Source organism: Sinohyriopsis cumingii, chromosome 14, assembly GCF_028554795.1.
Source record: "Sinohyriopsis cumingii isolate HCF-2022 chromosome 14, ASM2855479v2, whole genome shotgun sequence".
Lineage (NCBI taxonomy): Eukaryota > Metazoa > Mollusca > Bivalvia > Unionida > Unionidae > Sinohyriopsis > Sinohyriopsis cumingii.
In genome coordinates this window covers 80,252,138-80,396,316 of record NC_142974.1, presented here as the reverse complement: position 1 = coordinate 80,396,316, position 144,179 = coordinate 80,252,138, and the positions used below count along the sequence as shown (strand labels likewise).

General features: G+C 37.8%; 1 protein-coding gene across 1 annotated transcript; it reads left to right on the top strand.

The window, feature by feature from the left end:
- The first annotated feature begins 81,148 nt into the window (after nt 1–81,148).
- LOC149784226 (low-density lipoprotein receptor-related protein 2-like) lies at nt 81,149–141,465 on the top strand. The gene is made up of 23 exons (XM_089932278.1): nt 81,149–81,271; nt 99,276–99,455; nt 102,648–102,704; nt 102,979–103,143; nt 106,089–106,530; nt 107,649–107,901; nt 108,495–108,648; nt 108,871–108,981; nt 109,405–109,653; nt 116,974–117,124; nt 117,729–117,866; nt 121,087–121,210; nt 123,884–124,040; nt 124,337–124,456; nt 125,229–125,444; nt 126,163–126,367; nt 126,591–126,718; nt 127,224–127,380; nt 128,130–128,248; nt 128,642–128,770; nt 129,121–129,288; nt 136,406–136,520; nt 139,622–141,465. Exons 1-23 carry the CDS (start codon nt 81,205–81,207, stop codon nt 139,845–139,847), a joined length of 3,831 nt encoding a protein of 1,276 aa, XP_089788404.1. The 5' UTR covers nt 81,149–81,204; the 3' UTR covers nt 139,848–141,465.
- Nucleotides 141,466–144,179: the final 2,714 nt, after the last annotated feature.

Below are 144,179 nucleotides of genomic sequence, written 5' to 3'. Positions count from 1 at the left end.
TTTCGTCACAATATTACTCACTTGCCTGAAAGGCTGCACCCACAGACAATAAATTGACATTGTGTGAATTATTCGAGACCAGATCTTACAGACCATATTCCGTCATTGATGACAGTAATCGCATTCTAAAATCAAACAGCTTGGTTATATTTAGTTTGCGACTATCGTAATCTCAGTCCGAAATCAGTCGGCAAGACGAATATTCTCATCGTAAACAGTATAACAAAATAATCGTGTTGTATTTTGGATTTACAACAGAACATTAGCTGGTGATACACTGTTTAATGATGAATGACTTGAATGAGAAAAAAAAATATTATTAATATGTACTTGTACAAGATCAAAATATTGGGTAAATTAACATCATCCGCACAAACCTAATAATGGAAATATAAATTAATGACCTTGCACAGTACAAAGACAAGGTGAGTCATCCACAGCAATTTTACACGACGAAAAGGATGATATGAGTATTCTCAAAGAGTAATTTTGAATTTACTCAAATAGTAAAATATACGGAATATATTTACAATCACAAAACACTGGATATTACAAACCTGAAATTAGGCCACGCCTCAAATAGTACATGCGTGGAATTACACACTCCGTCACCAGCATACATGGTTAACAGTAACACTGGTAAATCAAGCAGTCCTTATCTCATCTAGTCGCCAACCACCATTCAGTTCCTTGGTCAGTCAAAAAATAAGCGCCTTCCAATCGACCAGCAACACAGTCAATTCAGCTATGTGACTGATATGGTTCAGATTTACATCTGCTATGGTCAATTTCTATGGTTAGCTATACAGCTGGTACCATGTCGACTCCGATCAGCTGAAAATACATCTAACACCGCGAAAAATGCATGATACGGGCATATACGATAAAACGTAATGAGATTATATAGGTAAGCTATACATATTCCTTTATTAACACAATAATTACAAAACAATACACAAGTAGACAAGTGAACCGAACCGTGCCCGACATGAATTCTACGGTACAAAATATTTCTTAAAAATGCAACGTTATTGCTAATATAAATCTCTTGCTAAGTCACAAGCAACCCTTACAATATTTGCATGATAATACGTAAGCCAAATCTACATAGACAATATACAACAATACACGTGATTGCACGATAGGCACAATTTATACACAAGACATTGACAAATAACGTACATACCTCGACAGCTGAATATGTAAAAGTCCTTACATTGTATCAATGTGGTCCGCTCACACTCCAACAGAGACAGGACCCCCTAGTGCTGAGATCTGAATCATTTTATCTATCTATCTATCTATTAATCTGTCTATCTATATTATCTATCTATCTATCTATCTATCTATCTATCAATCAATCTATTTATCTATCTATCTATCTATCAATGTCAGAATACGGAATTTGAAGAGTTTTACGTGACCCTGAAATCTGAGTAATGTGGTTATTTACAGTCATTTTCATGCAAATACGATTCTGATGCCTTCTCATCAGAAATGAAAATTAAATTGATAAAATGATAAATTGTACTGTGAAAGAAAGGTGAAGTAAGAAATAAATAAATAAATAAATAAATAAATAAATAAATAAATAAATAAATATGTCATGGCATGACATGGAAAACATTTAATATGCCCCGGACGTCTTAGGTCAATATATAATGCAAATGTTTAGTTATCATTGCTCAGACTATTTATTCAGGAGTAAATATTTTCAGTTATTATGGCTACATGCATACTTATTTAGACGAAATATGTCCTTCATATTATGTGAAATCGCCATTCAATTCTTCATTGTTATCGTCATGGTTTCTGCTGGACACTATATACTGAAACTTGTATAAATGTATCCTGTCTAATAAATCAAATTGTGTCTATATAAAAAAACAAGACTTATTGTGCAGTTTATGGTTGCACAATATCTTTCGATGCTGACACCTTTATTAAGTCTTTGAAAAAATGACTATATGGTGCATAAATTAGTAGCGAATCTCAGGCTAATCCTATACAGTGGACATCTTTAAATATAGAATAGTACAAATGCACTGAAGTATTAAATGCATCTGGTCATTGTAAACAGTAAAGTAACATACTAAAAAATACCCAATGAACAAGTGAATCGTTTGATATATAAGTACCTCTAATATTCTAATTCGAATAAGTGGTTTTGAAGAGGATATACAAACCCCACACAAACTGAATGCATATATATTATCATGCTTTCAAGTCTTCGAATTTCCAAGTACTTCATGTTGAAATACAAAATTAAAAGACCGTTACGAAAATCGTACATTCCTGTAAACAAGGAGTTCCATAAATTTCAATGATTAGCGGTAGCTCCGTTGCTATGGCGTCTGACCTGTAATTCACAGCCATGAGTTCGAAATGAACCCAGTAAAGTCGAGATTGGAAGCCTTGTTATGTCGTTGAGAGTGCCGCTTAGCTAGCTTAGATCTCCTAGCATTACTATAGGTATAACTGTGCTAAAACTACCGTTACAAACCCACTATCGTGAAGCAGTACAAGCACATGGATATCATCATGAACTAAGCAATTGGTTCGACTTATTTAATGGTCTTGACACTGTGTCTTTTTCTTTAGTTATAAAATGACAAGAGTTGTACGAAAGCATACACAAACTAATGATAACAATAAGTTTAATATAAAATTAATGGGAGCACTAAAGGCTATAACTTCCAAACTATTGTTATCAAATATAGGTAAGTAAGCAGGTATTTGCAACACATTTTCAGACGACTCATTCTGTGTTTATTGTTATGTCGGTATTGTAGTTTAACTTTATCATTCCAACGCGAGATCTATTTTCCCTATGCATGGTGTGTGATATGACAGCTGATTAATTTATCAATGCTTCAAAATGCCTTTAACGTTTGTTATCGAGTGTTCATAAAACATCATCTTATCGCCAATCAGAAGGAAGGTCCTGGTTGTCTATGTAGTTAATGTACCTGTCTAAGAATCTACATGGTTCTGTTTGCTAACCATACTGTGGATCAACCCACATAATATACTTTTGTGTCCTCTTGGGTAAGCCACAGTAATCTATTTGGATTGGCATAGCAGTAACCAGTGTTGCACTTTTCATAAACACAAAATCAGTACATATGAATGTTATCTGGCTGTATATAATTCCGTTTCGCAATAGTGCATCAAGGACGAAGCTATTTTCGATCTAGTCAACTCATTACCAGCATAATTACATATGCATTGTGTGCATGGTTATTTCCCCATATTGCATGGCTAGTTGTCACATAGACATGTCACTGTTGCTACACTGAGATATTTCCTCGAATTCACAGTTCGTTAAGATATATCGTCACTTTTCCCGTCTGCTGGACTGAATAGTTTCTTCACATTATGATGTCATTGATGTTAGATTTAGCGATTGTAACTTCTGATAATGACTGCTGTTTGATTGCACTATTGCGTCAGGCTTGGTTGCTGCTAGACAAAACAGATTTTCTTTTCCATTTCTATTCTGCTAGATTATGTTTTTGTTCCTGATAGACTGAACTATGATACGTCCTTGCATACGTTGATTGGTTCAACTTTCACCGCAGATGATAGTGGCATGACTACTAGGTTGAACTATTTCTTCACATTATGTTGCCGCTTGATTGAGTTGTTTCCTTCACGTAATGTCGCCATTGCAGCAATTTCTTTGCTCATATTTATCTGTTCTACTGCTCCATTTCCCAGCATGATACCAGGGCTATTTCTTCACATAATCACGTCATTTCAGCGAGACTAGGCTACATCTTTACACATTAGTGCTACTAAATTGAACCATCCTTTTGTTTTGATAGATTCGTTCTTGCGGGATTTCGGGATTTCAATATTTAATCACATTTAATTTAGGGTTCCATTAAACTATTTACTCTGATTTATTGCTGCGAAAATGAGTTATTTCATCACATGATATTGCCCCGTCAGCATCACTGTGCTATATTATCACATGATGTTGCTACTTCAGCTAAACGGAACTATTTTATCATATGGTAATACCACATCAGCTAGTGCTTCTACATTTCACTGCTGCTAGGCTGTGATGTTGTCTCAAACTATGATAGTTCTGATGATTGATAAAATAATTCCCTCACATGAAATGACATTGCTGCTACACTTAGCTATTTCTTCGCATTTCCCAGCTGACATATTTCATTTATGATCGTACACTGTTGTAATGATATAACAGGCTATTGTTCCTCAGATGATGCAACGTATTAATATGCGAATGGTACTAAATCGACGTTGGTTTATCCCTTAGCAGGTAAACGTGTCGCGTGAATCATGGTGCTTTGCGGAATTTCAACCTCGGTTTAAGTGGTGGTGTCTCATATAGTAGCAGTGTCACTCGTTGAAAAGATTGTTTTTGGAGACTAATTTCTTCCGATGATTTCAAACCATTCGAGACGTTTGTCACCTGATGTGAGGAATAAAGTGCTTTCCTAAAAAGGTTTGTCAGTATCAGGTTATATTTTCTAATATCTTAATTAAGAAACGTTGGAAGTGTTTGCATCTGCTTTGGGATCAGATAATACTCTTTTTATTTTGCGTTACCAAAATCATTTTGACATACCATATTGCTAGCATTTCGTACCTTTCTTCCTTGTGATCTCTTGAGATTTATAACGTAATGTATTGATATTAATTATTGTTATTTCGTTCAGATAGATTAGGTATACGTTAAACGCTTCTTAACATTTCTCTGTTCCTACCAGAAGCATTTTTCGCGTACATACTGGTATTTATCATAACTCGTTCTCTTTTCGTTCAAAAAATGTTTTCACGACGCACACTGTTATTTAAATGTACTCTTTTGCTTTTCCTCCCACAATCATTTTGTCGTAGTTTACTCTTAATTGTTCTTGCTGCTTTCTTCATATCACACAAGCGCAGCAAATCATTAATGATTCGTATTATTGTCCGTGTGCTCCCTCGAGAGATTGCACGTAACAAAGCACTAATAAAACAGACTCGTTACTTCGTTCACACAAATGCGTTTGGAAAACAAACATACAGTTCTTTAATCTGCTCCCGCAAGATTTAGTAATGTAGCATACTGTTATTGATCACAATTGGTTATATTCTAGTCCCATAAACTTTATGACGTTGTACACTCACAACGAGTCTTAATAGTTTTCTTCAACTCACATAAACGTCTTGAATTAGTACACTGGTAATAACCCTTAATTTGTCAGATCTACCCAAGTGTTTTGACGTTGCATATGGTTAATGTCCCTCACATTCCCATTGTTCTCATATATGTTCGGACGTAGATTGAATTCCCTCATCTACCCTCATAAGCGTTCTGGTGACTATTAAACTTTTCCAACCACCACCACGAGCATTTTTGCAACCAACCTTAATTTTTCCATTGTGCTCTCTTGAGCGTTTCACGTAGTATACTTTTATCGGTGTTTTCGCTTTAGTTTGTGTCCAGCAAGCACTTGATGACCCTTGCCTTACTAGTCTTCCTTCAATGCCGTTTTTACTTAGCATACTTATACAGACTCTTATTCTTTCTCACGAGTGTTCACAAAGGTTTTTCTAGTCAAACATTCATGATGATTCTTCCTCACTTTTGTAGCATGCAGATGTGTTCTGCTCCAGCATACATGTAATGATACTTACCCTTCCGTTTTCATTCCTAGACGATTGACTTAGTATACAACTAACAAGTATTGTTAATCTTCCTCTCCTCCCAGTGTTAGATGTGCATATTGTAAACGATTTGTATTCGTTCGTACCTATTATATGACGTTTTCACAAGTTTTATTACGCAGCATATTCGTAATGGTCCTTACCCTTTCCCGAGTGCTCCAAGTGTTATAACGTTGAGTACTTTTATTGATTCTTATTCGTTCGCATCCATTCCAGTTTTAAGCAGCCTGTTGTTAATGATCCAAGCTGTACGTGTGTCATTATGTTTAAGCACAAGGAGCCAATTATTTATTTTCAGTGAAGTGTCACAAGTATTTAGACGATCGTAATTGTCTCACCCGTTGCCCTGTTCTCCAACAAGCGTTTCCATATAACAAGCTGTTAATTAACTTCTCATGTCCCCTTGGTTCTTTACATGGCATACACGTAATTAGGTTTATTATTTTATATCCACTATACGTATGCAGTTTTGCATTGCGTACTATAAATCGATTTTTATTTTTCTCTTCCACGCCTGGAGTAATTTGATGTTTTCCCCCACCTACTCCCAGGAGTAATATGTCGTAACTTATTCTGGATATTTCTTACTTATTCCCTTGTGTTACCACGAACGTTTTTGTATTAGCAAATTGTTCACGAGATTTACTGTTTCCCTTGTGTTTCCATAAATGTTGTGAGGTATCTTAATTGAAACGATCCTTCCTAGAAATTTACAAGTCATCAACATCGTGTTATTAAACACAGCCTATGTGTCAAGAATGTATCTATAAGAAAAATGGTACAAATTGAAAAATAACAGATTAAAGGGATTTTCATACTAACATGGTGTCATATTGTGCACACTATGGGCGACTATCTTCTTCAGACAACGGAGTGACGAAGTTCTCCCTATTATGTAACAGCATATATTATAAAAATATTTATATCTAAATCTTATTTTATACTTATATATATATATATATATATAGTACACATATTACTATCATATTTGTACCATCATTACTACTATTCCAATACAATGTTAGAGCGCACATGCCTGTTGTAAGATGAGTCTGAAGCGTGAAGTGTGTGTAGTGAAGACGAATTGCTTTCGTTATTGACTGTATTTTATATTCTTATCCACCATCCCCCTAAATATACATGTACATGTCAATTATATGTCCCTTAGAAATAAAAACAATGAATTATAAATATTTTTGTTACATTGTCACAACACAATAACATATATACAGAATATTGTGACTTAATCAGGATGCATAAAAACGATATCAATCAAACTGTCATGTTCTTGAAACCAAATTTCTTAGGTTCTTTATATGTCACATAAGTGACCATTTTAGGTATAATTTTATTTAACCCTATGTAACCTTTACCAAGCTGAAGCGTATCATATTTTGATCGAATTAAAGGACGAGTCTCATGTGCAATAATTCATGTTGGGCATCACATTGCCGAATATCATCATCAGGTTTGTCATCATCAGCAGCAACAAGAACAATAACCCTTAGGTATTATAAACATGAGTTGCTTACTCTGTAAGTGGTTATAATTAAATTAAATTTAGATAATAATCCAGTGAGACTACATATTTCTGAAAACTTGTGAATTTTGCTCCCCTCCTTCTTTCTCCATTGATTTAAGAATATAAATACATATCCTAGTATATATACAGCCCCACACATGTATAAATTCGCTAAAACGTGACAGCTTAATGCTAGTCTCTATGTCACAGGATGAAGCCGGGTTGGGACTGGATTAGGGAAGACACCAAAAGCAACTGCATTTACAAGTTGTTTATTTATAAATGCAATTTAAATATAACAAATCTGACACCATTATAATCAAAAGATAAGGAAAATTATAAAGTTCCTAACATGGAACTATCAACAATTAACTCAACGAAGAAAACAAAAAATCCACATTAATTTAACGAATGGAATTTCAAAACAAACGTGAGTTCCTATCACTGATCAACAAAATAAAAAGTGACCTACACCTCAATATAAAAAGTCTTGAAGGTATCGTTCAAATAACGATTTACAAAAGAATGTAATTATGTATCGTTCAAACAATGATTCAGAAAATTTAATTATGTATCGTTCAAATAACGATTCAGAAAAAAATGTAATCATGTATCGTTCAAATAACGATTCAGAAAAGAATGTAATCATGTATCGTTCAAACAACGATTCAGAAAATTTAATTATGTATCGTTCAAATAACGATTCAGAAAAAAATGTAATCATGTCTCGTTCAAATAACGATTCAGAAAAGAATGTAATCATGTATCGTTCAAATAACGATTCAGAAAAGAATGTAATCATGTATCGTTCAAATAACGATTCAGAAAAGAATGCAATCATGTATCGTTAAAATAACGATTCAGAAAAGAAGTGTAAATTACTAACCTACCGTTCATAAAACGATATTGAAAAGCAGTGCAAATTACGAACCTATCGATCGTAAAACTATATTGAAATAGAAATGAATGAAATGATGAACCTATCAATCGTTCACATAACGGCATTGCAATAGGAATGAACATTATAAACCTATCAATCGTTCACACAACGGCATTGCAATAGGAATGAACATTATAAACCTATCAATCGTTCACACTGTCACGGAATGGTGTAAATGTTGTTCATTAAATACATGAACTCGGGTTTCGCTTTTTTTCGCTGTATAACGATACCCGAGGGTGATTATGTATATGGTCTATTATATTTCGAAATCGTGAGTACGATTCGTCCTATGCCACACGTGCAAGGTGCTTTCGATACAGCAAAACGAATAATCTAATCGTATAAATACTTTACTGCATGTAAAGGGTCTTTACAATACTAATGGTTTTGTCAGCAAGCGGCCTGCTTAAAGGATTCGCACAACTCCAGCTGTAGGGGTAGGTAATTTTTCGGTTTTAAGTGATAACTAGTGTATTACCATATTTACCTTTGCATGTTTGTTATAGAGTTTTCTTTATACAGCATAATGCGTGCATTTTTTATTCTTGTTGCGACGTAGTACAGGATTTATATTGGTAATGTAAAGCTACATTTTTTTAAAGAATTGTTTACTATTCTCTTATCGAGCAGGGTTAGGTTTACTATTGAACCTCTGTTTTGTAATTGCCATAATAATATAATGTTTATAACTTACCATGTATAATGTCCTTACGTTATGTCTGTATCAAGATTAGTACACTGTATCGGGTATATTTTCAGCTGTTTTTGAGAGTAGGAATATCCGGGGTGTCCGGTGTTGTCTGAGGGTAGGAATATCCGGGGTGTCCGGTGTTCGAGTGTAGAAACGTCCGTTTGTCCGGAGCGTTTAAGGTGCCGGAGTGTCTAACGTCCGTTTGTCCGGAGCGTTTAAGGTGCCGGAGTGTCTAACGTCCGTTTGTCCGGAGCGTTTAAGGTGCCGGAGTGTCTAATGTCTAGCGTCCAGAGTGTCTAATGTCAAGAGTGATTAAGGTGACCCAGTTGTAGAGCCGTCAAAGGACCAGGGTGTCCGGAGGGTCTAATATTTCAAGTGTCCGGAGGGTCTAATGTTCCGAGTGATCATAGTATTCCGAGGGTCCGGATTCTATAGCAGTTTGTGAAATTGATTCGTAGGAGCTGTGGAGCGGATATGGTGCACGGGTAACGGAGTGTATCTCCATACATGTATTTTATTAGCTATAGGCTAATTTTGGGTTAGTAAGACCCAGTGTATCATTCAGGACTAGAAGGATAGATGGTATATCCGTTCTTGTGTTTAGTGACATAATTTCGCTACCTGAGCGAATACATTTTTGCTATGTGTAAAAAGCGTACATCGTTTACTATTTGAGTGAACTATATTCATCTTTCCATTAATCATTTGTGAAATCATTTATCCTGTGTTTTAGTGTTACTAATTTATTTGCATATTTTTTCCATCTTTGAAACTGTGCGTTTTTATGTTAAATAGATCCAATATTTGGATTATAAATACGCACACATCTTCATAATCTACTGCTCATATCAATCACATTAAACCATATATATCTGTCGTCAAAACGTGTTCTGTTGTTAATCCGAAATATCCCACCCGGTTATCTTGTTACACACACAACGGCATTGCAATAGGAAATAACAAACCTATCGATTGTTCTTATAACGATATGAATGAATAAAATTATTAGCCTATCGATCGTTTACATAACGATATAGCAATACGTGTAATTATGAACGAATCTATCTTTCATATTACAATAGGAATGAATGACATGAACCTATCGATCGTTCGTATAACGACATAGCAATAGGGATGAATTGACATAATAGGGATGAATTGACATAAATGCAGTTGTGGAAATAACATGGAACCCTACAACTATCGTGGCGCCCATTTGACGACCAAGCTGTTAACACCGGTTCCACGCGCTCTAGTAAATGGTCAGAGAAACACCCACGCATGGTCCGCTCCTCTCGGTCTGCTGAAGGATCCCTCACCTCATAGACCTGGTCCCTCGCACCGATAAAACCAGTCCCCTCTTCCAAACTAACGTCACCAAACACAGCGCATACGCCACAGTAACCCCCACATCAATCGATGTACAAGGCATGGCACACATGTATAAAGCAGCTCTACTGCTGGTGACTCCACATCAAACGATGTACATGGCATGGCATGTAGGCAGCTAAAATGATAACTAAACCGTATAGTACACATGATACGGTTAAGTACTTTTTCAGTCAAATGTAGCGCATGCGCGCACATGAATTCATTACCCAATACATTAATTGTTTAATGCAAACAGTGTATAATTAAATACAAGTTGTTCGGTTGCAACAAATAGCTAACTCGAACCAGACGTAGTGAATGGGGGCACCCAAGCCTCAATGGAAATTAGCATTACAGGACCCTTGGTCAAACCTAGCCTCAATGGAAATTTAGCATGGGAAAAAATCATGGGTAAACCTAGCCTCAAGGGGAATTGAACATGGAAAAAAATCTTGGGTCTGTTGGGCGACAAGGGAAAATGGAACAGGGTCGGGACCCTATTTTAATAAAGTCCCGACCTGATGGGTCTATGGAAATGGAACATACGAAAATTGAGACAAGGAGGGGTCTCTATTATTTTTAAACAAAAACAAAATAAAAAATAAAAAGGGGTAGGCAATGAAAGTCAAGATCTTTACGAGACCTATGAATGGCTCTGAAAAGGGCCTTTGGTTTTATGTTAATATATCCTTAATATTATATCGTGGATAAACACCCATATATCTATAGCTATAATCAGCTTAAATTCCTATGAAATATCACTATTTATACTAGAACTTGTGGGTTATTCCTTTGGAAAATCCCACTATCTTTTTATAGCCTCAGCTTGAGTGACGTTCTTGTTTATGAACTCTAATACATATGTATAGCTACAACCTGTGGAAATCCCCAAGTCCATATTTATAGTCTGAAAATTTCCAGCGTCAGTGACGTCACTGTACTGAACACTAGGGGATAAATGTCAACAGTGTTGCAAGTGGCTGACATGAATACACGCTACTGTAGGTAGGTAGGTAGAGAGTATATGATAGGGATAAAGTTAGTTTTATAGGGACAAACAGAGACCAATACACACACACACACACACAACGTACGCGCGCAGACATACGCGCACACACACACAAACCCACACAGGAAAGAGGAAAAAACAAAACTAAACTGACTATCCATACAAACGTACGCGAACGCATACAAACCCCAAATACACTATCCACACAACGTCGCTAACGCATATAAACCAAAATATACTATCCACACAACGTCGCTAACGCGTACAAACCCCAAATATACTATCCACACAACGTCGCTAACGCGTACAAACCCCAAATATACTATCCACACAACGTCGCTAACGCGTACAAACCCCAAATATACTATCCACACAACGTCGCTAACGCATACAAACACCAAATATACTATCCACACTCGGGACGAAGAAGAAAAAAAAAACAAATATACGATCTACACAACTTACGCGAACACACACAGACACACAGAGGGAAGAGGAAAAAACAATCCCCAAATATACTATCAACACAGAAGGGAGATAATACAAACCACAAATAAACTATCCACACAGAAGGGAGATAGTACAAACACCAAATATACTATTTACACATGGAATACCTACTATCCACACGGAGGTGAGATGTAAATAAAATAAACCCCATATCTACAATCTACGCAGAGGGAAGAAATAAATAACCCAATATACACTATCCTCAAAGAGGGAAGAGGAAAAAGACATAATATACTAACCACACAGAGGGCATAAGAAAACCATTATACACTATCCACACGGAGTGAAGAAATAACCCTTTATATATACTATCAACATAGAATGAAGAAAATAGCCCATTATATTCCATCAACACAGTGAAGAAGAAAACGTTTTTAGAAAGCACCTAAGCCCTTACCTGCAATGACCATCTCGGCCAAGCACTTACACCCCACCCCACCCCCAACACTACAAAACCCATTTAACCCGTTATTTTATGGCATCAGTGTGTGATTTAGGAAACATCAAGACACAAAATGATGGATGAATAGACTGACTATTGTTTACCGACTTGCATGCCTAAAGAGCGTGCGTGAAGGAAAACATCCTTTCATTTCAATTCTAACTAAAACATGTTCCAGAGGGATAGAGATAGGTGAAAGAGCACAATTTCATAAAGTGTGAGTAAAAAGCAAATCACGCCATCCTTATTATAGAATGTCAAGACTAAGAGACACTTACGTTTTCTTTCTGGTCTATTCTCTTTTAGAAGGTAGTATGAAATTTCAAATCAGGGCCAACGCATCGGCTCACATTGTCAATTTTTCAATTTCCATGTCTTTACTGGCACAAGTTCTTCATCATCTTCAATTTCTTCTTTTGAATCCCTCTTCTGTTTCGTTTTGTTTCTGTTTCTTCTCTTTTCTCGTAGGGCACTCTTAATCCCAGTGTCCTTTCTCCCGACAACGATATTAGGTATCTTGACTTTTGTCTCTCTTTCTTAGACGAAGCAGGTATTCTGGAGACAAATACCCATTTACCTTTGTAGATATAGCAAACTTCATTAGCACTTACACTTTCGTACGACTCATCAAATCAACGACCAAAAGAGTAGAGTAAGTTTTGTTGCCACTTTCGCATGTAAATTATGCTTTTGTATGACTTTTAGTAAATATTTGATCAGCAGGTCGATCTGTGCTGACTCTTCCATCTTCTTGATCGTTTGAGAGTGGAATGAATACTCTGACGCTAAGACACTCTCCCTATATACAGGGACCTTCGTATGAAACCTAGTCAAATGTAATTTTGCAATAAGATGAAAGATTTCATTGAGAAAGTAAAAAGCAATGATATACCATATCGCCTCACAAAACCTGAAGTGTTCAAATCCGTGTCAGCGATTTCGAAGACGATATAACTGAGCTTTAATCAATGCTCTCCATTTATGCCACAAAACCACGAGTCCTGATTCACGCCCATAGAAATTTCTTTCGGTCCATAAAAACTAGTATCACATGTGAGAAACGCAAAAACGAACTTCCAGAAAACTGAGAACGACGGCATACACCTGCAACGTAAATGTATGAGTTCAAGTAGTGCGTAAAACTTAGTCAAATTAAATTTTTATAGTCAAGACAAAACGATCTCTTTTCGAACAAGAAGGCAGACACCAAGCGACAATGGCGATCCGTGTCACACAACACTTTTCAAAATGTATATTATCAGGTTTGTTCTAGCGATCTGCACGGTTAAATTAAATGTTGATGTATTTTGCAATAAGACGGACACAATTTCCATGGGATCGCCCATGGTACAATTGTTCGTGCATTAGTTTAATTTTTTAAAATATTTTTTTATATGAATCGCCTATAGGATAGACCCAGTAAAGCATGGCCATTCTCGTCACTGTCTGAATAGCTACTCAAGTCAATTCGAAGTGAACGCGGTAAGAAAAGAAAATAAGTATAGCCAATGAAATGGCTTACAACGGGTGATGCATTGTTTTGTTCTAGGACTGTGTGGCATAATAATCCCTATGTTCTTGCGTTGTTACCATTACAGTGCAGACAGTCTGAAATGTGAACTTACAAGCCCTCTTTGTGTGTGTTGTACCATTTCTTCTTACCACATCAAAATACTGAGCGTCACAGTATTGGTTCGCGTTTTCAAGCTGACCATTTTTTTTATATCTCACTTAAACATTAAAACATAAACACTCACACTCACATCGGTAGAGTCAGAACAGACGTGCTACAGTATTGAGGGGCATGTTATCTCTTTTTTTTCTTCAAACTAATAAATTTGGGGTTTGTATGAAGTAAAAAACCGAAAGTACAGTGAACCTCTAGGATGATGACCCAATCTGTCTGTCTATTGATGCGTGTATTTACTTAAGAAGAAATATGACCTCTAAAACAGAGATACGGCAAGCATGATTAGAAACAACACAACGATGTTTTCCTTCACGCCCGTGTAATTTAGAGTTTCAATCGTCTTTGAAGACAAACTTGGTCTCTTTTTGTAGGGCTTGAAATAATAAAAAAACTGAAAAATCTTAAGCACTTTGCTATAGATAATTTCATCAACAGACTAAACAACACAAATACCGTTACAACAATAGAAAGCCTTAAATCTTCTATCAAAAAGAAATGCATCAAAAAAATTAAAGATTAACGATAACTAACCAATGAAACCGAATTTAACAAAGGCAATGACATGTGAAGAAATGCCTCTCACTTTGGAAAGGTAGGCGAATGTACTCTGTCATGCACCATCAACTCGAAAAATTATAAACAGAGAGAAACCTGAATTCAAAATTCAGTTGTTTTTTCTTCAAAATTGTTTCGTTTCTTTTTTCTTTTTTTTTTTTTTGGAACAAATCTAAGCACTAATATAGAGTGAAAAAGGGAAAATGCACATACAAGCTTTGATATTTCTGAAAAAATGAGGGGATATTCCTAACGTTCATAACCACCTATATATGCTTGGACTTGTCTGTGACTTATCCACAAAACAAGATGTACATATTTCTACAGACAAGCCTACGCTGGATACCCCTTCAGTCAACTGGTAGAAGCCGCTGTTTACATTGCCGCAAATCATGGCTACGCATTTCCTGATATCAAGAGTCAGGAGACTAGGAGTGCTGGAAAGAACGTGAAAGCAAAAGAGAGACGTGTTACCTTCTAACAGAAAAAAACAGCCTTTTTAGGGCTCCAAGAGATTGCTTTTTATTAAATAGGGAACCATAGTTGGCTTGGTATCCTCCTTGACTAAACTATTCTCGAAACAAACTTGACCCATTGGAACACCACAACAAACTAAACTTGTTAAACCTAACAGTGACAAAACTGATATGTCGTTTAGACATAATTTAAATAAGATCAGTATAGCTATTTTTATGTACACTAAGTACTAATATTAGATGTTAGGAAGTAGGAAATTTAACAGACTCGTTAGATTTTAACTAATTGCAAAGGTGGTTAACACATTATTGGTACTTTTTATTGTCCATTAGCAAAAACGAGACTTGATTTGAAATAAGTACGGGCTAGCGATTTGGTGAGTACTTAACATCCATGGCTGTCTTGCTGAGCACCTTTTTCCTCCTTTACCACGCTCGGACAGAAAACCGAGTGTGTGGTGAGACAATTCCCACTCATGTTTAAAGCCTTTCAGTCAGGTTGTTAAGGACTAGTTAGTCCTACACCTGAGTGGCTAAATTTAAAAATAGTCTGAGTACATAAAAGCCTGGGGGATGAGGCTCTCTTTCCTTCCCCAGGAGTAATTAAAAATCACGCGATGCGTTATTAGACCAGTGATACATGCTCCATTAGAGCGAAAATCACTTCAATTCAAGTAAGCAAGCAAGCAAGTTCGGGTACCGTCTCTAGCACTCTTGATGACAAACTTTCTGGGTTATTTTCTTTCTTGCAAGCCCCTATGTTCCACTTCTGTTTGTGATAATAACTTGTGATACTTCACATTTTCTCAAGTGGAAATCTTTACAAGCCGTACAAAATACAAAACTTATATGACTTTGGCTTTTGACACTTGCACAGACTCTTCACTTTATAAGTGTCACGAGAAAATTGTATATCCAAGTTTTTACCATTTTCAAAAACACGCACACACTTGCAGCTTGACCAGAAATATGTACATCTTGTTTTGTGGATAAGTCACAGACAAGTCCAAGCATATATAGGTGGTTATGAACGTTAGGAATATCCCCTCATTTTTTCAGAAATATCAAAGCTTGTATGTGCATTTTCCCTTTTCCACTCTATATTAGTGCTTAGATTTGTTCCAAAAAAAGAAGAAACGAAACAATTTTTGAAGAAAAAAACTGAATTTTGAATTCAGGTTTCTCTCTGTTTATAATTTTTTTCAAGTTGATGGTGCATGACAGAGTACATTTGCCTACCTTTCCAAAGTGAGAGGCATTTCTTCACATGTCATTGCCTTTGTTAAATTCGGTTTCATTGGTTAGTTATCGTTAATCTTTAATTTTTTTGATGCATTTTTTGATAGAAGATTTAAGGCTTTCTATTGTTGTAACGGTATTTATGTTGTTTAGTCTGTTGATGAAATTATCTATAGCAAAGTGCTTAAGATTTCAGTTTTTTTTATCATTTCAAGCCCTACAAAAAGGAGACCAAGTTTGTCTTCAAAGACGATTGAAACTCTAAATTACACGGGCGTGAAGGAAAACATCGTTGTGTTGTTTCTAATCATGCTTGCCGTATCTCTGTTTTAGAGGTCATATTTCTTCTTAAGTAAATACACGCATCAATAGACAGACAGATTGGGTCATCATCCTAGAGGTTCACTGTACTTTCGGTTCTTTACTTCATACAAACCCCAAATTTATTAGTTTGAAGAAAAAAAAGAGATAACATGCCCCTCAATACTGTAACACGTCTGTTCTGACTCTACCGATGTGAGTGTGAGTGGTTATGTTTAAATGTTTAAGTGAGATATAAAAAAATGGTCAGCTTGAAAACGCGAACCAATACTGTGACGCTCAGTATTTTGATGTGGTAAGAAGAAATGGTACAACACACACAAAGAGGGCTTGTAAGTTCACATTTCAGACTGTCTGCACTGTAATGGTAACAACGCAAGAACATAGGGATTATTATGCCACACAGTCCTAGAACAAAACAATGCATCACCCGTTGTAAGCCATTTCATTGGCTATACTTATTTTCTTTTCTTACCGCGTTCACTTCGAATTGACTTGAGTAGCTATTCAGACAGTGACGAGAATGGCCATGCTTTACTGGGTCTATCCTATAGGCGATTCATATAAAAAAATATTTTAAAAAATTAAACTAATGCACGAACAATTGTACCATGGGCGATCCCATGGAAATTGTGTCCGTCTTACTGCAAAATACATCAACATTTAATTTAACCGTGCAGATCGCTAGAACAAACCTCTGATAATATACATTTTGAAAAGTGTTGTGTGACACGGATCGCCATTGTCGCTTGGTGTCTGCCTTCTTGTTCGAAAAGAGATCGTTTTGTCTTGACTATAAAAATTTAATTTGACTAAGTTTTACGCACTACTTGAACTCATACATTTACGTTGCAGATGTAAGCCGTCGTTCTCAGTTTTCTGGAAGTTCGTTTTTGCGTTTCTCAGATGTGATACTAGCTTTTATGGACCGAAAGAAATTTCTTTTGGCGTGAATCAGGACTCGTGGTTTTGTGGCATAAATGGAGAGCATTGATTAAAGCTCAGTTATATCGTCTTCGAAATCGCTGACACGGATTTGAACTAACACTTCAGGTTTTGTGTGAGGCGATATGGTATATCATTGCTTTTTACTTTCTCAATGAAATCTTTCATCTTATTGCAAAATTACATTTGACTAGGTTTCATACGAAGGTCCCTGTATATAGGGAGAGTGTCTTAGCGTCAGAGTATTCATTCCACTCTCAAACGATCAAGAAGATGGAAGAGTCAGCACAGATCGACCTGCTGGTCAAATATTTACTAAAAGTCATACAAAAGCATAATTTACATGCGAAAGTGGCAACAAAACTTACTCTACTCTTTTGGTCGTTGATTTGATGAGTCGTACGAAAGTGTAAGTGCTAATGAAGTTTGCTATATCTACAAAGGTAAATGGGTATTTGTCTCCAGAATACCTGCTTCGTCTAAGAAAGAGAGACAAAAGTCAAGGTACCTAATATCGTTGTCAGGAGAAAGGACACTGGGATTAAGAGTGCCCTACGAGAAAAGAGAAGAAACAGCAACAAAACGAAACAGAAGAGGGATTCAGAAGAAGATGAAATTGAAGATGATGAAGAACTTGTGCCAGTAAAGACATGGAAATGGAAAAATTGACAATGTGAGCCGATGCGTTGGCCCTGATTTTAAATTTCATACTACCTTCTAAAAGAAAATAGACCAGAAAGAAAACGTAAGTGTCTCTTAGTCTTGACATTCTATAATAAGGATGGCGTGATTTGTTTTTTACTCACACTTTATGAAATTGTGCTCTTTCACCTATCTCTATCCCTCTGGAACATGTTTTAGTTAGAATTGAAATGAAAGGATATTTTCCTTCACGCACGCTCTTTAGGCATGCAAGTCGGTAAACAATAGTCAGTCTATTCATCCATCATTTTGTGTCTTGATGTTTCCTAAATCACACACTGATGCCATAAAATAACGGGTTAAATGGGTTTTGTAGTGTTGGGGTGGGGTGGGGTGTAAGTGCTTGGCCGAGATGGTCATTGCAGGTAAGGGCTTAGGTGCTTTCAAGAAACGTTTTCTTCTTCACTGTGTTGATGGAATATAATGGGCTATTTTCTTCATTCTATGTTGATAGTATATATAAAGGGCTATTTCTTCACTCCGTGTGGATAGTGTATAATGGTTTTCTTCTTCCCTCTGTGTGGTTAGTATATTATGGCCTTTTCCTCTTCCCTCTTTGAGGATAGTGAATATTGGGTTATTTATTTCTTCCCTCTGCGTAGATTGTCGATATGGGGTTTATTTTATTTACATCTCACCTCCGTGTGGATAGTAGGTATAGGAAGTTTATTCTTCCTCTTCCATGTGTAAATAGTATATTTGGGGTTTGTACTATCTCTCTTCTGTGTGGATAGTATATTTTGGGGTTTGTTGTTTCCTCTTCCCTGTGTGTGTGTGTGTGTATTCGCGTACGTTGTGTAGATCGTATCTTTGGTTGTCTTTTTCTTCTTCCTCCCGAGTGTAGATCGTATATTTGGGGTTTGTCCGCGTTAGCGACGTTGTGTGGATAGCATATTTGGGAATTGTATGCGTTCGGGTACGTTTGTATGGAAAGTGTATTTGGGGTTTGTATGCGTTCGCGTACGTTTGTATGCATAGTATATTTTGGGGTTTGTATGCGTTTGCGTACGTTTGTGTGGATAGTATATTTGGGGTTTGTATGCGTTTGCGTATGTTTGTGTGGATAGTTTATTTGTGGTTTGTATTATCTCCCTTCTGTGTTGATAGTATGTTTGGGTTTATTTTTTCCTCTTCCCTCTGTGTGTGTGTGTGTGTGTGTGTGTGTGTGTTCGCGTACGTTGTGTAGATCGTATATTTGGGTTTTTTTCTTCTTCGTCCCGAGTGTGGATGGTATATTTGGTGTTTGTATCGTTAGCGACGTTGTGTGGATAGTATATTTGGGGTTTGTACGCGTTAGCGACGTTGTGTGGATAGTATATTTGGGGTTTGTACGCGTTAGCAACGTTGTGTGGATAGTTTATTTTGTTTTTTATGCGTTAGCGACGTTGTGTGGATCGTATGTTTGGTTTTTTTTTTCCTCTTTCGTATGTGTGTGTGTGTGTGTGTGTGTTTGTGTGTGTGTGTGTGTGTGTATTGGTCTCTGTTTGTCCCTATAAAACTAACTTTATCCCTGTCAGATACACTCTACCTACCTACCTACAGTAGCGTGTATTCAGGTCAGCCACTTGCAACACTGTTGACATTTATCCCCTAGTGTTCAGTACAGCGACGTCACTAACGCTGGAAATTTTAAGACTATAAATATGGACTTGGGGATTTCCACAGGTTGTAGCTATACATATGTATTAGAGTTCATAAACAAGAACGTCACTCAAGCTGAGGCTATAAAAAGATAGTGGGATTTTCCAAAGGAATAACCCACAAGTTCTAGTATAAATAGATAGTGATATTTCATAGGAATTTAAGCTGATTATAGCTATAAATAGATATATGGGTGTTTATCCACGATATAATATTAATGATATATTAACATAAAACCAAAGGCCCTTTTCAGAGCCATTCATAGGTCTCGTAAAGATCTTGACTTTCATTGCCTACCCCTTTTTATTTTTTATTTTGTTTTTGTTTAAAAATAATAGAGACCCCTCCCTGTTTCAATTTTCGTATGTTCCATTTCCATAGACTCATCAGGTCGGGACCTTATTAAAATAGGGTCCCGACCCTGTTCCATTTTCCCTTGTCGCTCAACAGACCCAAGATTTTTTTTCCATGTTCAATTCCCCTTGAGGCTAGAGTTGCCCATGATTTTTCCCATGTTCAATTCCCCTTGAGGCTAGGTTTGCCCATGATTTTTTCCCATGCTAAATTTCCATTGAGGCTAGGTTTGCCCAAGGGTCCTGTAATGCTAATTTCCATTGAGGCTAGGGTGCCCCCATTTACTACTGCCAGGCCATGGTAGTTATAATATAGCGTTGTATAACCTAGGTATTGACTCTCCGTAGAATTTAGAATACATATATGTTCCCTGCTCGTTAGCTGCTGCATTCAATGAATATGTTTGTAGATATAAATCTTTTTGAAACATTAAGGTTCTAAAACATCTAAAGTATAAAATCAATTCTGTCATATAGACGTATAATAATAAAGAATTGCATTACCTCTACAGCTGGGGATTTGCTCCTGTAGAGGGTTGAGCGTCCTGACAAGACTTGACTTAATGTGATGTTTTTCGAGAATTTGCTCTATAAGTACACTAGCTGTGACAGATATGCAGCTAGGTACTTAGTTTCCCCGCTGCAAGTCATTTGTTCGTGCAGCATGGTCTGAGTTTCGCTCAGGATTTCGAAATAACTAAGCCGAAAAAATATACCACCCTCGGTTGACGCTGTACGCGGCAACGAAACCCGAGTACATTTTTGTACAACATATACATATTGATATAACTCCTACCCAATTCCGTGACACTCTACACTATTAACTGTCACGATGTTTTATATCACTACTTAAGATGTGAGAAAAGAGAAGGATACGCACGCTATCGAATATCTAAGCTGAACTGCATAAACGTTATATCTGTATGTGGCTAAAGTATGAAGCCTCATGTTAGAGAGCACAGTTTGATCGATCGTGATTATAAATACCAAGAATATGTAGAATCAGATCGCACATAAACCAGTTGTATTCGAGACTACGATGATTCGTCTGTCGATACAGAGGTCGAAGTATTAAAATGCCAGCGTCTCATTATGTATATCTCTGAATGGGTACGAATAACATGCTAGCACCTCTTGACTATGGCAAGAAGTCAGATAGATAACGCTTGATAAAGGATATATATATCCCAAAGCCCCATTTCACTCAAAAATGAAACCCCCAGGGCATCACAATACACACCGAAATGTACTTCGCCATATTCAGACTATACAATCTGACATTGCGTTACTACATCCACAACACTAAAATATGAATTACTACGGCTTAAACTGCCAAATGTGACTCTAAGACCAAACTCCATGGACTAATCCTTGCGCCGAAGCACACCACGCAGATGTTACTAATTAGCTCTAAGACTACTACTCGAAAATTACACTGATCGAATTACAAAATTTATGCTCCAAAAAAGCAAATGAACGATGTATATCCGTTGCTTTCATTATAATCATTAACACAATATAGTATGTAAGGAACTCTATTAGATACAAATGGAAACAACATTATTTCCCCTTACTTGTCCGTTAACATTATAATGTTAAGCACCCTACAGTGAATGACTGCTGCATTGTGATCCTCAATTATACTATATATATATATATATATATATATATATATATATATATATATATATATATATATATATATATATATATATATATATATATATATATATATATATATATATATATATATATATATATATATATATATATATATATATATATATATATATATATATATATATATATATATATATATATATATATACATATACATATACATATATTAACATAGAGCAAACATAAAGGAAGGGATTCAACTCTGTTGGAAAATGATTTATGATTATTTCACCACGAGGAATGATCATTATTTTTTGTGGCATATCCGCTAGCAGAATCACGTTAAGACTACTCCGGAGTGAAACAGGAAAAGAGCCTGCTATTGCTTCAGGTACCTTAGGATCATGTACGATATGCCAGAATAATATTTACAAGGACCAACGTACAATTACGTTAGGAGGTATGCATGTAACGACTCTTTTCCTGACCTATCGGTTTACAAACTTATACCAAGCCATTTGAGAGAGTGACGCGCGAAAGGACCGTTCAAAATATTATGAAATAATGAGTTTCCAAAGAGAATTATGTTAACCCCTTAGTAAATGAAACAAGAACAAATAATAGCGGCTTCCTTTACCACATATCTTGAGATTACGAGATTCCTATCATAGGCTGCTATAGCCCTTTCAGATAGTGAAGCACAAAACGCGTTTCCTTTTACTATTTTAGTTATATTTTTCATATGGCATAACTAGTGTCATTCATGGCTTATGTTGCACAGAGGAAGATGTCAAGGAGTTAAATGGTTTGGTTTTGTCAAACATAGTAACATATATTTTTATATTTTCTTGTACTTGTTTACTGAACATAATTTATCCAAATATAATTAAAAAGCACTGATCATCAAAACAATGTTATAACAGTTGTGTTGAACTTATTAGGTCTCTAAATTCTAAATAGCATCTAAATAACAGTTTGAAACAAATAATGTGTTATTAGCTTGTCAATCCAGTAATGGCAGTCCAGTCAGGAAGGTCTTGCCCTGTAAGAGTTATTTGCCTTATAAGAGTTATTTGCCCTATAAGAGTTACTTGCCCTATAAGATTTACTTGCCCTATAAGAGTTATTTGCCCTATAAGAGTTACTTGCCCTATAAGAGTTACTTGCCCTATCAGAGTTACCGGTATTTGCCTTCTTTTTCAATGAGGTTGTTTTAAATCAAAGACACTGGGGGTTCCTGCTCTTACGCCATACATTAAATGTTATTTGACTTGCTTTATATTTAGCTATAATAGAAACAATAAAGGTCGGAAATAAAGCTTTTTCAACTGATAGTAAGATGAACATATTTACTGGTTTTAACTTTCTAAAATAAATTGCGTGTATGCATTATACGTAACAACAATTTAGAATGTTGTAACAAAGGCTGGTGGCGGATGCTCGTTTCACAAAAGACATTCCAACACAACTAGCAAACTTCAATCAGTTATTTTATTTTGTAAATAACGTTGTAGTAAGTTCGAACTAATGGTTCCTCGTCCGATTTATGTGTGTATGACATTCAGGTACAACGTTCTGAAAAACAAATAATGTTTTACATAATATAATTTTCTGTGCCAACTTTATGTTTAGTGCATAACTTTTTGCTATCATGCGTTTGAGGATTGGATGACAATTATGCATTTTTGTAATGCCATATTAAAGTTGCCTTCGCTTTATATATACATGTAACCAAACCACAACCTTACACCAACCTGGTAGAAAGGTCGTACGTTAGCGGCGTAGGTGTATACACTAAATGCTTCGTGTATTTTTCCGGCTCAGTGTGACAATTCAAGAGTATCATGAAAGACCTTGCATGACATGCACATAATTGGTTTCAATGTTGGTACCCCACTATGAAGACAGATAAAAGTCATTGTTGCCTATGGTTCGTCATTATTTGTTCTCGATATGTTGCTGTTTCTATCTAATGACCACATTAGTTTTGGCATGCCATGTTTACATTATGCTACCAGAGATCACGATACGTAATAAAGGATGCATCTTGACAAATAATTCACCTTACTGCCAATTGAGACCCATACATCTTTGAATGTATTAACATTTTGTATTTAATCTTAATTTCGTCTTGTACGGTTACCTTTAAGGTTACAAAGCTTAATAATTTAACGCATCTTTTCTTTGTACCACATTCAACAACCAAGATTCACGTTCACCTACAAGTTACGCTATAGGGATATAATTGAATATTTGGCATATATCATAACGACAGAGCATTCAGAATGCGAGACATATGCTAATTTTCACATTACAATGCAGTTGAAAATAGGAAAACAGTATGTTGATGCAATCGTAAACAATCCATATTTTAACTATACATTCATATTGTAACTTTAATCATGATATATATATATATATATATATATATATATATATATATATATATATATATATATATATATATATATATATATGTGTGTGTGTGTGTGTGTGTGTGTGTGTGTGTATTGCACACGTAAATACGTAGATATTTGGTGAATAGACTCCATGCGTTGTAGATGCATTTGCTAATCAATATAATCCCTGATGCATGAATTACGGTTGTAACAGTGATTAAATAGCCAGTCAATCCAGAATGACATTATATGATTTGTGCCCTGTAAAATCTGGTTTCCAGGATGGACAATAAAAATGGTGTCTGAAGCTGATTTATTAACAATGGTACGACAAAATATGTAACCCTTCCTTTATTTCCATTATATGTGTTTTCTCTTATTTAATATCATGGCAACGAATACTCTTAATTATTTGATTTATCTCAAGATCAACATTTTGCTGGTTATGATCATCTTGGCATTAACGTAATTTGTTCACGACAGCTGAGACCTAAGGCAAACTTCATAGAAACGAGCCATATGGTAATTACAATTAATTATTCTATGAACCAGGGTGAAGTAGATTATTATACAGACTATCGACAAAACATTGAGCTTAGAAAATATATAGCAAATTATATCTGTGCGAATATTATACACATCAAATATTACAATACTTTTCAACGGAATGAAATGTGCATATCTTAATCTGAATCGAGGACATTATTATATTCTATGGATAATCTTATGTTAACCTGCTTTTTATCTTAAATTGAGAGATATAATATATATTGTCGACAACACATAATTTTAAAGAAATGAAGTTTGATCCACATTCATGTTCCACGACTTATTTAGTTTATAATACATGTTGATTTTTATTTTAGAATTTAGACATTCTTGCATTAACATCTTTAGCAGAATGATACTGCTTGTTGTGTTCAGCATTCAATGTATTTAGATTATTCTTCTTCACTTGAAATATAAAGAGCTCATAAAAAATATTCTTGGAGAAAGTCGTTAATTTGGAATTATAGTGAATTCATACAAAAACAATTTTGAATATAGTAATCGAATGTGTCAAAAGACCGTTGGTAAGTACATTACCCAGTCCAAGTCAGGTCAACAAAACGGGGAAATAGATGCAGAAAGAAAGAGTAAAGGAAGAATGTAAATTTCAATTTAGATTAAACGAACTGGACCTGGAAAGTGGAAAGCTTCATCAATGCAAACGATTTTAGATCTCATTGTTACCAGAAATTCAAGGTTTGTACCGCCATTTAACGAAAAATATGTATATAATGATTTTCCTCATTTTGAAACCAAATGTTGAAATTTTCAGATGGCCTTGGACTAAATTATTATAAAGTGTACTTTTTGGCAAAACTCGCGAATTCTAGGCTTCTCTGTCCGAAAAACAAATTACTGATTGTAATAATATTAAGGAACCTATATTGAAAATTTATGAGTTGGTACCGGATGCAAATCGGCAGAGGCTTATAAACTTTTAAAATGAAACTGATTAACCAATGTCAAAAGTGCATGATAAATAGAGATAGGCTATACACAGCCAAGAAATAACGTTAAGGCCTATCATGAGGAAACTTTAGAAACTGCTGTTCCCTCGAGTGACGACTATTCCATGAAATAAAAGCTTTCCTTTATCAGTACGTCAGCAGATGATTGGTAAAAAGCTAAATCAGGCACAACATGTCGGAATCATGTTTTAATACACCAGATAAGAAATCCTGATCACTTCCTAGGCGCACCTGTTGGGTGAAGAAAGGCCAAAGTTAGCTCTATTGCTTCAGAGTGAACAAATAAAACATAAAATCAACACTGAGCTATTTAAAATGCTTTTATTTCTGAGACGTTAGATTCACTAGCATGCATTGAAAACAACACATTTATTGGGTCAGATACACTACAATCTAATTTTCTTAGGACTAGATGGGATTTAAATCACAATACTTAAAGTTGTTTCTTACATGTTTGCATCGTGTTGTATTGTTTTAAAAAAATTGATGATTTTCATTCTTTCCTGATGCTTTGTTTTAAAACAATGATTCCTAACAGGACACGCAATGCGGACTAAAAGTAATAAACTACAGTGATGGCCTCAACAATGCATAATAGCAGACCAATACACGACTAGTAAAAGCATGAGCCAATACAAGTTTCGAATGAATAGAAAGTGGAAAGGTCATGACATTCATGTTTCATGACGATATGCAATAGAGATCTTTACTCTTATTTCCAAACAGTGACAAATGAAACATTTTCGCTTAAATAACGATAACGTGTTGCAAAACTAGGGACATATATATTGCGGCTTCCAATTTATCACCACAAGTTGTTTCAGTTCCAATGATCTGGCTGATGGTAAAGGAGTCACCACGAATGGTCAGCCTCTCCTGGTCTGCATAAGGATCCGTAGAACATCTTGTTCCTTGCAGACCATTTAGTCCCGAAGATTTGGATCCTTACGAAGAGGTAATCACTCTCTTCTTCCGGGTAAAACATCACTACAGCAGCATACAGTGCATACTATACACCAACCCAAATTAACATTACGTCTACAACCACACCTTCAAACAGGAAGATACACCAAAACTCTCTCGCTCTGTTACCATTCAGCCCTTCGCCTCTTTTCACAGCTAAGGACATCAGTAGTAAATGGGGTGAGATTAGCGACAATGGGAATTAGCATTACAGAGACCCCTGGGTCAGATTAGCGACAATGGAAATTTAACATGGCGAAAAATCGTGGGTCAGATTAGCGACAAGGGAAATTAACATGGGAATAAATCGTGGGTCACTCTAGCGACAAGGGGAATTTAACATGGAACTATAGTGTGGGTCTGTCTAGCGACAAGGGGAAATTAACATGGGGAATAGAGTTTGGGCTTTTGGGATTTTTTTTTTTAATTTAAATTTAAATTTAAATTTAAATTTAAAAAAGGGGTAGGCAATGGAAAGGCTATCTCTTTTCGAGAAATATGGCTGGCCATGAAAAGGGCCTTTGGGTTTTCTTCTTCTTCTGCTTCTAATTTCTTCTTTTTCTCCACCAAGTTCTTATTTTATCTCCAACACTCTTTCTCTTCTTCTCTTTCTTTTTCTCCTGCTCTTCTTTCTTCTTCTTCTCTTCCTCGTCTTCTTTCTTCCTCTTCTCATTTTCTTCTTCTTTTGCAATCTTTTCGTTCCATTTGCTTATTCTTATTCTTTCCTCTTCATCCTCCTTCTCCTCCTTTATCTCTTTCATGACACCACTAATCTTGTCCTTTACCTTTTTTAAGTTATTAATTTCCATCTTTACACGATGGGGACTATAGGAATAATGGTCTTCAACCAGTCTTATTAACATCTGCTCCATCATTCCTAAGTTGTCTAAAACTTCTTGTAATGTTTGTATTTTGTCCATTTGGTTAGAAGCCATCTTCTTTTTTTATTCTTTGCAGAATGGTTTGAACGACGAATACTATGGGTTCTTATACTTAAAGCGCGTACGTGAAGGAAAACATCCCCCTAAAACGTAAAATTGATCTTACCTAGATCATGACCAAACAACGCGCGAACGTGAAGGAAAACATCCCCCTACTTTTTCATTTCATATAATAAAACCCAAACTATACTTTTTCATTTCATATAATAAAAACCCAAACTATACTCTCCACATACGCTAAGAAACAATAAACAAAATCCATAATCTACTATCCACACAATCTTACGTGAGCGCATACAAAACCCAAACTATACTCTTCACATACGCTAAGAACAATAAACAAATCCATAATCTACTATTCACACAATCGTACGTGAGCGGGTACAAACACAAACACAAACACACAAACACAAACACACAAACACATACGCTAAGAACAATAAACTAATCCATAATCTACTATCCACACAATCGTACGTGAGCGCTTACAGAACCCTAACTATACTCTTCACCTACGCTACGAAACAATAAAGAAACCCATAATCTACTATTCCCACAAACATACCTGAGCTCTTACAAGTACCAACACACAAACACATACCCTCACACTATCTTAAAAAAGAGTTAGTGTTTATAATCACACTACTCTACCTACACACATTGGCAAATCGATCGTTATTTCTTTTCTAGAGTATTGGGTAGCCCTGAAAAGGGCTGTTTATTTTTTGTTGTTTGGAACTTCATGGACACCTGGTTAATGGTGGCACCTTCCAGGCCTGGCGCCGCATACACATTTTATCCCCCAATTACTTTTTACCTTTTGGGGGGAGAGAGCAGAGGCAGGATATGTCGCTTCAGAATCCCAATTTTCGCTCTCTGGGATTCTGAAATTTCTTCTTCTTCTCTCCTTTTTCTCCTCCTCCTCTTCTTTGCATCTTCTCTCCTCCTCTTTGTATCTTCTTTCCTCTTCTTTATATCTTCTCTCCTCCTCTTCTTTGTTTCTTCTTTCGTCCTCCTCTCTTATCCTTCCCTCCTCCACAATGGCTTCCGCGGCCAGTTCATTTAATATGCGCCTGGCATATTCCAGATGCACATGAAGTTCCAACAGTTTCTCCAGTCTCGCGTTCATTTTTGGTGTTGATCAATCAACAAGGGTAGCTGGACTGCCGAACGAGTTTCAATTTATAGTGAAAGCGCGGACGTGAACGAAAACATCCCCTAAAAACATAAAATTGATCTTACCTACATCATGACCATAAAACAACGCGCGGACCTAAAAGAAACACTCACTCACTTTTTATGCTACCCATCACTATTTTAAAATTTTTTATAAATCACTTTAATAGACTATCCACATACGCAAAGCAATCCAATCTAACCCCAAATTTACACCTCAAACACCAAAAAAAAAAAAGACATCATTTTAATCTACTATCCATACCAACTTACTTAACCACTTACAAACACAAACACACAAACACATGCCCTCACATTTTTTTAAAAAAGAGTTAGTGTTTATTTTCACACTACTCTACCTACACACATTGGCAAATCGACTGTTATTTCTTTTCTAGAGTATTGGGTAGCCCTGAAAAGGGCTGTTTTTTTTGTTTGCTATGGCATTCTTTTTAGTTTCTAAGAATGCGATGTCCTCTGAGGATAGACTTTCTGGCGATAGGTCTGCTTCTTCGGAAAGAGAAGAAGAACTCTTTGGTGTCGATACGACAATCGACAAAGCCTCTGTCAGCTTCAGGTTGCTGCTGCTGCTCTTGTTGTTGTTGTTGCTGCTGTCTCTGAAGTCTGTACTTCTCTGTCCATTCTTCTTTTTCCCTTTTCATTTCTTCTCTGAAGAGCTCTTCTATCAGGTCTTCAGTGATTTTTAACATTCTCACATTCTCTATTTCTTCTGGCTTCGGTATCAGACTGTGTCTGACCCTATGCAAATTCACGTAGGCTTCGTTGAGTTTAGCTAGTTTGGAGCACATCTTCTTAGGAGGATGAGTCGACAATGGATGGTTAGACTGGAAACAACCCGGTTCTTAAAGTCAAAGCGCGGACGTGAAGGAAAACATCCCCCACACGGTTTTTGAGTCGCAACGTTTAGTGAGTGTCATGAGAGGGATAGTAAGAAATGAAAGAGCATCAATCCAACATTCTTATAGCTAAACAAAAGACAAAGGCATTTTTTTCAAAACACAACATTTTTTATTCAAAAATCACTTAACACTAAACAACAACTGTAACATTTTTAACAATAATCCAACAATATAACATCAAACAATTTTTTCAAAACACAACATTTTTTATTCAAAAATCACTTAACACTAAACAACAACAACTCTAACATTTTTTAACAACAATGCAACACTAAAAGTTTCTCCACTAGGTAAAGAGGGATAACAGTCTTCCATGGTTTCTAGTAATCTAGGATGACTTCTCTCAAACTGTTGATTTCTATGGTATTATCGAATTTTGCATACAGGATGACGTTCACCGTTTCATCAGGGTCTCGGTCTTTAAACTGAATTTCCACATGAATCTGGCCGGATTTTATAGGGTGGAAATGTCCCTCGTCGCTGCCTTGGTCTGGAGTGAAATCGAAAGCCCACAAAGCGTAGCCTCCTGCATAATCCTCGTACGTAATACCGTGACTGGTATTGGTTCCTAACTGTCCGATGGCTTCGTACAAGGACAAGTACGATCTCAAGTAATTCTTCTTTTTAAAGTCAGGTTCGAAAGGTCGGGTACACAAGGTCTTGCCATCGCGACTGACTTCGATTTTGGACACGCCAAAGTGTTGAAAGTAGAAAGGATTTTTTTTCGGCAGCTCCGTTGAAGGCTGTATTCTCGACGATACCAACGATCAAACGTTTGGGTAACTGTCCTTGGAACAGATGATCTTCGATCATGGATCGCTATCTCTTGGGAATGGTGAAGGTTTTCACTTCCACGCGTCGTATGGGATACTTGGCGGTCGTTCTGCTCAACGTCTGACTGATGTCGTTTCCCACTTTAGGTAACACTTCCACACGGTGTACGTAGAGTCTGGCTTCTAGGATTTTGGTTTTGTAACCGTCACTATCAGCCATCAAATGGAAAGCGGCACTGCTACGATTCAGTCTCAGGCGGACATCCACCCCGTTCAGCAAATACTTTTCTTGCAACCACATGTCCAAATGCAAACGATCCATCAGTTCTAAACTTGTGTCGGCTCCCGTGATTCTCTTTCTTCGTTCTACAAATCCATCATTGTTGTCTTTCTTTTCATCAGTTTCCAATATTTCAAACTTGGTAGGTTCGTCAGCTTCCCATACCACACAGGCATTGAGATGAGTGTTCTTGGCATCTATTCCGTACGTCAAGAGATTTTCCAGGTAGGCACGATAAGGGTAAGTATCCATGCTGCTACTGACCAGTTTGTTATTCAAATACAAGTCCACTCCACTGAACAAGGAATGCATGAAATTGTTGACGGGAGCTACTGCTTCATCGTCTATAGCACCTCCAGTCTTATCTAGAATTTTGACTTTCAGGTACAAGTAACTGCTATTCAGATCGATGTAATCTTCGGGCTGTCCTTTGATTTCAAACTCGATGGGAGCGGAATCGGTCAGTGGGGAGACAGGGTGAAATTCCACCCACTGGGATTCTTGCATCGTCATCATCGTGGGGGGCATGGCAAACAGATCCAGTTCCGTCTTGGAACAAGCGCAAGATTCTCGGTGCATCATTTTTTTTTTTTTTGTCTCTTTTCTCAATAATCGAAAACGTCTAAGTCTCGAGCGGTTCTTCTTTTCTTGGCCTTTCTCGCTTGAAGTCTGGTGAAAGGGTGTTTTCTTCGTCGTCTCTTTCTGCCTCGTCCTTGCTGAATGCCTGATTCGGTAGCGTGCAGGGCATTTATAGGTGTTTCTCGTTGGCCTAAAATGTCTTTGCCCGTTTGCAGCAAGACATTTTTGCCTGCCCTCATGAAGGCTCTTTAGGGTTTTGTTTGTCGATGATGACATTTTGGAGAAATTCTTTGCCTTGCGTCAGTGCCGCATCTTTCAAGGCGTGCAATCCGCGTGTCACCATCGGTTTCAACACCGGGGCCACCGAACGAAAGGCCGATTTTAACATATCTCCTAAGCCGTGTCCTCGCTGTTGAGCAACCCCTCGGTACACTGGATATATGACTTAAGAGTCGTGAGAGAACCGTTTTCGAAAATGGAGTTTCACCGTGACTTTTCCTTTGGTGAATGGAATATTTTGTCCCAGATCTCCTTTTATAGCAATGTTGACCGTGTCCAAATACGACTTACTGACAGGCAAATAGTGAGGATGGACAAATTCGCGGTGGACGTGGTAAGTGTTTCCACCTTCCTCGTCAGTGTTCGTGGCAGAATCCACTTTGAAAGGAATGACACGCAGTAACGGTACGGAGGTGTGTCCCACCACGTTGTACTCACCACATCGGAATACACGAACATCAAATTCAGTCCTTGGTTCAGTTCTACCGGGGCACAAAATAACTTGCTAAAAGACTCGTTGTCGTAAACGATGGGTAATTCGTTTTTCTTGATCATGGTCTTTCTCATGTCCATGTCTCCGCCCAACATGTCATACAATTCAGGACAAAATAAAATGGACAGGATTTTACTCCGTTCAAATTTCATCAAGAAGCGACGAGCTGCTTTGTGGTACTCCATGGTGACATTTTTGTTGACATGCTTCAAAGCTTTCAGAAACACGACATTAAACCTGGAGGTTATGGTGCTGACCAAATGTTGACCACTAAAATAATAGCCTGGGGGAATGAACAAGTGATAGGTGGTGTACTTTTGTGTACGGGTTTTCTTGTCATATTTGACATTGCTATCCATCCACTGTTGCATTTGCTCGTCATGAACTTCCACATCAAAAAAATTTTGATTGGGAAGGACTTTGAGGACTTGGGTCGGGTGAATCATTTCTACTAAAGCCACTTCCCAATGGGCTTCGTGATCTAACTGGATGGCCTGAGGTAATTTGGCCGTGTAACAGCACAACGTGTTCTTGGGAAACACCTCCATGGAACTGTCACTGGGTAAAGTTAAGTAAAATTGGTTTTGGTGACTCATAATTCCAGAGTTATGTGGCTGTCCGAGGGGTTACTGGACGTCAGAGTCGTGTCTCCGTCTAAAATGGGGTTCTGGTTGTGATTGAAGTGGTGACTGGCACTGGCACTGGACACAAGGTTCCCGGGGTTCCCGTTCGAGGTGAATTTCAGGGAGGGATTAGGAAGCAGGTAACCGATGCAACTGCTCAATAAAATGGTCCACAATTGTTTGTCTCCTTGTTGCAAACTCAAATTAGCGATGGCTGCCCCGATGACACAATACACCACGAAGATTTGGCAGAAAAAGACGATTTGAGTTTTAGGCACACGTTCTCCACACCACACCCACAAGGGTTGTTTTTGTAAATCTTGCACAGAAGAACTAGGTGAAGGAGGAGTGGTCGACGTAGCTGCGTCTGCTGTGTGAAAGGGCATGATGGTCACTTCTTTTTATAGTCGATGACTTGCGAAGCGTCGATCCAAGAATCAAAACTGGGTGGATATCCTTTCCAACGTACTTTGACTTCTTTGACACGTCGTTTGCCCACTTTACGGGTTCTGCGTTCGAGAATGCTTTCGATGTCGTACACGTCGTCTTCTTTTTTTGGTGACACGTTGTAACTCGGGCAAATAAAACGTTCCTTTGAGCACTTCTCCGTTCATGTGTTCCAATTTATAGACGGCAGGATGACGGCCATGCACTAGTCCAGTGACGCGAAACAATTCGGTCGTCCAGTTAGGTAAGTAACCTTTGTCGAAAGTGCGTTTGGTTTTGCCAATGCGCACCCAATCTCCTACGGCCAACTCTCCACTTCTCTTGGGGACAGCCCTCGTCGGGGATGTACCAAATAGGTGCTCAAACACCAACACTTCGTTGTCGGGAGTCACGTCTTGCGGGGCACGTCCGATGCTTCGATGGTAAGATTGGTTGTACGCTTGCACCAGGTGCGGTAAGATGTCGATGTACTTCAGAGTGTGGTGATGCGTAAAATATTTCCACATGCGTTCTTTCAAAGTGCGTTGAAAACGTTCCACGATGCTGGCTTTGGTTTCGGGATTCTCGGTGGTAAAAAAATGAATGTCACGTTTTTTTAATTCTTTTTGGAAAGCTTGGTTCAGAAATTCGGTGCCTTTGTCCGTTTGCCATCGAAGAGGGTGACGACCGCTTTGTTTCAACACCCGTTGCAGGGCTCACACTAACTAGCTGCTCGATTTGGAAGTCAAGGGCACGACCCAGGCAAATTTGGAAAAGACGTCGATGACACAAAACAAATATTTGTAGCCACGATTGTAGCTGGCCAAATGAGAGACATCGGCTAAATCGGCTTGCCATTGATGATCGATGCCTTCCACTCAGGTGCGACTTCTGGCAAACTTGCGTCGAATGGGTTTGTGTAAAGTGTAGGTAGCTTGTTCTTGTAACCATCGTTGCACTTGAGGTAAACGGAGACTTTTCAGTCGCGTTTTGGCAGCACGATACAATTTTTGAACTCCTGCGTAACCTGCAGGATGGGAGGGATCGTAGTAAATGCTGGCTAAGACTTTTTCCATTTTTTTTGTGTTATTGGTGTGTTAATAAGACACCCACTCTTGGAGGATGCTACTCTTTTTCTCTTGGGGTATTTTCTTGGATTGCAATGCTTTGCGTGTGCGGCCAGCAATAGGTGTCGAAGAGGAGAAGGATGTCTGAGCGGGGGATATCGGTTCTTGTTTCACTTCTGTCTTCACTTCTGTCTTCACTTTCTTTTTCTCTTGTGAGGAAGAAGGGGTGGCCATCATCTTTTTAATCCATCCGATTCTGGAGGTAGGTGCTGTTGTTAACTTGCGTACTTTTTCTGGTGGAGTTTGAAACCCTTCCTCTTCTTCTCCTTTTTCTGTCTTGGTCACGGGTACTGGTGGTACTGGTACTGGTACTGGTGATGGTGCTGGACTTTTCATCAAGGTCTTAAAATCTTTCAGAGTGGGTAGAGCTGTTTCGTCTAAAGCTTTCTGGTGAAAGAGTTGCAGTCGTTGCAAGAGTTGACCGTACTTTTGCGATTTTTCTGTTTCGGACAAATCTTGGCGATCCATCAAGGACTGCAATTCGTGTTGTAACTGGGACATCTCGCTCAAATGGGGATTGGGAGGTAAATGCGGGGTGTGTTGTTCTTGCCACCGATGGTATTCCATCCATCGTTTGTAAGGCACTAAAGCTAGTTTTAGTCCTTCCATGGGGTTGTCAGGGGTCGATTCTGAGATCTTGGAACTTCCGAGGCCTTTTTATCTTGCTCCCACCAGTCCTCCCAACATGGTTCCCAAGACTCCTTTCTGTATGGGGCCTAACAAGAGAGGTAAAATACCTCCACGTTGCACTAACATCTTCTTTTTTTGACGAATGGGAATTTTCTTTTGAACCATTTGGCGAAGAACGTGACGATGTTTGCCTAAGCATTGTTTCTGGTGTTTGGACAAAGGGATCGTGCCTTTCAAAACGTTCAAACAACATTCGCACACGGTATCGATGACCTCTTTGGAGGCTGTTTGAATGAGTTTTTTTCGTAGGGGTGGAGAAGCTTTGGACAGGACAGATAACATGTCCCCATGTTTGGCTAAACGTGGTGGCAGTCCTTTCCTTTTCTTTCCTTGGGGTTTTCTGTAGGGTGACATCTTTGAGTCTTCAGGAGCACCAAAAAACACTGATACCCGACTTGGTCACAGGCCTTTTTTATACTGGAACGCGTCGCCACTGATTGTCTTTACGTCGTATTAGTTTGAGGACAGGCATGACACGTCTTGCAGGGGTACGTAACGGACTAAATCGAGCCAGTTCTTGCTTGGACAAATCCAGTAAACTTTGTAACATGCCCGATCTTTCTTGAACTTTGATTTTGGGAGAAGGTACTTTGTGAGCAGCAGCCACTGCCACTAAATTGGAAGGTCCTGCCACTGGGGAAGTTCTTTTGGGGGTCATCAACGGAGAAGTTCTTGGTGTGATCAACGTCTCCAAGTACTCTTCAGTTCTGGGTGTCATTAACGGAGAAGTGGACAAACGTGAAGCTGCCGGAGACGCAGTCACTGCAATGGCAGGTCGTGGTTTGCGAGTGTAAGGTTGCGTCCTGGCCGAAGTGCCTCTCTTGCGACTAGTTTTCTGTGGACTTTTCTTTTTCTAGGGGCTTCTTTTCTTTTTCCGGGGTGGTGGTGGTGTCTGGTCAGAAGAGGGTCCTGCCACTGGAGAAGTTCTCCTTGGGGACCTGGTCTTTTTCTTCTTGGGGCTTCGTTGGACTTTTGTCTTGGGTATAACTTTGGGGGCATTAGAATCCCATCTTAAGAGTGAGCGAATGATGACCCCTCCTAGAGTACCGCTCCCTCCAGGTTTCAAAATGATTTGTTTTTTGGTTTGAGTGTCGATGCGGGGATCGGCCAGTTGGACCAAAGCGACTTTGTTTCGATCGAAAAAGCGTTTGGTTTGATGAGGAATCTGAATGATTCCTTGGAGTAATTGACGTGCCGTCAACGTGAACCATCGTAAGACTTCTTTGAGACTAGCTTCTAAGACACGAGCTCGTGTTTGTGGATCTTTTTCTCGACTGATGCCATACAAGGCACGAATCAATTTGACGGGAAGATGCGACTGAAGGGACGTCATGTTCGCACTGTGTGAGACAGACGAAAAAGGGTCTGAGGTTTTTATAGATTTTTTTATGGGGAGTGAAATGAAGTCGAGTACGGAGACGTGTACAGGACAGGCCCTCCGTCTTGGCACCAGTAGTGAAACAAGTGGGTACGAAATCGCAAATCCTCGGGAGCCGTAGGTTTCAAATCGACGAGTAAATAGGCGTGTGGCGTTTGAGTGGCATCGTCGTACGCCTGAGTCAGCCAAGGCGTTCCTAACTGTTTGGCTAAGACTTGCACTTGCGATTTATCTCGAGGGCTTTTAAACAAGACCACGTAATGCGCATTGAGACTGATGGTGCGATGGGCTTTACTTTGTTGAAACAAATTTTGGGTGATGTAAACGACACTGGCATTACGGTGATGCCCTTTGCGCGTGAACCACAGTTTAATTTCTTCTTCGTCTTCTCCTAACATGTCGTCGAAAATGACCAAATGGGTTTGACGGGAGTCAGAGACGATGCCGTCGTCTTCTTTAGGAATGCCTTCCACAAACACGATGGAATCGCCTTGACTTTCTCGCAAGAGGCTGTACGCCGATTGCCACTCTTTGTAACACCACACGATTCGTTGAGGGGGTCGATCGATCAAATGATGTTTATGTTCGATCAAACGTTTGACGAATTCGGTTTTGCCTGAACCGCTAGGTCCAGCAATGAGCATGTTAAAGGGATGGCGAAGATACAAAGCCTCCCAACTGGCACGATCTAAGTGTTCGTCGATGACTTTGACAGTAGAGGAAGAGGGAGCAGAGACAGCAGAGGTAGCCATGGTGTGAGAAATGTCACTTGTGACACGAAAAACAAACAAGACAAGAGTTTATATACTTTTCCCAACACGTTTATTGAATGTTTCAAACATAAATACGAAAGACAAAAATGCATAAAAGCCAAAGGATTAAGTACAAGAATAAAAGGCACATGATAACCATGAACGTGGAATAAACACAAGTGTCTGTACAACATGTTTTGAGTAAAGTTCTAACCAGTTCTATAGTAGGGGTAAGGTCACACAAGTGTCCTCCCGAAAGGGTCTTTCAGGCATGTCCACGACTGTCCTGTCCTGGGTGACGGGTTCTTCTGGCACCGTCACTAACACAGGTTGAAAAGTAACTTTTTTCCTTGAATAACTCTCGTGCATACTGGGCCACCTCTTGTGTCCAAGCCTCAAAACCCTGGTCTCGGTGATGTCCAACATTTGACTCCTAACCAATCTGGTTTCTTCTTCGTCAACGACATGGTAAGTTACTTCAATGAACAATGAACTATCGATCTTGCCTAGGGTTCCTTTTCATATACAGACCAATACCGACGTGACCGTACGGTAAGGTGAAGTGATTGGGAAGTCGCACTCGCTTCTGGTATACAATTTGATAGACTTTTTCCAAGGGTCGACTGACGATGTGGTGAGTGGGTAAACGTACAATCTTGTTCGGTTGATAGGTGGTCACTTTAAAGTTTCCATCCTCTCCCGATTGCAAGGCTTCTTTCAATACCCCAAAGTTGACCACTCGACTGGTACGATGATTCAGAGTCAGTCCTTTCACTTTGCACGTCGTGTGCACTTCTCCTTGTTTGTCCCGGTATTCGTAGCCGTAATTTTTGGGACCACCACTGACGAAACTTAGAATCTTGTCGTCGGGATGCTCGTCTGTCCAGGCTCCTAAACGGTCTCCTTCAATGTCAGGGTGCTGTTGAATCGGGTGATGGATGTAAATGCAACTGTCCGTGTCAAAGTACAGGACGCGTTCTTCTAACAGTTCTAAAGCTTCGTACAATTTTAAGCGAGCATGGGCTGTCACGTAAGCCGCAATGATGACATTTCCAAAAGGGTCGTCTTGTACAAAGTCCAGATCTTCTTCGTAATTGACCAAAATCAAATCCTCTCGAACGACGTCCACGTGTTTCATGTATTTGGTTTTGTCGTGAATCATCTGGAAGTAGCGGGAAGGTTCTGTCAAATATTCCGTCTTGGGTAAACACGGTCGTTGTGCCATTTTACCCCACAAGCAATTTAACATCAGTTTGGCAAACGATCGCCTGCCTTCGTTTTTTTTTCGATGTGGTCTAAAGAGATGCCTTCTTGTGCGTAGTATTTCTCTTTGAATTGTATTTGGTCTTCGGGAGTGTGACACCAGGAAGGATAGCCGCTGGCTTCTTGTTTCAGTTTCAAAAAGGCATCCACGTAGTCGGCGAAAATGCCTTTCTGAGTAGGGTCACCCTTGTGGTACTGTTGTGTCTTGGGAAAGTGGCAAATTTCGTACACTTCTAACAGTTGGTATCCCATGTCCAGAGCTTTGAACAATTCCACGCTGACCCAGGTTCCCGTCAAGGCACGTTCTTCCTGGCTGTGATGGCAAGGTTGGTCCTGGTTGCACGTTTCGGCACAAGTACGGCACAAGGGAAACATCAGTTTGCCTTGACAATGGTGAGGTAAGACGGGATGGTATAGGTTCGTGGGAGGCAAAATTTTACACTTGATCAAGCCTTCGTATTGTCGAATGTTTTTCAGGTCAATGTGTTCCGTCAACAATTGCGGGTGCCCTACAGGAAAGCGACAATATTTGCACACGTAGGGATACAGCGAACACACGTCCAAGTATTTGATTTCTTCTCCTTTCTCTTCGTCGCCTTGGTACAGCAAACAGGTGGCATTGGTCCTTCCTCCGTACAAACTATCCCTCGGGTTCAGCGGGTCCATGAACTGGTAACTTTCCACCAGGCGTTTAAACTCGGGATCGGTTTTCAAACGGTGATCGTACTCGTGTTCCCACATTTCCACCACTTGGTATCCTTGCTGTTCTAACTTTAGGCGTCGCTGACAAGTGTCCTGGTACAAGTCTTCCATGGTTCGTTGCAAAAACTGATTTTTAGTGTCACGGTCAGGGTAACAGACGGAACATCCGTGAAATAAGCAACCGTTAAACTCGTACACGATCTTGGGGTTTTCTAAGTCCCAGCCATCTACCGAATACGTTCCGATGGTCTTTTCGCCTCCTTCGTTGCGGGCATGCTGAATCCATTTGTCTTCCTTGTCACACAAGTAATGTAACCAACGTAGGGCTTTGACCGAGTATTGACGCTTGACATAGTGGGTCGTTTGAGGACTGATGACAGCCACGGTGTTTTCAGGCATGAATCGTTGGCGGTACACTAAGGAACACGCTTTGGCAATGGTGCAAGCTTCTTTCAAAGGATCGACCCCTCCGTGTTCCATGAACAGTTCTCGAAATTTTCTACAGCAACGTCGTAAAATGTCCACGTCGGAACGACAATACTTTAGCATTTCTTCCTGAAAGTCGAAAGGGTCCGAGGCATGAGCCTGGTACCAAGCGTAGAAAGCTTCTCGTTGTCCGGTACGCATGTTGTCGGGGTCGTAATAGTGAGCATCAGGCAAATGGGGTAGAACGGCATGTTGATTGGCTTCCGTATTGAAAAAGTGTGGAAAGTACCCTTTAGCCATTTCTGTCATTCCAAACGTTTTAGGCATTCGACTCAAAGGCATGGCCAAGTAACTCATCGAATCTTTAAACTGTACTTGTCCCACTTGCATGAAAATGATTTTGGCTCCGTTCAAAGTGACTTTAGGACGCTCGGTGCCTTGTTCCGCATAGTACCTCAAAAGAAACTGTCCATCGTATCCGGAGAAATTGTGAGCCATCACCGTGGCATGACGATGGCAATCTCCGTAACGTTCGATGTCCTCTTGGCTCCACGTCTTGTCGATGGGGTCTAAGACCCATTGGGCAAAATCGGCTAACGTATTTGGTCCCCGAAAGATTTTTTCACGCCCTCCGGGAATCTTGCTGCAGTGAGGGCAATGACTGAAGATAGGTTCTTGAATGCACTTCTCGCACGCTCGATGAGCCACGCAGAAATTAGGAATGATTGATTGATTGATTGATTGATTGATTGTTTTTTTTTAACGGCGCATCAGCACTCTTAGGCTATTTAGCGCCAAACAAAGTGTTATTTGTATAATCTTTTAAAACTTATAAAAGGTTCTACATCGACCAGCGATATAAAAGAACAAATGGTTGAAATTAAAAACGGTAAGATGGTAACGGTGCAAAATAAAGCTTCCCGATCAACGGGAGATGTAAAAAAGATGAATAGGTATTAAAATGGGACGGAATGTATATTGCATAAAACTGCACAAGGTGATAGCATAAAAGTCAGAGTTTAGAGTAAATATTTACGGCTTTCAAGAACTCGATAATACGAGTGATGTTTATATTATCAAAAAGTTCTTTCATATCATGCACAACGTAATAACGATCGCGCGTAGGTTGTAGGTCAAAGCATTCTATCATAAAGTGCTTGACAGTGAATGGTTCATTGCAAGAAACGCACTCTGGTGGGTCTTCACCTTTTAGTATGTGGGTGTGGGTGATATAAGTATGACCAATTCGGATTCTTGCAATGACTACCTCCTCCCTACGAATGGTTCTGTAGGAAGGAGTCCATTCTCCTAGAGTTGGTTTGATTGCATGAAGTTTGTTATTTACAGCATCATTCCATGATGCCTGCCACTTCTGACGTAAGAACTTTCTGATACAAGGTTTAAAATCTGTATATGGTATTTTAAAATCAGATGGTTCTTGAGAAAGGGCCATTTTAGCAGCGCGATCTGCTTTTTCGTTACCTTTAATACCAATGTGGCTAGGTAACCAACAGTATATTATATTGTGGGAGACACTCAGCTCGGTATTTTTTACGAGTATGTTTTTCAATAATGGGTTCTCCAGTTTTCTATTGTGTAGTGACTGAAGTACTGATATTTTAGGCATTCGACTCAAAGGCATGGCTAAGTAGCTCATCGAATCTTTAAACTGCACTTGTCCCACTTGCATGAAAATGATTTTGGCTCCGTTCAAAGTGATTTTAGGACGCTCGATGCCACGTTCCGTATAACATCTCAAAAGAAACTGTCCATCATATCCGGAGAAATTGTGAGCCATCACCGTGGCATGACAATGACAATCTCCATAATAATGTTCGATGTCCTCTTGGCTCCACGTCTTGTCGATGGGGTCTAAGACCCATTGTGTGAAATCGGCTAGTGTGTTCGGTCCTTGAAAGATTTTTTCACGCCCTCCAGGAATCTTACTGCAGTGAGGGCAATAACTCAAGATAGGTTCTTGAATCACTTCTCGCACGCTCGATGAGCCACGTAGAAATTAGGAATGTGAATGCCGGTCTCTTGCATACATTCGAAATCGAAAAAGATGAAATTGCCTTTCTTCTTGTGACCGTCCTCTTTCTCTGGTGGGGGTTGGTATTTTTGCACGTAGCATTGGTGTTCCAAGTCCACGATGCGGTGACAAATGTGACATTTTTTTTTCCTGAACATACGTGTGCCTTGGTACTATTGGTACGTATGCCTTGTCTACACGTAGGGCACAATCTCAAGAGTTGACAAGCACATTTCTGCTGTGAACCTTGCGTCTTCAGATGTTGTTGGTAACAGGTAGGACTGACAAACGTGCGCAAACAAGTCGAACAAGGCACTGGTCCTTCGATCAGACAGGGTGGAGAGGCCAAACATCCTGGGCATTTCATTCCACAATGCTTGTGTTGCTCTCGATTGTTATAACCATAGTCACATTTCTCACAATAATAACTGTATCCCAGGAATCCAGTGATACTGGTAATGGTATCGAAATGGTCATCGTGATGATAGACATGAATGTATTTTCCGTCCTTAAAATCTTGGCCTCGAAACAACAGAGTTCCACGCATTTCTTGAGGGTGCACTTTCAAGGTGTAGCGTGGAGCTAGGGCATCTTGCAATTTTTGCATCTCAGGAATGCCACTTGGTGTGTCTTTGGACAGTCCGGCTTGTTGTAACAGGAGTTCTGCTTCGTTTCGTTGTTTGGCTCGATCGCATCGTTGAATAGTTTTCCAGGTTCTTTTCCATTCTACCGTGTCGTTCTTGTTGGCATAGGTTCGTCCCACCACGATGGCACGGGCTAAACACATCTGGTCTTGACGGTTGTTAATTCGGACGAGACTCTTTTTGGTGTTGCGAAGGTCGTCCACCAATAACATCTTTTTGCATCCAGTTCCTTGAGGAGGAGAGACGTGGGCCATTTTCAGTGTGGCTTTACCATCGGTGATGTCAAACTGGTCATTAGATTGTTGCACCTGTTGTATCTTGTCCATGACTTTGGAAGGGGTCAGTTCTGCGGGTCTGCTAAACTCGATCCAAACAGGGGATTTCAAACCGTCGTGATCTATGGATAGTGTCAAGCGATCGTCTTCTTTGGCTTGACATTGTCGCTTGAGTGCGGTGTGCAAAAAATCCCACATCTCGGTGATAAACCCTTCTGCTTTCTCCAAGGGTACGTCGGCCTTAAAATCTTTAAACTTCACCGTGTAGGTGTAAGCCGTGGTTCTAAATTTTCTAGAGGAGCGCTTTTCAGTCTCTCGAATGGAATAGTACTTTTCAGGGTTGACTAAGGGTGGTGAACTTGGTTTAGAGGGTTCGGATTCTGGTTCACTCATGTCCTCTTCAAAATCACTGGCATGAATTTGTGCCAAGATTTCATCCCTGGTACGAGGAGATAGATCACGTTTCTGCCTCTTACTTTCTTCCTCTTCTTCTTTCTTCTCGAATGAATGGGATCGTTTCATCTTGAGTGCAAAACGTCAAATGACTCAAGTTTAAACACCATAGACTAATTTATAGTCTTGGCAAACCAGCGTATATAAAAAGGGTGTGTGTCTTGTCCTTTCACTATTCATTTCACTTTCAAGCCGAGCACAACGATGGAAGAGAATACCCAGATGGAACGTTTCGTCAGAGCTTTGCGAGGGGTCATTAGAAAATTCTCTTCAGACCAGCCGACGGACTACTCTCCTTCCTTTCGAGATAAAAGTCAAGATACTTGCTATATCTGTCAGAAGAAAGGGCATTGGTCTTCAGAGTGTCCAGACCGTCAAAAAAGAAAAAAAAACAGGGCCTAAAAAAGACAAAAGTCAAGATACCTGTTATTATTGTAAAGAAAAAGGACATTGGTTTCCAGATTGCCCAAAAAAGAAACAAGAGGAGTCAGAAGAAAAGAAGGATTCTTCAGAAGAAGAGAGGGATTCTTCGAAAGAAGAGAGGGATTCTTTAGAGGAAGAAGAGGAAGAAAGAAGACAATTCTATTTAAAAGAGGCAAAGAAACAGGAGAAGAAAAGAAGAAGGGAAGAAAATGAGGAAAAAACGGTGAAGAAATTGAAAAAACAGAGAGACTAAATAAGGAGAAAGAAGAAGTGTAAGAACTTTTTAAAGTGTTCTGTGGTGAATTGTGAATTGGATTGTAAAAAATGGATAAAAGAATACATGAATGATATAAGGTAAGTGTCTTTGAGTTTTGATTTTAAAATAAGAAGCTACACTCAAGCACTCATACACAGACACGTACTATAAGGGTAAAATGGGTGGGGTTTATTTTTGAGTTATTGGCAAATTGAAATTGTATTTCTTTTCGAGAAATGTGGGTGGCCCTGAAAAGGGCCTTTTTTCTTTATGGTGTAGGAGTGAGTTTAACCAATCAACTTTAACTGCCTTAAGCCTTTGCCACGGCCAAGGCCTACTTCTGATGATTGGTTTGAAATCACTAAGGGTGGTACGACAGGCTTAGTCACAGGGTTGGCGTGTTTAGCTCGGGAAGGTCGTATTCTCTTCGGTCGTGATAAAGAAGTCTGATACATTTGTTTCAGTTTTCTTAACTCCGCTAAAATGTCCAACAGTACCGTAGCCGTTTGATTTTCACCCTCTTGTTTCTTTGCTGCTACTTCTTCTTGCTGTTGTTGCTGTTGTTTTTTTTCTTACCTCTTCTTGTTGCTGTTGCTGTTGCTGTAGGAGAAAAGCTTGTTCCGCTTCCTTTTGTCGTTGCATAAATTTCTCCAGTTCTTCTTTCTGTCTCTGTCTAAAATTCTCCACTTGCGGTAATGAAGAAGGTAACGAAGGTTCCGGAACAAATTCTTGCGAGGTAAGAAAATCCACAAAATCCCAATGTACCTCTTCTGAAAGCAAGTCCGGGTTCCCTTGGGCAGTCTCCCCTGCTGGTGCACCCCAATGGATCGTTTTCTGAGTTTCCGTCATGTTGAATCACTGTCGCATAGATTGACTGCACACAAGCCCTAACGAATCTATATAGACCACGTGACGTCACTGACTGCTCTCTTCGGATTGGATGCGAGCTGACTGAATTTTGTAACGCGTGTTCGGATTGGTGAATGAATTCAATCCGTTTCAATCCTTCCTGTACCTATAAATAAGCGCAGTTCACTGCATTGATTCACTTGTTCTCGTCGCTTCAAGATGTGGACCGATGTGCAATCTTCTACGCTTGTGTCTTCCATGATGTTTAGGACGGACATGCTCATGTATGTCCGATCCAAGTGGACCGTTGTCCACAGGACAAACACCAGCCTGTGGATACGTAAGATCTACGTTGAAAGACAAGGATGCCTGAAAAGAGTGCTGATTTACGTACCAACAGTGAGACGTAGCCTAAGGACAAGAAGAAGACCAACGCGGTACCATTTATGTTAATGAATACATAACCATAAACCCAAAGGCCCTTTTCAGGGCCAGCCATATTTCTCGAAAAGAGATAGCCTTTCCATTGCCTACCCCTTTTTTAAATTTAAATTTAAATTTAAATTTTAAAAAAAAAATCCCAAAAGCCCAAACTCTATTCCCCATGTTAATTTCCCCTTGTCGCTAGACAGACCCACACTATAGTTCCATGTTAAATTCCCCTTGTCGCTAGAGTGACCCACGATTTATTCCCATGTTGATTTCCCTTGTCGCTAATCTGACCCACGATTTTTCGCCATGTTAAATTTCCATTGTCGCTAATCTGACCCAGGGGTCTCTGTAATGCTAATTCCCATTGTCGCTAATCTCACCCCATTTACTACTGACATCCCATCTAAATCCGTACAATATATGTAGCTCGATCGTGATTAACATATAATTATATATGTGACGCAAGTGGAGTTGTCTGTTTTGTTGTTGTTGTTGTTGTGGGGTTTAACGCCATATTTCAGCACACGATAGGCTATACATTACGGCCAGTATTAATGGTGGAGGAAGAACCCGGAAAACTCCGGAAAGAACCACCGACCCACGAGAAGCTACTGGCAAGCTTTCTCACATGCCCACATTGGAGTTGTCTGTTTTAAAGGAATCATACCGTCGGGTATTTTTCTTGTTGTTGTTGTAGATTGTAACGCCTTTTTTCGGTACATGATAGGCTATACATAGCGGCAAGTATTAGTGGTGGCGGAAGAACCCGAGAAAACCCCAGAAAGAACCCACGACCCACGAGAAGCTACTGGCAAGCTTTCTCGCATACCCACATTGGCCGAATCCGAGACTCGAACACACGCAGAGAGAGGCGAAATGACAGTGATCCGTAACGGTGAGCGCTTTAGACCACTCGGCCACTCAGGGCCTATCCTCGGGTCAACTGTACAAGATTATCATAATCAGTTTCGTAAGTGATCAGAATCTGACGTAATTTATTTATTAAAAAAGCAAAATTATTTTGTCTCTTTATATATTTGCAACATTTATGTAAATGCAATCGTTCTGCCCATTTGCATGCAGGTGAACTAGCAAACATGCTATGACAATTCTAATAGAATTGCATGATATGAGACAAGTCGGAATTACCTAAAACACAGACTAAATATTTAAATGAAACAGTTCTATCCTATCATACAAATAGTAAATTCATTTCACAATTCAAATATTTCTATATCTGGACACATTGTTTTGTAAAGCGGACCATTCACTGACAAGACTTTCTGAAATGTAATGTTTGAGTGTCATGATCCCATAAGCAGCAGGGAAGTTGTACAGACCAGTGGTTCCAGACCAAATAAGCCTTCCTACGAGAACTTTCTCCGTAGAAGCCTCGGATTTCAAAAATAAGCCTTCCTACGAGAATTAATTTGCGTAAATTCACTCCCGACTGCAATTTTTTGTGTGCAAATTCAATGATTCCAAACAAGTATTTTGGGGGGGGGGGGGAATTTATTCCGTCGATGAAGTTTGCAAAGTTTGGCTGCTGATCCTAATTTTACCTCGCATTAAAACAATATAGTTGAAAATAATATGAGTCCGAAAGCTAGTACAGTTGGAGAGCCTCATTCTGCCAGATTAGCGCGAGAAGAATTAGCGGCAGTAAAGAAACTCATCCCGGCAAAACAATTATTTAAGAAAAAACTTCGTGATTACGAAGATTCGCAATATGGAATTACTGAGATATCGTCAAAGTTGTTGAGTCCAGTCACTGGAGCAATCGAGCAAGTCGCATACGGCGACAAAAAGGAAGATAAGGAACTTAGGAAGAAGGGGCTTATTCCTATGACACAGAATATCGAGCAACACACTCGATTATTGCCGGAGCGAATAGTACAAACACAAACACAAGCACAAGCACGAGCACGAGCACGAGCACAAGCACAAGCACAAGCACAAGCACAACAAGAACAAGCACAAGCACAAGCACGAGCACAAGCACAAGCACGAGCACAAGCAGAATTGAGGACGGGGCAAATTCCTGAAGAATTAGATGAAGATCAAAAATTACGGCAAGAACAAGCGCAAGAAGAAGAACAAGAGCAAGAGGAAGAAGAAGAAGAAAAAAAAGAGGAAGATAAAGATATTCAACCTCGAGATATAATAGAAAAAAAATTTACCGAGAATGGTTGGAAAACATTGCAAGAACAATTTGACCTTTTTGGCAAAGATACTAAAATATTTGCTATATTTGCCGAAGATTCCTTTGACAATAGAAAGATGTTTTTAACGGAAGACGGATTGAAAAAAATTAAATCGCGTGAATCTTGGTATAATAATTTATTTCGAGCTAAATATAATTTACCTGAGGCGAAGAAAACAAATTTTCTTTATAGTGATTTTCTGGATCTCGCAAAAGCAAGAAAAGAGGAAAAAAAATCTTCGGGGATATCGCAAAAATCAACTCAACAAGAGAAAGAAACTGCGAAGTCCGACTATGAAAATCTTCATAAAGCTATCGGATATGTTTTTACCCGTGATGTGCATGAACAAATCGCAAGGGGAGAAAATTTAGCAGATATTGCCGCGGATTATAATGATAGGGATAAATATTTAAACCCCAGTGTTCGTGGAAAACCTCTTGAAAAAAGCAAATATATCGAATGGATATATTTTGCTAGTAAAAAACCTCCTTACAAACGTGATGACGAATATTTTAAATTTATGGAAAAAGTAAACCAAAAAGAAAAAGAAAAGGAAGAGAAGGACGTGTTAACGGAGTGGTTTAAAGAACCATCAACACAAAAACCAAAAACAGGAAGCGGATATACAATTTGCCCTGACAGTGTTGTCAACGATGTATCTCGCCTCGAGGTATTAATCGGAGGAAAACGAGCTGGAAATAACTCCCGTGAAATAATCAACGAAGCCTCGGATATTTGTCAGCGATTATTCCGCGGTGGTGTCATCGACTCTCACATTTACAAGGAACTTGTCGATGAACTCATCGATTAAAACAACACAATTGAAATAACATGATTGTTCACAAACATCAGCGCAGACCCAAACAGGTCCGCGTAGTAAACTCTCGATTGCCCGTATACAGATATATTCACGGCAATGGATTCGGCGATATTATTGGAAGTCTCTTCACGCGAACAATACCTAAAATTGGACCCATGATCAAACAGCTCGGGTTAAAAGCAATAGGAAAAATCGGCGAGACTGCCGTTTCTGGTATCAGTAATTTGGCCAGTAAAGGCTTCAATGTTGTCAAAAGTAAAATATTAAATTTAATGCGCAAAAAACAACCCGTCAAATTGCCTATCACCAGAGAAATGCCACCCGAAATCAGCAAAGTCATAAACGACGCGGCAAATAAAAAAATAAACGATCTAGCGCAGGAAGTCGCTAAGACAAATTTAGCGCAGGAAGTCGCTAAGACAAATTTAGCGCAGGAAGTCGCTAACACAAATCTAGCAAAGGAAATTGCTAAGACAAATCTAGCAAATACAAGCTTCATTTCAGGTAGCGGTCTTCGTTTTAGATGATATTCTTAATAATAAATGTTCGCACAAGTGTCAAATGAAGTGTTTGACATGGACGAGCCTGTAGGTAGGGATACATCCGTGCGAGATTTCCAGTATTTCTCGTACGATGCAGTTGACCCAAATACAAATAATCGCTTGGAAATTCAAGTCCACGATACAACAAGGTATTTTCTTCCATCTGAGGCATATATCGAGGTTGTTGGGAGAATTGTAAAAGAAAATAATACCAACTATGAAGCAGATTTTAGTATTGGGTTTGTCAACAACGGTATTATGGCATTATTCAAGAGCGCCACTTATATGATCGACGGAAGAGAGATCGAATCAATTACGGACAACGTTGATATAGCAACGACGATTATAGGCTTAGCGAGATACTCGGATGATTTTACCAGGTCAGCTGGTCCTAGTATGATGTTCGCCAAAGATAACTCCGATGACCCTGAGCATTCCCCGTATGATATCGGCAGACCGGTAACCGTCGCTGGCGCTCCCGCTGATATTCGTTCAGTGATGATCACCCCCAATGACAATTACAACCTTGGATTTGCCACGAGAAGAGCTATGTTAAGTGGAGTTGAACGAAGATTTTCCTGTGCAATTCCGCTATCTCACATTTTTGGATTTTGCAGGCATTTCAGAAAAGTTATTTACGGAGCAAAACACACGATAACTTTCGTTCGAGACGCCGCTGGCAATGACAAAGCCATCTGGCGAGATCCCGGTGATGCAGGCAAGGTAATCCTAACTAAATTTACCTTGTGGATGCCAGCGATAACCCCATCGATGCTTGAGGAAGAAAAATTATTATCATTCATGAATCAAGGCGGAAAATCCGTCATGTCCTGGTTGACAACGATGACAGACTCCTGCGATGTTAATATCAACGGAATATTTACCTGGCGAATTGCGTCACAACAAGGTGTTTCGGCACCTAGACACATCTTTGTTGCTCTTCAAAACGCAAGCAGATACGATCAACTTCACAGTCATATGATATTTGAAAATTTCGATGCAACAAACGTTTCACTAAGGATAAACGGCCAGCAAGAGCCATCGGAGGAAATAGCCATCGATTTTGACAACTATTCGACTGCTCGCGCGTATCATCGATTGCTAAGTTTCATGGGCCGCGATCAAAATATCGATACCGGATTGCAAATATCACAGCTAGATTTTAATATTCGCTATCCTATCTATTACTTTTCCCTGGAGCATCTCGATTTGGTAAAACAATCCGTTGTCGATATCCATTTCAAAGCTAGAATTAACACAGCCGGAGCAGCAAGAGCCATCGCGGTAATCCTCAGCGATAGAACAATGATCTTGGAAGGCATTAGCGGCAGAATGAGAGTCATCGATGCTCCTGTCGAGAACATGTGACAAATTCCAAATTTAGACTAAGCGATTATTAATATGCCATACGAACACGTCAGTGTAACTCTGACCCCGGGTCAGATGAAAAAGCTCCAATCAGCGATATCAAAGCGATGCGGTATGAAATTAACACTGAAAAATGATCAAATTCACGGTGGACCTAACAAACTATCGCTAACTAGAGGTCAGCGTGAACGATTTTCCAAGGCCAAATCAGCAAATTCTGGCGTTCATGTGAGCCTTTCCATAGGCGCCATCAGAGATATGGTCAAAACAGGCGGATTTCTTCCTTTTCTTCCCCTGATAAAAATGGCCCTTCCGATTATTGGAAAGACATTAGGATTAGGCGCGCTCTCGGGTATAGGTTCCAAATTAGGAGAAAAAGTGGTGGGAGGACGATACGGTAAAAAAAAGGGAGGGTTACTTCCATCCTCTCTCTCCTGTTGCAAAAACAACAAAAAGGATCAGGCCTTTATCTAAGACGCCCCCCATACGGATCCGGCCTAAGATTAGCACGGCCTATTCAAATTTAGATTTACTTAGCGAAGCAAAGAAAAAAAAAATAAAATTTTTCAGAGGCGTATTTATGCGAGATCAACTACCAGAAAAACCAAACCCTACCGAGACGGGAATAATAAATCTCGATAAAAATACCGGCCCTGGCACACACTGGGTTGCATACGCGATTAATCCTCGCGAAGTTATTTACTTAGACTCTTATGGATTAGCACCGCCAAATGAATTTATCAGCTATGTGTCAAAACTAAATCTTCCGGTTTGGTATTCGACACTTCCAACGCAGACATTAGCGGATCCGCCAATATGCGGCCCTGAATCAATTAACGTCCTCGATGCAATTTCAAAATCATCCGGTCCGTATCACAAAATTGTATTTGAATACGCCGTAGATAAATATCATGGTTGACATTTACGGTAGATTTATCTACAGGAAGGAAAAAGCAGAAGTGACTGACGTCGATCTATCAAAGTTCGCAACCAAGAGCGATATTAACAATCTTCTATCGCTGTCAGAGGTGGACCCTGGCGAAGTTGCTGTTTTTCAAAATACCGAAGGGCGATTACACACCAGCAACGTGAAAATAACTGATATAATCAAGCGAGACGAATATAATGATCATATTAGTCAGTTTACTCGTCAATCGGAGATGGTATTAAAATCTATTGCTGATATTACCGATATTATCGCGGTATTACCACTAAAGGCCAATATCGCGGATGTGGAAAAATCCGACAAGGAGTTATCAGCAACGTTGCTTCTGAAGGCTGATAAAGCATTACACGACGATCTTCAGGACCGAGTGACAAAAAGATTTACCAAGCTAACTAACGATCTTAAAAAACTAGACGATACATCAAAAAATCTCAGTAAAAAACTCGACGAGGATATAAAAAAATTCATCGAAACTTCCTCAACTACACATAACGATCTGACCGAGAAAACAAAGAAAATAAACGAAGATATCGCCCAAATCAACAAAGATATTGACTCGGCACGCGCATTAATATTTCAAAAAGCCGATAGAACATCACATAACGATCTCAGCGAGAAAGTAAAATCCATCAACGAGGAAATTACCAAAATAAATACCGCGATGGGTCAGAAAATCGATAGAACATCACATAACGATCTTACCGAGAAAACAAGAAAAATCAACGAAGATATCGCCCAAATCAACAAAGATATTGAATCGGCACGTGCATTAATATTTCAAAAAGCCGATAGAACATCACATAACGATCTTACCGAGAAAACAAAGAAAATAAACGAAGATATTGCCCAAATCAACAAAGATATTGAATCGGCACGTGCATTAATATTTCAAAAAGCCGATAGAACATCACATAACGATCTTACCGAGAAAACAAGAAAAATCAACGAAGATATCGCCCAAATCAACAAAGATATTGAATCGGCACGTGCACTAATATTTCAAAAAGCCGATAGAACATCACACAGCGATCTCATCGAGAGAGTAAAATCCATTAACGAGGAAATTACCAAAATAAATATCTCGTTAGGTCAGAGAGCAACAATCGACGATCTCAACAAAAAAATCAGCGAGGAAATTAATAAACTCAACGATCTTGTTGTTCCCGAATTTACCAAGGGGTTTAACGCGATACGTGAATCGACAGATGAGAAAACAAGAAAAATCGACGAGGATATTACTAAAATTAACAATGAAATTAACGCGGTACGTGAATTATCGCGTCAAAAGGTCGATACATCAGTGTATGATGGAAAAATTCAAGAAATCAACGAGAAACTTCTCGCCGTAACAACAAGCGTCGACGAAATCAAAGTAGAAATGTTACCGTTGGATATTACTGCGTTGGGACTTATTGCGGTACCACCGGAGGTATATACAACAAATCTTCTTCTCAATATACCATTTGTGCTGAGGTCAGAATATTTTACCTGGACACCCGATAATGATTCTTTTAATTTTACCGCACCAATTCAAGGTGTATATCGAGTATATATTATCTCGAAGTCATTAATAAAATTTAACGTGACGGCTCTTCTTCGTGAAATTTATGAATACCATCCTGGATTTTTCGTTATTTCTATAAACGAGAATAAAACTGAAACTTTTAAATTAACACCATCGGATAGAACCAACATGGGACCAGTGCATTATTTTGTAATTTTCGAATATTTATTTGGTTGGGTTATGACCAATCCCCCCAAGACGGTCAGTGTTGCCGAAGAGGATCCCGAGTCATTTAAAGTTGCCGAGATAGAGAATCCCCAATCAATTGGCTAGATAAATAACTAATAAATGACCGCATCGGATTATCGTTATAATCAGGCGCGATCATGGCAGGATTCACTAAAAAAACTACTAGACGAGTATCAAACAAAAATAAAAAAATACCAGCGTAGATTAGTTATCATTGACGTTACTGTGTACACGGTATCCGCGGTAGTCGCTGGTGCTGGAATAATTTTATCCGCGGTAACAACGATAGCGCCGATCGTTGCAACAATAATAATCTCGTCAACAACGACAAGCGCTGGTGTTCTCAATATCGTAGCGAAAAAAATCTCATCATGCGCGAATGAAAAATTATCATTGTACAAAAACAAACTATCCAAGGTCAACGACGCGTATTCGAAATTATCATCGTTGCTTTCGGAGAGTCTCAATGACGGCGTTATCTCCGATCTAGAATTTTCGGTAATGATTGGTATTTACTCGGAGATTGAACAAATGAATATCAATAATGTCCGAACTAGCCCAGATCGTGACAAACACGACACCGCCGACAACGACGTTAATATCGTTAAGCTCAACCAATCCAGAATTTAGCATTAATTTTCCAACACCAATCAGCGTCAAAGAAATTGCGTTAACACAATTGCGTGTCTACAACAGCTGGCCTAATGTTAGATCGAAATCATTTGGCAGATTATTATCAAACAATTCACTTGTTTTTGCCAACAAAAACAAACCCGATGGAACACCTGATTGGATCGTCGTTGGCATACCAACAGGCAGTTACGAAATTGATCAGCTGGATAAGGAATTTACTACCAGAATATCAAATATAACCGGCGATGCTACTCCGGGAATAAGGATATCTGCGCATGAACCAACACTGTCATCGATGATAGAAGTGAAATCGCCGTACATGGTAGATATTTACCAATCATCGATTAGGACCATATTAGGTTGGCCCGAAATCGCACCTCTAGCAAAACCAAAAAAATCAGATTTTATTATTCCAGGTTGGTACGAGGAAGCTCCTCCAGAACTACCGGAACCAAAAAAAGAAGATTTTACCACCGACGAAGGATGGTATGGAGATATCAAACACAAACTTCTGATCGATAGCGCCATCAACCTCATGAATAACCACAAAATTAACCTGGTAATATTCGCTTTTACTTTTATTAACGAAAGAATTCTCTCGTGGTTGCCTCTTCCTAAAATTCCCCCCGGTGTGAAAATCTTCGACGCTACCCACATTTACAGGATAATAGCCCCCATAGATGGTATCTTGGTAAGAAGAACCCTCGACGAATTTATTCAAGAACATACAATACAATTAAATTTATTGCGGGAATCCTTTCATGAATGCATCTTAAATAAATCAGGCTCATGTAGCGAAATTATCAAACGCGTGAAGATTTTAAATCAACTCGCGAATGATGTTGAATATTATCATGGTATGTTTATTCAGGCGATAGTCGACGATATATCAATTGCCGATTATGTTCTTCCTATTAGCAAATTCGAGTTGATCAGAAATTCAGGAGAAAAACAAAAATTCATGAGAGTATTTGGTTTAACCGAGGAAACGCTACCAAATTTCAAATTTCCCGATTATGATGTTGATAAAATGAGAAAATCCGTCACTGATACCATCGATGATTTATTTCCGAAGTTACATGCCGCGTGGACTAAAAAAGTACAATTGGAATTGATTCTCAAACACAATAACGATCCCGCCGGGCAAGGTCGGCATATCTCGCCAGGTATCGTTAATATAACGGAAGTTATCGCGATTTATCTTCACGCGGATGTTGTCGAAGGCAGCTACAATGTTGATTCGTCAGAGTCAAATCAAGCGCAGCAGGGATTTATCTTGTATTCGTTTTCACCTAGCGCATCTCCGGGTTATTTGATAATAAAGGAGCCGGTGAATCCGTTTTATCTGAGATGTCATAATCGATTGTTGTCAAGGATAAATTTCAAACTGACGGATCAGAAAGGAAATTTGCTTGATATCCGCGGGGAAACTGTTAGTATCAATCTACTGGTAAAATCATAGATTTTCAAATCGTAAATCTATCTACCAGGGAAAAATAAATAAAATCCGGGAAATTTTCAAAATTAGTAAAAAATTGCATAATTTCAGTAAATAAATTATTTTGGTAAAGAAAATTGCATAATTTTATGTTTTTGATGGGGGGTAAATACCCGTCAAATTGTGCAATTTATATAATTTCGTAAATCCGTTAGGGTAAATACCCGTCAAATTGTGCAATTTATATAATTTCGTGAATCTGCTGGGTAAATACCCCATCAAAATAAAGAAAATTGGATAATTTCAGTAAATAAATTATTTTGGTAAATAATAAAAAAAAATTAATAAAAATCAGAAAAATTAAGAAATTTGCGTAATTTTATGTTTTTTATGGGGTAAATACCCGTCAAATCGAGTAATTTATATAATTTCGTGAATCTACTGGGGTAATTACCCGTCAAATTGTGCAATTTATATAATTTTATTTTTTTTGGTGGGGTAAATACCCGTCAAAATAAAGAAAATTGCATAATTTCAGTAAAATAGGCCAAAAAAATAAATAAAATCCAGGGAAATTTTCAAAATTAATATATTTTTTTAATTTTTGTTTTTTTTTTGTTGCAGAAATCTTCAGGAAGATATTTCCTTGGCCTTACTTTCATCGACAAGTTTTTTTAGCTGCCTGACACGCGAGCTTGTAATTTTTTTTGACTCGTATGCGTCTGATAAAATCAATCTAGCTTTTTCCACTAGCGTAGATAATTTAACAAAATCCTCGACGCGATCATCGCTGACTGTCGAAAGTGATTGATACATCGCGATTTGGATTTTCTTTATTAATTTGTATTCGGATGGTAGCGTGTATTTGTATTCAAGTTTTCCTTGAACAATTGTCTCGAATTCGGATCGGATTTTATTCGCGTCCAACTCCGAGGGAAGATTTATATTTTTATTTCTCAGGTCATCGATAGCTTCGATGATGTTGCTTATGGTTTGTTCGTTCATGTTATATTAATTTTGTAATATTTAATTATTCTTCGTCGCTCTCCGAATCAAATATTATTGGTATATAGGAGAATTTGATCCACGCGCCGAGATTATATGAAAATGTCGCATGTTGAATTCCCTCTGCCGCAAATTGCACCGATCGTGAGTTAATTTCATAATATTTCGCAGCTGCGCTCATCGATTCGAATATCATATCCTCGCCCGTTTCTTGATTTATCGACTTGACGGCCTTGGCGTATTTCGGATGTTTGCCGGTATTGCCGGATCTTGAATTTTCGCTCGAAGTTACAACCCGAAGATTGGAAAGTTTATTGTTGAGTTTATTTCCGTCAATATGATCGATAACAAGTCCAATTTTTATTGGTCCGTTGAAAACTTCGAATACAAACCGATGACATAAATAATTCGTTTTTCTTTGTTTTTTATTCTTACCGACTGTGAACATGAGATAACCGGAATTAATAACTTTACCAACACGTTTCTTTGTTTTAGCATTTCTGACAATACCATCTGATGACGCCTCGTATCCCTCGATGGTTGGGTGAGATTTATACTCGCATGTCATTTTCATTGCAGGAATCGTTGATTTCATTTCCATATACAATATTCTGTTTGTTTAAATCGTAATTTGCCTTGAATCGATTAATATAATCTTCTTCGCATGTTATCACCGACGAGGATCTTTTTTCATAATATCCTCTGCAGGATTTGTCGCATGATTTTGTTGATCCGATTGGTATCCACGAACATTTATTCATTATAATTTAAATATTTGTCTAAAATATAATAATGGATATTTTTGATCTTGATGAGGCAGAATATATCATACCTGAGGTCGATCGCGCCAAGAGAGAATTCCTCGATGATGGAGCGATTCATGTTTGGTCGACATGGAAAACTAACGCTGTTGATGCTACGATGAATCTGGAACGGGCCAAGAATATAATCGAGCACATAAAATCCGAACACAAGGAAGAGCGATTTATCTTTGGAATAAAATTCATCGCACAAATGCCTGACGACACTTGGATTATTCGCGATAAACGAGATCCAATACGTGGCGGTAAGAAAAACGTCGTTCTTGATAAAAATTCGAAGCCAGGATTATTATTGGGAATTGACGGTCCTTATTATACCAGGGCATATCCATCTAGCGCTGTTGTTTATGGAATTTATCGGCTAAATAATAATCCTGACATGAAAAATCTACCTGCGATGAAAGAATCACCGATGATAAATTGCGTTGCCGAACGCGTTATCGAGCATATGAAAAACGCTCGTCGTGGATCTGGATTGACTCAGTTGAGATTGAATAAAATTAATTCATGGGCAAAGACTGTTGTTGATGGCGCATCGATTGACGATGTTGCTGTGTTGAGCAAGAAACTTAAATTTCCTATCACGGTGAAAACGCTATCGGGAGAAATATTATACTCGTCGCCGTATAAATCTCGAGGAGTACCAATCGAGATTGTTGATCATAATTCACATGCGTGGTCGCAGTCGGTAATGATATTCCCGCGAGATCGCGCTGTTAAATTTTATCCCGTGGAAGACGCAAAAGACAATTCCGATGCCATGTTTCGATATATCAAAATATTAGCCGCATCTGATCCGATATCGGTTTGGTTATTCTCGAGCGAAGAAAAATATGATCAGTTTATCTTGCCTCGAGGGGATATTTATCGAGATGAAAAATTACATGAATCTATGAAAAATATCGCGGTGAAATATTCGTCAAATCCTGATCAATTACTGACAAATTGTTTTACTGTTCCATATGTTGCTGCTCACGCTGCCAGAGAAAGAAATTCGTGGAAACCTACAAGGAACGAATTTCTCGCTGATATTCAACTTAGCTGTATCGAATACGGCCATGGCGGATTGTGGAATACCAAATATTATTTCGAAGATATGATCTCCGTTGATATGAGCGCGTGTTATCCTGGAAGTTTCCTTGGATATGGTGATTGTGCGGATTATTTTGCTAAATTTGGCCATCCCACCAGCGAGATGACGAGAGTTGCAATTAACGGACCGTTGCCTGATTTTGTTATGACCGGATTCGCTTATGTTACTTCATTCGAGTTTGCTGAAAATTTACATAAAATTTGTTATATTTGGTTTGGTCGGCATTTATCGCAGCGTCGTTGGGTCCCTATAGTGTTGTTGAGGTATATGCTGGATTCATCAATGTTAGTATCGTTGACGGTGAGTGAGGCGATTATATCATACAGGAAACAAACTGAAGTGTGGTTGCCGACGGATTGTGAAAACGCGAAAGATATCGGAAGAAAAATAATTGGCAAATTTACTCAACGAGGATCCGTTGATCATAAACACCGACACGCTAGGTTGTTTATCAACGATGCTGAGATGGACTTTATTATAGCCGATACGGTATCGCGAGGGATATTCTGCAACAGAGAGAATATTATCATTGACGGAGTAAAGTTAGGTACCGTAATTAGTTACCTTGACGGAGAATCAGCGCAGTATACGCATTTGAGATCATCGATGCTCGCTTATGTGAGCATAAATTTACTGTCGATGATAAATAAATTTTCTGATATCGCGGTAAGGGTCGCAACGGATTCGTTTTATCTCGATAAGAAATATCAGTATAGGCTGGATAATTTAATCGCTGATGGTTCTTGGGGCACTTGGAGGATAAAAAACGAAGATATCCTAGATTACTGTGAGGACGCCGATGTCGAAGATTGCGATAAATTTCATCGGGATAAATGCGAGGAAATATCGACGGCTGCATCCGCATTTGACCCGATTTCACGTAACAAATTTGTTTACCTAAATGGTCCTGGTGGTAGCGGTAAAACAACGCGAGCGATAAATTTATTTGCGAAATCTGATATGATAGTGTTGACTCCAACTCACAGATTAGCGCGAGAAATAAGGCAACGCGGCGTTGATTCTGGTACGTATCATAGTTATTTCAAATACAGCGGTGGATTATGGGATTCGGCTCGTATGGGAAATAAATATATCAACAAAATTATAATATTTGATGAAATTTGCACAGTAAATTTAGTTGTATTAAAATCGTTCCTGATCTGGCTGGAGGGGAAAAATACCGCCGTGATAATGTGCGGAGATCATGGCCAACCTGATCCGATTGATGGTGAATCTCCTCACGAATGGCTCAGGAACTTTGTTGACTATTATGAGGAAATCGACGCCGATTATAGATCCGATGATATTTTACTGACTAAATTTAAGAAAATAATTCGATTACAACCGAATAAAATTCAATGCGATGTGATGAGAAAAATAATCGACGAGACTCCGATGGATATTTTTCTTAATTTGTGGCGTCCCGATCATTTGATTGTTGCTAGTAGGAAAATTGTTCGTGATGTTATTCAGGAAATGTTATTTAAGCTGCATTGCGAGAAATTTCCAACATTGCAGGTGCCGTTGTGTTACAGGCCCGCTGATACCAGGAAACAAAATATCAGTGTTACTTTACCTTGCGGAGAGGAAAAGATCCTGGTCTTGAACGATATTATTCTCGTTGATATTAATCTTGTCAATGACGCGATAAACGCAGAAAGATCACCATGGAAATTAGGCTATGCAACAACGATACATTCATCACAGGGATTGACCGTGGATGGCCAAGTTTGGATCGTCGATGATAGAATTTCCTGGTCAAATTTAGTTTATTTAGCCGTGTCAAGAGTAAGAAAATTATCTCAGTTAGGTAGAATTCGGTTTCACATTAATGACGCTGGCGGTAGTTGAGTATCTTTCGGTATTATTTGTAATTCCTCCTTGGTAAATCCGCGTTGTGGCGCTAGCAAATCTAGGAAATAAATTGCCGGTCTTCCCGATGATCTTGTTACGGCTGATATTTTATGTGTTGTTACGCTCCAGGTTGGATCGGTTGCTCTTTTTCTTCCTCCTTCGGCCTCGCCTTCTTTATATAAATACCGGACCGTGACGCTACCTAGCACAGGCGAAATTGTGGAATCTCGCTTTAGGGGTATATTCGGTTTTGTAATCGCAATTGCGGGTTTCATTGCTATTGTTCTCGTTGTCTCGTTATTTAGTGCGTTAATCACATGAGGCAACCTCGATACCCAATCATGAGATCGATTATCTTGAATAAATTCACGCGCGTACTGGTATCCGAATAATCGTTCTGCAAGCGTTTTATTGAATCTTTCGACGATAGCTTGATTGTGATGAACACCTACAATACCGCGACGGATTTTAACATTATTCTTTTTCATCAATGAAGTAACCGCGCCAAGAAATTCTCGACCTGGATCAACCTGAAGAAGCTTCGGCCATGTTAATGGAGATCGTGAATAAATTTCGCTAAACGCCTTAGCGATCTCCGTTGCTGTTTTATTCGATAACGGCTCCGCTTCCTTGTATCTGCTTGCGATATCAACGACTGTCAAGACATATTTATATGTGACTCCGTCGACGGTATCGTAAGGAAGAAACATTAAATCAGCCTGATGAACTTCATTAGAGACGCTGACAGAGAAACTCGCATATGATATTTTCTTAGGTGGGGGAAGATAAATTTGCCAGACTGCCTGTTTCGATAACCACGATTCAGCGGTGGATTGTTTTACTTTTGCTGCCTTGGCGAGTTTGGCTATTGCTGATTTTCCTCGCCAGAATCCTCGCGGAGAATAATATATCTGCTCCATTATTATTTACCAGCACCGAATACTAATTTACCTTTCATCGCGACTTTTACCAGCCAAGTTGCCAATTTTTCTTTGAAACTTTTGTCAGGAATCGCGTCTATTGCATGAATTAGCCTAATATCAGCGAGATGTCTTTGTTGTAAATCTCCGCTGCGGTATGCGAGATCGTGATAGTAACACGCGTTATCGATGGCGTTTACTGGATCTTCGCCGGGATTTGGTTGATTTTTATCGTTGAGTCTTATATCGAGCCTTGTGCCGGGTCCGCAGTAATTGTATCCTGGCAGATGTTTTTCTCCGGGATATTTCGCCCAAGGCAACCCGGGTAGATTTTTCATGGAGGCGGTAATGTCTCCTCCGGTTCTTCTATTTTTTTTTTTACAAATCTGAACTTGCGTGTCTTACAAACTTCGCATTCTCCTGCAATTGCGTTCCTGTTATTGCGTGTGACAATTTCGATTGGATTTATCGTAGCTGTGTGAGTGCGACACTTAACACAATATAGATCCATGTATTTTAGTAACATGAATGTAATTGATTTTTCGGCCACGAAGCGACGCGAGCAAGCGAAACACAACGCGGTGTTACCGAATTCGATAAGGATGATAATTATTGGCCCGTCTGGTTCTGGAAAGACGCAGTTGTTGCTAAATTTGATAATGCGATGGCTAAAATGGGATAAGTTGTATTTGGTTGCACCGTCCGTTGATGATCAGCGTTGTTATCAAGTGCTAAAGGAATTCAGCGACAATACCGACGAAGGCACAATCGAATTCATCACAGACATCAATGAAACCCCATCCGTGGAAAATTTAGATGGCGGCGTTAATAATCTTGTTGTTTTCGATGATGTTATGCTGGATAAACAAACTAATCCGGCTAGGATATTCTCGCGTGGCCGACACAAGAACACCGATGTTATTTACGTGACGCAGCGATATACGCAAATTCCAAAGGTAATTAGGGACAATTGTAACATTTTGTCGGTTTTCAATGGCGTTGATACTCACACGTTGAGAAATATTCATCAGACTTGGTGTAACGGCGATATGGACATAAACAAATTTAAAAATTTCTTCAGCTGCGCCCAGGCAACACCGCATGGTTTCATCACGATTAATCTTCATGATCCGCGTAGTAGATATCGAATCGGTCTTGATCAAATTTATTCATGAGACTCGCAGCCAAACTTTGCAAACTTCATCGACGGAATAAATTTCCCCCCCCCCCTAAAATACTTGTTTGGAATCATTGAATTTGCACACAAAAAATTGCAGTCGGGAGTGAATTTACGCAAATTAATTCTCGTAGGAAGGCTTATTTTTGAAATCCGAGGCTTCTACGGAGAAAGTTCTCGTAGGAAGGCTTATTTGGTCTGGAACCACTGGTCTGTACAACTTCCCTGCTGCTTCCCATATGTAAACAGTCTATGTTGCAATGCACCGCGTGTGCGCGCAACTTAAATCAGTCGTTACAGCGTAAGCGCTCGTCGTACAGCACGGAGTGAATCGATCTCACTTCATCAAAATAATGCGTGATAAAGATAAATCACATCCAGGTAACACTTTACACAGAAACAAAACCTGAATACATTGTATTACACCCGAGTACATTCTATACTAAATGATATGTAAACAAATAAATGTACACAATTTCAGAACACGGAACCTAATCAGCAGAAAAGCAGCCAATGTCTGTATAACGTTAAATAACTGATTAGTTGGTTCAGTTAGTATATGTATAGTTTATAGTAATGGATAAATCCGAGCGATGATGTTGAACGAAGGAAGACATAACATTTAATGCATGCATTGTACACTATCTGAACAGTTTAACTGGCCCATTGATGTGTTGAAATTCCGAAGGCGTTTCCGATAAATCACGCATGACAGTTTCTTCCTTCTAGCTAAAACATGGCCTCAAGATAGAAATGTCCAATCATGCAAATGCACGTCTAGTTATGCAGAACTGGTTATATCCTGACCTGAAATTGCGATGATGATGATGATGATGATGATTAGTAGTAGTAGTAGCAGTAGTAGTAGTAGTAGTAGTAGTATCTGTTGTAGGGTTTGACGCCATTTTGTAGCACAAGATAGGTTATACACGGCGTCTAGTATACCTGGTGTAGGAAGAACCCGGGAAAACCCCGAAAAAACCGCCGACCCATGAGAAGCTACTCTGGCCAGCTTCGAACCCATGCAGACAGTGGTGAGACGGCAGTGATCCGTAACGGTGAGCGCATTATACCACTCGGCCACTCTTGGCCCCATTATTAGTAGTAGTAGTTGTTGTTGTTGTTGTTCTAGGGTTTAACGCTATTTTGTAGCACAAGATAGGCTATACATGGCGGCCAGTATAACTGGTGGAGGAAGAACCCTGGAAAATCCAGGGAAGAACCACCGACCCACGAGAAGCTACTAGCACGCTTTCCCACGTACCCACACAAGCCAAGCCTTGGACTCGAACACACGCAATCAGAGGTGAGATGGCAGTGATCTGGAACGGTGAACGCTTTAGACGACTCGGCTACTCTGGGCAACATTTGTAGTAGCAGTAGTAGTAGCTGTAGTAGATGTAGTAGTAGAGTCAATCATCATCATTTTACCGTTATTATCATAGTCATCGTTTCTCAATTTTAGATCTATTCAACGAAAATGTGGTATTCTTTGTAAAATAACACGAAGGAAATACACGTTGAACAACAAAATCGAATGACAGCATACGAGCATTCTAGCGTTTAATCATCAGTACATTATCGACGTCAGGATCATTCAAATGAGGTAACGTACCTAGTAATAATATTTGTATGTTTACCAATTTCAAACCTTCAATGTTGCTAAAGTATCCTTTACAATCGAGATAGCTCTAAGGAAAACGTTGCCAATCTATTGTCTAATTTGTTTAGAACAGTTAATCCTTTTAAATCTTAGGAGCTTAGCTTTAGTGGTTGAAAGTTAGGCAAAGCAAAGCGGAAAGTACACATCCCTTCACAGTGTAGGTTTGACCCACATGTGAAAAACACCGAATAATAAATGATGATGTAACCACATGTAATCCAAATTTAGCTATTCCTTCACACTGCATGTATTTATTTATGCACCTGAGAAATGTATCTAGGCAAGACCTTCTACAACCTCTTTCCTGCCTTTCAACCACAATTGATCGTACCCTTTATGAGGATATGCCTGTATTAGTATTACATTTTTCGAATGTAGAGCAGCAGGGAAGTTCTACAGACCAGACGTTCCAGACCAAATAAAGCTTCCTACGAGAACTTTCTCCGTAGAAGCCTCAGATTTCAAAAATAAGCCTTCCTACGAAAATTAATTTGCGTAAATTCACTCCCGATTGCAATTTTTTGTGTGCAAATTCAATGATTCTAGACAAGGAAAAAAGGGGGGGGGGGAATTTATTCCGTCGACGAAGTTTGCGAAGATTTGGGTGCAAATTTATGAATAAATTTGATCAAGACCGATTCGATATCTACTACGCGGATCATGAAGATTAATCGTGATGAAACCATGCGGTGTTGCCTGGGCGCGGCTGAAGAAATTTTTGAATTTGTTTATGTCCATATCACCGTTGCACCAAGTCTGATGAATATTTCTTAGCGTGTGAGTATCGACGCCATTGAACACCGATAAGATATTACAATTGTCCCTAATTACTTTAGGAATTTGCGTATATCGCTGCGTCACGTAAATAACATCGGTATTCTTGTGTCGGCCACGCGAGAATATCCTAGCCGGATTAATTTGCTTATCCAGCATAACATCATCGAAAACAACAAGATTATTAACATCGCCGTCTAAATTTTCCACAGATGGGGTTTCATTGATGTCTGTGATGAATTCGATTGTGCCTTCGTCGGTATTGTCGCTGAATTCCTTTAGCACTTGATAACAACGCTGATCATCAACGGACGGTGCAACCAAATACAATTTGTCCCATTTTAACCATCGCATTATCAAATTTAACAACAATTGAGTTTTTCCAGAACCGGATGGGCCAATAATTATCATCCTTATCGAATTCGGTAACACCGCGTTGTGTTTCGCTTGCTCGCGTTTCTTCGTGGCGGAAAAATCAATTACATTCATGTTACTAGAATACATGGATCTATATTGTGTTAAGTGTCGCACGCGCACAGCTACGATAAATCCAACCGAAATCGTCACACGCAATAACAGGAACGCAATTGCAGGAGAATGCGAAGTTTGTAGCACGCGAAAGTTTAAATTTGTAAAAAAAAAAATAGAAGAACCGGAGGAGACATTACCGCCTCCATGAAAAATCTACCCGGGTTGCCCTGGGCGAAATATCCGGGAGAGAAGCATCTGCCAGGATACAATTACTGCGGACCCGGCACGAGGCTTGATATAAGACTCAACGATAATAATCAACCAAATCCCGGCGAAGATCCAGTAAACGCCATCGATAACGCGTGTTACTATCACGATCTTGCGTATCGCAGCGGGGATTTACAACAAAGGCATCTCGCTGATATTAGGCTAATTCATGCAATAGACGCAATTCCTGACAAAAGTTTCAAAGAAAAATTGGCAACTTGGTTGATAAAAGGCGCAATGAAAGGTAAATTAGTATTCGGTGCTGGTAAATAATAATGGAGCAAATATATTATTCTCCGCGAGGTTTTTGGCGAGGAAAATCAGCAATTGCCAAACTCGCCAAGGCAGCAAAAGTAAAACAGTCCGTTGCTGAATCGTGGCTATCGAAACAGGCGGTCTGGCAAATATATCTCCCTCCACCTAAGAAAATACCGTACGCGAGTTTCACCGTCAGTGTCCCTAATGAAGTCCATCAGGCTGATCTTATGTTTCTTCCTCACGATACCGTCGACGGAGTCACATACAAGTATGTGTTGACGGTTGTTGATATCGCTAGCAGATACAAGGAAGCGGAACCGTTATCGAATAAAACAGCAACAGAGATTGCTAAGGCGTTTAGCGAAATTTATTCACGATCTCCATTAACATGGCCGAAGCTTCTCCAGGTTGATCCAGGTCGAGAATTTCTTGGCGCGGTTACTTCATTGATGAAAAAGAATAATGTTAAAATCCGTCGCGGTATTGTAGGTGTTCATCACAATCAGGCTATCGTCGAAAGATTCAATAAAACTCTTGCAGAACGATTATTCGGATACCAGTACGCGCGTGAATTTATTCAAGATAATCGATCTCATGATTGGGTATCGAGGTTGCCTCAGGTGATTAACGCACTAAATAACGAGACAACGAGAACAATAGCAATGAAGCCTGCAATTGCGATTACAAAAATGAAAATACCCCTAAAGCGAGATTCTACTATTCCGCCTGTGCTAGGTAGCGTCACGGTCAGGTATTTATATAAAGAAGGCGAGGCTGAAGGAGGAAGAAAAAGAGCAACCGATCCAACCTGGAGCGTAACAACACATAAAATATCAGCCGTAACAAGATCGTCAGGAAGACCGGCAATTTATTTCCTAGATTTGCTAGCGCCACAACGCGGATTTACCAAGGAGGAATTACAAATAATACCGAAAGATACTCAACTACCGCCAGCGTCATTAATGTGAAACCGAATTCTACCTAACTGAGATAATTTTCTTACTCTTGACACGGCTAAATAAACTAAATTTGACCAGGAAATTCTATCATCGACGATCCAAACTTGGCCATCCACGGTCAATCCCTGTGATGAATGTATCGTTGTTGCGTATCCAAGTTTCCATGGCGATCTTTCTGCGTTTATCGCGTCATTAACAAGATTAATATCAACAAGAATAATATCGTTCAGTACCAAAATTGTTTCCTCTCCGCAGGGTAAAGTAACACTGATATTTTGTTTCCTGGTATCAGCGGGCCTGTAACACAACGGCACCTGTAATGTTGGAAATTTCTCGCAATGAACCTTAAATAACATTTCCTGAATAATATCACGAATAATTTTCCTACTAGCAACGATCAGATGATCGGGACGCCACAAATTTAGAAAAATATCCATCGGAGTCTCGTCGATTATTCTTCTCATCACATCGCATTGAATCTCATTCGGTTGTAATCGAATTATTTTCTTAAATTCGGTTAGTAAAATATCATCGGATCTATAATCGGCGTCGATTTCCTCATAATAGTCAACGAAATTCCTGAGCCATTCGTGAGGAGATTCACCATCAATCGGATCAGGTTGGCCATGATCTCCGCACATTATCACGGCTGTATTTTTCTCCTCCAGCCAGGTTAGGAACGATTTTAATACAACTAAATTTACTGTGCAAATTTCATCAAATATTATAATTTTGTTGATATATTTATTTCCCATGCGAGCCGAATCCCATAATCCACCGCTGTATTTGAAATAACTGTGATAAGTACCAGAATCAACACCGCGTTGCCTTATTTCTCGCGCTAATCTGTGAGTTGGAGTCAATACTATCATATCAGATTTCGCAAATAAATTTATCGCTCTCGTTGTTTTACCACTACCACCAGGACCATTTAGGTAAACGAATTTGCTACGTGAAATTGGGTCAAATGCAGATGCAGCCGTTGATATTTCCTCAAATTTATCTCGATGAAATTTATCGCAATCTTCGACATCAGCGTCCTCACAGTAATCTAGGATATCCTCGTTTTTTATCCTCCAAGTTCCCCAAGAACCATCGGCGATTAAATTCTCCAGCCTATACTGATATTTCTTATCGAGATAAAACGAATCCGTTGCGACCCTTACCGCGATATCAGAAAATTTATTTATCATCGACAGTAAATTTATACTCACATAAGCGAGCATCGATGATCTCAAATGCGTATACTGCGCTGATTCTCCATCGAGATAGCTAATTACGGTACCCAACTTTACTCCGTCAATGATAATATTTTCTCTGTTGCAGAATATTCCTCGCGATACCGTATCGGCAATAATAAAGTCCATTTCGGCGTCGTTGATAAATAACCTAGCGTGTCGATGTTTATGATCAACGGATCCTCCTTGAGTAAATTTGCCAATTATTTTTCTTCCAATATCTTTCGCGTTTTCACAGTCCGTCGGTAGCCACACCTTAGTTTGTTTTCTATACGATATAATTGCCTCGCTCACTGTCAACGATACCAACATCGACGAATCCAGCATATATCTCAACAACACCGTAGGGACCCAACGACGCTGCGATAAATGCCGACCAAACCAAATATAACAAATTTTATGTAAATTTTCAGCAAACTCGAATGAAGTAACACAAGCGAATCCGGTCATAACAAAATCTGGCAACGGCCCGTTAATTGCTACCCTTGTCATTTCGTTGGTGGGATGGCCAAATTTAGCAAAATAATCCGCACAATCGCCATATCCGAGGAAACTTCCAGGATAGCACGCGCTCATATCAACGGATATCATGTCTTCGAAATAATATTTGGTATTCCACAATCCGCCATGGCCGTATTCGATACAGCTAAGTTGAATATCAGTGAGAAATTCGTTCCTTGTAGGTTTCCACGAATTTCTCTCTCTGGCAGCGTGAGCGGCAACAGACGGAACAGTAAAGCAGTTCGTTAATAACTGATCAGGATTTGACGAATATTTCACCGCGATATTTCTCATCGATTCATGCAATTTTTCATCGCGGTAAATATCTCCTCGCGGCAATATAAACTGATCATATTTTTCTTCGCTCGAGAATAACCAAACTGATATTGGATCAGATGCGGCTAATATTTTGATATATCGGAACATGGCATCAGCGCCTTCCACGGGATAAAATTTAACAGCACTATTTCGCGGGAATATCATTACCGACTGCGACCACGCATGTGGATTATGATCAACAATTTCGATTGGTACTCCTCGATATCTATACGGCGACGAATATAATATTTCTCCCGATAGCGTTTTCACCGTGATAGGAAATTTAAGTTTCTTGCTCAACACAGCAACATCGTCAATCGATGCGCCATCAACAACAGTCTTCGCCCACGCGTTAATTTTATCCAACCTCAATTGTGTCAATCCAGATCCACGACGAGCGTTTTTCATATGCTCGATAACGCGCTCGGCAACGCAATTTATCATCGGTGATTCTTTCATCGCAGGTAGATTTTTCATGTCAGGATTATTATTTAGCCGATAAATTCCATAAACAACAGCGCTAGATGGATACGCCCTAGCATAATAAGGACCGTCAATTCCCAATAATAATCCTGGCTTCGAATTTTTATCAAGAACGACGTTTTTCTTACCGCCACGCACGGGATCTCGTTTATCGCGAATAATCCAAGTGTCGTCAGGCATTTGTGCAATAAATTTTATTCCAAAGATAAATCGCTCCTCGGAATGCGAGTTTTTTATATGCTCGATTATCTTCTTGGCCCGTTCCAGATTCATCGTAGCATCAACAGAGTTAGTTTTCCATGTCGACCAAACATGAATCCCCCCATCATCGAAAAATTCTTTTTTGGCACGATCGACCTCAGGAATGATATATTCTGCCTCATCAAGATCAAATGTATCCATTATTATATTTTAGACAAATATTTAAATTATAATATGCAGTGCAAATGGATACCAATCGGATCAACAAAATCATGCGACAAATCCTGCAGAGGCGATTATTGTGGCGCTCATATATACGCGATTCGACGAGGCAGTAAAGGACCACAACGGTGTTTAGTTTGCCAAGTTGGCACGCGAGGAAAAACTCGATTGTGTTTATCCTGTGGAGGGAAAAATTATCGAGAATTGCGCCGGTATTACGAAAAAAGATCCTCGTCGATAATAACCTGCGAAGAAGATTATATTAATCGATTCAAGGCAAATTACGATTTAGACAGATAAATATTATATAATGGAAATGAAATCGACGATTCCTGCAATGAAAATCACGCACGAGTATAAATCTCATCCAATCATTGAGGGGTACGAAGCATCATCGGATGGTACCGTCAGACATATCAGAACGAGGAAAAATGTTGGTAGGGTTAATAAATTTGGATATCTCAAATTTACTGTCGGTGAGAATAAAAAAAGAAAAAAAACGAATTATTTTAACCATCGGTTCGTATATGAGTGCTATCACGGACCAATAGAGATTGGACTTGTTATCGATCACATCGACGGAAACAAACTCAACAACAAGATAACCAATCTTCGCGCGGTAACTCCGAGTGAAAATTGCATATCCGGCAATACCGGTAAATATCCGAAGTATGCCAAGGCCGTCAAATCGATAAATCAAGAAACAAATGAAGAAATTATATTCACGTCGATGAGCGCCGCTGCAAAATATTATGATATTAATCCAGCATCGGTGCGGCGAGCGGCAGAGGGAATTCAACATGCGACGTTCTCCTACAATCTCGGCGAATGGATCGAATTTTCTTATATTCCGATAATATCAGACTCAGAAAGCGACGAAGAATAATTGAATATTACAGATTATATAATGGACGAAGAAAATATAAATAACATCATCGAAGCCATCGATGATCTAAGGAAAAAAATAAATCTTCCATCGGAGTTGGACACGAATAAAATCCGATCCGAATTCGAGGCGATTGTTCAAGGGAAACTCGAATATAAATACACGCTACCATCCGAATACAAATTAATAAAGAAAATCCAAATCGCGATGTATCAATCACTTGCGACAGTCAGCGATGATCGCGTCGAGGATTTTGTTAAATTATCTACGCTAGTGGAAAAAGCTAGGTTGATTTTATCAGAAGCATACGAGTCAAAAAAAATTACAAGTTCACGCATCAGACAGTTGAAAAAACTTGTCGATGAGAGCAAGGCCAAGGAAATCGCAGACTCTTGAATTTTCCTGAATATTTCCGCAAACAACAAAAAAAAAACAAAAATTAAAAAAATATATTAATTTTAAAAAATTCCCTGGATTTTATTTATTTTTTTTGGCCTGTTTTCCCTGGCGGACGGATTTACGATTTCACCAGCAGATTGATGCTAACAGTTTCCCCGCGGATATCAAGTAAATTTCCATTCTGATCCGTTAGTTTGAAATTTATCCTTGACAACAATCGATTATGACATCGCAGATAAAACGGATTCACCGGCTCCTTTATTATCAAATAACCCGGAGAGGCGCTAGGTGAAAATGAATACAAGATAAATCCCTGCTGCGCCTGATTTGACTCTGACGAATCAACATTGTAGCTACCCTCGACAACATCCGCGTGAAGATAAATCGCGATAACTTCCGTTATATTAACGATACCTGGCGAGATATGCCGACCTTGCCCGGCGGGATCGTTATTGTGTTTGAGAATCGATTCTGATTGTATTTTTTTAGTCCACGCGGCATGTAACTTCGGAAATAAATCATCGATGGTATCAGTAACAGATTTTCTCATTTTATCAACATCATAATCGGGAAATTTGAAATTTGGTAGCGTTTCCTCGGTTAATCCAAATACTCTCATGAATTTTTGTTTTTCTCCTGAATTTCTGATCAACTCGAATTTGCTAATAGGAAGAACATAATCGGCAATTGATATATCGTCGACTATCGCCTGAATAAACATACCATGATAATATTCAACATCATTCGCGAGTTGATTTAAAATCTTCACGCGTTTGATAATTTCGCTACATGAGCCTGATTTATTTAAGATGCATTCATGAAAGGATTCCCGCAATAAATTTAATTGTATTGTATGATCTTGAATAAATTCGTCGAGGGTTCTTCTTACCAAGATACCATCTATGGGGGCTATTATCCTGTAAATGTGGGTAGCGTCGAAGATTTTCACACCGGGGGGAATTTTAGGAAGAGGCAACCACGAGAGAATTCTTTCGTTAATAAAAGTAAAAGCGAATATTACCAGGTTAATTTTGTGGTTATTCATGAGGTTGATGGCGCTATCGATCAGAGGTTTGTGTTTGATATCTCCATACCATCCTTCGTCGGTGGTAAAATCTTCTTTTTTTGGTTCCGGTTGTTCTGGAGGAGCTTCCTCGTACCAACCTGGAATAATAAAATCTGATTTTTTTGGTTTTGCTAGAGGTGCGATTTCAGGCCAACCTAATATGGTCCTAATCGATGATTGGTAAATATCAACAATATACGGCGATTTCACCTCTATCATCGATGATAGCGTTGGTTCGTGCGCAGATATTTTTATTCCCGGAGTAGCATCGCCGGTTATATTTGATATTCTGGTGGTAAATTCCTTATCCAGCTGATCAATTTCGTAACTGCCTGTTGGTATACCAACATGTATCCAATCAGGTGTTCCATCGGATTTGTTTTTGTTGGCAAAAACAAGTGAATTATTTGACAATAATTTACCGAATGACGTCGATCTAACATTGGGCCAGCTATTGTAGACACGCAATTGTGTTAACGCAATTTCTTTGACGCTAATTGGTGTTGGAAAATTGATGCTAAATTCAGGCTTGGTTGAGCTTAACGATATTAGTGTTGTTGTCGGTGGTGTCGTGTTTGTCACGATCTGGGCTAGTTCGGACATTATTAATATTCATTTGTTCAATCTCGGAGTAAATACCGATCATTGCCGAAAATTCTAGATCGGAGATAACGCCGTCGTTGAGACTCTCCGAAAGCAGCGATGATAATTTCGAATACGCGTCATTGATCTTGATTAGTTTGTTTTTGTACAACGATAATTTCTCACTCATGCACGAGGATATTTTTTTCGCTACGATATTGAGAACACCAGCGATTGTCGTTGTTGACGAGATTATTATTGTTGCAACGATTGGCGCGATTGTTGTTACCGCGGATAAAATTATTCCAGCACCGGCGACTACCGCAGATACCGCGTACACAGCAACATCGATGATAACTAATCTACGCTGGTATTTTTTTATTTTTGTTTGATATTCGTCTAGTAGTTTTTTTATCGAATCCTGCCATGATCGCGCCTGATTATAACGATAATCCGATGCGGTCATTTATTAATTATTTATCTAGCCAATTGATTGGGGATTCTCTATCTCGGCAACTTTGACCGGCTCGTGGTTGCCAGTTATGTCCCAATCAGATAAATATTCGAAAATTATAAAATAATACACTGGTCCCATGTTGGTTCTATCCGGTGGCGTTAGTTTAAAAGTTTCAGTGTTATTTTTATCCATGGAAATAACGAAAAATCCAGGATAGTATTCATAAATTTCATGGCGATCGTTCGTCACGTTAAATTTTGTTAACTTCGAAATAATATATACCCGATATACACCCTGAATTGGCGCGGTAAAGTTAAAAGAATCATTATCGGGTGCCCAGGTAATATTTTGTCTTCAGCACAAATGGTACATAACAGGGAAGATTTTTTGTTTCTACATCCGCTGGTATCGAAATACGCTCTAATTTTGGAATATCCAACGATGATATTTTTGTGTTGATTTCGTCAATTTTTTTAGTCGCATTGATAAGATCCCCGCTCAATTTTGATATTTCACCGAGGTAAACGAATCCGTCGACCTTATCATTTACTAATGCGCGTACCGCGTTAATATCATCGTTAATTTTAGTAATATCCTCGTCGATTTTTCTTGTTTTCTCGCTGAGGTCGTTATGTGATGTTCTATCGGCTTTTTGAAATATTAATGCGCGCGCCGATTCAATCTCTCTGTTGATTTGGGCGATATTCTCGTTGATGGATTTTGTTTTCTCGATGAGATCGTTATGTGATGTTCTATCAGCTTTTTGAAATATTAATGCGCGTGCCGATTCAATCTCTCTGTTGATTTGGGCGATATTCTCGTTGATGGATTTTGTTTTCTCGGTAAGATCGCTGTGTGTAGTTGAGGAGGTTTCGATGAATTTTTTTATATCCTCGTCGAGTTTTTTACTGAGATTTTTTGATGTATCGTCTAGTTTTTTAAGATCGTTAGTTAGCTTGGTAAATCTTTTTGTCACTCGGTCCTGAAGATCGTCGTGTAATGCTTTATCGGCCTTTAGAAGCATCGCCGCTGATAGCTCCTTGTCGGATTTTTCTACATCCGCGATATTGGCCTTCAGGGGTAACTTCGCTATAATATCGGCGATATCAGCAATAGATTTTAATACCATCTCCGATTGACGAGTAAATTGACTAATATGATCGCGGTATTCGTCTCGCTTGATTTTATCAGTTATTTTCACGTTGCTGGTGTGTAATCGCCCTTCGGTATTTTGAAAAACAGCAACTTCACCAGGGTCCACCTCTGACAGCGATAGAAGATTGTTAATATCGCTCTTGGTTGCGAACTTTGATAGATCGACGTCAGTCACTTCTGTTTTTTCCTTCCTGTAGATAAATCTACCGTAAATATCAACCATGATATTTATCTACGGCGTATTCAAATACAATTTTGTGATACGGACCGGATGATTTTGAAATTGCGTCAAGAACATTAATTGACTCTGGACCGCATATTGGTGGATCAGCTAATGTTTGTGTTGGAAGAGTCGAATACCAAATCGGAAGATTTAGTTTTGACACATAGCTGATAAATTCATTTGGCGGTGCTAATCCATAAGAGTCAAAGTAAATAACTTCGCGAGGATTAATCGCGTATGCAACCCAGTGCGTGCCAGGGCCGGTATTTTTATCGAGATTAATTATTCCTGTCTCGGTAGAGTTTGGTTTGTCTGGTAGTTGATCTCGCATAAATACACCTCTGAAAAATTTTATTTTTTTTTTCTTTACTTCGTTGATTAGATCTAAATTTGAGGCTGGTAGGCTCGACTTAGGCCGGATCCGTATGGGGGTCGTCTTAGATAAAGGCCGGATCCTTTTTGTCGTTTTTGCAACATTCTCTCGATTAGCGGAGAGAGGGCGGGAAGTAACCCTCCCTTTTTTTACCGTATCTTCCTCCCACCACCCTTTCTCCTAATTTGGAACCTATGCCTGTTAGCGCGCCTAATCCTACTGTTTTTGCAATCATCGGAAGAGCCATTTTTATCAGAGGAAGAAAAGGAAGAAATCCGCCTGTTTTGACCATATCTCTGATGGCGCCTATGGAAAGGCTCACATGAACGCCAGAATTTGCTGATTTGGCCTTGGTAAATCGTTCACGTTGACCTCTAGTTAGCGACAGTTTGTTAGGCCCACCGTGAATTTGATCATTTTTCAGGGTTAATTTCATACCGCATCGCTTTGATATCGCTGTTTGGAGTTTTTTCATCTGACCTGGGGTCAGAGTTACACTGACGTGTTCGTATGGCATATTAATAATCGCTTAGTCTAAATTTGGAATTTATCACATATTCTCGACAGGAGCATCGATGACTCTCATTCTGCCGCTAATGCCTTCCAAGATCATTGTTCTATCGCTGAGAATAACCGCGATGGCTCTTGCTGCTCCGGCTGTGTTAATTCTAGCTTTGAAATGGATATCGACAACGGATTGTTTTACCAAATCGAGATGTTCCAGGGAAAAGTAATAGATAGGATAGCGAGTATTAAAATCTAGCTGTGATATTTGCAATCCTGTGTCGATATTTTGATCGCGTCCCATGAAACTTAGCAAGCGATGATATGCGCGGGCAGTCGAATAGTTGTCAAAATCAATCGATATTTCCTCGGATGGTTCTTGCTGGCCGTTTATTCTCAGTGAAACGTTTGTTGCATCGAAATTATCAAATATCATGTGACTGCGATTTTGATTATATCTATCTGCAGCATGAAGAGCAACAAAGATGTGTCTAGGTGCCGAAACGCCCTGTTGTGACGCAATTCGCCAGGTAAATATTCCGTTGATATTAACATCGCAGGAGTCGGTCATCGTTGTCAACCAGGACATGACGGATTTTCCGCCTTGATTCATGAATGATAATAATTTTTCTTCCTCAAGCATCGATGGAACTATCGCTGGCATCCACAAGGTAAATTTGTTTAGGATTACCTTGCCTGCATCACCAGGATCTCGCCAGATGGCTTTGTCACTGCCAGCGGCGTCTCGAACGAAAGTTATCGTGTGTTTTGCTCCGTAAATAACTTTTCTGAAATGCCTGCAAAATCCAAAAATGTGAGATAGCGGAATTGCGCAGGAAAATCTTCGTTCAACTCCCTTTAGCATAGCTCTTCTCGTGGCAAATCCAAGATTGTAATTGTTATTGGGGGTGATCATCACTGAACGAATATCAGCGGGAGCGCCAGCGACGGTTACCGGTCTGCCGATATCATACGGGGAATGCTCAGGGTCATCGGAGTTATCTTTGGCGAACATCATACTAGGACCGGCTGACCTGGTAAAATCATCCGAGTATTTCGCTAGGCCTATAATCGTCGTTGCTATATCAACGTTGTCCGTAATTGATTCGATCTCTCTTCCGTCGATCATGTAAGTGGCACTCTTGAATAATGCCATGATGCCGTTGTTGACAAACCCAACAGCAAAATCATCGGCATAGTTGGTATCATCGTTTTTCACAATTCTCCCAACAACCTCGATATATGCCTCAGATGGAAGAAAATATCTTGTTGTATCGTGAACTTGAATTTCCAAGCGATTATTTGTATTTGGGTCAACTGCATCGTACGAGAAATACTGGAAATCTCGCACGGATGTGTCTCTGCCCACAGGCTCGTCCATGTCGAACACTTCATTTGACACTTGTGCGAACATTTATTATTAAGAATATCATCTAAAACGAAGACCACTGCCTGAAATGAAGCTTGTATTTGCTAGGTTTGTCTTAGCAACTTCCTTTGCGAGATTTGTGTTAGCGACTTCCTGCGCTAAATTTGTCTTAGCGACTTCCTGCGCTAAATTTGTCTTAGCGACTTCCTGCGCTAGATCGTTTATTTTTTTATTTGCCGCGTCGTTTATGGCTTTGCTGATTTCGGGTGGCATTTCTCTGGTGATAGGCAATTTGACGAGTTGTTTTTTGCGCACTAAATTTAATATTTTACTTTTGACAGCATTGAAACCCTTGCTGGCCAAATTACCGATACCAGAAACGGCAGTCTCGCCGATCTTTCCTATTGCTTTTAACCCGAGCTGTTTGATCATGGGTCCGATTTTAGGTATTATTCGCGTAAAAAGACTTCCAATAATATCGCCGAATCCATTACCGTGGATATATCTGTATACGGGCAATCGAGAGTTTACTACGCGGACCTGTTTGGGTCTGCGCTGATGTTTGTGAACAATCATGTTATTTCAATTGTGTTGTTTTAATCGATGAGCTCATCGACAAGTTCCTTGTAAATGTGAGAGTCGATGACACCACCGCGGAATAATCGCTGACAAATATCCGAGGCTTCGTTGATTATTTCGCGAGAGTTATTTCCGGCTCGTTTTCCTCCGATTAATATCTCGAGGCGAGATACATCGTTGACAACGCTGTCAGGGCAAACGGTATATCCGCTTCCTGTCTTTGGTTTTGGAAATTTCGATGGCGATAACACTTCCTCGAATACTTCTCCTGACGATGTCCCTGACGACGTTAGTGGCGAATATATTTCTGGTGGAGTTATGGGTAAACCAAGTGGCCAAGAAGCCTCACCTTTCGGAATATTCCATTTTCCTTTGGGTGAAAGTTCCTGTGGTTTCCAGTTTGTCGATGTTGGTTCTGGAGGTGGGGGGCGCCAAATGGGGCGCTCTGCAGGACTCCCCCTTGGATATATTGTAGGAGAAAGGGAGGGATGGTAAAGATCAAAAGAGGAGGAAGAAGAACTATCACTCTTAGATGACGAAATTGTCTTTTTCATACTCGTAAATCTATATTTAATAACATCTGATGAAAATTTTCCAAAATTTTCATCATTATATTTTACTGGTTTTCCTAAACCACCAAAATAAATTATCGCTAGCCAATCAATTTCTTCAATTTTATCGGCAATATCCTTATTCAAAAAAAATCTTTTATTTTCCAGAGAATTATCCGCAGCCATCTGAATTCTTGAATCATAGTTACTGAGTAAGTACAACAAATTCTTGTTCAAATAATTATCAGCGGATATATTAGGATCAATTGCAAACGAACCATTATCCGCAGATGGTTTATATTCGCTTGGTTGAGTTACTTGTTCTTGATCACTCTGATCTTTTTTCTTTTTTGATTTTCTCTCCCTTTTCTGAGGTGGAATTTTTTCTTTTGGTCTAGCTCCTAATTCCTGTGGTTGAATATCTTCTTCCTGTGGTTGAATATCTTCCTGTGGTTGAATATCTTCCTGTGGTATTACTTTTCTCCTTCGTGTTTTAGCTTTTTCTTCCTTCTCCTGTTGTTTTCTTTCCTTCGCTTGCTGTTTTATATCTTCCGCTAATTGCTTATTATAATTATATCTATCGTCTGCTGCTTCTAAAAATCTTCTAAAAAATGGATCCCTTTCACTCGCCTGTGTTTTTTCCGCATAAACTTTATATAACATACCATACCAACTATTACGGGTTTTATATTTTCCCTTTCCTATTTCAGTCAAATATTCATTTCGAACACTAAACATATCTTCCGCAAATTGACCAATTCGATCTATGGAATACAGTGTCGAGAGCGGTCGTGATATTATTTCCCATCCCTCATCGGTGAAATTTTCTCTTAAATTCTCGATATTAAACTTCCCTTTTTTTTACTCCCGGTTTTCCTAATACGGTTTTTCCCTTACTACCTGTTTTATAAGCAATTGCAGGTTGTCGCCCTTGTGCTGCTGCTGCTATTGCTAATCGCTCGGGTAATGTTCGTGATTGTTCCTCAATACCTTTCAACATAGGAAAAATTCCCTTTTTCTTCGTATCTGGATCTTTTTCGTCGCCAAATACAACTTGCTCGATTGTTCCGGTAACTGGCTTTAACCATTTCGATGATGCCTCGGCAATTCCATGTTGTACATCTTCGTAACCACGAACATTTCTCTTAAATAATTGTTTTGTCGGGATAAGCTTCTTTAATGCCGCTAATTGCTCTCGTGCTAATCTGGCAGAATGAGGCTCTCCAACTGTACTAGCTTTCGGACTCATATTATTTTCAACTATATTGTTTTAATGCGAGGTAAAATTAGGATCAGCAGCCAAACTTTGCAAACTTCGTCGACGGAATAAATTCCCCCCCCCCCCTTTTTTCCTTGTCTAGAATCATTGAATTTGCACACAAAAAATTGCAATCGGGAGTGAATTTACGCAAATTAATTTTCGTAGGAAGGCTTATTTTTGAAATCTGAGGCTTCTACGGAGAAAGTTCTCGTAGGAAGCTTTATTTGGTCTGGAACGTCTGGTCTGTAGAACTTCCCTGCTGCTAATGTAGTTTTACGTCGTAAACAACCCATACAGAACTAATGAGTATTACATGTTTTGAATGTAGTTATACGTCGTAAACAACCCATACAGAACATAAACTTATGTTTGTTTTCATAATTTAGTACCAGGTTTTAAACATTGTACATTGTGCTTCCTCGAGGTTCATTGACCTCCTATCGCCTATCTCACAAATATTGTCAAAGGCAATCCACGCTTGGCGTTAGGGTTGAATACAAAACAAGTATTTGACCTTGTCCCTTTAGATTTACAAGATACGGTAGGGTGCATATGGTGGTCACAGGTCAGGTAAAGGCCATTTCAAAGGTTCAAAGAGAGTGAAATGTTTTCAATTTTATCGCTTTGAACCTCGATAAAGAAGTTAAGGTGCAAGGAAACATTTTATACTACATTTCACACATTTTCAAAAAAACGGTGTTTAGCGTCAGTTTATAACGTATAATGGCCATAACAAAACAAATTCACATAGTTAAATCTGATACATATATGATTTGTTCCTTGAACGCATTGAACATTAATATTAAGAAAGACAAATATCATATGTGTATAAGATTACATAGATCAATATTTATATCTTTCATTTGAGTATATTTATAGCACGACGATATTTTCTTATTTTGTACTTTAGAAAATAAACTCTTATAAACTGGACTAATTTAAACTGGACGCATCATAACTGTATTAAATAAAAGTTTCATATATTTGTATATCAACTTTTTCAAAATGTACATAAGACATTTACGTATCAGATCATACGTGATACATTACATCTGACCTGATACAGTAAGTTTCGCTAACCCTTTCTTCGTGAGTTCGTGGCTATCATAGTGTGATGAAGCAGACTTGGAGAACGTACATTGCAATCATTATTATATGCCAGAACTGTGATCACATGCAGCTAAACAACATATCCATCTGACCATCCATCCCTACCTACCTGTATAAATACGTACATACATACATACATACATATATACATGCATACATACGTACGTACGTCCATCTATCCATCCATCCATCCACATACATACATACATACATACATGTGTGCGTGAGTATGTGCGTACCTACGTACACACATACATATTGGTCTGAAAATTATTACACATTAAAAGTAAGTTATATTGTATGATATAGAACTAGAGGTACTATAATAAGTTGATAAAGACGAACAAATTAAAGCGGGATTTGTTTTTTAAAAAACCAAGGATTAATTAATATAACTTTTAAGTCATTTCTCTTCAAAGTCGTTTTATGTATCAATTATAAATTCTACACGTTATAAAATCATGTTGTACAGGGTAAAAACCCAAGTTGTGGATAACATTTGATTGACAGCTAGTGTTACAAGCATAGTTACTTCATCAGAATATATGTTGTTAGGGCACGAAAGCTAAGATCTCACATAACACGCATACAGTATATAGCCAATGTATACCTTGACTGCACTAATTCGAATGTTCATTACACAGTTAACCTGGGTACGTTACTGCAACATTAAATGTATAATCATCAACAATGAATGTTTGCCAAGAAATAAAGATATGTATTGCTAGCTGTAACTGTATTGCCAAGGAAATTACCACTTAACAGGATATATAATGCTCAACATTATATAATAAATATTCTGCTATTGAAGCATAATATATATGTCGATAGACCAGATTTTGTTATGAGGGTATGGCACTAACATAGATAATTATAGACATCAAATTTGCAATACTAGCGTGCACACAATACAAACTAATTTGTCAGTTCATCGTGCAAAAGTAAGATACTACTGAAATAATGGTGTAATGCTAATCAGAAAGCAAAGTTCATGATTCTAGATAGTATTTAAATAAATTGCATGCATCCTATTTTGACTATGAGCTAAACGGTTGTTGCTGTTGTAGGGTTTAACGCCATTTTTCAGCACATGATAGGCTATACATGGCGGCCATTATTAACGGTGGAGGAAGAACCCGGGAAAAGCCCGGAAAGAACCACCGACTAACGAGAAGCTACTGGCAAGCTTTCTCACATACCCATATAGGCTGAATCCGAGACTCGAACCCACGCAGACAGAGGTGAGATGGCAGTGATCCGTAACGGAGTGCGCTTTAGACCACTCGGCCAGTAGGGCCCCCGAGCTAAACGGTTGTGTATATATTGGTAACATACCATAAATGGCATAAATGCAAGTTTTCTTTGGGGTTTATTTTAGGAGTTTCTTCTTATTATTATTACATTATTACACCTTAGGTGGAAAACAAAATAAATACATGATAACAATATTATGTCATTTTAAGAAGAGGTTTTCAACTCGTTTTTTCGGAGTAATATTGCACGCAATGAGCATGCAGTACTGCTCAAAACCTTATTTATATTTTCCCATACAAATACATTAACCTGCACATAATTTGGTACACAAATTAAATTAAGTTACATAATAATGCATTAATTGTTTCAGGTTTTGTTTGCTAGTTCCCAACACTATTTATATACAAATTAATTAATTGCATATATCGCTAACTAATTAAGATATATTTACGTTAAGGTTGTAAACAGTGTGAATGTTTAAAGATGAAAAAACTATACTAAAATATATACAATACACGGGTCGCGTCATACCTGCTGGAAACCAGCGAAGCGTGTCGGCGGGCTTTTTGTGTCTATCGCTCCAGACAGCTTGATTACCTTCCAACGGCTTTCAGTCAATCGATTCACATTATGTTAGGTGGATACGGGTGTTGTGAGATTAGCTGTGCTCGGTTTTCTGTTTTGGGATGAATATATTCTGAAAACAGTATTTACTAAAAAATGTTAGCATTCATAGAAAAGACGTGTTTATTGGTATTCATAAGGATACTGATAGGAATAACGAACGGTGAGTTAAATATTTTCGTTGATAAATGATTTATCATGCTGCATTTCCTAGAATAGATCCAGTACTAATATTATAAATTTGCCTTTACATGCAGTTCGGTTACTACCGTTAGCTTCCAAATACGATTCATCGTAGTAGGTACTGCATTTTTTGGCAACTATAAAGGGTCTGGACTGATCACTGGAGGTATTGATTTGATTCTGTGAATTAGAATTCGCTGATTATCGTGTTGCTAAAGATTTACTAGTATTAGCATATTATCATTTTTATATAGAAGTTTTTAACATTAATTTTGGCACCGTTAGTTTCATGTAGAAATTATCCCTAGAAATTGACCATATCACCAACTCGTTTCTAAATCTCCTACATGGAGAAAAACAAACTTTGAATGATGTGGTTTATAATTCCACTTTCCTTCACCTGTTAAAATATTAGATTAAACAAGACATGATATGGCACTTGATGTTACTGATATTAAAGGGTATTTAGACTATACAAATATTAAATTATGTAATTTTACTTACAACCCTCAGTAGAAGAACAGCATTCATCGAAATTCGGATTTAAATAATATTTACTTAGCTGGAGATTAAAACTGTAGACGTAAACCTTTCCATGGTCAAAAAGTATATTTGAGATACATAACTGCAGATAGTTTTAAAAGAAGGAACTGCTAGTAAAATAAAAAGGTTACATTGATGACTGTAATGGTTACATTGATGACTTTAATGGTTACATTGATGATTTTAAACGTTTTTCATACATATTTTTGAGTTCTCTTTCATTTAACCCTTCATATCCCATTTAACAATTCAACTATAATAAATTTACTTCAAATTTTGAATTTTTACAATTAAATATCAAATATAACAGCTAAGATATAATTTGATCACAAATACAGACATAAATGTCTAGTCCATGTTGTACATTTGTCCCAATCGTTATCAACTCTAGCATACATTTAATTAAGATTTTCAATATATATGCGCTAAAGATTTAATGACTAATATTTCGTTTACATTTTAAAAAACAGGTCCCTTCTCACTTCTAAACATGATTTAACTATTGTCAATCAAGAGCTATATAAACACCTGAACTTTGAACTTCAAACACCAAAACTGGGTGCGAAGGTCTGTGTTTTGCTTTTGCAAAGCGAGCTTCACCCTTTATAAGAGGTCGTAATGACCGTTGTAGTTCGGCAAATATTCTCCGAGCCACGGGTTCAGTGTCCCTGTCGGCTGACTCTTGGTTAAATGTTTTAGTCACTGTCTCCTCTGTATAATAGAGTCTATAATCCACTGACACAATCTCTCAAACGCAACCAACCATTAGTAAAGGTCAAGCTCTTTAGCGATGAAATTGTATTCTTTTCTTTTCTGTCAAATATTTGTAAACAACTATTATCATATAATCTTACATTGTGAAGTTTGTACAAGTGTGCACACTAACGATTTTTCCAGTTGCGAATGCATTACTACGTTATTTATTTCTAGCTAGACCGAGATTCCAATGACCCTTTCCATTCCATTTTTATTACATATGGACACTTATGTTGAGCTCTGGGAATAGAGTCCACTGCTATCGAAACGTTAGAACTCGCCATTTTGTGTTGGAATATAGTAGCCATTTACTAGCCAGCCTAGCAAATTACAACGACCTTTCATTGAGATATACCTAGATGAATTCGACATAAATAGGATTCATTTTCTCAGAAATTGTGAGCATGTTATTCGTTGGTTCCATAATCTGCTGACAGACTAGACGAAATTACATCATTCTGAAATTTGACCTGGATTGCACCATTTGCATTCTGTGTCACATGACTTCACAAATATTGCATCATACAAGTCAATCACATCACAGCATTAGTAAAATCATCATCCTACTCAATTATTTGTGACACCTTCCATCTTAAAATTTTAAGTGTCCTTCCAAAACATATTACCATAGGATCAAAATTAGTGTTCCATTACAAGATTAAATGTGTTGATTCTACACTAATGACGCTATCAGTCACACGTGATTATTATGGTTCATATCACGCGTTTTAGGACATTATTACAGATATGCGAACATTACTGAATTGAGAATGATATCATCTGTAAAGCACGAAAATTGATGTGTATTGCATTTTTGTCAAGTTCTTCTTTCAAGCAACCATATCTCCCCTCTGTTCGCTTTAACAGACTTAATCCTACGAATGTCAACATTTATACTTATGTAGGTCATATTTGTTAACAAATACATGCAAAATTTTCACACTTAACGTATAGCGAAATTCACCACATACAATCGCATACATCACATAAAGTTATACCTATACTTTCAGTTTCCTTCATATATAAACACATTTTGCCCGCTTACAGTTTCAATTGATACCAATTTAGGATATAATGACTATATTTATAGTCCTTGAATATCCAGTTCACAGTATTTGTTGTTCCTCTATACGTGCGGCTTCTACCTATATAATACTGTTCATTTATATGTAGTACGTCAAACTAAGTCTTAATGTTTTAAATAATAAGTTAAAATAAAGCTTTTATGTTTCTAAAAATGAAATTGAAACTTTGAAGAACGTGTGAGTATCAAGCATGTCAGTTAATTGATTTTTGATACGATCAAACGTGTTTCCTGTCAAAATTGATGAAACCACCAGCAGCAGGGAAGTTGAACAGACCATCGTTTCCAACCAAAATAAACGCTCCTACGGGAACTTTCTCCGTAGAAGCCTCAGAAATCAAAAATAAAGCCTTCTACGGGAACCAATTTTCGTGCGATACAGACCCGATGCATCAGGTGTGTGCGCCGGGTGTGTCAATAAATATAGCATCCGAGACAGGAAATAAACTAGGCGGGATAATTATTTTGGTTATTACTTTTTGTTGCATTGTCCGGCTGCATTCTCATGAATAAATTTGATCAAGACCGATGCGATACCGACTACGTGGATCATGAAGATTTATCGTGATGAAACCGTGCGGCGTCATCTGAGCGCGGCTGAACAAATTTTTAAATTTATTTATATCCATGTCACCGTTGCACCAGGTCTGATGGATATTTCTCAACGTGTGCGTGTCCACGCCATTGAACACAGATAAAATATTGCAATTGTCCCTGATCACCTTTGGAATCTGCGTATTTCTCTGTGTTACGTAAATAACATCGGTGTTTTTGTGTCTGCCACGCGAGAATATCCTAGCCGGGTTGGTCTGCTTTTCCAGCATAACATCATCGAACACAACAAGATTATTAGTATCACCATCCAAATCATCCACGGATGGAGCTTCGTTGATGTCTGTGATGAATTCGATTGTGCCCTCATCGGTGTTGTTGCTAAATTCTTTTAACACTTGGTAACAACGCTGATCATCGACGGATGGTGCAACCAAATATAATTTATCCCATTTCAGCCATCGCATAATCAAATTCAATAACAATTGCGTTTTACCCGATCCTGACGGGCCGATAATTATCATTCTGATCGAATTTGGTAATGCCGCATGATGTTTCACTTGCTCGCGTCGTTTCGTGGCTGAAAAATCAATTACATTCATGTTAATAAAATACATGGATCTATATTGTGTTAAGTGTCGCACTCACACAGCTACGATAAATCCTACCGAAATCGTTACACGTAACAACAGGAACGCAATTGCGGGAGAATGCGAAGTTTGCAAGACGCGTAAATTTAGATTTGTAAAAATAAAAAGTAGAAGAACCGGAGGAGATATCGCAGCCTCCTTGACAAATCTACCTGGATTGCCCTGGGCAAAATATCCCGGAGAAAAGCATCTACCAGGGTACAATTATTGTGGACCCGGAACAAGACTCGATATCAGACTCGACAATAATAAACAACCAAAGCAAGGCGAAAATCCCGTAAACGCCATCGATGGAGCTTGTTATGATCACGATCTCGCGTATTACAGTGGAGATTTACAACAGAGGAATCTTGCTGATATCAAGCTAATTCACGCACTAAACGCAATTCCTAATAAAAATTTCAAAGAAAAATTGGCATCCTGGCTGATAAAAGGCGCGATGAAAGGCAAATTAGTGTTCGGCGCTGGTAAATAATATGGAGCAGATATATTATTCTCCGCGAGGATTCTGGCGAGGAAAATCAGCGATTGCCAAACTCGCTAAAGCCGCATCGGTAAAACAATCCGTCGCTGAATCGTGGTTATCAAAACAGGCAATTTGGCAAATATATCTCCCTCCACCTAAGAAAATACCATACGCGAGTTTTACCGTCAGCGTCCCCAATGAGGTCCATCAAGCGGATCTGATGTTTCTTCCTCACGATACCGTCGACGGAGTCACATACAAATATGTTCTGACCATTGTCGATATCGCTAGCAGGTATAAAGAAGTAGAGCCATTATCAAATAAAACAGCAACGGAGATCGCTAAGGCATTTAACGAAATTTATTCTCGATCCCCATTAACATGGCCAAATCTTCTCCAGGTTGATCCAGGTCGAGAATTTCTTGGCGCGGTTACTTCATTAATGAAAAAGAACAACGTTAAAATCCGTCGCGGTATCGTAGGTGTTCATCGCAATCAAGCTATCGTTGAAAGATTCAATAAAACTCTCGCAGAACGATTATTCGGATACCAATACGCGCGTGAGTTTATTCAGAATAATCGATCTCACGACTGGGCATCAAGATTGTCTCATGTAATCAGCGCGTTAAATAACGAGACGACTCGAACAATATCAATGAAGCCCGCAATTGCAATTACAAAATCAAATATACCACAAAAGCGAGATTCCACAATTCAGCCTGTACTAGGTAGCGTCACAGTCAGGTATTTATATAAGGAATGTGAAGCCGAAGGAGGAAGAAAAAGAGCAACCGACCCAACCTGGAGCGTTACAACACATAAAATATCCGCCGTAACAAGATCATCTGGAAGACCGGCAATTTATATCCTAGATTCGTTAGCGCCACAACGCGGATTTACCAAAGAAGAATTACAGATAGTACCCGAAGATACTCAACTACCGCCAGCGTCACTAATGTAGTTTACTCGAATTCGTCCTAGCTGAGATAATTTTCTTACTCTCGACACGGCCAAATATACCAAATTTGACCAAGATATTCTATCATCGACAATCCAAACTTGGCCATCTACGGTCAATCCTTGCGACGAGTGTATCGTTGTTGCGTAACCTAATTTCCATGGCGATTTTTCTGCATTTAGCGCGTCATTAACAAGATTAATATCAACAAAGATAATATCATTCAGGACCAAGTTCCTTTCTTCTCTGCATGGCAAAGTAACATTAATATTTTGTCGCCTAGTATCAGTGGGCCTATAGCATAACGGTACCTGCAGCGTTGGAAATTTCTCACAATGCAGCTTGAATAACATTTCCTGAATAATATCACGAATAATTTTTCTACTAGCAACGATCAGATGATCGGGACGCCACAAATTTACAAAATCGCTCATCGGAGTCTCGTCGATTATTTTTCTCATGACGTCACATTGAATCTTATTCGGTTGCAATCGAATTATTTTTTTGAATTCGGTCAACAAAATATCTGTCGATCTATAATCAGCGTCGATTTCCTCGTAATAATCAACGAAGCTTCTAAGCCACTCGTGAGGCGATTCACCATCAATCGGATTAGGTTGGCCATGATCGCCGCACATTATCACGGCGGTGTTTTTCTGCCCCAGCCAAGCTAATATCGATTTTAAAATATCTAAATTTACCGTGCAAATCTCATCAAATATTATGATCCTGTTGATATATTTGTCTCCCATTCGCACTGAGTCCCATGATCCACCGCTGTATTTGAAATAGCTATGGTACGTGCAAGAATTAACGACACGTTGCTTTATTTCTCGCGCTAATCTATGCGTCGGAGTCAACACAATCATATCGGAGTTCGCAAATAAGTTTATTACTCGCGTTGTTTTACCGCTACCGCCAGGTCCATTTAGGTAGACGAATTTGCTGCGTGAAATTGGGTCAAATGCAGATGCGGCTGTCGAAGATTCTCCAAATTTACCTCGATGAAATTCATCGCGATCTTCAACATCGGCGTCTTCGCAATAATCTAGAATATCCTCGTTTTTTATCCTCCAAGTTCCCCAGGAGCTACCATCGGTGATTAAATTTTCCAGCCTACACTGGTATTTTTTATCGATATAAAATGAATCCGTCGCGACTCTTACCGCGATATCAGAAAATTTGTTTATCATCGACAGCAAATTTATACTAACATAAGCGAGCATCGACGATCGTAAATGCGTATATTGTGCTGATTCTCCGTCAAGGTAGCTAATTACGGTACCTAACTTTTCTCCATCAATAATAATATTCTCTCTATTGCAAAATATTCCTCGTGATACCGTATCGGCGATTATAAAATACATCTCGGCGTCGTTGATAAATAATCTAGCGTGCCGATGCTTGTGATCAACGGATCCACCTTGAGTAAATTTACCAATTATTTTTCTTCCTATATCTTTCGCGTTATCGCAATCCGTCGGTAGCCACACGTCGGTCTGTTTTCTATACGATATAATCGCCTCACTCACCGTCAACGACACTAACATCGACGAATCTAGCATATATCTCAATAACACTGTAGGAACCCAACGACGTTGAGAGAAATGCCTCCAAACCAAATATAGCAAATTTTATGCAGATTTTCAGCAAATTCAAACGACGTGACACAAGCGAATCCGGTCATGACAAAATCAGGCAACGGTCCGTTAATTGCTACTCTTGTCATTTCGCTGGTAGGATGGCCGAATTTAGCAAAATACTCGGAACAATCGCCATATCCAAGGAAAATTCCAGGATAACATGCGCTCATGTCGACGGAAATCATATCTTCGAAATCGTACCTGGTATTCCACAATCCGCCATGGCCATACTCGATACAGCTAAGTTGAATATCGGCGAGATATTCGTTTCTTGTCGGCCTCCACGAGTTTTTCTCTCTAGCGGCGTGAGCAGCAACAGACGAAATTGTAAAGCAATTTGTTAATAATTGATCAGGATTCGACGAATATTTTACCGCGAGATTTCTCATCGATTCATGTAATATTTCGTTCCTGTAAATATCGCCACATGGCAGGATAAATTGATCGTATCTTTCTTCGCTCGAGAATAACCATATCGATATCGGATCAGATGCGCTTAATTTTTTGATAAATTTGAACACGGCATCGGAATTATCATTCTCCGTGGAATTTCCGCAGATTTACTGTCTGTGGGATAAAATTTAACCACACGATCCAGCGGAAATATTATTACCGAATGCGACCACGCATGGGAATTATGGTCGATAATCTCGATTGGTGCTCCTCGGGATCTATACGGCGACGAGTATAATATTTCTCCCGATAACGTTTTCACCGTGATAGGAAATTTTAGTTTTTTACTCAACGCAGCCACGTCGTCCACCGATGCACCATCAGCGACGGTCTTTGCCCACGCATTAATCTTATCCAACCTCAATTGAGTCAAACCAGATCCACGTCGAGCGTTTTTCATGTGTTCGATCACACGTTCAGCCACGCAATTTATCATCGGTGATTCTTTCATCGCAGGTAGGTTTTTCACATCCGGATCATTATTTAGCCGATAGATTCCATAAACAACAGCGCTGGCTGGATAAGATCTAGCATAATAAGGGCCATCGATTCCCAATAACAATCCAGGTTTAGAATTCTTATCAAGAATAACGTTTTTCTTACCGGCACGCACTGGATCTCGTTTATCGCGAATAATCCAAGTATCATCAGGCATTTGTGCGATAAATTTTATTCCAAAAATAAATCGCTCCCCGGGATGCTCGATCTTTATGTGCTCGATTATTTTCTTGGCTCGCTCCAGGTTCATTGTAGCATCGATGGAATTTGTTTTCCATGTCGACCAAGTGTCAACCGCTCCATCATCGAAAAATTCTTTCTTCGCTCGGTCAACTTCAGGAATAATAGATTCTGCCTCATCAAGATCAAACGTATCCATTGATTATATTTTAGACAAATGTTTAAATAATATGAATCAATGCAAATGGCTATTAATCGGTTCAACAAATTTCTGTGACAAATCTTGCAGAGGCGATTATTGCGGTGCTCATATACATGCGATTCGGCGTGGCAGTAAAGGACCACAGCGATGCCTACGCTGCCAGGTTGGCACGCGAGGAAAAACTCGATTGTGTCTGGCGTGTGGAGGAAAGAATTATCGAGAATTGCGGCGATATTATGAAAAAAGATCCTCGTCGGTTATAACTTGCGAAGAAGATTATATTAATCGAATCAAAGCAAATAACGATTTAGACAAATAGATTATCATATATGAATCCAAAATCAACGATTCCTGAATCAACATCCCCAGAGGAAATGACATACGAGTTTAAATCTCATCCTACGATCGCGGGATACGAGTCGTCGTCCGACGGTATCGTCAGGCATATCAAAACAAAGAAACATGTCGGCAACGTTGATAAATTTGGTTATCTCAAATTTGCTGTCAACAAAAACAAAAAACGAAGAAATACGTATTTCTGTCATAGGTTCGTATACGAATGTTTTCACGGACCAATAAAAATCGGTCTTGTTATCGACCACATTGACGGAAATAAAACTAACAATAAACTATTAAATCTTCGGGCGGTTACTCAGAAGGAAAATTCTAAATTTAGTAACGGCTGCGGATATCGACCAGCTAAGGCGGTTAAATCGATAAACAAAGAAACAAACGAGGAAATTGTGTTTACGTCGATGAGTGCCGCTGCAAGGTACTTTGGTATTCATTCAGCCTCGGTACGATATGCGGCAGAAAAAATAATCAGCGCAGCATTTTCCTATAAATTCGGCGAATGGATCGAGTTTTATTATATTCCGATAATTTCAGACTTGGAAAATTAATTAAATATTACAAATTTGTATAATGAACGAGGAAAACATAAACAACATCATCGAAGCCATCGAGGATTTAAAAAATAAAAATATAAATTTATCTTCTGATTTGGACGCAGGTAAAATCCGGTCCGAATTTGAGACGATCGTCCAGGGAAAACTCGAATACAGGTACACGCTTCCATCCGAATATAAGTTCATAAAGAAAATCCAGATTGCGATGTATTAATCTCTCGCATCTGTCAGTGATGATCAAATCGAGGATTTTGTTAAATTATCGACGCAAGTAGGAAAAGTTAGATCGAGTTTATCTGATGAATATGAATCGAGAAAAATTACCAGCTCGCGCGTCAGGCAGCTAAAAAAGCTGGTCGATGAAAGTAAAATTAGAATCGAAGATTCTTAAGATTCTTAAGATTCTTAAAAATTTCTATAACAAAAAAAAAACAAATTTTCCTGATTTTTTATTTATTTAACTGAAATTGTGCAATTTTCTTGTTTCTGACTACCATTTACCCCAACAAATTTACGAAATCATATAAATTACTCAATTTGACGGGTATTTACCCCAACAGATTTACTAAATCATATAAATTACTCAATTTGACGGGTATTTAACCCATCAAAATTAAGAAATTTTACTAATTTTGAAAATTTCTCCGATTTTTATTTATTTTTTTTTTTTTGCTATTTTTTTCTGGCGGACAGATTTTTAAGATTCTAATTTTGAAAATCTTCGATTCTAATTTTACGACCTCACTAGTAAATTGATACTCAACGTTTCCCCACGTATATCAAGCAAATTTCCATTCTGGTCCGTCAGTTTGAAATTTATCCTCGACAATAATCGATTGTGACATCGCAGATAAAACGGATTTACTGGCTCTTTTATTATTAAAAAAACCAGGAGATGCGCTAGGTGAAAACGAATATAAGATAAATCCCTGCTGTGCCTGTTCTGACGTAGACGCATCTGCGTTGTAGCTACCTTCAACGACATCCGCGTGAAGATAAATCGCGATAACTTCCGTTATGTTAACGATACCCGGCGAGATATGCCGCCCCTGCCCGGCTGGATCATTATTGTGTTTAAGAATTGATTCTGATTGTATTTTTTTAGTCCACGCGGCATGTAATTTCGGAAATAAATCAACGATGGTATCAACGACGGATTTTCTCATTTCATCAACGTCATAATCAGGAAATTTGAAATTTGGTAGCGTTTCCTCGGTTAATTTGAATACTGTCATGAATTTTTGTTTTTCTCCTGAATTTTTGATCAACTTGAAGCTGCTAATAGGAAGAACATAATCGGCAATTGATATATCATCAATTATCGCCCGAATGAACATATCGTGATAATATTCAACATCATTCGCAAGTTGATTTAAGATCTTCACGCGTTCGATAATTTCTCAGCATGAGCCTGATTTATTTAAGATACATTCATGAAAGGATCCCCGCAATAAATTTAATTGTAATTTATGTTCTTGATTAAATTCGTCGATGGTTTTTCTTATCAAGATACCATCTATGGGGAATATTATTCTGTTAATGTTGGTAGCGTCGAAGATTTCCACACCAGGGGGAATTTTGGGAAGAGGCAACCACGAGAGAATTCTTTCGTCCCTAAAAGTAAAAGCGAACATCGTTAAGTCAAATTTGTAGCTGTTCATGAGATTGATGGCACTGCTGATTAGAGGCTTGTGTCTGATAGTTCCGTACCATCCTTCATCGGTGGTAAAATCAGACTTTTTTGGTTCCGGTAGCTCTGGAGGAGCTTCTTCGTGCCAACCTGGAATAATAAAATCAGATTTTTCTGGTTTTGCCAGAGGTGCGATTTCGGGCCAACCTAGCACTGTCCTAATCGACGACTGATAAATATCAACGATATACGGCGATTTTACTTCGATCATCGACGACATTGTTGGTTCGTGTGCTAATATTTTTATTCCTGGTGTAGCATCGCCGGTTATATTCGATATTCTACCGGTGAGTTCCTTATCGATTTGCTCAATTTCGTAGCTGCCTGTTGGTATACCAACGACGATCCAATCGGGAGTTCCATCGGGACGGATTTTATTAGCAAAAACAAGCGAATTATTCGATAATAATCTACCGAATGATTTTGATCTAATATTGGGCCAGCTATTATAGACGCGTAACTGTGACAGCGCAATTTCCTTGACGCTAATTGGAATTGGAAAATCGATACTAAATTCTGGCCTGGTTGAGCTTGCCGATATCAGCGTTGTTATCGGCGGTGTTGTGTTTGTCGCGATTTGAGCTAGTTCGGACATTATTGATATTCATTTGTTCAATCTCAGAATAGATATTTACCATCACGGAAAATTCGAGATCGGATATAACTCCGTCGTTGAGACTCTCGGAAAGCAGCGATGATAATTTCGAATACGCCTCGTTGACCTGGGATAGTTTGCTCGTGTACAGGTATAATTTTTCACTCGTGCATGAGGATATTTTTTTTGCGATAATGTTGAGAATACCCGCGATTGTCGTTGTCGACGAGATTATTATCGTTGCTACGATCGGCGCGATTGTTGTTACCGCGGATAAGATTATTCCCGCACCGGCGACTATTGCGCTTACCGCATACACGGCAACATCGATGGCAACTAATCTGCGCTGATATTTCTTTATTTTTATCTGATACTCGTCGAGAAGTTTTTTTAGCGAATCCTGCCATGAACGCGCTTGATTGTATCGGTAGTCCGATGCGGTCATTTATTAGTTAATCTATCTAACCAATTGCGGGTATTCCGGATAAATATTCGATAATTACAATATATTCAACTGGTCTTGTGGAGGTTCTATCTGGTGGTTCTAGTGTAAATGTTTCCGTGTATTCTTCGAACATCAGAATAATCAAAAATCCAGTGTGATATTCATAGGAGTAACGAGTACTAGTTTTTACACTGAATTTCGTCTCGGAGATAACATGTATTCGATAGGCACCAATAATCGACGAGGTAAAGCTAAATGTGTTATCATCGGGGTACCACCTATTTCTGTACGTTTTTACCACAAATTGCATATAACAATCAATTTTTTTTGTTTCTACCTCCGCTGGCACAATAATACGCGCTAATTTTTCAAGATTCGCTGACGATATTTTTGTGCTAATATCGTTAATTTTTGCAACTATGAAGAGAAGTTTCGCGTTCAAATTTCGAATCTCTTCGTTGTACGACGATACATCAATCTTTTGACGCGCCAAATCACGCGTCGTGGAAATTTCCTCGTTAATTTTAGCAATATCCTCGTTAATTTTTCTCACATTTTCGCTGAGATCGTCGTGTGATGTTTTATCGGTCTTTTGACTTGTGATTTGGCGTATCACGTTAATTTCCTCGTTAATTTTAGCAATATCCTCGTTGATTTTTTTTGTTTTCTCGCTAAGATCGTCGTGTGATGTTTTATCGCTTTTCTGACTCATTACGGTTTTTATCTCGGTAATATCGGCAAAAACGTTAGTGATGTCTTTGTTGATTTTTCCTACCTTATCGCTAAGATCATCGTGCGATGCTTGATCGACTTTTTTCTTTGCTAGCTCGTGTGCGGCAGAAGAATTATCGCCGGATGTTTTTATGTCCTCGTCAATTTTTTTACTAAATTTAGCTAAGGCATCGTCGAGTTTTTTAAGATCGTTGTTTAGCCTGTTAAGTCTTTTTGTCACTCTGTCCTGAAGATCGTCGTGTAATGCTTTACCGGCCTTCAGAAGCAACGTTGCTGATAATTCGCTATCTCTTCGTTCCACATCTGCGATATCGGCCTTCAGGGGTAACTTCGCTACAAAATCGGAGATATCAGCTATGGATTTTGATACCGATTCTGATAGGCGAGTAAATTGATCAATGCGATCGTTATATTCGTCCCGCCTGATTATATCGGTTATTTTGACGTTACTTGTTTGTAATCTTCCTTCCTTGCTTTGAAAAATGGCAACTTCGCCAGGATCTACTTCTGACAACGACAGAAGATTATTAATATCATCCCTTGTGGCGAACTTTGATAGATCGACGTCGGCTACTTCCTTCTTCCTGTAGAGGAATCTTCCGTAAATATCAACCATGATACTTATCTACGGCATATTCAAATACAATTCTGTTATACGGACCAGATGATTTTGAAATCCCATCGAGGACGTTAATTGATTCAGGACCGCATATCGGTGGATCCATTAACGTCTGCGTTGGAAGTGTTGAATACCAAATCGGAATATTTAGCTTTGACACGTAATTGATAAATTCTTTTGGCGGAGCTAGTCCGTACGAGTCAAAATAAATGACTTCGCGAGGATTAATCGCGTAGGCGACCCAATGTGTACCAGGGCCAGTATTTGAATCGAGATTTATTATTCCTGTCTCGGTGGAATTTGGTTTTTCTGGTAGTTGATCCCGCATAAATACACCTCTGAAAAATTTTATTTTTTTATTTTTTGCTTCGCTGAATAAATCTAAATTTGAATAGGGCGTGCTCATCTTAGGCCGGATCCGTATGGGGGGCGTCTTAGATAAAGGCCGCTTCCCTTTTTTTACCGCATCGCCCTCCTATTTTTTCTAGTAGTTTTTTACCTGCGTATCCAGCCGCGCTTGATGCTAGACCGGTTGCTATCGACGGAGCAATTGCGGCTAATAATCCGGGAATAGCAGCTAGTAGAGGGAAAAATCCACCTGTTTTGACCATGTCTCTGATGGCACCTATACTAAGATTCACATGAACTCCGGAATTTGCTGATTTGGCTTTGGTAAAACGTCCATGTTGATTCTTAGTTAGCGATAGTTTGTTAGGCCCGCCCTGAATTTGATCATTTTTCAGGGTTAATTTCACACCGCATTGCTTTGCTATCGCTGACTGGAGTTTTTTCATCTGACCCTGGGTCAGAGTTACGCTGACGTGTTCGTATGGCATATTAATATCGTTTTAATCTAAGTTTAGAAAATCTAGATTTTTGTTACATTTTCTCGACAGGCGCGTCGATGACTCTCATTCTGCCGCTGATGCCTTCCAAGATCATTGTTCTATCGCTGAGAATTACCGCAATTGCTCTTGCTGGTCCAGCTGTGTTAATTCTGGCTTTGAAATGGATATCAACGACGGATTGTTTTACTAAATCAAGATGCTCCAGGGAAAAGTAATAGATAGGGTAGCGAGTATTAAAATCCAGCTGCGATATTTGTAATCCGGTATCGATATTTTGATCGCGACCCATAAAACTTAGCAAGCGATGATACGCACGAGCCGTCGAATAGTTGGCAAAATTAATTGATATTTCCTCGGATGGTTGTTGTTGCCCGTTTATCCTTAACGACACGTTTGTTGCGTTAAATGTATCGAATATCATGTGACTGTGAGTTTGATCACATCTGTTTGCGGCATGAAGAGCCACAAAGATGTGCCTAGGTGCCGAGACGCCTTGTTGTGACGCAATTCGCCAGGTAAATATTCCATCGATATTAACGTCGATAGAGTCAGTAGTAGTTGTCAGCCAGGACATAACAGACTTACCACCTTGATTCATGAATGACAGTAATTTTTCTTCTTCAAGCATCGATGGAACTATCGCTGGCATCCACAATGTAAATTTAGTTAGTAACACCTTACCTTGATCACCTGCTTCTCGCCAGATGGCTCGGTTATTACCTGTGTCATCTCGAACGAAGGAAATCGTGTGTTTCGCTCCATAAATAACTTTCCTGAAGTGCCTGCAAAATCCAAAAATGTGAGATAACGGAATTGCACAGGAGAATCTTCGTTCATTGCCAGTCAACATGGCTGTCCGCGTGGCAAATCCAAGATTATAATTGTTATTAGTGTTAATCATTATGTTTCCAACTTCGGCGTCAGCATTATTAAGGTGATTTCTCGGTCTCCCGATGTTATACTGGACATGATCAGCATGGTCGGAATTATCTTTGGCGAACATCATGCTAGGGCCAGCTGATCTAGTAAAATCATCCGAGTATCTGGCTAGACCTACTATCGTCGTTGCTAAATCAACGTTACCTGTAATTGATTCGATTTCTCTTCCATCAATCATGTAAGTGGCTCTCTTGAATAATGCCATAATGCCGTTGTTAACGAATCCGACTTTAAAATCTGCTCCGTAGGTGGTATTATCTTGTTTCAGGATTTCACCAACAAACTCGATATATGCCTCAGATGGAAGAAAATATCTCGTTGTATCGTGAACTTGAATTTCAACGCGATTAGGTGCATTTGGTATCACTGCGTCCTACGAGAAATACTGGAAATCACGCACGGATGTGTCCCTGCCTACAGGCTCGTCCATGTCGAACACTTCGTTTGACACTTGTGCGAACATTATTATTAAGAATTTCATCTAAAACGAAGACCGCTACCCGATATGAAACTTGTATTTGCAACTTCCTGTGCTAGGTCATTTATTTTTTTGTTTGCTGCGTCGTTTATAGCTTTACTGACATCAGCGGGCATTTCACTGGTGCTAGGTAATTTGACAGGCTGATTTTTTTAAGAAATAAGTTTGATATTTTGCTTTTGACAACATCGAAGCCTTTACTGGCCAAATTACCAACGCCAGAAATAACAGTCTCGCCAATTTTTCCTATTGCCCTTGATGCAATTTGTTTGGCCATAGGTCCAATTTTAGGTATTACTCTTGTAACGAGACTTTTCACGATGTCGCCTAATCCATTGCCGTGAATATATTTATATACGGGTAATCGAGAATTAGCTACGCGGACCTGTCTAAGTCTGCGCTGATACTTGTGAACTATCATATTATCTAAATGCGATTGTTTTAATCGATGAGTTCGTCACCGAGCTCTTTGTAAATGTAGGAATTAATAACACCGCCGCGAAATAATCGCTGACAAATATCGGAGGCTTCGTTGATTATTTCAGAAGAGTTATTTCCGGCTCGTTTTCCTCCGATTAATACCTCGAGGCGAGATACGTCGTTAATGACGCTGTCAGGACAAATAGTATATCCGCTTCCTGTCTTTGGTACTGGTGTTGATGGTTCACTAAACCATCGCGTCATTACGTCTCTCTCCTCCTCCTCCTCCTCCTTCTCTCTTTCTCTTTGTTTTACTTTTTCTATAAATTCATTATATTTAGAATCATAAATGAAAGGAGGATCTTTTGCGGCAAAATATACCCAAGTGGCCCACTTTGATTTTTCGATATCTTTTTTGTGAAGTCTTGGTTTTAAATATTCATTCCTTTCATCAAAATTTGCGGCAATATCGACTAATTTATCCTCGTCTTCGAGTTTTTTAAGAGCTTCCTCGGTAAAATAACTACTAACATGAAATTTAGGTTTTTCAACTTCGGATGTCGTTTCCGGTAATTTTTCTTTTACTTCAGGGGAAAATCCTGAAGGTCTATCTATCTTTATTTCTCTCCCCTTAGGTACTTTTTTGTTACGCGCAAATATCCGAAATTGAATATACCTCGATTCATTGGTGTCTATCCGGGGTAATCTAAATTTAGCCCGATATATCGTTTTATACCAAGCATCTCGTCCCCGATTTTTTTTTTAGTCCCTCATTCGTTAAATAATTTATTCCTCTATAGGCGAAAGAATCTTCCGCAAATTCTCCAAGTTCCTTAATGTTTTTTTCTTTAATTTCAGAATAAATCGCGGCCCAACCTCCAGGGGTAAAATTTTTCATTAATTTACCGATAGGATCTTTCAGCTCATCTTCCTCCTCCTCCTCTTCTTCCTTCTCCTCCTTTTCCAAGAATTCTTCTTCTTCTTCCAACCATTCTGCTTGCTGCGGTTCCTGCCGCGCTTGTGCTTGTGCTTGTGCTTGCAGCGCTTGTGCTTGCTGCAATTGTGCTTGTTGCAATTGTTCCAGCCGATCTGGCACTAATCGAGTATGTTCCTCAATGTCTCTCAACACAGGAAAAATTCCGCGTTTTCTGATATCCGGATCTTTTATATCACCAAGTAAGACTCGCTCGGTTGTTTCGGTAACCGGCTTCAACAATTTCGACGATAATTCGGTAAATCCCTGCTCCGCGTCTTCGTGCTCGCGAACTTTTTTCTTGAATAATTCTTTCGTGGGGATAAGTTTCTTTATTGCCGCTAATTGTTCTCGCACTATTCTAGCAGAATGCGGCTCTCCAACTGTACTAATTTTCCGACTCATATTATTTTTGATTATATCATTTTAATGTAACGTAAAATGGACCAAAGCAGCCCCGCGTTGCAACAAAAAATAATAATCAAAATAATTATCCCGCCTAGTTTATTTCCTGTCTCGGATGCTATATTTATTGACACACCCGGCGCACACACCCGATGCATCGGGTCTGTATCGCACGAAAATTGGTTCCCGTAGAAGGCTTTATTTTTTATTTCTGAGGCTTCTACGGAGAAAGTTCCCGTAGGAGCGTTTAGTTTGGTTGGAAACGATGGTCTGTTCAACTTCCCTGCTGCTAACCACCAATTCATGGCGTGTTCCCGATGCTGCTCTCATCATTGTCATTTTGGGTAGGTGAGTTATTGTTTCTTTTTTGAGAAATATAAGTAAGAAGTATAGTTTTCATAGGTAGCTCCATTAACTCGTTTTGGTTCCAAACAGATTTGTGAGTTGTGACATCACATTATTTAAATTAATTTTACGCTGCTTTTCAAGCTGTCTGACTCCTTTTAACAAGTTTCAGACAATGTATAGTACAAAAGACGCCTATGATCTAATTGCATAGGCATCAAGATGCATAAACCACATGATGATGATGATAATGATGATGATGCCACCGATCCGATGATACAAATACTCAAAACGTTGTGGTCTCAATATGGTGTCGGAAAATGGAATATTTGAGGGTGGAACTGCTGTGGATGAAGAATGAAAGACTAAAAGGGATACTGGATCTTGAGTATGCATTTATTTTGATATAGTTATTCGAGACTGTCTTGTTTTACAAAGAGGAGAGAATATGCAGTGGGATTTAAAGTTTGGGACATGGAAGTTTACTCTATATCAAACCAAACAGGTATATTATTATCTAATATAATATTTGGAAGATAAACCAACTATGAACAGAATGTACGAAGCATAGGCATAGCTGTAACAATATATCTAATTTTCAGTTCAAACCCAGTTGTGTTCTACAGAGGTACCCAACGGAATGGTGATGTCATCGTGTTCCCGTCAGCCTGGGACCATCTGTAATTTCACATGCAACTCTGGTTACACGTCGGCGAGAGAGATCAGGAATGTTACGTGCGGCGAAGATGGATATTGGACCTTTACATCTGCCACGTGTGTAGGTTAGTAAATTTCAACTATAATATTGTCATACGCTCACATGTACTTTAATCATCAAAGTCGTCCATTTCACTACGACATTCTCTTTCTGCTTTCGAAATTGCAATGTATTTTCAACAAATATTGAAATGATTTTTTCAATAGTTGCAAAATAAAGTTCCTTTTTAACTATACCTACTAGTTTGTTTAATTGGCAAGCAAAGTATTTGCCAAATCCTTGTCTGTGACTTTAGAGAAAAAAATCCGAAAGACTACACAAAATTGTTAACTACAGAGTACATTGTTTTGGGGCGTACATTAATAATATTTGCCAGAATAATGTATATCCTTTAGTCTATTTGAAAATGAATATTACTAATATTTTATTAATCTAATATATTGTAAAATATACGTCAATTATACTGGTGGTCAATGAAAATATATTTGTTATGTTTTATTCCTAAAGCCTGTAAGTGTCAATGACAGCAAAGATGCTCTGTTTGGTTTGCATTACGTGTCACATAAGAAATGAGTGAACTAAAAGTTTTAAAGGCAGGGTAAAAATATATGATCACTGTCACCTGATACTATCTTAAATTTAATGCATATAATATGTAAAAATGGCGCAAACTATAATTCTAACACCATAAAATAGATATTCAATCTCACTTCAAAATCAAAATAGTATCCTAAAGTTATACCACAGTCCAAAATAACAAAAATACAAACAAACAAAAATATATAATAGTTTTGGCGTGAAATTACAAACACAGAGGCAAGAACGAAAAGAAAAGCGTTTCAGGCCTTACAAATCGCAAAAAGGTTTTAGTACATTTTAAATTCGAAAGTTTCATCAACTAATACGATTTGCTACTGACGACAAAGGAGTTAATTAGAAAGTAATCATGGTTAAATCGTATTAGTATTTGTTTGCTTGCACTACAGTGTAAGCCGAATTGAAAACAAAATAATAACAACATTCAAAGATACAATGAATAATTAGAAACAAAATCACTTAAAATACAAATGACAAACTATTGCATATATTATATTTCATCAAAAAAGACATTATTCTTGACACAGATCATGACTAATTAAAAAAGGAGAACAGACATGCGCAAGTTTAAACTTCAGACAGATGATTAAAGGACACAAATACCAAAACACTGTAACTAATACCCTAGTGCTGTCATTTGAAAATCGATCAGAATTAATCATTTGAAAAGCACCGTGCAAAATAATATACTGTATATCCTACTTCTGTGTGACACAAATATTATATCATTCATATATGTTATACCATGTCCTGTGATAGAAGGAACGATGTGGCAAAGAACTGGATTAAAATAAGACAAGTAAATTGTGGGTACAGTGATAAACGAAGAAATAGTATAATTTGATAAAACATGTGCAATAACGCAATGACTATTGAAGGTAGAAAAACACTACTCAAACTACAGCTGTGTCCCGTTGCATTATGGTAGACAATTTAACTAAAACCAAGAAGGTAAATAATGTTCTGACCAAACCAACACACCGACCTTATGGGTATATGTGTATATGTGTATATAGTGCAAGCACAACTGGACATTGGTTATGAAAAGTCATGATGAACGGAGAACCTGTTAATTTAGACTCACAGGAATATAACTATGAAACAATACATCCTAGTAACTACTATAAAGCTTTGCGATGCTTGGTTTCTATAACCGTATGCATATTGTACTTAATCTTGCAATGATTTGTTTTATATTACGTTTTCATCAATCAACTAATGCCTCTGAAACAAATGCAGAAATGTACACATTTTTCAAGAATAAACACAGTACCCCACCCTAATATGTATGGAACCACTAATTCCTACCCCATATAAATAGTTGTTACTATAGAAACAAATGAAAATTAATGTCATCAATGTGATTGGTATACAAACCACACCCGCTTCATTCATTATAGCAAAATATGTTGGGTTTTTATTCTTGAAAAGCATGTGCTTCACAGTATTTTCCTGCTCACCATGCTGCTAAACATGAGACCTGTTTGTCTGCAATTAATAGCATAGCCACGCACAAATGGTACACACAATATAGATTCAGTCCGAACTTATATACACGATATCACAATGAAAGTAGGTATTGTGTTTTGTTAGCTACAGTTTATAGACGAAGGCTGTGAAATGTATGATTCAAATAATTTAATTTATTTAGGCGCCAATGGGTACATCTCGAAATATTTAATAAATTAGTGGTCCGATACCTTTATTCCTGAGAGGGAATTGTTCTTGATATCAGTTTAGCATGGAGTGGAGTTGAATTCACTCGCTATCAGCAGGATCAACATTGGAGTGGACTTGTTCTCTAATTGACAGATGGATCCCCAGTAAGGAGGAGTTTACACTTCTCGCAGTCTACTTGATCACCAAGGGGATTGTAATATATTACACTGGTAGCATAGCACCCTTAGTTCCATGGACATTACGTTTAGAGTATATGTTTGTCGCATACGGAAAAAAAACGATTCAGTTTTTATGATTGTTGTAATATAATTGGGTAGGCATCAAGTTTCCATTTCTTCCAAGTCACTTTTGTGCACGAATGATAAGACAATAAAATACAGTTGCCGTTTATCTCTTTTAAAAATATTTTATAAGCATCTAAAATTATATAACGTATGTAACAATTTTGTAGGTTTTCAAAGTGTTGAAACAAGACATTGATAAACCACGAGATCATATGTGTTAAAACAAACGTATACCATTTTGTCATGACATGTTCATAGTAATTGAAAACTACCAAAGGATGAAATATCAGGTATGTGGCAGATAAAATTATAATGATATAAATGGTATCAGATGTGATCTATGTATGGTACCTTGTTTTGTGTTATTTATGTCTTTTCAGTTAAATATTGTATGAAGAGCTAAAACGGTAAGATCGACGAATTGCTCTGGTCATGGGTAAATTGGTCACTCGAGTGTGGGGGCCTAAATATGGTGGATGTGCTTTTTTTCGTTTCTAATCTTAAGAAATAGGTTCCAAGTGTTTACGATGCGATTGTGTGCCATCGTTTTTTAACAAAGTTGTTATACATTTAGTTTATATTAAATGCGCTAGCAATCCTAAAGTGCCCAACATCAATAATGAACTGCTAAGTGACATGGTGTACCAGACACGAAGCGGACGTATAATGCTGTATTTTTCTCTTTACATGAGTAGCAAATAGCGAACGTGCCGAAGTGAGGGAAACTAGACTCCAGAAGTACTTGCTTCTCAGTAAGTGTCAACTTTAAAATGTTCTTGATTTTTATAAATCAATTAATTAAATTGCATATATTTATCCACGATTGTATCTTAATTATTATTGTATAGCTACTTATCTATCTACAAACCTAATTAACTACTTAAGTACGTATCTATGAATTAAATTTTCGAGTAATTATCTATCGACAGAACATACTGAAACAACTGCAATTCCGGTTTTAAAAAATCGTTTATATGTTTGGTTTCTAACTCATCTTTTATTCTTCGTTTCTTTTATATGAAACAGGACGGTGCCCAGTGACAGTTGGTAGCGGTGTTGTGACGTCATGCTCGCGGCATCCCGGTGACATTTGCAACTTCACTTGTGATGCAGGATTTTCTCCCGAACTCGGCGTTACAAGTGTCATTTGTGGCAATAACGGACAATGGGTCAGAAAGAAAGTGTGTATTGGTATGTCAAAGAACGTCATAATCTCTTTATTATATGCCAATGAAAATATTTATTATTGACCATTCCGTTTATTGTGCCATAAAGACAGTCCGATTCAGATTTGCTTCTATGAGGTTCCAAAGTTAGGCTAGTACACTGCTGAGCAGATCAATATAAACTGGAAAATAAATAACATGATTTTCACTTCCTGTACCTTGATTTTTGTGTCTAAGCCTCTTCACCTTGAACTGCTTATATGCAAACAGAGTGCCATAGGTGTATATTTTCGCCAAACAGGATATCGAACGCAGCTATTGTAATCATTTAAACCACAATATCCATTGAATACGGTTTAATGATTGTAGTGAAGGTACTTGATGACGCTACCAGAAATTTCAAATTAATACGCATTCATGGATGTAACTGTAACGAAATTATCTTTACTAATACCTCAATCAAAACCTGCTCGTTATTCATATGGCCTTTACATCACATAAAATAGGTGTGAGTTCGCGTTTCCCAAGCCCAAATTTCAGCAATACCATGTGAAGCAGTCTTTGATTTTGCAACCAAGCGCAGGCTCTTTTATTTCATAAATAAACCAGAGACTTGTAAATTCAATCTTGCATATGTTTTTCTGCTTTGAATAATTTCTCGCATCGGCCACTTGGAGTGCCTATGATAGGTATCCAATTTATAACGGGATGCATAGTTTTTTGGCAATCTGGACATCTCCAGGTGCATATGCGCGCAAAAACTTCTAACCAACTATCGTTATTACTCCTACAAATCCTATACGATGATAGAGACAATAAACCTGGGAAACATTTAAGCCCCCGGCCTATTACGATTTTCACCTTAATCTGTATTGATTGTGCCCCTAATTGTCGTCCGAAACGAGCGTCGTTGTTGAATATCAGTCGCGATGTGTTCATTCATAGTTGAATCAGTATTGATTGAAGATAGTCAACTAAAAACGCAAATGGGTTTATTTTTGTAGGTGATTTTTTCCTAGTCGTTGTCGAGACAAATCACGAGTACTTTCACAACTACTTATGGATGCAGTGATCGGCATTTCTGCGTGATAATGCATCAATTTTGAGCTAGCTTAGCGCTGGCATTGCTACACAAGGTGAAATCAGACGGTTTCCTGTCTATTTCTTTTCCGCCGTTTAAGTAACGATCGCTTTTGAAATACACCACGATGCCATCGTATATAATTCAGACATTACCATTTGCACTGTGTGGAGCGTTATTATCGACTCCAAGCATTTCATTTACATCCAAGAATGCATCGCCATTGTTAGCCATTGTGCGTCCGTAATGCTAGCCTCGTATTGGCAAATACCTCTAATTTTGCTGTGCTTCGATCTTGAAACACATGGCTATTGCAGGATAGCAAATATTTCTGAATTCAGCCATGATAGGTACATTATTGTTTAATAATATATTGCACAAGACGTACATGATTCGCTTCATGTTGATATTTTTGTGGGTGGGTGGGTGTGTTTCTGAGGGGTTTCCTGTCAGTGGACGTAAACGATCAGCTGTTTTCGGTTGTTGCATCACTAGTCGTCATAGTCGATATCCTGTAGCGGAATTAGTGGTAGTTATGAAACCAATTATGATACACCAGTGATAGCCTGCCATGGTTATAAAATGTTTATGTTTTAATCAACTGTGGATTTCATCGATTTAATATTACTTACTTCTTTAGCGACAGTATGTCTCTCTTGTGTTCATGGTCGGTTGATACATATTCGTTTTCTCTTATTGGATCAAGACGGGTACGTTGTGGGCCATTAAAGTGAAGCATTAATGATGTACAAATGTACATTAGAGATCGACCTGATATTTAATATAATTAAAGTAGTACGTTTCTTGAGTAAGACTAGTAATTGTTACGGAACTGGAATATGGTTCGTTCCGGGGAATTGTTCTCGAGCGTATCAATTGGTCCTGAGGCCCTAACCCACTCCCTAAACAAGTTTGTATGCGAAATCGACTACGGTAATTAGTGACACGAGCACCACTAAAAGCGGCAACATTACCGCCAACAGAAACAATGCTTGATGGGCTTGGTAAAATAGGACGTTTATTACGGTTCTGAACGGGATTAGAGTGACAATATTGGTTGTGCTTGGATTTGTTTCACTTGTTTGGATTCGTAATGATAATAATAAAGGATTTACACAACATGTGTACATAATATCCTAAAATGGGAATACATTATGAGATGGAGGCAATGACGTGTATCAGGGATAACAGGAACTTAAAAAAGCAAAACCTCTTTTATGATACTACGTCTTACGATTATCATGTTTAAGTCAGCCAGAAGATATACTTGATAAGTTCATACTGCCAGTGTTCCTTGGCAGAACATTTCAAAGAGAGTGGGCTAAAGGATAAACAATTAAGTACAGATACAACGCCTCTAAATTGTGATGCTTCATGCAGTAAAGCAAGGTTATGACAGACAAGGGACTATGCATCATTCTTTTAAAGAGTGGAAAATGGGCAAAGTCCTGTTACTTTGAGGCTAACGAGACATATGCATTCGGGGGTGATGAAGTTTTGGACAAAATTCCAAACATTAGTGGAAACATCACATGTAAGTTAATAATGTATATTCTGTGTGAAGGCTATGTTGATTTAAAACTTATAAAGTCTGTAACGTTTAATATAGATATTTAGTTTCACTCTGCCCCTTATTTCGATATATCGCTGAAGGATAACCTAGGTCTGACTTTGCTTTAGTATATACATTTGTATTTCAAAGATATACAGTCTTATCTATGTTACGAAAATTTCAACTTTTGCTACCTCTTTCTGTTCAGGATTTTACATAATTGCTTTCATTAAAGGCACTGTGTAGTAAAAATTAATTTCCAAGTGATTCTTTATATAAAAAAATCACAAAAATGCATATTGTGGCCAATTGTGTTACTTAACTTTTTATGTTGCAGCAAATAACCGAGGTTTGATTGCTTCGTCGACCACTACTAAGCATATATATGCACTGCCGACTGCTCCGGACGGGACCCCAAGCCTGGATAACATTCGTTCATTCCGATTCTCGTTTGACGTTCGGCTTATCAGTGTAGATGTAGACTATATATTAAAGCAGGCTTACGTGTACGACTTTTACACAAAATCAGTTTACAAAAACACTAACTTCTCTATGGGACTCTCTGAAGATAATGAATGGTTGATTCTTCATAGGGGACTTTCAAGGGCTTATGTAAAATTAGCGGTGGACTGGATCAGTCATAACATATACTGGACCGATCCGCAATACAAGTGGATCATGGTTCAGTCACTTTTAGATAATGACACATCTATGACCCGAGTTCTCATTCATGAAAATTTGGAGGGACCACACGCCTTGGCTCTTGACCCGAAGGAAGCGTAAGTGCAAAACATGTAAAGTTATAAGATTTCATTTTGTGTGGGGGTATTTCAGGACTATGTAGACATTATTATTTTTTGCGGTTGCTAAATTATCGAGTTCAGTTTAAGTGAAATAGGTATAGTACTTCTGGGTTACATGAAAACCTTTAAAACTGAACATAGGCAGATTTGGAAAAGAGAGGGGGTGATAGAGAAATAGAGAATCACACACTAGTTAAGTTTTAGGACGCAATCTAATTATTTACAAGTTGAATAAAACGTGGTGGTAGCACTGTGTGCACAGAACAAATAAAGTTTTAAACGTTACAATATAGTACTATGCTTATATATATATATATATATATATATATATATATATATATATATATATATATATATATATATATATATATATATATATAAGCATATATTTATATTTATTTATTTATATTTATATTGATAGATAGTATATTGCTTATTTATGTACCTGTTGACCACTATAGCTACATATATTAATGCTTTTTAGATCTTAGTATGCTTGTTAACACATTGAAGTGAGAATAAGTGATATTTTTAGTAGCATGTTACAAAATTTAGAACCAGATGGCAGATGGTTATGTCATGGCCATTGTTAGAATTGCTGCTGCTATTATTATTATTAGTAGTAGTAGTAGTAGTAGGTAGTAGTAGTACTAGTAGTAGGTAGGTAGTAGTTAGAATCATATCGCCTCTTTAATGAAAAGCTGAGGTGAGAAACAAACTCGGAAATAATGTGTCACAAAATTGTATTGATGATATTTGATAACATGCGTATCCACGTACGATGAAAGAAACCCATATGCCTATATAGTATGAAGTCAAAACATTACCGTCCGTTAGAAGACGAGAACTGAAACTAATTTGTCAACTGCGCGTACCAATTGTGGAGCTAAACATAAAGAAAGAGACGAGAACATTTTAAATAAATTATACAATGTTGAACAATTATCGGAATAATTGTATGTGTCATTAGCATTAATTATGCAAGTATTTATCGTTGCTGATGAACAAGATGTCGGAAAAGAGATAAATATTTAATTCCTTACGAAGAAACACAGTTTATCAATGTCTAACAACGTTTATGCCTTATGCTACAGTTTACTCTTCTGGAGTGATATTGGAACTGTCATCAAGATTGAAGTATCCAGTTTATCGGGTAGGAACCGAAAGTCCCTGTTATTTTCTAATCTAATGCGTCCATTCAGTCTGGCTGCCGACCACTTTGCCAGACGCCTCTACTTCAATGACGCTGGTCGAGAAACAGTGGAAACCGTCACTTACGAGGGCAAGGAAAGGAAAATATTGTTCAGGGGAACCAGTAGCTTCTTATTTGATATAGCAGTTTATCAGGTACATAATATTTTATGTTTGTGCAAAAACGTATCTTCAAAATTAGAATCAACATATTATATCTGCAGAGTGTCACGTTAATAGGTGGGTAATGCATTTATCTTATCGTGCATTGCCAGGCCGTACTAATATTGTATATGCACTACAATTATAAATTAATTTAAATTCCACACTCTAGCGTTTCCATCCCTTAATTATATAGGTTCTTAGTCGTTCTAGATAATAAATGAAATGATGTTTGCACCCGTTTTGACAAAACTTTGTAGGTATGCCTAATTATTTTATACTTAGAACAGTTCATTCTGCCCATGTTCTCTCTTCCTTTGAATGCTTACATGATGAAAAACCCAGTGCACCTTATTCCTTCTGACAAAGTGTGGTATATAGAATTATATGTTCTTCAGATATAAAAAAATATGATTACATCAGTCTTTCTTTCCTAGTATTAAATATTTTTAAAATATGAATGCAAATTATTCAGACTGCTTTGTTGAAACTTTCTAGGATGTAATGAATACTATTTTATGTCTTTAACCCCCAAATCAGAGAAATATACAGTGTTGCCTTCAAATATAAATTATGTTTCTTCACAGGACTATTTATATGTGACAGACATACACAATGATGAAATTTATTTCTTGAATAAGACGAATGGGAAAGAGTTGCACGAGAAATATTCCAGAGAAGACGAAACTTACTTGGGAGTAGCTGTCTTCCATCCTGATGCCCAGCCCACATCTTCCACAGGTCCATCTGTTTATTTATCTTTTTTATGTATGTCTGTCTGTCAGTCTCACTCTATGTTTGTCCAGCAATCTGGCCTAGGGGCGGTTCGTCAAGATTGCATTTACTCTTCCTAAAACATTATTTTCATATCTCTCTCCATATATTTTCCTAGTTTAGTGTTTGCTGTCGCCATTGTGTGTTTTGCGATAGAAACTTGAACCATAAAAGTTCTTATACTTGCAGATCACTGTATGAACTACAGTTGTGAGCATATCTGTGTGATGGAAAAGGATGGCGCTATCTGCTTATGTAAAGATGGATATACACTCGATCAAGATATGAAATCATGTTCATGTAAATATATTAAGTAGATCTGATTCAATAAATCATACTGCATAGGCGTGTGTCCTACCATACAGTTGTGTTTTATGATATGCAATTTACCTGTCTTTATTGAAACCATTTCATTATTACATTTCTGAAAATAAAAGAGGTGAGGAAGTGTATAACAAAAAATATGAAGTATCGCATAAAGTATACATGTCGTAGAGTTTGTGTACATTTTCTATAAATGCTTTTCTTGATGTTTACCCGACTTAGCAATATTTTATTTCCATTAATGTTAAGGAAGCTATTTAATATCGAATGTGTGCGACATTCAATACAGTGAAAAAGAGGAAGATTCTTTGACTGGGTAATTAATAAGACAAATAAATGTAATCTTCTTAATCGCCTTTTACTTTCATAGTTAAATCCACTCCTTCTAAATATTTTCAGTAAATACTGGATACTTTCATCGAGGAGTGATGTTCAGTAATGAAAGCAGCATTTGTATCGTGGATATTAGAGTTTTGACGCATGTTGCCTTCGATCCCAAGTGCGTTCTGAAAACTAATGGCACTAAACACATGATTCTAGACACGGATCAGAGACAAATTATCTTCGCCAACGACACTGCTATTTACTGGGCAATGCTAGACAACCCCGAATCGCATCGACTGACTGAATTATCCGGAATAGTTAGTGGTAAGGTAACATTTAATTTAATGGATTCAGTTTACGTTTAAAATATTTGTTTTAATCAATATATATCGGATATACTATTAATCCGTTTTTCTATTGTTAGTAGAGTCCATTTTGTAAATGTCACAGTGGAATTTGCTATGCAAATTAAGTGCGAGATCTGCATTGTAACTCAGAAGAGTCCACTCAAGTCTCACCATCCTTACGTTTGTTCTCTACAGTTTGGTTTAAATATTAAAATGTTAATTACTCATTCACATAATTTGTTCACTTTTTGTAGGCTGTTACTTGCATATGTGACAAGAAAGGCTGTTATTTATGTTCCTATCTGGAAATGATTCCCTACAACTCATCGCATACTAGTCGTTTGTTTGAAAAGCCAATGTTAACGTTACTCGTGAGCAGTTATATTTAACATTACACTTCATATCGATTGCAGATATATTCTTAATTCAAACAATTGTCAATTATTTTTAGAAATGTATGAACTGTTATGTGTGACTTTGATGATGGACAGTTAACAGGGTCTGAGAAAGGCAACTCTTTCTACAGGCATAGAAAGAGTTGTAGCCCTTTGGTTGAAGTTCTTGATTGATCCGATGACCGTATGGTCATTGCACAAGATAGATGATGACCTTTGTAAGGTATAAATGCAATATAATAAGTTGTAATAGTACATATTCACGATATAAACGGGTTTACATCATACGGTTTCCAAATTTGCTTTGCCACACATGTATATACACATCATTTGCCTATATTGAATCCACAAATAAAGAATGCTCGAAAACATTTCTTACCAGTGTTCTCTTGTTCATTAGAAACTTATTCGTACTTATGCTTATCCAAGTATACATGATTGCGTTTTAATTGATGGGTATTCTGACACTATGAAATCCCGGTCTAACCTGTCAGGGAATCATCCTGTATGCATCACCGAAAACGCAAATGTGGCTTGTAACAACTGATCTCATTCGGGTGATTATTTTGACTTTCCTTATAGGCCTTTGAGCTAATTTTAACAAATTGAAGCGAATTCCACATATTCTACAGCGAGTTTCGATCTTTTCAATTGACCTGTTAGAAAGAGTAATTAATGTTCTAGATCATAGATACTGAGTACGTAAAGACACAGACTACGGAAACCTGGTGTGCGGACGAAAGACAGATATTTACGAGTCTTATTTCTTGCAAATATTTCCCTGAGGGACTGGTAGTATAAAATGATTACTTGACTGCGTATTGCGACCTGTGTATAATATACTTGCAACAAGATAACCGGGAGGGATTTTCGGATGCACTGAAGAGCACTTTTGACGATGATTTAAATTCGTTTAATAATGAACGACGTGAATAGGAAATTAATTATGAATATGTGCGTGTATATATAATCCAAATGTTGAATTAATTAACATAAGAACTTACAGGTTTAATAATGAAAAATACAAATAAATTACTTTACAAAATACAAAGTCAAGGGGTGAATAATTCTCGGTGATTTCACGACGGAAAGATAGATATGGCTTATTCAGCTAGCAAACAATGTAGAATTGTACTCATGTAGTAAAGTGAGTTCACTTAGTGAAATTATGCAAATAAAAAGGGACATATATTCAAATTATGTTTAAAGTCCCGAAAGATGCAATGTGTTTAACGAACTCCATAAGTAGCCCACTGCTAAAATATTATATATAAGGAGATACACTAGGTCATCAGCACACTTTATTCCAGCGCCACGGCTGCAAGAGTTCGGACACTCTAAATACTCTAGACGATCCGGAAACTCTAGACACTCTACACACTCTGGACACTCTAGACGATCCGGATACTCTAGATGATCAGGACACTCTAGATAGTCTACACACTTTAGATGATCCGGACACTCTAGTCGATACGGACACTCCAGACACTCTGGACACCTCTATACAGCTGAAAATATATCCAATACCATGGACTATATATGACAAGGGCATATAAGGTAAAACGTAATGACGTTATTCCCGGTAGGATATACAGATTACATTATTGGCACAATTCCAAAACAGCAGGTTCAGAAGTAGACAAAAAAAACAAACAGAATACAAATATGTGAATTATATTGCATAAGCCAAAGCTAGATAGCAAACATAAAAAAATAAACGTAGTAGTACAATAGTTATATATTATATACAATAATTAAAAAAAAAAACTTTAATAATCCTTTAATCCAAATCGGTTCAGAGGTATTCAACTTGATTTCGTGTTAAATCAATCCAGTACAGCCCGGTTTGTCCGCAAACACATCAGGTTATTGGGACAAAACCTCCTAGATATGTGCACGCTGACCCTCTAATAAATCCGGGCATTCATTTATCTAGGCAATACCTTTTTCCCTACATCAATGGGGTATTTAATGGGCATTTTTGTACTGGAGACGAATTCTGATTCGTCACACGACGTATCCTCTATCACGGCTACACATACTACATTCAAGACCCCTTTATCATTTGTTTGTCTGGGTCTTTTTTACGTAGAGTTTAAGCATATTGGCGTGAACTATTTTGGACTTACCCTACACGTCGATGATATAGTCCATTTTGCCTTTCATCCGTTTGACTTCGTATGGACCTTTCCATTGGACTACAAGCTTGTTCGTTTTGGTAAGTGGTCTTAACTTCTACATTCGCGACCTCTTCTGACCAGAGTTTGCGTATAATACGAGTATAATACGCATAGGACCACGAACTGTCCTACGGTAACACAGTTCAAACGATCAGAATCCTAAACTTTCATACGGAACCTCACGGTACGTAGACCTAATTGCGTTCATATGCCTATCCCAATCCTTATATCTTTCCGCCCACATCCGTTGCAACTTTACTGCAACGCCCCGTTGAATGTATCGACCAACACATTGTACTTAGGGTAGAAAGGTGTCGTGCGCAACTGTTTCAAGGATAACAACCTACTAATTTGTGCCATGAGATATAATGTGAATTGCGCTTCACAATCTGTAAGAACAGCTTCGGGCACTCCGATCCTTCTAAACATGTCTACGAGCGCTTTGGCTACACGTTCGGATTCGATCGATGGCAAAGGTATGGCTTCTGGGTATCTAGTAGCGTAATCTACCAGCATCAAGATGTATCGGTTTATCCGATCTGTTTGTGGAAATATAGGTCATACAATTTTAACGGTTACTCTTTTAAACGGAGTATGAGTCAAGGGCACCTGACCCTAAAGATACTCTGGTTACCCTGCTCTTAGAGACAATCTTCTGCCAAACATCGAACGAGAAACAACACTGCGCTACGTATCTATTGACACCAGGCCAGTAAAATTCCCTAAATAGCCCATACATTGTTTTCTTCATACCTAAATGACCCACAATACTCGACTCGTGCGAGACCTTAAGTACATGCGACCTGAAATTATGGGGTACCACAAGTTGCAAAAACTTCCAAGTTTAGAGTACTCCCAATACATTAAACCTTTCGAGTAAGGAATTTAGAGGAACCCCCGGTCTTACACTCTCTCACGTTACCCGACAATGCTTTCTCTTCGGTTGCACGTAGAAACTAGTCACGTTCTTTGCTCATTCTGAAATTCTTCGCAGGAGATGTCAGTAATGGCTTCCGGTACATTTAATTTACGTAAAGGTTTGTTATCTTCCTTTACCTGAGCCCTAGTTTGCACAGCGTGGATGATCGGGAGTCGGAAGTCAGACATGGTTGGGAGTCTAGATGCTTATACATTGCCAATCGTAAGTTCATACATCGGGTTGGCTATGCACAAAGCTTACACGGTTCTGGTCAATAAAGCTGTTTCGATAAGTGTCCTTGCGACAGGAACGTGGTCGGTTGTTTGGTCTAGTAGCATACAAGGAGATTTAAACCAAAGCAATTGATCATTGCGGAGTAGGCGCTGTTTCACGACTATAGTAGTGAACCATGTGTCTCGAAAAACAGTCACTTCTTGTCCATTGACAGTGCCATTTGCCGTCGGTACCCGTGCTCGGGGAAAATACACGTGCCGTTCAAATGGATCGCATCGCGACCGATCTCTGCACTCACCACTGGTTCGTGCACCGCTTCCCCTTCGCTTTCTGGGAAACATCGAGTTTTCTATCTACCGACCGTCTGCCTTCAATGGCTACCGCGAATCTATGGACTGGTCCCTTCCGCTTAGGACGATAGCGGTAGATATGACCCCACCCCTTGCAAGTGAAACATTGCTTGTCTTTATGCATTCCCTGGTTATCCCTACCAGATTTTACAGGTACCCTGAGTTTCTGGTCCTTGACCTGATTCTCACCTTTATTGTCTCGCGAGATGACGTTCTGTGAACCTGCCCGAGCTTCATCGAATAAATGTGTCTGCGTGGCCATGTCGAATATAGTCGTGAAGGACTTTTCGCTCAAAAACAAATATAACTGCGTGCCACAAGTTGTCAGTTGTTGGTCTCGAAGCAAGAAATCAATAAGACCCTCAAATGTCTTAACGACTTTACCACATTCCACCCATCCCTGCTAGTAATTGCACGTCCTACTGACGAATTGTGAATGTCTCGCCCCTCTCGGGTTTGCTATGCTTGAACATTGTACAAGAACCCTTGCTCGGTTAGCTCGCATTTCTTCAGAAGTGCATCTTTCAAAGCAAGGTAATTCAGAGAATCGGCCGTGGATAAACACGAATACAAGTCTAACTCTTTACCGTTCAAAAATGCGCTAAGATGAAGCGATCAATTTTCTTTCTTCCATTTATGTACCGTGGCGTACCTTTCGAACCTGTTCAGAAAGGCTATCCATGATATCTTTGTCGTCTACAAATGTGGGCAGTTTTGGACTTCTCGGTTTAATGTCATGTTCCACATCCTTTCTAGTTTACTATAGCTTAGTATTTATTTGATACCCATATCTCTATTTCTGTATTCTATCTCCAAAACTTCAAACCTAAAACAATTTTCCCTCTCTAACTTCCTATCTTCTACTTCTTTTAGCAATTATATTTTCCCCTTCCTTAATTCAATCTTCTCCCTCTTTGCTTCCCTTTCCCATTATCCTTTTCTTTTCGGTGTTTGTTTCAATTTATATCTTCTCCCTCTCGGAAGCCCGTTTCCTTTCTTCAGCCTCCATTTCACCTTCAATTTCATTTAACCTTTGTATCTTTTCCCTAGACTGTTCTTCATAAATGAAATTTCTAAGTGACTCTCAATCATAGCCGAACTGTTTCCCCAGTTCTACAAGTTCGTTCATTGATGACATTTCAAAAGTTTGGTGTGACCATCTTAAAATGCAAAATTATACAAAATGCGTAATTACTATTTCAACAAACCGTATTTTCCTTTTGACGATGGTTTAAATACATCGTTTAATAGTTAATGACTTGAATATCCAATTAATTATGAATATGAACGTGTGTCTATAATCCACATATTGGATTAATTAACGTAAGAACGCACATATTTAATAATGAAAAACACAAATAAATTACTTTTCAAAATACAAAGTCAATGGGTGAATGGTTAACCGTGAAAAGATGGATATAGTTTACTCAGCTAGTAGACGTATAATTTTACTCATGGAGTAAAATGAATTCACTCGGATAATGAAATTATGCAATCAAAAAGGGACCGATATACAAATTATCTTTACAGTCCCGAACGACATAACGTGTTTTACGAACCCCAAAATTAGCCCACGGCTAAAAGAGTATATGTAAGGAGATACACTCCGTCATCAGCACACTTTATTTCAGCTCCACGGCTGATACAGTTCACCTTTACAGCTTCACCTCGCCGATCCCGATAACTTTGAGCCTTCGGGTCACTCGGGTCACTCTAAACACTTCAAACGCTACAAACACTCTAATCACTCCGGACACACCGAACACTCTGGACTCTCCGGACACTCTAAACACTCCAGACATAGGCACTCCAGATACTCTGGACCACTCTACATAACTCTACACGGATCTACACAGCTGAAAATATATCCAATAATGTGTACTATACATGACACGATCATATAAGGTAAAACGTAATGACGTTATGCACGGTAGGTTATACATATTACAGTATCGGCCTACTGATTACAAAACAACAGGTTCAGAAGTAAACCTAACCCTGCTCGATAAGTATCCTACTATGCTATACAATTTTTAATGTATCCTATAGTACTAATATAATTCCCTTGCTAAGTTGCAAACAAGAACAGAAATGTGTGCAATATACTGCGTAAACCAAAGCTACATTTGAAACATACAACAATAAACTTGGTAGTACAATAGTTATATTTTTATAAGCAGGAAATTAATAAACTTACATACCGCTACAGCTGAAGATGTACAAGTCCTTAAAGTAGACCGCTGAATGACAAGCATATCCGTAATGTAAACAGTTTTAACTACGGTGAGGTATTTATACACAAATATCGTCTGTGCACTGAAGTCATTATGTTCTTCCCATCCAAAGCACTTTGCACGTGCAGCATGGAATCAACTGAACTCACTATTTCGAAATACAACACTTTACATAACTTACCTTCGAGTATCATTTTATACACAAAACGACACCCAAGTACATGTATTTAATAAATAAAAGAATTTATACAATTCATTAATATTCCACTTATTGATATAATTATTAGCAGGCATGTGTATCCTCCTAGAGGGACGTAATTTGGACACCTTGCTATAAATACCCAGAGGGACAATTAATTGAACAAATGTTTGCCACTTGAAAATATAAATCATGACATTGTATGACCTAATGTCTAACACAAGTATTTTCTTTCTAATCCTGGTTTTTATTCTGAAACATCATTGTCCCAAATTATATTTTGGCAAGTACAAGCTATTTGTTTACCCCTGCTATTGTTTGCATCGTAATAAAGGTAAAACCCACAGGCATCTGACAAAATTAGCAGGTTTTAGGATGCATCTTCGAGATCTAGAAAATAATATCTTCATCATACTTCAAGATAAATGAAGGTTGGTTTGATAAAGTAAAGGAGCCTGATGATTTGAAGACTACGAGGACAGTGACTACGATCCTGCACCAGGATTGAAACAGCGGTATAATGTACCATTTCCTGAACATTCGAGATTTCAATAATGTAATAAAATTAAGTATACATCTGTGAAGTTTTACCTTTAGTGACGCCCAGTTTTCAATGGAGGCACTTGATATTCAGAGTCCCTTGTCAATTTTGATGAGAGAGAAAATCATAAATATGTGTACACCTTAAATGACGGAACGGTTATTTAAGAAAAGATTCACACGTGTGCGTCCACGATGTTAGTGTAAACGTAATAACAGATATGTGTCCAACTCTGTATTTTTAAGGCCTGGCGTGGGATGGATACGACAGATACGTCTACTGGACTGAAGTGGATGAGGGTTCCATTTGGAGACTATCTAGACAATCTGAAATCGTACAAGTTTCCATGCAAGATCTTAATAAACCACGTGATATCCTAATTCTGCCTCATGAGCGGTATGCCGTTTAAACAACATGTTTATATTCATACACACTAGGTTTGTGAAACAGTTTGGACTACCTTCGATACCCACATCATGTCCATATAAAACAAATGTCACTACTCATATGCAAGGAATCAATTCTAGGTGGAAATATTTGCATATATGGTGGGTGGTTATACTTTGCCTGCTGTTGATAATTGACCTAGCATCATACAGAAAACAATTTCAACAATACCTATCGCTAATGATGTCTAGTAAATACACATGGATCTGCCAAAGGGTACACATATATAATTCTCATATTTGTTATCTTATGATTATTTACGTGTATTTGATGAATGTTGTTCTTGTTGATTTAGGTTTACCCTGATAAGAGCCACCGAGACACGCATTCAAGCAGACATGGATAAAACGTCAAAGATCGGTAAAGACGAGTATGTTAAATACCACATGGCGAAACGTGGTACCTATTTTCTGAATCCAGAGTCCTAGCGTACATTTCAAACTCTATAACTGATTTGTTTTAAGATTAGTATCTTAGTCTTACACAGTTTATAAATAAATACATGTTTCTGTGAAATAAAATGTAACTACACTTGTATGTATTAACTTTACAGCCTGATTTATTGGATATCAGACAGGAATGGGAGCACAATAGAATCATCGAAAATAGATGGCACTGACCATATGATCATCCTGAACTCTAGCAATTTGGTGGATCCAAAATCACTCAGCTTTGATCCATATGGAAAGAGGTTTGTCAGGAGAATGCTATGTCTACATATCACTTACATCCTTAAAACCTATTGCTTTCAAATATATTAAAGTCAATTTATAGCGGAAAGTTTGCAAATTAGAGAGTTTCTCATGACATATTTAAAATGACTCTTGTTGGAATGAGTCCGTTGGACTTTTTGTTTCAATCTAATTAACACAATTTATAGTGAACTGTTTGAAAATAAGAGACAGAGATAAAGAGAGCTGCTCGTGACATTTTTAAAAAGATTTTTATTGGAAAGATTGTTGTGGAGTCTGTTTGTCAAGATCCAGGAGAATACTTCAAATGCTGTATGAAATATGTTAGATAGCATTTCACACTACACAAATTTGATTTGTATAGATAAATTATTGTATATGTTTGTCAACCGCGTGCTTTGTGTGGCGAAATAGAACACTGATTGGTGAATACAAAATATTTATTTATCAAAGGACATGTATTTATGAAACATCTGTTTATTGACTCAACATGTCCATACGCCATAATACTTCGGTATTTCCTCTCTGGTAGCGTTTATATCACGTGCCATATTTCTTGGTGGGTCTATGCGGTTTGGTAGTATTAATAAGATGAATTATCAAAATAGACCCCGAGATATAACATCATTAGGATATAGCAGATTAGTATCAACATATTTTCGCAAAATAGGACCATTGTAATTTGAAGTAGGATAAACTATATGTGGTTCATCTCATTACATCACAGTGTATTTAATCAAAGTCTAAACTTAATTAAAATGTGCCAACAAATGATGCAAATCACATTGTTTGCTGTGAAAGAAACCAAACCAAGTCAGCTGCAGACGTTAAAAAGGCACTTGAGGAAAAATCAGAAATTGCTAATAACACATAGGTAAGGATATCCAAAATGAAGAAGATTAAAATAACATTACAGACGCTTAAAATATTGGGCAAAGAAATTCAGAAATAATTTCACATGTCTTGGAGGTAAAATGGTATATAGGCACAAACTATATTTGAATACAAATGTGACCTTTCACGATATTATTTAATCAGCTTTACTGTTGAAATTAAATATGTGTATTCATCTCTGCGTTTCTATATAAAGAGAAGCCCTGGACTAGGCATAACATATGATCTGCCTACTCAACATGAGAATATTTTTTATTAGTTTTTTCACGATTCAATGCAACATTTTATCATTGAGTTGAAATATTGTTCAAATTTAATTCTAAATTCAATTCCAAGACATATTACAATTTAAAATGGAAATTTTTTCTCAATAATATGTTTGTTTCTTAATAATCCTTTACAATGATAATATATGCTTAATAATATGATAATAATGATTGACAAAGACAAATGGTCCATATAGTATTGATCTCGGTCCAACTGATAGAAACCGCAGACCGGAAATGTAAAACTGACGAAAGCGGAACCCTTAAACGTAAAGCAATAACACTATAGAAAACAGTAAGAAAGCTATATTAAACATTTACAAATACACGCAACATATCACGATGTAGCTGTTTTATGCATTCTTTTGGTATGGTCGAGAGGCAAAGCTAACCATATATTTAAAGCTGATGAAACGCAAAACAAAGTTCGGAAAAGGTATCCCAACTCTGCTTTATCGTTGCATGTATAATAATAAATATTATTTAACTGTAGTCATATAGCTAGTAAACCAAATGTATCATTAAAGTTTATTTCCTACCCGGCACTAAGATATGATTTTGCCCCTGCCTACAGCAAGCGTTTGATGAAGTTCGTTCGTCGGAAAATGAGTCCATCATCAATCATGTTAAATATAGCAGAAATTGCAAAGCTAAGCAGTTCGTTTTCATTTGGTAAATATCAATCGGCCACATAAAGTTAAATACCGTTATTCGTAAAATGTCATGCAATATATAAATAAAATGAAAATCCATCTCATATTAGTAAACGATATAATTTTTCTGATAAATAGCATGAAATTACCTGCAAACTATCACCGCCTAAAACGTAAGCAATAACTAACGTACTCTCTTGCAACATGAATAAACAAATTTTATGCCAAACAAAATCAAGATTATGTCTGTGTATCCATACATTATTTTGTTGCCTTCATTTTTTTTCCACCCTAAATCATGATATACAAAGGTGTTTCCGTTCGATATATCAATAATGTAATCCGTTGTTCCACTTTAAATCGGATATTCCTTTTGTATTCATGCCCTATTATGCTGATTGCATATCGTTTGATACTCCAAGCCTAACTTGTTTTTATTATCCATGGTGTATCATATTTATTAAACCTCATATTCCACTTCAAAATCATGACTTTGTGTATGCATGCAACAACAGGTTAACTTCACATTTTATTCCACTCCAACGTTTAACTTGTTTTTGTTCTATAGCCATTCCGTTACACGCTGATTTAGCCTCTTTTGACATATCAAATCCATTTCTACTTCTGTATAAAGACAAACCAAACTAGTAGTATAAACTAAATATACTTTAATAGATTGAACGCCTGAGGAGATATATTTCAGAATTAGAAACTGTATACATCTATTAAATGAGCCCTATTTTATATTCCAATTAAACCAGTCACAATTTAAGCCTTTTAGGTATTATTTTACCTCTATGTAACCAGTAGACCATTTTATCTACATAAGTAATGTCTCTACAGCTCGTTGTACAGACTACTTCCTCTCAAACTATGAATTAAGTCATATTAGTTATGATACATAAACATTTCGGATTACTTATTGCAGTACATATTAACTTATTCATGTGAACATTTTATTCGGTTATACTTACTTTTTGTAAATCACAAGCTTAACAGGGCTCCGGGTAGCAGAGTGGCCTAATGCGCTTGCAATTACCGATCGAAACAACATCACCTCTGTCTTCGTCTTTGTTTCAATATTGGGTTCTCCATAATGTGGGTATGTGAGCAAGAGGGCCAGTAGTTTCCAGTTGTCGATGGCATTTTCCAGGGTTACCACGTGCTCTTCCATTTATTTTGGTCATCGTGTGTAGAATAATGGCATTAAAACCCAAACTGACAATATAAGCATAACCCTATTTTAATAAGCATACATTCTAGCTTAAGCAATTTAGAATTAAATAAATAATAAAAGCAGTACATAATTTATTTGTCATTTTCTAGTTTCTTTCTTCGCATGTAAACATGTAATACATCTTTCGAAATGTTTGAAATATTGTTTCAAAATTTTATTCTCCTTGCAGGATCTACTTTTTGGACGCCGCACATATAGACCGCAGCAATGTAATGTCCTGCAAATTGGATGGCTCAGACCTGAATCCTTTCATTTTAGCTAATAAAAGCCTTGAAAAGCTTGCCATCTACAGGGTAAATGTCTAACCTGCTGTGGAGCTTGTGCTGGGGTATATCCGCTAGTTGCTACTGTTGTCTTCAAAGCATATGATGCTATTACTATTGCTGCTGCAATTACCATTATTACTATTATTATTATTATTATTATTATTATTGGACGAAGTATTATAGTCAATCGAGTCTTCTAAGTTATATATATATATATATATTATATATATATATATATATATATATATATATATATATATATATATATATATATATATATATATATATGTATGTAATGAGGACTTTGTATAGCGCCTAATCTTTAGAAACTCTAATTGCTTTACGACATTAGACAACACCTATAACATACAAAGCATATATAATGATATTATTACCAAAAGAACAAACACCATGGAATTAAAATGAAACATATAGATACTGAAAATAGTTACGGTACGGAACATTATTAGGTCTTTTATGCTTTTTCTTGCAGTCGAAATAGGTGCGTTTTAGAGAACATTTGAATGGAATCACTTTGTCTTTATATCTAAGTTCAGTGGGCAATTCATTCCAGGCTGCTGGGCCCTGGTATGCAAAGAACGGTGGCCATATAACTTCGTTTTCGTAGTGGGGTTAATCAGTATAAGATTGTCAGAAGATGAGCGTAAGTATTTTACCGGTGTTTAAACATGGGTGAGGTCGGATAGGTATGTTGGACTGAAGTCCGTCAGATAAGCGTAACACATAGAACAATGTTTGTGTTTGATTCTGGGTCAAACGGATAGACATTTTAGGATGCAGAACCGCGTTGAGGTGTGCTCCGATTGTTGTACTCTAAGTATGATCCAAGCAGTTATGATTTGATCTTTTCAAGTTTCTGAAGTAAATAATGAGATGAATCAGCCATAATTCAGTTACAATTGTCCAGTCTAGAAAGTACTAATGAACATACGAGTGTTTTAGTGGCATCAACTGAAATATATTTGTGAAGGGAGCTGATGTGTCTCAGCTCAAGATATGCAGGCATGCCTATGTTCTTGACATGTAGTTGAAACGTATGAGTACTGTCCGGAACGATACCCAGGTTTCGTACTAACTGTGTGAATTTAATTTTGGTGTTACTCATATGTATTGTTTGACGTACATGACGTGACTGAGAATGTCTTTGTATTGTGATCAGAATTGCCTCAGTTTTACCATCTTTAGTCTGCAGATTGTTCCATATCACTCATGATGACACATCAGAAATGCACCTCTCTACACTTTGGATGGTATCAGCTACTTCACTTGGGTGGCTAAATTTGTATATTTGGAAGTCGTCAGCGTATAATTGGTGACATACTGCATGATGATCTATGACACTTGAGAGCGGCTGAGTATATAGAATGAAGGGAACGTATCCAAGATCAGACCCCTGTAAATCACAACATAGATTAACTGGCCATTGGCTGAAGTGTATTCCATTTGCAGACACAATTTGGTCCTGTTGACCAAGTATGATTTGAACAACAGTAAGGCTGTATCATGAATGCCAAATACATGCTGGAGACGGTGAGGTAATATATCATGGTCTATTGTGTCAAATGATGCAGACAAATCAGGGAGGTGGATGATTGTAATATTTCCACTATCCAAAGCAGATAGAATGCCATTAACTGCTTTTAATAGATTAGTTTTAGTACTGTTGCAAGGGCGATATGCAGGTTTTACATGGCTGAAAAGATTGTTTGAATTCAGATGAGAAACAAGCTGGGATAGAACAACCTTTTCTATGAATTTTTTTTTATGAATGGGAGACTAGAAACTGGGTGGTAGTTTTTTAAATCGTTATGATCGAGGGATGGTTTCTTCAGCAGAGGCTTTACATTATTATTTATGAAAACTGATTGAAATTTCCCGGAAGAGAGAGGTATTAATAACATCAGTTAGTGAAGGCAATACTGGGTCTAAGCACTCAAGCAGCAGTGATGACGGAATTGGATCAAATTCACATGACTTTGATGTACTCATCGTCATGATTGTACGTACTAAATCCAGAGAGATTGGTTCAAATGCTGCTAATGGTTGCCGCTGAAATTATTTATCCCAATTGTATGGTGACGACGAGTGAACTGAAATTGTGTTGTCAAGCTTATCTCTAATGGTTTGTACTTTGCCAGAAAATAAAGTTAAAAACTGGTTAGGAACTTCGACTAGAGAGAATGTAGTTTGAAGTGGTGTACATTTAATCCTTGATATGAGCTTGTTAGTAATCTCGAAGACCTCTTTGTTGCTGGAATTATGATCTTAGTATTGTAGTCGGCTGATTTTGCTGCATGGACAATGTTTGTGCCTTTCCACTCAGCGGCTTCATAGATTTGCTTATCAATTGTGAATCTGATGGAAAGGAAAATCCTCTCAGCTTTACGGCGGTCTCTTTTAGCAGAGCGAACCTGGTCGCCAAGAATAAAATTTGATATAAATCAACCATCTTAGTGTATTTGTAAACAGTCAATCTGTCCTTACAATGAAAATGGTACAATTTATTTATTTACATTTAATTCTGGTATCTTTCTTCCTATACGTTTGATACTGACAATTAATTGGTCGCAATGCACTAGAAGGATATTTTTTTGATTTAATCTTTGTAAACCGTTTTTCTCTGTGTATGCATTTATTGATAAATTATTGATCTCAACCTCATATGGCATTGTGTTTCAGGGACACTTGCTGGTGACAGCCAAGGATGCCCACGGGACATTAATGATGACTTATTCCATAGCCATTAGGCAAAGTACAACATCTGGTATATTTCCTAGCACGGGATATATGACAGCTATTAAGGTTTTTGATGAAACATTTCGTCAAAATGAAACAGGCAAATATTATTTACTTTATCGGTTCCATGTATAATTAAATTTTTCTTCCCTTTATCTTAGTGTTGTTTATCAATTTACGGCGATTATATTTACATTAAAGACGTATCTCACTATGTATAACCTTCCTACCGCAGGGCTATCGGGTTATCTTAAGTATTAAAGGATGGTGTTATTGGGTGGCAGCGGATATAGCTTCAAGGGGACAAAGAGGTGACATCGTTACACTGGGACGGGTTTTTTAAATACGTTTTGCAATGTCGACATCTTATTTGTTTTTTTCATAAATGTTTCTTAGGTCCTTGTTTCAACTTGAACGGAGAGTGTGAACAGATTTGCATATCTAACGGAAAGTCGAGGATTTGTGAATGTACCTTTGGCTTTAGGCTGGAGCCCAATGGTAAAACGTGTACATCAGGTAGGTAGAATGAAAGGCAAATGAAAACATGATTGTGGTGGTAGTTGACATGTATAGAGAGAGGCATACATAACTTCTGTATAATACTTAAACATATTTTTGAGAAAAAAAGCAAAATCTTTGCAAATGAAATTTATATAATTAATGAAGGAAATATTACCACTTGCGTTCCTAAAATTTTCTGTCCCAAATAATTTCTGTCACAAGTAATTTCCTGGAATCAAAAAGAACATATTTTATATTTAGTTTTGCTAGTGGTACACTGCAACCATGCTATGGTTAATTAATATTTATTCTTTCAAAAGAGCAATACAAATCGGTTTACAATAATCAAGCCATCTTTTTATAAACTTGATGACAGCTTAGTAAATATTGCCACTATTTTCTTTTTGAATACATTCATACCATTTGCTAGCATTCCCGAACCTATATAATACTGACTCTGCACTATTATGAATGATAGCCCCCGCCCAGTTAACGTGGTAGGAGATCGGTAAACTTGCATAGCATGACGTAATTTATGATCATTTCAACGAAGACGTAAAATGACTTATAAATATAACTTTTTTAAAACGATATTATACACATGTGACTAGTAAACTCTTTAATTCAGTCTTAACAAATTAACTGGGCAGTTTTAGTATACAATTACGCTTTTTGGCAATCGGTCACTTAGCTGCAAAGTAAAGGTTGCTTTTAAACATAGCTATGTTGCTGTAATCCATGTAAAGATGTTGTTTCATTCCTGAGAATTCTTTAATCTATTTATAAGACCTTGTCAAGGACAATTTCATGCTGCTTGCCGATTCTACACATGACGTCATCTACCAAATCAACCTGATGGATCAGAACATTCAAGGAATCAAAGCCAAACCAATAAACCCTCTGGCCTGTATTGCATATAGCCCCGTTGACGATGTGGTCATATGGGGCACAGATTACGCTGAATTGTCCATCATGCACCTTAACGGCACAGGAAAGACAGTCTGTAGGTATCATGATGAAGTTATTGATACAAATATCGACGAGTAAATAATATTTTTCTGTTAAAACGTCAATTCAGTGAACAAATACTGTAGAGCAAATTCATGGATATAATTTAAGAAAACATACTTTATGAAGTTAGACCCACATATGTTAGTCAAAATAAAGATGGCAGTTTGAATATTTATTTTCAAGTTAAATATAAGTAGTCACGTACACGTTCAATTCTGACCAATTGAAAATGCATATGAAAAGTACAGGTCACAAAGTACATCGTGTAATGATGTATGTCTCAGCCTATAAAAACACTCAAGCGATTGGGGCCATAAACGAAATTAATTGGAATTCCTTATACGTGTGTGACATTGTTCCTACAGATGAAATTCATTAAACTTTTCCTTATTGCCAGTGACTGCCTGGCAAACGCTATGCATACCACTATGGCTCAATCCCATATCATGATAGTGGAGAAAACAATTTGATTATGTGATTCACTTATTCGTGGTATATCATATTTTCCATGAACTGAAATTTTGTATAATGATCCTTTGTGTGGTAACTTTGATGTATATCTAGTGTTCTTACTATATACTGTTTCACATGAAATTATATCCTGTAATACGGATCAAACGTTTTACCAATGCACCAGTATATAGAAAACATTATGCGAAACACTTTAAGAACTCAAACGCACTTTCAGATCATTCAGCATATTGTTTCAGCATTCATTGACGACAGCTATTACGTAGCCACTCGATTTGCTGTGGACTATTCAACTGGGAACATTTACTACACAGCAGTCAACCTCGTACATTTTGCCAGGACAACCACGAATTTCATTAGAGTACTGTCGCCGAACGGAAAGCAACGAGTCCTTGCTACGGGACTGAATTATCCCACTGGCCTGGTAGTCTATCCATCAAAAGGGTAGGTACACATGTTATGCTCACTTTAGGACGACACCTATGTCTGATTCCCTCTTTTTCAGCAAGATGATGCATTCATTTTCAGTAACTGACGCCTTCGTCGGCATCAACTCGCCTTTTGTATATTTGTACGAGTTAGAAAACCGGAAAGACTATAATATTCTATCCGATTAAACTCTATTAACCAGATACATGTACGAACCTGTTTTGCTTTTCATTTTCAGACTGTTGTTTTACATTGATAAAGATGACCATTCACATCTCAACCAGGCCAATATGGACGGCAGTCAGTCCACAGTTCTCATGAACATGTATGGCGACTTGGCAGCCGAGCTCATGGTCGATTACAAAAGTAAGCGAATTTTAGATTTATCCAATATTCATACAATGATCTCTAGCATGGATGTCACATTCATATGGGTATTATACAAATGTCACCTGACAATAGCATGACTTAATTTGGGAACAGAATATGTAAAAAAATAAAATACAATCTAATTCCTTTATGTGTCTCAATTATCTTACTCATAATGAGTACTCTATATGTACGAATGGTTGAAATTATTTTTTTCATTTTCAAGTATATATATATATATATATATATATATATATATATATATATATATATATATATAAAGAAAGAGACAGACACAGAGAGGGAAAAAATGAAAGGGAGAGAGAGCTTGTGTGTGGCTGTAACAAGATCTGTTTTCAAACAGAGTTTTAGTCTCGTGTACTTTCACAGTAAACACAATATAAAGAATTCATACATAATATTCTCAGTGTTGCATCTTGTTGTTGTAGGGAGAAAATGACATGCATTTTGTATCTTAGCATGACTTTTGCGATGGTTTCAGGCGACTACTTATACTGGATCAGTTACTGGGACAGCAGTATAAAATACTGCAAGCTGGATGGAACAAATTACAACACATTGACCCAGTATCCTGACACCACTCTAAATAGTTTAGCTCTATACCAGGACTACCTGTTCATTTCCACAATGGGGCGTACGTACGTATTGCGTGGATATGAACTAATGTGTCTCCTCCATGTAAATGTAATCTCTAATTAGAATGCGTATCGGTGCATTGTATCCACCATGGGAGGTAAATCTAGACTAATAAATATAATATACCTAGTGCACTTAAAAGGCAAATATGCATAGGTAAATGTGTGAATGTCTTGACGCGGAACAGTCACTTTCTTTGAAATATCTAGATTAAAGCTTCAGATCTTTATTTCATTGTCTAATTTGTATGTCTTCTTTCACTTCGTACTCTTGGATTGTATAGTTTTATCCTGTATTCGCTATACATTAAAGGTTAAGAACTGACAATGTACTGTATTGAATAAATCAATTACATATATTTTGCTGGTTTCAGTGCTTCCTTCTATTAAATGGAATGCTTCGAGAAAAACGTCATCTCGTTCTTGAAGGCCTTTAATGTGCGTATCATGACGATGACTTACAACACTCATCATATGTGTGTTATATCACTTCTTGAAATACCCATAGACCTTAATTCAATTTCGATTACAAAACGTCATGTATGCATTGATGTAATGCTGATGTCGTTTGTTTTGATGACTGTCTCGCATAATATGTTCTTTGTTTATGTTTAAAATTCTTTATCTGATTTTCATTAGCTCAATTATTATTAGTTACAGATTACAAACATAACTTTATTAAAGGTGTATGCTTGACACACGATGCGGTTTGTGCTTAATTAATACTATGTGCACGTTGTTTCATTTCTAAGGATGGGTCGTTTGATCAGAGTGAATATATCAAATACAAATGAAACGATAGAGTTTGCTGCCCAAGGAGAGATGGGGATAATTCGTGGCATTAGCATTTATTCATCCAGGATCGAGAACAGTAAGTGAAACACACACGGAATGAGGTAATTTATTATACATCTACCTATGCACTAATTTCACACTTAATAAGACTATACGATCAATATGTCTGAGTCTTATCGTGTAATTATGATCTTTTAATAAAAACAGTTGATAATTAACTTAACGTAAGAAACATCCAACAGTGTACAATGCATTCTTTATTTGTATCCTGATAAGATTACATAGCAATCGTTTATGTAAAACTAGCAATACTATGTAATCGCTTCACTACAACTTTACTTAAATGGCATGAAATATATGAATATCTCAATACAAATCACATGTATCCTTATGATGTACATATACTAAATTAAGGTTCCAACCTACGAATGGTGAATACTTTCGCATAATTAATAGTATCCCTTTTCAGAAAATGCATTCTGTTCTGTAAGTAATGGAGGTTGTTCCACATTTTGCTTCCCAATCCCGGCTGGTGTCACATGCGGTTGTGAAGATGGTATAGAACTGAGGGAAGGAAGTAGCACAGTCTGTTCCAACAGTATGCAATCTTATTACATTAACAATCTCTGTAACTCTCACATGAAGTATGTGCAATATAAGCTATCAACGCAGATAAATATTATCCCATCCCTAAAATGAATCTCAGAAACCAGAACGCATCTTGCTTCTCATTCATAGTACTTTGAGGCCTGGTTCATTTCGACTGGGACGGAGACTTTTCTGTTCAATTGTGGTTCCATTGCATAATGACGACTATTATGACGCAAACAATTTACCGGAATTCTTGAAAGAATCAAATAATAACTAGAACATAACGATTAAACTAAACGCCGGCCTGCTAAACTTCAAAAACTGATTTATATAGATTTTGTCTCTCTTTCATCCTAGTTCCTCAATGTCCGGAGTTAATAAATCAAATTATTGTGTCTACCGGTTGCCAGCGTGTGAAAGGGAGCAGCTGCAACTTTACTTGCATTCAAGGCTATAAAGCGAGACCAGGTGTTGATAAAGTGGCATGTAATGGGGAAACGTACATACCGGCAGATCCATGTGAAGGTGTGTATATAAATTTGTTTTTGTTCTAGTTAGAGGTGCAGACGTTATGCAACAATTTGCATCATGTTTTCCTGGCAGAATGAGAGCTATGCATTGCAATGTTACAATAATGTTCTTTCTATTACATATTCCCAGAAAATTTATACACTATGACGTACTTAAATAATATACTGTTAAAAGAATACTAAACTAGAAGGGTGTCCTTTTAAATGTATACATAATTTAAAGAGTATCCATTTTTCGCACTGTAAATATTTTATTTTAAAAACCGCTTTAATCTTATAGTGTGTCATTTCAACACTGACGAATAAACTTTTTAAAGCTGTACAAAATGAAAACTGTACTTTTACAAGATTACTTGTCCTGCTATAATTGCAAATGAGAAATGGGGATAATTATAACGTTTGTAAGTATACATGTAACTAATGTTACACACGGAATAAAGCAGTGACCAAAGCGGAATGTTATATGAACTGAATTTAGGTAACACACACAACGTTTGTAAACGTTAGCAGTGGCACATGCATGTTTCTTCAATGTTAGACAAGGAATTTTACATGAATAATAACTGCAAATAAAATATGCCAATCATGAAATATTCAAAAATGTATGTTCAGTACAGTGTTATAGAGGTCAGCGGGTCGGCCTTGTTTGCATGACGTCCCGGGTTTGAATCCCGACCAAGCCATCCTAACATTTATAAAATGGCATCAAGAGCTACCTAGATTGAACCTTAGGAGTAAGTACATTGTTGCACTGGACAGGCAGTGGGCTTGATAAATATTTCACGACATAATTTAAGACACTAGTCCTTCTATCTAAAGGAGATTTAGGGTGGAAGCAGCGTGACATCACCGGGCAATATCCTTCCAAGTTAAAATCAACGGCTGAGGGGTTCCAAGATGAACATGTTAGAGCACCGGGCAAGCAATACGGTAGCATATATATCGGATGTGGTCTTCAGGGTGTAAATGAGATGGACACCATAACGTTGCAGCTGCCCAGGATTGAAGGCATCTCACTTCAACATCGCCATCAAAATTGTTTCTGCCCCAGTACCAAAACCCAATCAAATGACAAGATGTCCTCTGTATGTATCAACATATGTGTAGCTGATAAAATTATATGCTGTTTGGTGAATTACGAGTACAATGCGATATATACACGTGTTTGATTCAATCCATTCAGTTCAATAAGCACTGTATCGGGAACTCTTCAACTGCATTTGGTAGAGGTGCCAATAAACTGCACCATCCGCTGATTATATGAAATAATTCAGTTCAGTTCAGTAATATTAAGAATTGTGTGTAGTGAAAATTATTAGATCATTCGATCTGTTAGTTTAGGTATAGGACACAGAGAGACACAGACACACAAACACACACAAACACAAACACACACACACACACACACACACACACACGCATACATATATATATATATATATATATATATATATATATATATATATATATATATATACAGAGAGAGCGGAGAGCTTCCAAGATATGCATGACAAGAGATGCGACGAGCTCAGCTAGGATGCTCGTGCCTATATTGGAGGGCATCTCCCTTCATCATCGCCAACATAGAAGCCCCTACATCTAGCCATGATAACGAGTCAGCTGATATGTTTTACAACAGGTTTCAAACTCTCTTTCACCAAACACACATGAAGGATATTCTAGTTATTCAATTAGACTGGAATGTCACGGTGTGGCAAGACGTACATGATATACCTATGTGGTCCATAAAGTAATGGACAGACCAATAAAAAAGAGGTGAAGCTCATGGACTTCGTTAATACAATAACCTAGAGCCAACATCATTGGTCTCCATCGATCATGTAGAAGGTGAGCTTGCCATTGTCCATACCGAAAGCATAACAACCAGAGCGACTATATCTTGGTTAGGTGATGCTTCGAGTCTAACGCCAACATTACCAGAATAGGTAGTTTCGCAAGAGCTGATATAGAAAGCGACCATGACATATTAATCATGTCAATCAAACTTCGTCTCTGGTGAACCAAAAGGTCAAACCGTCCAGGGTCAAGTTTGAATTTTAAACTCTTCAACGTGCAAGCTTGTCACAAGCATCAGAGTCATCGAAAGGAGGCAAGTTTGCACCATATACAGCTATGGGTGCTGAATCCATAAACATAGTTAGATTGGTCACCGCCTTTCACACTGCAGTACAGGCTCAGCAAGTGAGATCATATCTCAAGCATCTTAGAACAAATAAGATGCGGTTAGCAGGAGATAGTCTCTACCTCACGTATGTGAGAATAAAACTGATGAGGAAGAAGGAAACATTGAAGAAACAGAAAACTACAGACAGATTAACATCATGATTAAAACGAGTTTACACAGAGTGAGCGAAGGAAGGTTAGATGACCAAAGTAAGGAGATCAAGAAATATCTGAACCATGAAAACTGTTAAAGGTGTACCAGTTGGGAAAACAAATGAAAGCAGAGAAAAAGTATAGATCCGAAGAAAGGGATTATTAACAGATGGACCGAATAATGGTCAGAAGTTTACAACCATAAGACCTCCCGAGACCTAGCTGCACTGAACGTCCAGCTGACCGCAAACGAATTTGACCATCAGATCCTCGCCGACGAAGAAGACACTGCAATAAAGGCACTACAGAAAGGAAAGTCAGTTCGGTCAGACAATATAACAGTATAACTTTTACAAGCAGGAGAAACATATTTAATACAACTCATTATAATAAAGTCTGGCAAACAATATAATAGCCCGAACCATAGACCCATTCTCTTACCATCAGTCCTCTTGCAAAGAAATTTGATCTGCAAGTTAGCCAAAACTACCAATCAATCAACATCATGAGTCATCCAAGCAGGATTATGTTTAGGATGATTATCAATAGACTGTACATTCAAGCACAGCACATCACTGCTGAAGATCATGTTCTTTCCATAGCAGGACGTATCACTAGAAAACAGATCACTAACCTTAAAATCCTATGTGATAAGTATCTGCAGAATCACCATGACCACTATCATGTATTCATTAACTTTAAGAAGGCTTTCCTCAAGTTATTTAATTGTGGTATTGTGAGCCACCGTGCCGATATACAACATAAATGAAAACTTATTCAGCACCAAATAAGAAATGTATAAAAAGGCAAATAGCTCTTTTCCCATCAATTTCTAAATAATAGATTGGTTCAGCGCCACAGTCGGAGTTATAGGGAGGGGGTCTCCTCCCACACAGTCCCTTGGAAGAGCATGAAGACAGAAGCAGTGGTGGATGCAAAACAATCACGAACCTGTGCTAAACTGATGTTATCGACGATTTAGCAGGAAATGAACAAGACCTGGAAATCTTAGTAAACCGTCCAATCAATATTTAATTAAGTTGTCAGATGGCAGTAAGCACTAAGAAAACAAAGCTAATAATATACGACCCGAGTGGCATCCAAAGGAAATGCGAGTGAATGGAGAGACATTGGTCACAGTGACAAGCTTGAAGGACCTAGGCGTTACCATCTATGATGAAGTTTCAAACCAAAGGTTATGTTCAGGCGGTGGTTAACATGAAGCTCATTTGGAAGAGCAGACATGTCGATTGGGCATGACATAAAGCTTATGCGCTCCATCATCATGTCCATAGCAATTTGTGCATGTGAGACATAGAACCTAGCATCACAACTAGATAGTCGAATACATACTTTAGAGATAGGATAACATCGAAAGATCCTGAACAGCTCATACATAGACCATATATCGAACGAGAAGTTGCGCATTATAATCAATTGTGCAATCAGACCATATCAAGACTGTCCAGAGCAGGCAAAGCTAATATAATAATACGGGTACGAGAGTAAATAGCAAAAGAGGCAGTCAGAAAAACAAATGAGAAGATAGCATCAATGAGTGGACAGGCATGGACTTTGCAAAGCCCAAGTGACCAACAGACATGGACAATGAAGAGAGCTTGTCTCGAAGTAATCAAAGGCGTAAATACAACAAGTCAGTCTGGGAGGGGGTAATGACATAACATGAAAACTCAAACTACATATATATATGTGTGTGTGTGTGTGTGTGTGTGTGTGTGTGTGAGTGTCCATTTGGGATATTTGATTGTCGTTGTCGCGAGAATCCTTATAGACGGTCCGCTGTCATACGAGACCCACAAATTGTTTTTCCTTCCATTTGTATGTAATATTCGGACCATAGGTTTTTTTATAGCAATAGTGTTGAATTCGCATTATATACATTCACATAAAATCTGTGTATAACTATATCAGTAACAGTCTGAAAACGACATCGAGAGTATAACTTGTACCATAAATTAAATTTCAGACATAATTTGTCCAACGGAGATTCCAAAGGGAACTCAACTAATGGCTTCTAATGAACGAATGTGTTCCACATCAGTGGGGTCTCGATGTGATTTTGAGTGAAATAATGTCTTTGTTACATTACATTGGTCTGCAGCCAAAATACTTCCGAAATAGAAGTAGTCAAACTTTACTATTTATGGGACCCTGAGAACGAAAGATATGGTAATGGGTCAATATATACAGCCGTTGACTTGGGAATGGTGGAAAAGTGAGTTATAAAGGGAAAGTATCTAAATTTAAACCAGAAATGATTAAAAATGCATGTTCGACTGGATCTATGAATAACATGCGGTGTCGTCTTCTCTTATTTATCAGTGTTTGATTTTCGAAAGGACATGTTTCTGTTTAGCCAAAAGGATTCGAGATGCATCATACTTGCGTGAACAATGCAAATAAAGTTTCCTTTCTTTGTAATGAAGTGACTTTTGAATCACAAAAGCGCAGTATAATCACTATGTTTAAAAAGGCCAATCACTTTTATTTTGCATGCAATATTGGAGATCAGAACAAGATGTGGTCCCCACACATATGCTGCAACACTTGTGCAACAACTTCTCGTCAGTGGTTGAACAGGAAAAGGAAATTAATGTATTTTTCAGTGCCAATTATTTGGGAAAAGCCAACAGTTCAAATCAACAATTGTTTCTTCGGTAGTATGCCTCAAGCTGGACAAGGTGATGCAGAGAAGAGAATGTGGACAGTGCAATATCCAAAACATTCCATCAACTATACGTCCAGTGCCTAACGGAGAATGACGGCTGGTTCCTGGTGCACCAGAATCATTCTTACATGGGTCAGATGAGGAGGAATAGGATAAAACTTATAGTTCTGAACTATCGATGTCACATGACCAATATTTTTTAGCTCCTCCTCTGAACCACACCTCCTAAAACAAGGTAAATTGAATGACCTTATTATGGATTTTGAACTATTCGAAGGTAAGGCAAAGCTGTTGGACTCCATACTAAAGCAGTGGAATCTCCTGGCAAGTGATGTTAGGTTTTCCATGTTCCGTGACCGTCAAAAAGATCTTGTTTCATTCTTCTTCATAGTGGGTGCTCTTCTACCCTGCTACATCATCGATGGTGTGATGGCAGCCCTCAACATTATTGATATCAAAATGGCTGGAGACTGTTCATTGATTCATCGAAGACGAGAAATAAATCTGTTTTGCTACATAATTGCAATGTTTTGTCATCAATTCTAGTTGCTCATGCAGTCCATATGAAGGAAACCAATGAAATCATGAAAAAACATTTGAGGTGTATAACTATTACCAACGTCAGTGGCAGCTTTGTGGCGCTTTGAAACTTTTTGTTTCAACTGGATACACAATGTGCTGATGTTTTTCTCTTCGAATGTGATAGTCGCGCGAGAGATTCAAGCTACATTAAGAGGGATTGGCCACTCCAACAATCATTTGAGCCTGGGAGGAAAAGAGCTCAGCATCCACCACTTGTTAAATCAAGGTAGATCTTTTTACCACACTTGTACATACATGCAGGGTCTGATGTCAAGGTCATGGACGAAACACAAGCAGCTTTAAAGTAACTCATTGGTATATCTCCAAGGTTAAGTGAATCTAAAATAAAGGAAAGAGTCTTTGTTGGTCCTCGTTGATGGACAGCAACAAGAGATGCTCCATTTAATGAAAACAAGAGACAATCCAAGAAGCGCCAAGTATATACAGAGTAAGAAATACATTATGTGCTATATATGCATACTGGTTCTTTGCTTCATAATAACTTGTATTTATTTGACTCTTTTACTGTTTTAATGTGTTAAATAAATAGTGCAGGTGTAATATTATCAGATAAAGAAATCAGTAGCACAGAGATAGACCTAGGTTTGTAATGTGAGCTTACAATAATACACAATAACATAGACCCAACATGTAAAACCTTAAATATATTAAACACAGTTTTCGTATTTGAATTCATCACATCACAATCCATGATGAATAGAACATGTTATGTCAGAAACAGACGACTTCTAAAAAATTGTAGACCAGTGTTACCAACTGTACACAATCTACAGTGTTTGCTAAAGGGCTGGGATCAAAAGCTTAATTCTGCATTTCTATGACGTTTGCAATTGGCGTTGTCTTTATTTTTGTTGTTCTTGTTGTTGTCGGGTTTAACGCCATTTTTCAGCACACGATAGGCTATACATGGCGGCCAGAATTAATGGTGGAGGAAGAACCCGGGAAAACCCCGGAAAGAACCACCGACCCACGAGAAGCTACCGGCAAGCTTTTTCACATACTCACATTGGCCGAATCCGAGACTCGAACCCATGCAGACAGAGGTGAGATGGCGGTGATCCGTAACGGAGAGCGCTTTAGACCACTCGGCCACTCGGGGCCCCGTCTTTATTTGTAGCAATCAAGAGTGAGAGTATTCAACTTGAAATATTCTCTATTTAGCACTTCTCATATTTTTGTCTTTATTTAATACCCCACATAAGAGCATAACAATGTTTTCACACTATTTTAACTACCTGTCCCCATGTGCTATTATATCTACCTGTCCCTTATTATGTTCTATTTAAACAAAATTGAACAGAAAGTTAATTTGCACTTAATATGCATCTACATAATCTAGATCTTAGATGTGAAAACCTATATCCCTTGTATAAAATATACGTTTCTATTTAACCTGGTAGATTTCTGCTTCATAATAAATTTAGGAAATGAAATTGTTTGATTATTAAAATATTTCTACAGAAATATGTATATTCCAATTCAGAATCACATATCGTGACACCTGCAAATCAGAGCCAAGTTCATCCGGGGATCATAGGTGCTGGAGGTGCGATCGGCGTCTGCATTGTTATTGTCATTATTTCCGTCATCATGAGAAGGTAGGCATATCCAATAGGTCATTATTAAGTACACACAGAATCACCATGCTAATATTTAGCTATACTCCTAGGTGACGTCATGACAATGGCATTTGACACAATACACAACTCTGATACATTGTGTGATATAAATGTTACTTTTGTGCATCATGATATATTTCAATGGCTCAGTGCGTTTATGAAGAAAGGAAATAACAAACAATGAAAACACAAAAGTCATCTTGTATATTCGTCTATTAGACCAGTCAGATTCCTCGCGCAGTATTGAAACATACTGTACATATCAAATTGTTATCATCTTTCATTTGTTTCGGGAACTTGTCAAATATACAATAATTCATGTCCGCAATATCACGAAAATATAATTGTATAAATAATTCCAAATTAAAATATAAAAAATGACTTCTATAATAATAATAATAAAAATGATAATGAATATCTTACATTTGGCGATCATTTCGTTTTCGACTTATGCTTGCTTTTTTCGCAAAACGTTATAAAACATGATATAAACGTAATTTATGTGTGTGTATGAAAATTCAGTTAGTAAAGCACATGCATAATATATGCAAAGTGAAAGTAATCAACACCAAATAAACGTTCCTGTTTAAAGTGTACTTGTGTGCCTTCTTGCTAGTTCTACCTGTGCAAGGAATATAATATTTTTATAAATACATTAAAAATAACATTGCATTTAAAGTGTTGTTACACAGAGAATTAATAAACAAATACTACTGGTGTATCAAATTGTGATCCGCCAATGACGCAACAATACGAATAGATAAATATTCTTTCAACCACAGGCCTGTAGATCTCTGATGATTTTCTACTCATTCATTAATGACTTGAATACATGTGTTCTTTTATGTAAATTTAAATAAACACACGTTATATTCCGGGTCTTTCTTTGTTGAGATAGTCATAATATTATATTAATCAAATTTACAAAATTATTTAAAAGAAAATGTGTCGGCTGCAAAATATAATTTTATTTGTGCATGGCTGTATTTTCTAGTCGTCTTAGATTAAACCACTTGGTTCAATACATACACACAGACACATAGCGTTGAAGGTGTTCGCTTGTGTCATCGCAGGTTGTCTCTGGACATATGAATGATAATAAAAGTTGTCACACCGAACAAAGAGAGATAGAGAGACACAGACAGACCAGAGAGTTTCATTATCGTTAATAATGTTACTAAAGCAGAAACCTGACTTAGGTCAACTGTAAATATATTAAAATATGTTACTTACCTCTTCTTGTTTCCTCATTTCGTCTATTCCACATTAATTTCCATGCACCGCTACATGAATGGCTAAGTTTATATGTGAATGGCGTAGCTAACCATATGTTTGTCGTGTTCTACATTTATCATTAAAGCCTATGCGAGAAAGCCTGCCAGTAGCTTCTCGTGGGTCGGTGGTTCTTTCCGGGTTTTTCCCGGGTTCTTCCTCCACCATTAATACTGCTCGCCATGTATAGCCTATCATGTGCTGAAAAATGGCGTTAAACCCCACAACAACAACAATTATCATTAAAGCCAGCTTTCGTGTTTAAATTATTAGTGCATATTAAATTAATCATTCTGAACAAAACCGGAAACTATAAAACAATATAATCAACCCATCAATGCAAATCTGATTGTGAAAAGCCACAAAAGACATAGAACTACATTTTGTAGCGGACACACACGGGGATGTGAGGAGTTCATTTAATCGGTCAGTAGTCTGTAATAAATTTTAACTCCGTTCAAAAGGTAAATACATGTATTTGTATGTGATATAAATAAATTATATGTACAGTATGTACGATGTATCAAAAAAAAAACTCGTTAGATAAATGTTTCATTTAAAATTGAGTACATCTCGTTGTATATCACTGATACAGCGTACATAAAATACATATATTTTATGTATGTATATGTGGGTGTGATCGCACTTGATCTGTAAAGATTGCTAATTGTTTACGTTTTCGACATCTGTATGCATTTTCTATGCAACACGTGTTAACATTTTAGAAGCAAATTTGTCCGTATACACGACAATTATATAAATAAGACACCTTTATAATTTATACAAAGTGAAGACAATAGACAGAAAACTTACTTCCGTTATTAAAGTGTATTGGCTTGATTTCCTTCAAGTTCTAGGTATATATTATTTGCAAGACGTATTTTTGAATTTCACCGTTGCTATCAAGATAATTAGAGTTAAGGAGGTTGGTGTTGATTAATGATACTTATTTCTGTATATATTTAATAGTTCCTGTGTGTTTGACCTTTGTCCGTAATTTAGGGTAAATGTATTATCGCGTACCGGTTTTTTATGATTTCATTTTATGTTTGATTACTTATATTTTAGTTTTAGTTCAAGTTCAAGCTTTATGTATTAACAATGTGATCGAAATATCGCTTTTGACCCACAAGATGGTTATTTCTTCTAGGTTTTTTTGTGAAGTAAACAAAATTATGTCATTCATCCATTAAATATTGTCATTTTTGTTATTTGCTGTTCTCTTAAAACATAACTTTACAGAAAAATTTACTTAAAATGTTTTAATTTGAATTGCAAGTTACTTATTGATATTTAGGAAAAAACACTCTTTTGAGATTATTGTGAATTTAATCAAAAACATTCTGCAATATGTCATTGCAATGCATCCTGATTAGTGGCACATCAGCCTATTCATGGATATTGTACATCGGCACATTCGATACAGGAACTCATCGTCATTATCTATACCTTTAGATCTGTAAGTTTATATTAAATGCAAATTTCTCTTAAATGTACTTTGTAACTAAGATAGATAAATTGATTTGTTGATTTTATTGATCTTGTTGGTTTCGCTTCTTTTCTGCAACTTAGCTTAAGACCATAGATTCGTAAGAACCTTTGTTCCATATAGGACAATTGTATCTACATTAGCCTCTAATTTATGTTTTAAGGCCTTTCTCAATTTTTGCATGTGAGTCTTACTGATGATGGGTAACAATATTTTCACATAATCATCAATTAACATCATTGGACATTAGCTATTTCCTTTAAACAATATCTTCTTAATAACATTTCCAACTGCTAATTTTACCTTTCTCGCTTTACAGGAAAAGTCTCAAGTCGAGCTTTGCCCCGAAGAGATTGGAGGAAGAAAGGACATCAGGACCGGATATACAAATGAACATGAGCCGTGGTCCCGAGTCGGACAGTAAATGTGTTCGAGCTACGTACCACAACTGTCATGTTGATATTACCGGACCCAATACAATAAGCGAACCCATCCAGATATCGCTGCCCAAGGAACATATTTTCAGGGAAAATTCTACAAAATAAGACAATGCCAAGATTTGTATGTATATTCAACGCGTCAAAGAAGATATAATAACATGATAAAACTGTATTATGTACAAACAAACAATTAAAATAGTGTTATCTTTAAATGAACTTTAAGACGAAGCTGTTTATCGCTTTTGTTTAATCAGCTGGATTAGATAAATGTAATATTCCTTATTGGATGGGTTAGGCTATATACGCTAACATGTGCACCAACAACGTATCTAGTTGGTGGACGTATTTAAAATGTGCTACCTTTCATCGAATGAAACTTCTTATAAATTGATATATGTACTTCTGTTGAGAATGTGAAGCTTGACGGCTTTAATCGTTTGTATTCCCTTAAAAAATACAGTCGATCACGGCTAATGTTTGTAGTCAGTGTCAATATTATGAATAGACATAGTCGAAACGCCGTAAGGCTGATTGGACTTGTTAGGGTCAACATGGCGATACTATTCAGATAACTCGTTTTACAAGGTGTAGTAAAACGTTTGTTTTCACTATATATTTTCCAACTTTAGACTTAGTTCCTTCAAACATTGCGTCATAATAAACCAAGCCAATACATGGTACGACTGGTCTATTCACCATTTAGATTTGGGTAGAGGATTATGCAACACTAAGACATGGTTTCATCTGATGATGCGGATGCAATTATAACAGTCTTAGTTTTAGTTCTTTCAAATATATGGTATTAACAGTATTGATATTGTAGATAGATGTTTTTGGTAGATATGTGGCTTTAACATTTTCAAAGATAATCGTCTTTTATACACGCCAATTTAAATTGGCGGAATTTGGTCAAGAACTATTACTAGAGTGGTTAAGTATTACATGTTTGCTGAATTATGCCACGTGCTTGGAAGGTAAAATATTCGAGAAAATCATTTTTCCTAATTTTCTAGGATTTAATGTCATCTCTCTCCCTATCAAACAGAACATTTCAAAGACATCAATTGCCGAGTCTCTAACAAAAATATTAAGACCTGAATCGTACGACATGAGTCATATTCATATCTTATATTATATGGAATTCAGAATTATGCTGGCTCCTTGTCATCGTTGCCGAACATTTAAATTCCAAGCAAATTTGATACTATACTTTAATTCTCAAAAGGTCTCTAAAAAAAGGGCCACCTAAGCACTCTGATATATAAGCAGAATTAGAGGCACATCGGCCGAATCACGAAGCCTTATATCAGAGACCAGAGTTCGTATGGCTGAAAACCATCAAGGATATGAATTTCCAAATGTTCGATATAAGAAACAAAAATACATTCACATATGTTAATTTGAATGTCCGATAATATTATAACTGCCAGTGCTGATCGAGGTACATGGTTCTTGGGGGGGGGGGGTGCAGTTGGGTACGCGTTAAATGCTAGTATTTATTGTAATGTACCTAGTGTGGTTGCTAACTGTATTATTTTATTGAAACGTTGTTCTTAAAAGCTGCCAACGGAACATCAATATAAACTTCCCCTATATATGACAGTTATTTTGATATTGACAGTTATCAATGAAAGGTTTCTTATGGTAAAAGGAACTTTGAAATATTTCTAGAGAAAAGAAAGAATTCGTATCATGTAATTCTCATTAAACGGAAGGGAATTTCGGTCTTGTTTGTACTTGCTTCATTGAGCAACATTGAACAAATTCTCTCCCATAGTATTATAAAGACTGATGCAAAGAAAACTATATATATATATATATATATATATATATATATATATATATATATATATATATATATATATATATATATATATATATATATATATATATATATATATATATATATATATATCTGTGTGTGTGTGTGTATGTATGCAAGCATGTATGCATGTATTTATGTGTGTGTGTGTGTGTGTGTGTGTGTGTGGAAATCCTAATGGGTAAAGATTATGATAACAATTAATTTGACTTAATTTATGTTGTTACTTGCAATGAAGTCATACATTTGTTAATGGAAACTGCAATATTACATGAAACAACAAAATTTAATTTCTTTGGAACGCTATTAGGCTTGTTAATGAGAATCCACGAGAGGATCATGGATGGATTTAGATCATATCTTCATGACGATATTTTCCTATACTATATGTAATTATTATGATATTCCTGACGTCAGCGCAAAACTAGTTACCGATAACATACATAGATGACGTGGTACAAGGTTACAACAAATCAGTGGCTCAAACAATATATATTTATAAATCTTTATCGCACAATACAAATGCCACGAATTCATTACGATGAAGGCCAAGACTACATAAGTCATCCTTGAATATTATCCTGCTTCCAGATATTAGTATCACTAGCAATTTAACTTTAAAGCTGATGCAACAATGACAGACTAAAGCTTTCAAAAGCTTTTAAGTACCAAATGAAATCCAGCAATAAAATAAATGTGCTAAGTTTTTTAAATAAGTAAATAAAAAACTAAATATAAATCAATCACTCAATCAATAAAGAAGAAAGAAAAAATTAATAAAAATATGTAATACAAAAAGTAAATACAATTAATAAATAATACGGTGACCTACTATATGCCCCTGTCGTCTAAGGGATTTCGAGAGATGAAATCGCAGTTATTATTATTATTGAACATATTATTTGTATTACATTATTTCCTTCATCAAAATTCCTATCTTATATTGTGTTGTTCTGGTCTGCATACTTATTTTGCGTTGATCGTCTATTTTACTTTTTTGTATGGAACATGCACCTAATTAGCTGCCAATCTCAGGCAAAGCATAACCCATCCTTTAATATAGACGGTTACGAAACGGTGTACGCTGCCGAAATTTTTTTCATTTAAAGCTCTACCGAGTAATATTAAACAAATAATCATGGAATCTCAGAAGGAGTATTGTCTTTGTGAAAACACAAACATTTGCCCCATAAAATACACTGAAAAGACCGGCATGGATAATCTAAGTCAATTTTCGAGATTTTAAAAACGGTGACTTGCGTTTATAGCAGTAGTGTCATAATAGAAGTTGTGGACTGTTACATAATCGCTCAAAGACTTTGTGCAACCCGTGGATTTTTAGATTTAATAGGTAAAGAAAGTGACTTTGTACAAGCAGAAACAGACAAAACCATATCACACTACAAGACGTTTTCAACAACTTTTACTACCAACAAATCCCTTACGCTCGGAATTTGATTTTCCCTTTCCGGCCAACACCGTTTCGAATTCGGCCATGCTAAATGTTCTATAACAGATTGTAATTGAATACAGTTTCCCAATACTGCTCTGTGTTTACTTTATGCCGCTGCTAGCAAATCGAAAAAAAAAACATATTGCTGAAAGTAATCGTATCGAAATTAATTTGTTACCGCAATCAGAGACACCACTTACCATCGATATAAAAATAATAATAATAATAATGAGAAGTTTGTATAGCGCCTAATCTTTAGAAGCTCTAAGCGCTTTACAACATTCGACAACACCTATAAGATAATAAAAAAATCATATAAAGATATGATTACAAAAACAAACACCATGAAATTAGAAAACATTTTTTAAAAAACATGTTGAGAATATTTAAGGTACGAAACATTATTAAGTCTTTAAGTTTCTTCTTGCAGTCGAAATAAATGAGTTTTGAGAGCCCTCTTGAATGTGATCACTGTGTCTTTGTGTCTAAGTTCAGTGAGCAATTCATTTCACGTTGCTGGGCCTGGTATGCAAAAGAACGCTGTTCACATGACTTTATTTTCATGGTGGGAATAAGGAGTATACGATTTTCAGAAGAGGAACGTAAGTATCTTGATGATGTATACGTATGGGTGAGATCGGATAGGTATGTTGGACTAGAGTCCGGCAATGAAATGTAGCACAGCGAACAAATTTTGTGTTTGATTCTGGATCGAATGGATAGCCAGTGTAGGATACAGAGCAGCGGGGAGCTGGGCTCTGATCGTGGTACTCTAAGTATGATCCAAGCAGCTGTGTTTTGAACTTTTTGAAGTTTCTCAGCATAAGATATGCAGCCTTGCATATGTTCATGACATGTTGGTGCAATGTAATAAGTCCTGCACAATCTTCAAGTTGATCATAGCTAATCGATTGCACATACTTAGTACAAATTAAGAAATGTTGGATAATACAGAATGCTAATTAGTAAAGGGCATACGTAAATCGTTTGTCAGTTTTCCTTCAAATTATTACTGTGCCTAAACGTTTTATCACAAAACTTGACATTTAAATGGTTTATCTCCAGTATATATCCTCATGTTGTCCTTCTAAATACTACTGTCTAAATATTTTATATTTTGATTAAACAGTTTATTACAAAGGGCGCATTTGACTGCTTTATG

Bases quoted from the DNA above. Each gene is read 5' to 3' on its own strand.
- LOC149784226 (XM_089932278.1), top strand. From the start codon at position 81,205: ATGTTAGCATTCATAGAAAAGACGTGTTTATTGGTATTCATAAGGATA. The intron at 106,531-107,648 runs GTAAGTGCAAAA...CTTATGCTACAG, and splicing joins GCTCTTGACCCGAAGGAAGC to TTTACTCTTCTGGAGTGATA. The intron at 117,125-117,728 runs GTATGCCGTTTA...TTAACTTTACAG, and splicing joins CTAATTCTGCCTCATGAGCG to CCTGATTTATTGGATATCAG.